The following is a 138,995-nucleotide window of genomic DNA, read 5'->3' as shown; positions in this document are numbered from 1 at the left end:
GGATTGAGAGAACAGAAGGGATCAAGGGCACCACAAGAAGACCTACTTAGTAAACTAAACTTGGGCCCATGGGTACTCATAGAGACTGAGCCACCAAGCAAAGAGCAAGCATGGGCTAGATTCAGGCCCCTACACTTTTTGTTCATGTATGTCCCCTAACAATTGGAGCAGGGGGGGCCTAGCTCCAACTCTCTTGCCTGCCTTTGGAGCCCCTGACCCTAGCTGGGCTGCCTTGTCTGGCCTCAGTGGGAGAGGATACACCTAGTCCTCATGAGACTTGATGTGCCAGGGTGGGTTGGTACCTAGTGGGGTGGTGGGTCTGGGGGGAAAGGGAGGATAGGTGGGGAGGCTGTGATCTGGATATAAAGTGAAAGATAGATAGATAGATAGATAGATAGATAGATAGATAGATAGATAGATGAAAATTAGCAAAAGAATTCTACTTATTAAGTAAAGAACACAGAAAGCCTCCAGTAGACTTCATATAACTACTTGTCTAGAATTGGACCCTGTAGCCACTCTTGACTGCAAGGGAAGGTAGGAAACGTAGGAAACTGGAATGAAAATTTTGTGCTTAGAGCAGTGAAAACTGTTGCCTTGAACAACCTCTAAAGGTTGTTAGTGTAGAAAACAGGGAAGGATGTGCGATATGCCATGAACAGTGCTCCAACAGACTTCGCCAAAGAATGTTTTGAAAATGGCATCTGGACAGAGCCCTACAAAGGTCCATCTTCCTGGACAGTGGCGGTGTTGCCTAGCTATACTGTTGTTGATATCCTTGTCAACTCAGAGTCCTAATCACAATGTTTCTGCAGGTTGAAATGCTAAATGTGTCATTCGTAGGATAGGAAGTGTGTTTTCTAAAAAGGATGCTGATAGAGATTCTGAAGATGCACCCGACAGAGGCTCCGTAGAGTTATATTCCTAAGAGCAGTAAAATCGAGCAACCTAGTTTCCCACTGGGGAGCAACACTCTTATTTTCCTTCATCAGTCTTACATTGTGGGGAGAAAAAAAAAAGAACCTTGTTTTCATTTGCATAATTATTACTTTTTATTCATATTTATTCAAGGTTGGTTCCCTTCCCCCCTCCCCACCTTTTAGTTGTGATTCAAAAATGGAGATAATTTCAGTCTTTGGGAAATGATTGCGGTACGGCGTTCTGCTCCTGTGCTGTTCAGGTTAATCACAGCAAGTCCGTATTAGCCTGAACTGGTCAGCTGGAGCTCCTGCTGGCCACTGTCTCCTACTCAAAGCACGCAGTGTATTGATGAATAGTGTCTCTGTAACCGGGAGTCCAGAGAGTTTCAGGGCAGTTCGACCCAGCTTGTCAGCATTGTTTGTTGGTAACAATGAGACTGAAGAGCTGCGCCTGGGCTTGAAGTGCTGTCTGCCCCCACTCTCGTCCACACTCGCCTCTCCTTCCTCAGATGTCAGCTGGTTCTGCCACAGGGACCTGCCTATACGACCAGCAACATACAAACAACATCAGCAAAGCAATCATTGGAATCTTCCACTTCCAAAGGATCCTCGCCACAAATCAGTGGGTCCTAATCCAGGAGAGATTTGGCCCAGCCATTGCAGATAACAAGCCTGGGAAGATCTGGCTTCGAGATCCCTGGCGGGAGTCATCTGCTCTTATGCCCAGCCTGACTTTCTTACCAGTGCCTCCTTTCTTTGTATAGATACATGAGAGGTTGTGAATTCAGGGTTTGGGGGAAGGGCTTGTTCTGCCTTTTTGGTGCAAGGATAGAACCCTTGTGCATGCTAGGCACGAGCTCTGTCACCAAGCTACATCCACTGCCCTGAAGCCTATTTAACCACACTGCTGAAGCAGCTCCTTTGAATTTCTTTAAATGCTGTGTGGCCACCAGGAAGAAGAGGCATATGGTCTGTTAGAGGGGTTTCTTTCAAGGAAGCTATTAAATACAACAGACAAACCATATTATTAACTGGTTCCCAATCATATTTTGCTTTTGTACATTTCGGTGCCATTTTATTCAGATTGTTTTGGTCTCAAATTCAACCAATTTAAGTATTTTGACCTTTGGTTTTGCATAATTTGCATCTGTTTTATATATTTTCCCATTCTCTTTCACTGACCTTTTGGTGACAGTGTGATTCTTTCAAATACCACAGAACTGACTTTTCTAATGCAATCTTTAAAGTTTTATTTTTAATACATAAAATTTATTTTTAAATATCAATCCATTTCTTTTTTCCCAACATAATATTTTTATTAATTATTTGGGAATTTGACATTCTGCACCCCAATAACACTTACTACCCAGTCCTCCCAGGTCCCCCCCACCCTTCTGACTCCCTACCCTCCCCCAAAGAAGAAAAAAGAAAATAATTGAAACAAAAAAACCCATAAGTTCAACTTGTGTTGCCCATACAGGGCCTGGAGCATGGTCAAACTCTCAGTGGCCAGCCCCTTAAAGAAGACTGAGCCCTTCCCTATCTGTACCCCTTCTAGAAGCCATCAGTTATGGAGAGCTACACTTTATTGTCCTCATCACAATTGTTTATTTTTTTATTGGATAGGTTATGTATTTACATTTCTTTTTTATATTTTTCATTTTTTATTGGATATTTATTTACATGTCAACGTTATTCCATTTCATGGTTTCCTGTCCATAAGCCCCCTATCCCCTCCCGCTCCCCTTCTTCTATGAGGGTGTCCCCCCTCCCCAACCACCCACCCCTTCCTGCCTCCCTGTCCTGACATTCCCCTACACTGGGGGTTCTAGCCTTGGCAGGACCAAGGACTTCTCCTACATTGGTGCCCAACAAGGCCATCCTCAGCTACATTTGCAGCTGGAGCCATGGGTCTGTCCATGTGTATTCTTTGGGTAGTGGTTTAGTCCCTGGAAGCTCTGGTTGGTTGGTATTGTTGTTCTTATGGGGTTGCAAACCCCTTCAACTCCTTTGATCCTTTCTTTAATTCCTCCAATGGGATCCTGTTCTCAGTTCAGTGATTTGCTGCTGGCATTTGCCTATGTATTTGTCACACTCTGGCTGTGTCTCTCAGGAGAGATCTACATCCGCATCCGGTTCCTGTCAGCATGCACTTCTTAGCTTCATCTATCTTATCTAGTTTTGGTGGCTGTATATATATGGGCCACATGTGGGACAGGTTCTGAATGGCCGTTCCTTCAGTCTCTGCTCTAAACTTTTCCTCCATATCCCCTCCTATGGATATTTTTGTTCCCCCTTTTAAGAAGGAGTGAAGCATCTACATTTTGGTCATCCTTCTTCTTGAGCTTCATGTGGTCTGTGGATTGCATCTAATTCGAACTTTTGGGCTATTATCCACTTATCAGAGAGTGCATACCATATGTGTTTTTCTGTGGTTGAGTGTGATTGGGTTACCTCACTCAAGATGATATTTTCTAGTTCAATCCAAGGCAACTCTTATAAGGACAACATTTAACTGGGGCTGGCTTACAGGTTCAGAGGTTCAGTCCATTATCATCAAGGTGGGAACATGGCAACATCCAGGCAGGCACAGTGCAGGCAGAGCTGAGAGTTCTACAGCTTTGTCTGAAGGCTGCTAGCAGAATATTGACTTCCAGGCAGCTAGGGTGAAGGTCTTAAACCCATGCCCACAGTGACACACCCACTCCAACAAGACCACACCTCTTAATAGTGCCAATCCCTGACCTAAGTATTTAGAAACCATCACACAGTCTATCCTAGAATTAGCCCAAGCCAGCCTCAAACTTAGAATCTCATGATCTTCCTGCGTCAACCCCCCTAGTAGAGTTTCTCCCCCCCCCACCTTTGCTTCTGCGAGGGCAGCACCCCCCACCCTCCCACCATGGTGCCTCAAGTCTCTATAGGATTAGGCATACCCTCTCCCACTCAGGCCAGACAAGACAACCGGCTGCTGCATATGTTTCAGGGCCTTGGACCAGCCCGTGTATGCTCTTTGGTTGGTGGTTGGTTTAGTCCCTGGGAGCTCACAAAGGTCTGATTGGTTGATATTGTTGTTCTTTCTATGGGTTTGCCATTCCCTTCAGCTCCTTCAGTCCTTCTCTACTTTTCCATAAGGGTTTATGACCTCAGTCCAATGCTTGGGTGTATCTGCATCTGTCTCAATCAGCTGCTGATAGAGCCTCTCAGAAAACAGGCATGCTAGGCTTCTGTCTGCAAGCACAACACAGCATCAATATTAGTGTCAGGGATTGGTTCCTGCCCATGGTATGGGTTCCAATTGGGCTGGTCACTAGTCAGCCATTCCTTCATTCTCTCCTCCATTTTTGTCCCTGTATTTCTTTTAGACAGGAACAATTCTGGGTCAGACATTTTGTAGGTGGGTTGGTGTCTTAGTCATGGTTTCTTTTCCTGCACAAACATCATGACCAAGAAGCAAGTTGGGGAGGAAAGGGTTTATTTAGCTTACACTTCCACATTGCTGTTTATCACCAAAGGAAGTCAGGTCTGCTGTGTGTGTGTGTGTGTGTGTGTGTGTGTGTGTTTCATGTGTGTACGTGTGTAAATACAAGTGTCCTTGTGCAATGATTTTAGTGGAGGCCAATGTTGAGTCCTTCAGGTGTTGATCCACACCTTCTATCTTATTTGAGATAAACACTAAGATTTACTGATTAACATAATAAATTCCAAAGAACCAACATGATATTACTCATTGACATAAGAAATATTTCTTGGTCAAGTGGCTCGTAAAAGACCATTCATTATAAGCAGTTTGGAAGTTGGGACCTTCTTCAGTTTGCTATAGGCCACATTCACCAAGCAGAATGATATGGCTCAAGGGTATCCAGTTTGTCCCAAGGCGCTTTTCCTTCCATCCCACCTGACACCTGGATTGAACAATGCCAGATGTACTATGGATTGTGCAGCTCCAGTGCTTCCAGCTCTAACGAACACAAAGAGGGGAATCAAGTTTGGACATGCCTTGGCCCAACTGATGGTCAGAGGTAACATGTTTGCCGCAGAGGCCTATGTGCTCAGATGGGGGAACAAGCCTGAGAGTGCAGGCTACACAGCTTCTGTAGAAACAGGGTGTCTTGTTGGTCACCACCTTTGCCTCTGCCGGGAGTTGAATTCAAGTATCTACACTCTCACTGCAAGTGCTTTACCGATAAAGGTATCTCTTCAACTCCAGCCGGTTGGGTTTTTAAAACAAAACAAAAACAACAACAACAAAATAACCCCCAAAACCCCAATGTTTCTGTGGATGGAGTTCAAGTTTCTCCTTACCTTGCAATTCCCCTGCCTCAGCCTCCTTGAGTGCAGGGAGTACAGAGATGTGAAGCCACTCTCGCATAAAGTACTTAGATAGTGAAATAAAGGCTATTAAAACCCTACTAGATCATGACAAATATCTCAGGAGCCAACTACACAACCACAGCTACTACGACATGAACATCAGTGTACGTAATTGAAGTGGGCTAAGACAAAACCAAGTTGGAATCTGTGGTAACAACAAAGGAACCTGTGTTGTTTAGCTTTTAAACCTTCATTTTAAAAGGATTTTATGGCACTGTTAAATAAAATATTTAAGCAGAACAACAATATTTTTTGATGATGGCAATTGAACCTACGGCCTCATATACTGAAGCACAAATTCTACCTTAGCCATAAACCCAAGCCTTGTAGCAAGAATAGTTAATTTTTAAAAAGCACCCAGGCCTATATTGCCTGCTTGTCAGCATTTTTAAAATGAAATAGTATGTTGCAGAGAAGTATGTGAAGGCGAGTGTCTCTGCTCCCTTCAAAGACAGTACCTGAGGCTGTGGGCTCCACCCGCCTTAGTCTGCACACCAGCTCTCTAACTCACTAGCCACGTAATGGTAGAGCAACTCTTTGAGCTCTCTCATCTTGACTGTCATCCCTGGATACAGCACAGTGGAAGGGGAAAGCCAACTTCCCAAGTTGTCCTGTGACCTCCACATTTGTACACATATATAAATAGAATTTAAAAGGTGGACATGTGTGTAGGCCAGAAGACAACTTGCAGGAGTCATTTCTTCTGCCATGTGTGTCCTGGGGATTGAACTCATGATATCAGGCAAGCACTGAGTCAATCTCATTGGCCCGATACAAATAATTTTTTTTCTTTTTTTCGGAGCCGGGGACTGAACCCAGGGCCTTGCGCTTGCTAGGCAAGTGCTCTACCACTGAGCTAAATCCCCAACCCCACAAATAATTTTTTAAATGGTTGCCAAATGCAGGCAGTTAGGTCTTCCTGGAGCGTCAAGCCTTTCATTCTGCAGATACCATTTTCTGAAGCTCAGGGCCCCCGTCTTTGCAACTGCCACTTTCCTGCTCTGAGGTGGAACAGCAAGTCCCCCTATCTATGCTGCTGCGGCCTCTGTATTCTCGGTATCACCCCACTCTTTCAGAATTCTCTCTTCTACCTCCGAAGGCTGGGGGTCCTTGGGGTTTGGCCTTGGGCAAAAGTATTCGTCACTGGATTGGTGGACTCTGCTGGGTCCAACATTCCTGAGTCTCTGTGGCTTAGAGGAGGAAGATAAGCTGCCCCAGACCACCCGAGGGAAGGGGTTCTGGCCAATTTTCTGGCGCCCATTATCTCTGTAGCAGCAGCTGCCCACAGCTAAGGGCAATGTGTGACTCACCTGTCATAGGACTCTGTGCTTGGGTGGGGTGGGAGGGAAGCCAAACCGTGAGAATCTCAGAACCAGGTGCTGCTGGAAGCAGCTGCAGCAACCTGGGGCCTCCTTGTGGGAGCCGCATACAAGGGCAGACCCACCCTTAGGCCCAGACCTTGACCCTCTGTGCGTCGAAGCCGACATGCTTACAGCAGCCCACCACTGTGTGAGCATCTAAGTGTGTGAGTCTCTGCTCCTGAGCCCGGGCTCCGCTTGACGTTCTGTTCCTAATCCTTGTTTCTCTACCCAGCCAGTTATATCACGGTAAAATCCCCAAGTGCCTCCACAGACCAAATCGTGGACTGCGCTCTCTCTCTCTCTTGATTTTCATGTAAACCAAGCTCTCACACAGCGCGCCCCAACATAGCGGTACTATCAAAACACTCAGTTGTCCCGCACCTAGGATGTGATTCAGACTTCATTGGAACCTCACCTCTCTTTGAGTACTGTCCAGGGCTTCCCTCACTTTCATAGAAATTCCCAAACTTCTACAGCTCTATTTGTTCTGTGTGTGAGAATCCCAGATTTGCATACTTTCTGAAATTTAAGATGCAAGTTACTTTGTTCCTACTGGCTAACCGGGTCTACTTTCCTACATGGGTATGAGGTCACTACTAGCCAACAAGAAGAGTGTGTCCATGCCTACCACTGATCACTAAGCCGCTCTGGCCTGATTGATCTCATCTGAAACCCACCATAATTCCCTGAGATAGGTTCCAAGATTCCCACTTAGCAGATGAGAAGACTCAGGTTGGACAAATAAATGAGATCTTTCTTTTCAGGAGAGTAGTATTTTTTTAAAAATCACTTGTAGCGTGATGGGGACCAGGGAGATGTATCCCACTGTTTTGTGGTATTCCTGCCACAAACACTTAGGATAATCCACTTTAAAAAAATGTACTTCACGGGGTTGGGGATTTAGCTCAGTGGTAGAGCGTTTGCCTAGCAAGTGCAAGGCCCTGGGTTTGGTCTTCAGCTCCGAATAAAAGAAAGGAAAAAAAAAATGTACTTCGCTTTATGGCTTCACAGGTCCCGATCTATGGCCAAGTAGTTCTGTTGCTTTGGTTGCTTGCAGCCACGAAGTAAACAAGGAGGAGAGACAGACAGAGAGACAGACAGAGAGACAGACAGAGAGACAGACAGACAGACAGACAGACAGAGACAGACAGACAGAGACAGACAGACAGACAGACAGATCCCACAAGTCCTGCTGAGGGAAGCCCCCCCCCGAAACCTAACGTTCTCTTAGTAGGCCCCCACCTCTTGAAAGGATCCACCACCTCCCAAGGGCCCATGCTGCCGAGCAAACCTTACTTTTGGAGAATATTCCAGACCTAAACTAAAACACCTTTTTAGCTGAATATAAACCTTGAACTGATGATCCTCCTGCCTCAACCTTCTGAGTGCTAGGATTATAGGTAGGTTTATGTGGTGCTGGGTATCAAACCCAGGGCTCCATGCAGTTGAACTACATTCTCAGGTCAGCAATCAGGATTTCACTCTGTAGCCCTGGCTGGCCTTGAACTTGCAGAAATCTGCCTGCCTTTTTCTCTCTCGTGCTAGGATTAAGTGTTCATCACCATGCCCATTCCCAGCAATCTTTTAAAGCTATGACATAGTTTTGGCTTTTTCTTCTGGACAATTTCTGAGTTCTAGGTTATTCCTAGCGCCATGCTGATGGACACCATTCCAGTCCACTTAATTGGTTGTGATCAGTTTTCTTCTATATAATGCAAGTAAACTGTTTCTAGTATTTTTGTATCTTTTAAACTTTTACTAACATTATTTTAATCTGTTGTTGTAAAAATATTAAAAATAAAACAGTCTTTTATCCCCCACTAGATCCGGCACCACAATGCCACCATGATATCTGATAGACATCTTAAAACTCAGTCAGCAAAGCCTCTCACCCGCTTTGCTCCATCCCATACCACACTGCCGAAGGCCTCTCTCTGAGCCTGGCAGCAATCTCTCTACCTATCTAGTTCCCAAGGCAGGTTTCCATGCCAGAAACACACATCCCAACTCCGCGGCGGCCCAGTGTAAAATTCCTGTTCCTATAAATGTTACCAAATCGAGCCTGGCATGGCGTCGAATATTACCAGAGCCAAGCAGAATTCCAGATAGCCAGGGCTACATAGAGGAATCTTGTCTCACAAAAAATTAAAAATAAAAATAAAAAAGCAACAAATGGGCTGGAGAGATGGCTCAGTGGTTAAGAGCATTGACTGCTCTTCCACAGGTCCTAGTTCAATTCCCAGCAACCACACAACCATCTAAAGGGATCTGATGCCCTCTTCTGGTGGATCTGAAGACAGCCACAGTGCACTCACATTCAACCATTTTTTTTAAATCTTTACAAAAACCAAACAAGATAAAAACAGAAACACACAAAAAAAACTGCCCACATAATTTATTTTTACAATTTTTAATCTTAAAGCAGGGTTTCTCTCCATGTGGCACTGGCTTTCCTGAACTCGCTGTTTAGATGAGGCTGTTCTTCTACAGAGCTCATCCTGACTCTGCTTCCCGAATGCTGGGAGTAAAAGCATATGTCACCACACCTGGCCATTTTTTAACCATTTGTTAAACTTATCATGAGTGAGCTAGTTTACTGTCTCCATTGTAATTTTCTGTATTTGAAAAATCTTGTCAGTGTACAGAGCCTTTTGGGGCCACTTGCTTCACTTCTAGACACTTGGCAGGAATTTGACATTATCAGGACAAAAGAAAGAAGCCCAGGGCAGGAATCTGACTTTGGGATTGGGCTCAGGAAATGGGCCCTGAACATTTATACTTGAGTTAATGCAAAGCCCAGAGCAGGCTGGGCCAAAGCGTATGCGGCAGTCCTTTTGTCTTGCTCATCCTGACCAGCCCCTAGAAAGGTGTGTACAGGAGCCTTGCTTGTTCCTTCGCCCGGAACTGATCTTACTATTCTGCATGTGATTAAAGTGGTATAAAAGCTGATTGGAAAATAAAACATCTGCTTCAGCCTCAAAACTGGCTGGAATCATGTTCAATGTTGTCTGTCTTTTTTCTTTTCAACCCTCACTCCTGCCCTGGAGAACCTGTTGACTGACTGAGCTAAATTTTGTCAAAATGTGAGTGATTTTTGACAAAATGCAACAGACAGTAACAGTGCTATCATACCTGTGTACATGTACCCTTACCTGCAACTTTCCACTTAAGGGCTGTCTCAGCACACAGTCCAGACCTGAAGTGCTGGGTAGTTCAAGCCCCTGGGAACCACTCAAAGCCACTCATAGGATTTGGAGGAAAAACACCCCTAGCTTCCTAGTCTTGGATGGTACGACATGGGAGGTGTGTTCTATACTGACTTCTTGTTCCCAAGGAGGGAGGACTGATTTCAGTTGTCCCCAAAAGATAATGGTTTTTGATTGATTGGTTGATTGACTAATTTGGGTTGAGACAGGGTATCTCTGTATATCCCTGGCTGTCCTGGAACTTACTTTGTAGACCAGGCTGGCCTCAAACTCACAAAGTTCACACTATGGCACACATGCCCCTATAGTGAGATAAATACATAAAATGTTAAATGTTATTTGTATGTGTATTCATGTACATGCTGGTGTATGCAGCTGTGAGCATTGGTGCAGAGATCACAAGAGGGTGTCAGGTGTCCTCTCATATTACCTTCCACCTATCCCTTTCTCCCTAAGCTTAGGGCTTGCATTTCTTGGTAGGCCCTAGGCCTCCACCTCTGTCAGAGTTGATGTTACAGGAGTCATAGAATGCTTGGGTTAGAACATGGGTTCTCAGATCCAAATTCCAGTCCTCAAAGATTGTGAAGCGAGCTCTCTTGAAGAGTCACCTCTCCAATGCGCCCGATTCCATCTTCTGTCCCACCCTCCAACCTTTGAATGGTCTCTCAAACCAATCATACTTAAATTCTCTTTGCAGGGAAGTCCAGACTAAGATTACAAATGCAATTCTAGAATTTTTGTCACTGTCAGGTTAACTTTTATTATTTGAAAATTTTATACATGTTTACAATGTATTTTGGCTATACCTTACAATGTCACTTTTATTGTTGATTGTTGTAGTGGCATGTGTTTTACTAGGAACTGCTCCTGCTGAACAAGTGCTTTACCACTCACTGAGCCATGTCCCCAGTTCTTTTTGACTTTCGAGATAGGACCTCACTAGGTTGCCCAAGCAGGTTTTGAACATACAGTTCTCCTGTCTCCACTTGTAGCTGAGATCACAGGCCTGCATCACCACAGTTACCCTCTCCCCCAAGCTGACTTCACTCCTGCTGACATCCACACAGCAGGTATTTAGTGAGAATTTAGAGGTGAGCTGAGGATGTGGCTCTGTGGATCAAGTGGTGCAAATGTGAAGTTTGAGAGACTCAGAGTTTGGATCCCCAGAATCCATATAAATGTCTAGAGAATGCAGCCACCCACCTATATTCCAGGCCCTGGAAGGCAGAGACAAGGTATTCCAGAGCAAGACACATAGATAGACTAGCCATATGGGCCAGCTCTGGATGTAACTGACTCTGCCTCATTGAATAAGGTGGAACTTGAGGAAGACTGCTAAGATCAACCTTAGGCCTCCTAATGCATCTGCACATGCACCCCCAAACATATGCTCCCATACATACACAGACATTAAAAACTGAACATACGCTTTCATTATAGGAGAGGGCTCTACAAAGAATTATCTTGATACCCACATGAGAATGTTAAGTTAGCGTTTGAGTACGTTTCCTCTGGAACCTTTAAAGTATACCTTCATCAGCTTCCTTCTCTCAGCTATCTGATGCTTAACCATTTTGATCCATCAGTATACACCTCATTCCTTTGGTTTTCTCTAAGCAGTTTGCTTTCCACAGTTAGTGAAATGGAACTGTATAATTAGTAAAGACTGCAGAGGACCCAGGTTTGGTTCTCAGTACCCACATGTTAGCTCATAATTCCAGTTTCAGGACATCTAATATCCTCTTCTGCCCTTGATGAATGAACATCGGGCACACGCATAGTTCACATGCACACAATGTAGACAAATGTTGATGCACATAAATTTTTGTTTCATTACCTCAGTAACTGAAGATATTTTGGTTATTGTCTCAAATAGTGTACTCAAATGTGATGAAGTATAAAGAATCTTTCAAAAATCCATAATGGGAGCCTGGAGAGGATGCTCATCAGTTACGTGCACTGGCTGCTCTGCCAGAGGATTCAGGTTTGATTCTCAGCACCCACATGGCAGGTAGCTCACAACTGCCTGACTCCACATGTATCAAGCATGCACATGGTGCACAGGTATATATGCAGACTTAACACACATAAATGTAAGATTAAAATAAAAGCAACAAAACTCCACAACACAGCCAGACACAGTGGCATCATTTACCTCTAATCCTAAAACTTGGAAGGCTCAAGCAGGAGGATCTCAAGTTCAAGGCCTTCTTGGGTGGCATGGTTCAAGGCCAACCTAGACTAGTGTGACCCTGTCTCAGAAAAAAAAGGAAGGAACAAGAAATAGAAAGAGGCCTGGGCTGGTAACTGGCTCACATCTTTAATCTCAGGAGTCAGAGGCAGGCAAATCTCTATGAATTTTAGGCCAGGTCTGCATAGTGAGGTCATATCTCAAAATAAAGGTGGGGGGAGGAGAGAAATGGAACAAGAATTAGAATCAAAATACAATTTCCATCTATTTGGTATCTGAGGGGTTTTTTTTAAGTATAACAATCAGTACTAATGAAGATATAGCAGTCAAGTTGTGTCCAATACCAATGTGTATAACACTCTACATTTTGAACCAAATCCAGCATTACTTGTGAGAGACTTTGAGCACTTCATTTGGGGTCATGAAGGTATGGCTAAGTGATAAAATTCTTACTTAGTATGCATAAGGCCCTGAGTTTGATGCTCTGCATTACAAAAATAAGTAAATAGAATGTTCTAAATTTCATTTTTAGAAAATTTGAGAAATACTCAAAAGTTTAGATGCATTAGGTATATACAAAAATAAAAAACTTTAAATTTATGACATTTGTGTGGAAGTGTCCATATGCCATGGGGCACAAATCATGGTACCCCTGTAAAAGTCAAAGGACAAATTGTAGTTCTCTTTCCACCATCTGGGACTCGGGGGGGGGGGGGTCAAACTCAGGTTGTCAAACTTGGGGCAGCTTTCCAGCTGAGCCATCTCACAAGCCTTGAAACAAAGTGTAGTGTATACTAGTGGGGACAATGTCAGATAAATTATAGTAGGGTTATATTACATAGCATCAAGCAAGCATTAAAAATATTTTCAAAGAAATGTAAAGGCTTGGGAAATTGCTTCTAGTAAAATTTTATGAGAGACACAGTCCTTATAGCAGCATTTTAAGGAAAATATTTCCTGGGCTCCTTGTTTGGCCATTCTGGAAATCCTATTTCTTGATTATTTTCCTAGAGGGAGAAGATGGGACCTCCTTGTAAAGTGAAACCCTCACCATGGTGTCATCTTGGCCATACATTGGTGTCATGGCCTAGAATCTGACTTGGTCTGTAGTAGGTAGTCCACTTTGTAAACCAGAGTGCCTAGAGACTATACTCATTTTCTTTGTAATTCTGTAACTGTGCTTTCAAATCCCTTTAAGGATTTTTGTTTTTCTTGCATGCACATCATGTGCAACCTGGAACTGGAGTTATGAATAGCTGGGAGCCACCATGTGGGTACTGGGAATCAAAACCAAGTCCTAAGAACAAGTGCTCTTAACCACTGATCCATGTTTCCTACCCCTTAGCTAGACTTTTTAGTTTTATTATTTGTTCATTTTGTTTTTAAAAAGAAATTATATGAGTGCTTTCCCTATATGTTCACATGTGCACCAAATATCAAAAAAATCAGGCTTTGGATTCTTTTTATTTTGTTTTTCATTATTTTAGCTGTTTTGGAAGGGTTATTGGTTATTTTTATTTATATTTCAAATGTTATCCCCCTTCCTGCTTTACTCTCTGCAAACCCCAAATCCCATTCCCTCTTCCCCCTGCTTCTATGAGGGTGCTCCCCCACCCACCCACTCCCACTTCAACACCCTAGCATTCCCCTACACTGGGGCACTGAGCCTTCACAGAGGGCCTCCCTCCACTCCTATTGATGCTAGACAAGGCTATCCTCTGCTACATATGTATCTAGAGCCACGGGTTCCTCCATGTGTACTCTCTGGTTGGTGGTTTAGTCTCTGGGAGCTCAGGGGGTGTCTGGTTGGTTTATATTGTTCTTCCTATGGGGTTGCAAACCCCTTCATTAGCTAGACTTTTAAAAAAGCATTCTGTGATCAAACATTTAATTTACATGGAAATAAACAAAAGTCAGAATTAGTTAAGTGAACTTCTCAGAGTTTTTAGTAACTAAAATGCTAAATCTGAAACTTCTCTAAAAAAGAGGAATGGTTTGCACTGTTTCCCAATATTATTGAGATCAGTGAACATTTTCTCCCCCTCCCCTTTTGTGAGACTGATGTCTTGCCAATCACTTTTAGTCTGTTTTACTTGGTAATTTTGGCCTGAATAAAAAATACTGAGATGCCAATGGAAGTCTTTGTTGACAACTGTTGACAGCTGTACACATATCAGCCTTCCAGTCATGAAAGCAGTGGTAGTAGAAATGAGTGGAGACCTCTTCAGGGGAGTCAGTCGTTGCGGACAAGGTCTATAATATACAACTCCCCTCCTAACTGGGAGCGTTTTGTTAGTACCTCTCCAATATTCTGGGTTCTAATTCTATTGAAGACTTACCATGTGCCAGTCAGATTCTTAGAAGATAAAAATGGGCTCTTACTCTTGCCTTCATTTCCCCCTTTTCCCTATTCCCTTCCCTTCTCTCTGCACATGGTCATGGCCGGCCTCTACCTCTCTACTCTCTCTTTCTCTCTTCCTTTCTCTGCCTCTACTACCCTCTTGACTCCCCTCACCATGATCTGAATAAACTCTTTTCTATACTAAAAATAAAAACATTTTTAAAAGATGACAGGGGTTGGGGATTTAGCTCAGTGGTAGAGCGCTTGCCTAGGAAGCGCAAGGCCCTGGGTTCGGTCCCCAGCTCCGAAAAAAAGAACCAAAAAAAAAAAAAATGACAAAAATGACAGTATTTATCCTTAGTGTAGAGTTAGGGGTATAATGGAGAAAGCAGTTTTTGTCCTTAGTGTAGAGTTAGGGGTATAATGGAGAAGGCAGTTATCATCAGGTATCAGAAAAAGTGAGGTGTAGGTACCCACAAGGTGCTATGGCAAGACTTAAAGGTAGATGTCAGTTACCAAGATTGGTTTATGAAGACCAAAAAGGGGTGAGCCAAGAGAGGAGGAGGTGAGGGTAGAATGGCAATAAGGCTTGTGAAAGCATGGCCTATTTAGAAACCCCTGTGGCTTGCATAGCTATATAGTTAGTATACGATATAGGGCACTAAACATGGAGTTGGGGACGCAGTTCAGTGGTAGTAGAGCTGTTGTCTGGCAAGTGCAAGGTTCCATCCCAAACAGGGAGGGAAGGAGGGAAAGATAAGAGATTTTACTTGGCACACAAGTGAGCTGGGTCTCAAAATAAAGAGCAATCATTGAGCAATGTTCAATCTCAGGATCAGATTTAGCTTTAGAGAGCTCTATCTCTGGCAGCAGTGCATAAAAGAGAATTATGGAGGCTGATCAGAAATTTCAGGACTGAACCAGATAAGTACGGTTTAAGATGGTTGGGTGTTGAAAGTGGCAAGAGACAGGTATGATGAAAGACCTGTATTCCCAGTACTAGGAGGGCTAAAGTAGGATTATCCAGAGTTCAAGGCTAGCCTAGGATACACAGTGAGACCTTGTCTCAAAATAAATAAATAAATAAATAAATAAATAAATAAATAAATAAATAACCAACCAACCAACCAACCAACCTGGAGAGAGATGAGAGAAAACTCCTATGTCGGGTAAAAGCAGGCCACTCAGATTTCTGCCTTGATCTACCACAGACTATGGCAGAGCCATACCGTCCAGGGAAAACTGTGTGCCAGGTGTGAAAAAGAGGGACTGCAGTACACTTGCAACATAAATGTCTTCCATAGTCTCCAGCATTTGAACACTTGATCACCAGTTGGTTACTTGGGGAGGGGGTGTGTGTGGGGTGTGTGTGTGTGTGTGTGTGTGTGTGTGTGTGTGTGTGTGTGAGATGTGGTGTCTGTGTGTATTGTATGTGTGTTTTCTGTGGTGCGTGTGTGGTGTGTGGTATGTGTGGGTGGTTGTGTGGAGTGGTGTGTTTGGTGTGTGTGGGTGTGTAGGTGTATGTGTGTTGTATGTGTTGTGTGTGTTGTGTGTGGTGTGTTGTATGTGTTATGTGTGAGTGTGGGTGTTGTGTAGGTGTGAGTGTGGGTGTTGTGTAGGTGTGTGTGCTGTGTGCGCGGTGTGTGTGGGTGTGGGGGAGATGTGGGGATGTGTGTGGTATGTGTGTGTGTGGTGTGTGTGGTGTGTGTGGTGTGTGTGTGGTGTGTGGGTCTGTGTGTGTGGTGTGTGTTATATGTGTTATGTATGTGTGTGGCTGTGTGTTGTGTTTATATGTTGTGTGTGGGTGTGTGGGGATATGTGTGTGTGTGTGTGGTGTATATGGTGTGTATGGTGTGTGTGTGTGGGGTGTATATGGTGTGTATGGTGTGTGTTGTGTGTGGGTATGGTGTGTGTGTCGTGTGTGTGTGTGTTGTGTGGCTGTGGTACGTGTGTCCTGTGTGTTGTGTGTGTGATTGAGCGGTATATGTCGGTGTGGTGTGTGGTTTGTGTTGTATGTGTTGTGTTGTGTGTGTTGTATGTGGTTCTGTGGGTGTGGATGTGTGGAGTGTGTAGAGTGTGTGGTGTGTGTGGGTGTGGTATGTGTGGTGTGTATGGCCTGTGTGAGTGGGTGTGGGTGTGTGTGGGTGGCTGTGGGGGTATGTGTGGTGTCTGTGTGTGTTGTGTGTGTGGTGTGTTGTGTGTGTTGTGTGGGGGTGTGTGTTGTGTGTGGGTGTGTATTGTGTGTCGGGGTGTGTGGGGGGAGGGGGTGTGGGTGTGGTGTTGTGATGTGTGTATGGGTGTGGTGTGTGTGGTGTGTGTGGTGTATGTGGTGTGTGTGGTATGTGTATGGTGTGTGTGTTTTGTGGTGTGTGTGTGGTGTGTCTGTTGTGTGGGTGTGTTGTGTGTTGTGTATGTGGTATGTGTGGTGTGTGTGGGTGTGTGTTGTATGTGTGGGTGTGAGTGGTGTGTGTGTGTGGTATGTGGTGTGTGTGTGGGCGGTGTGTATATAGTGTGTGTTATGTGTGTTGTGTATGGGAGTGGTGTGTGTGTTGTGTGTCGGTGTGTGTGGTGTTGTGTTTGTGTTATATATGTGTTACATGTGTTGTGTGTGTTGTGTTTATGTTGTGTGTATTGTGTGGTGTGTGTGGTGTGTGTATACGTTGTATGTGTGGTGTATGTGGTGTGTGTGGTGTGTGTGGTGTGTGGGTGTGGGAAGGTGTGTGGTGTGTGATGTGTGTTGTATGTGTTGTGTGTGTTGTGTGTGGTGTGTGGTGTGTGGATGTGTGTTGTGTGTATGTGATGTGTGTGTTGTATGTGTTGTGTGTGACTGTATATAGTGTGTTTGGTGTGTGTGGGTGTGTGATGTGGATGTGGTGTGTGTGTGGTGCATGTTGTGTGTGTTTGTGTTTTAGTGTATGTGTATGTGTCCTTTGCCTAAGGTATTAATACCTTTAAAAACAGTAAAAGAAACGAGTCAGAGGAAACCTAAAACTCACTCACCAACTGAGGTTGAAGGCTGCATATGCTTTCTCTTGTTCTACTGTCTCTATTCTGTAAAACCACAAAACTCTTGTTAGTAGACCTTTAACCCCTTGGCTTTGTTGTATCATCATTTCACTCTAATGCTCTCATTTGAATGTTCTGCTGAAACCATTGGGAGAAATCACTTTTCTTGGCATGTTGAAACATAATAAAACATACTCTTTATTAAGTTATTAGTGACTTAAACATGAAAGACTAAATAATCAGTTAAAGACATAGTTTTAAAGATTAAAAATATTTTATTTAAACTTTTCTTCATAAACACTTTTAACTTTTTTTCAATTTAAAAACAGAATGGATAGCATAAACATGTTGAATAGATTATATCCACGGCTTGGGAAAAAATTACCTGACAAAAAATGTAAAGGCTTTCAAAACAGGTATAAAAGGCAAACCTTAAATCATCCTAAGATTTTAATATCGGCCCTAGGATTATTTGACTACTGGCCCCAAAGGTACCTAAAGGTCAAAATATTTTTCTATAGACAAAGTATGCCCCAGAGCATAGGGCATATACAAGTTAAGTTAAAAGAAAAGAAAGGAAAAAAGAACCTTTCTGATCACCTCTTCAGGACATTCCTTCAAAAAGTAACACCTAGTCCTTACTGATACACTGATTAGTAACTTTTAATGCAGCTGTTCCCAAAGAAGTCAAAAGAAAACCCAAATATTTTTGGAAGGAACAGAGCTGACAGCGTTCTCAAGGCTACTCACATAATGGTGGGAGTTATACTGATACAAGGGAAGGATGGGGTTCCCATGAATGATCTATTCCAGTCTATGCCTATACGTTATTTGAAGTAATAAACTCTTAGAAACTAATTTGGGGGGATTTAATTTTTAAGATAAATCTCTTTTTAGAAGATATTTATTCCCAAACGACTCTAAATGTAATTAAACAAATGCATGATTTCTCAAAATGTTTAGAATACAAAAACAAAACAAAACAGAAACTGAAAACGTAGCAGACAAACAAGAAAACTGGCACTAGCAGTCTCACTGCTGTGTAGCCCTCAAATATTTCTAATTTAGGCTATTGTCTATGTTTTTTTAATTCAGTCTAAAACTTTAAATTATGTATTCTCAAAAGAGCTAGTCTCTTTTGAGAGATAGCTTATAAACTGAAATAACAATTTATATTATAAACTGAAATGTTATGACCTAAACCCACATATACATATATAAAAATAGTCCCACAAAACGTTTGACATGTTTAGATTATGCAGCTCAAATAATTTGTTATAAAATATTTTAAAGCTTAGTTTCGTGTAATTAAGACAAAACTCTCCATTTTACTTCTTTCCACACAAGTATGTGTGTTCTTTACTGTGATTCAAGCAAGCTTCCTAGAATGAGGTGTACAAAGGTGCTGCTTTAAAAAAGATATGTGAAGGGCTCAGTAACTATTCATAATTAGAGTAACACTCACATAAAGCAGAACAATGGGGAGGACAAAGGAAAAGCTATCAAGAAATGCTAATCATTCTACAATTCTTTGCCTTTTAGAAACCAGTAGCATTTCTTCCAATACAAAACCTTCAATGTGAGAATCTTGTATTTTATGAAAAGCCTGTAGTGCAAGGATTTTCTTTAACATCAAAACTTGGAAGCTCAAAGACACATTTAAAAAAAAAAAAAAAGCCAAGCAGTGCCAGTTAAAATACCATTAAAAAAAATCAGCTACTTTTTGTGAAGTTTAGTTTTTAAAATGTGAAATAAAAGATGACACATTTAAAGATCCTAACAGTTAAACCATATAGTTTCAAACCACTGAGTTTTTCCAAAATGACAATCTTGATCATATACAAAGCATATAAACAAAGTAGTTCCAAATGAAGCACAGAAAAGCTTGAAAAACTCTGAGAAAATTTCCATAGTTTAGTATAACAAAAATAAATCTCTTGCAGCTATTAAACCATAATTTTAAAAGGGAATGTAAAGTTATTTGTGGATTTACAATCTAAATTAGAACTACAGATTCCTCATACATTCTGAACCCAAGCAATTGCAACTAGTCTTAAAGCTCAAAACTGATTACTGCTAAAAATTATAGTCAGACATGACTTACTTGAAGCTGAACCCAGAATTAGTTCAAGTTAAGATTTCACGAATTTTTTGAAACAATCCTTGACCTTGGCCTTGTATCTTCAAAATGGAAGACCAAGAATATTCAATTGTTTGTGCAGATGTTACCCTACACAGGACTAGGAAGTTGTAACAAAGCAATTCCAGAGAACTGCCACTGGAGTATATATAAAGCCTTTGATATGGGTACCCTGTCTGATGTCCTCTTCTTGGTCATTTCCAGCAAAAGATATCAAGGAAAATAATGAAGACATTATTTTATTTAAAGCAACACATACAAACTTCTAAGTATATTAAAAAATAAGATGGCTGACCTAATTTATAGTTTCCAAAAACAAAATAAACTTATTTTTAAAATAAAAAACTTTTTACCTACATTCTAAGGGAAACTCAAATATCAAATTTTATTTTCAGAAATCAGAAATAAATGAAAGACCACCTAATGAAAATGGAAGAATCATATGTAAAAGAAGAAGCCATTGTTTTGATTCCTGAAGGGGAAAAGGGGGTTTTCCTTTTTAAAAGCTACTTGTGTACCTGACACTTTCTAAAACTCAAACTCCTCTGGTTTTACAGTTTTGAAAATCAGGCTTTACTCACACAATGGACTGCAGTGTGGAGGGAAAGGGAGAAGAAGAACCCAAAGTCTTCACATTTCCATGATTTCACACTTCCATTTTATAGTCAATGGTGCCAGCAGCAAAAATAAAACAAAACAAACTAACTAGAAAAATGTATACATCAGCAGCCATATAGAAGGCATTGCAATATTGCACCAAAATCACAGATCTGGCAAGCTAAGCCAGTGTAAGCTTTAATCACATACAGACTGCTCATGAGAAAATGGCGTCAATGGTATCAATTTGAATGATCCATTCACAGATCATTCTTAATTTTTTCAGCTCTATTTCCTTCCTTCGAATTTAAAGAGTTGAAATGTGCAGCTAATCCTAAACCACTTATTATAAATGCCTTTAAAACAGCTATTTGAGATTCATTCCAAACTTTCCGGTGACCTATCCTTCATGCTAGTAGCTTCCAGAAACTACAAAAAAAAAAAAAAAAAGGAAAAGAAACAAGAAAAAAGAAAAACAAAAAACAACCCACATTGAGGGTTGATATCTCTCTAGTGCCAACGAATATTTTGTACAAACTGATCAAGCAGATATAATATAAGCAGTAATATAACTCGTCCCTTACCTCTCAGTCAAAACTGAGCTCAAATTGACTGTGTAAGAGTTGCTGGCCCACATTCAACACCTGCAGCAGCCTGGAGGGAAACAATGGGGGTTTCACTTCCTCTTAAGGGGCTTTAACTTAGGAGTGTGTGGTATTACCTAACTTTCCTTTAAAAGTGCTTGTATGATGCAGGGTCAGAGCTTGACACAGACCACTCAGATTCTCACTAAAAAGGGGCAACCAACATTAAACAGACTGCAAAGAAAAACATTTTTAAACAAGAAAAGGCATACATTGACATGAAACATTAATGCTTAGTTTTGAAAACAAAATGCCAAACGTTAGCTTTTGTAAATCCATACATGTTTCAGAACTATGAGTTCAAATTTTACTGAACCAGTACGGACAGAGGATAGACTACTTTGATACCAAATGAGGACTCCAGTTATTTTAACTTTCTAAAAACATTAATACATTAAAGACATTACATCTAAATTTCAACAAGTATGGCGAACTGTCTGTGCAAGAGCACTAGCTTAAAAATATAGAATCCTAACCACGCATAAAAGGAGTGTGCCTTATATATTTCTAGGATGTATATGAGTATGGGTATGCTTTCACTAACGCAATGCACATAAGAGAAGGCAGCTTAGAAATAGTGTTCTGATATAAAAAACTTTTGTAAAAAATTTAAATTTTTGCATTTTCAGCAAAAAGCCATGCAAAAAGGTCAAGAGTTTTAAACTTTTAAATAATAAACCAAAACATATAGCAGACTAAAATAATTTCCAAAGAGTTCAAACAGAGGGACTGAAATCAAATCCAGTGACACTTACTGGGTCTTCTCTTAGAAGATGCACAAATCCTACACTAACATCTGAAAGAAATATTTAAAGCAGAAGGATCAACTTCCCGGGTAAGTGGAGCAGTGTATGTATAAACTGCTTTGGAAGTAGTTTCAAGAGCTAGTGCTTCAAAGGAACTTATTGCATGAGTTTGAGGCCACTGAAAGGAAAGATGCTAGCACAGAATGAAAACTTACAATATTAGACCAATGGCTTTGATAGTAAAACTGGTGAGGTTTTTCTTTATGCTTTTAAACTACTGTATCACAAATGCTTTATTTGCCTTTTTCCTTTTAGGGAGAAAGATGTCATCAGTTGCAACGCCTAACCTCATCCAGTACATAGTCCGGAAAATGGAGGTTGCACACCTGTAAACCATCCAGCTTGCAGGGCATCCGAGGGTACTCATCTTCTTTCCACTTATTTTCATCTGGGTCAAAGGTGAGAATGGAATCACTGTAATGACCATTATAACAAAGGCCCCCAAGGACCATGATTTGTTTGTCCAGCACAGTCACACCGTGACCACTTCTACCAATTGGCATAGATGCCAAGATGGTCCATTGATCAGTATCTGGGTTATACACCTCTGTGGAAGGGCAGCCCTGAGATTCAAAAGAGGCCCTCAAGATCACACAGACACCACCAAAGACATAAAGCTTGCCATTATAAGAGATCATCTTGTGAAAGCATCTAGCATAATTCATCTTGCTTTTATTCTCCCAGCAGTTGGTAACCACTTGAGTTCTCCTGGTCCGCTGTTCTATGGTCCCTTCTTTACTGGGGTCAAATACACACACCTGTTTAGATGTGGAAGATGAAGTGATTCCTCCAGTGATAAACAACTTGTTATTGAGCACTGTCCCCTCATGTCCATATTTGTTAACTGGATAAGGATCTACGAATTCCCATTTATCGTTAGTGATATCGTATCTTTCTGTTGAGTAGAAAGTTTCATCTCTTGTTCTGCCTGCTACAGCATAAATAAACTTCCCAATGACACCAACAGCAAATTCTGAACGTGGTACAGACATGTCTGCCATACGCAGCCAAGAATTTTGTCTTGGATCATACCTGAACACTTTCGAAGAGGCATGGAATTCTCCATCGGGGCCCAGCTCTTCGCCACCTAGCAGGAACACAAAATTATTGACAATGGCAAGGCAGTCTGGTCTTAGAGGTACTTGGGGGCCCTCCAGTTCCCACCAGACTCTTGGTTTCTTTAACAGGAGTATTTTACTATTAACCATGCTATGTCCAATCATTCCTCGGAATACTGTAGTTTGGGGTTTGGCAGAACGAATACGGCTTGATTTCATGTCCAACAAGGGTTGCTGGTGAACATTTTGGAAGTAATTCAATGCTTGGTCAACTTCATACCGCAGCTGTCGGGAGTATCTATAAAATTCTGATGTTTTAACCTAGGAATACAAATAAACAAATTCAACCAAAAGATAAAACATAAACAGAAATTAAACTATTAATGCCTACTAAAATGATCCAGATATTATTGGACAGAATCCTTTGCTAAAATTGTATTTCCTAGCCAAATTATCTACTTTGTTTTCTACAAAGTTTTCTCATTGTAATTGGTCTTATAACTTGCATTTAGAATCACATATATAGCTCTCTGCTCCCAGACCCCGTGAGAGAGAGACCTAACCGCCTGGTCAGGTGGGCACTCCTGAGGCTGCAGAGCGGAAGAGACCACCAACACTGCCCACCCCTGCCCACATCCCTGGCCCAAGAGGAAACTGTATAAGGCCTCTGGGCTCCCATGGGGGAGGGCCCAGGAGCGGCAGAACCCCTGCCTGAGACACCGCTGGAACCTGAAGGAAACAGACCGGATAAACAGTTCTCTGCACCCAAATCCCGTGGGAGGGAGAGCTAAACCTTCAGAGAGGCAGACAAGCCTGGGAAACCAGAAGAGACTGCACTCTGTGCACATCCACACGCCAGAGGAAAACACCAAAGGCCATCTGGAACCCTGATGCACTGAAGCTCCCGGAAAGGGCGGCGCAGATCTTCCTGGTTGCTGCCGCCACAGACAGCCCGAGGGCAGCACCCCGTGAGCGAACTTGAGCCTCAGGACCACAGGTAAGACCAACTTTTCTGCTGTAAGTGACCTGCCTGGTGAACTCAAGACACAGGCCCACAGGAACAGCTGAAGACCTGTAGAGAGGAAAAACTACACACCCGAAAGCAGAACACTCTGTCCCCATAACTGACTGAAAGAGAGGAAAACAGGTCTACAGCACTCCTGACACACAGGCTTATAGGACAGTCTAGACACTGTCAGAAATAGCAGAACAAAGTAACACTAGAGATAATCTGATGGCGAGAGGCAAGCGCAGGAACCCAAGCAACAGAAACCAAGACTACATGGCATCATCAGAGCCCAATTCTCCCACCAAAACAAACATGGAAAAGCACCAGAAAAGCAAGATCAAGTTTCAAAATCATATTTGATCATGATGCTGGAGGACTTCAAGAAAGACGTGAAGAACTCCCTTAGAGAACAAGTAGAAGCCTACAGAGAGGAATCGCAAAAATGCCTGAAAGAATCGCAAAAATCCCTGAAAGAATTCCAGGAAAACATAAATAAACAAGTAGAAGCCCATAGAGAGGAGACACAAAAATCCCTGAAAGAATTCCAGGAAAACACAATCAAACAGTTGAAGGAATTAAAAATGGAAATAGAAGCAATCAAGAAAGAACACATGGAAACAAACCTGGATATAGAAAACCAAAAGAAGAGACAAGGAGCTGTAGATACAAGCTTCACCAACAGAATACAAGAGATGGAAGAATCTCAGGAGCAGAAGATTCCATAGAAATCATTGACTCAACTATCAAAGATAATGTAAAGCGGAAAAAGCTACTGGTCAAAAACATACAGGAAATCCAGGACTCAATGAGAAGATCAAACCTAAGGATAATAGGTATAGAAGAGAGTAAAGACTCCCAGCTCAAAGGACCAATAAATATCTTCAACAAAATCATAGAAGAAAACTTCCCTAACCTAAAAAAAGAGATACCCATAGACATACAAGAACCTACAGAACTCCAAATAGATTGGACCAGAAAAGAAACACCTCCCATCACATAATTGTCAAAACACCAAACGCACAAAATAAAGAAAGAATATTAAAAGCAGTAAGGGAAAAAGGTCAAGTAACATATAAAGGCAGACCTATCAGAATCACACCAGTCTTCTCGCCAGAAACTATGAAGGCCAGAAGATCCTGGACTGATGTCATACAGACCCTAAGAGAACACAAATGCCAGCCCAGGTTACTGTATCCTGCAAAACTCTCAATTAACATAGATGGAGAAACCAAGATATTCCATGACAAAACCAAATTTACACAATATCTTTCTACAAATCCAGCACTACAAAGGATAATAAATGGTAAAGCCCAACATAAGGAGGCAAGCTATACCCTAGAAGAAGCAAGAAACTAATCGTCTTGGCAACAAAACAAAGAGAATGAAAGCACACAAACATAACCTCACATCCAAATATGAATATAACGGGAAGCAATAATCACTATTCCTTAATATCTCTCAACATCAATGGCCTCAACTCCCCAATAAAAAGACATAGATTAACAAACTGGATACGCAACGAGGACCCTGCATTCTGCTGCCTACAGGAAACACACCTCAGAGACAAAGACAGACACTACCTCAGAGTGAAAGGCTGGAAAACAACTTTCCAAGCAAATGGTCAGAAGAAGCAAGCTGGAGTAGCCATTCTAATATCAAATAAAATCAATTTCCAACTAAAAGTCATCAAAAAAGATAAGGAAGGACACTTCATATTCATCAAAGGAAACATCCACCAAGATGAACTCTCAATCCTAAATATCTATGCCCCAAATACAAGGGCACCTACATACGTAAAACCTTACTAAAGCTCAAAGCACACATTGCACCTCACACAATAATAGTGGGAGATTTCAACACCCCACTCTCATCAATGGACAGATCATGGAAACAGAAATTAAACAGAGATGTAGACAGACTAAAAGAAGTCATGAGCCAAATGGACTTAACGGATATTTATAGAACATTCTATCCTAAAGCAAAAGGATATACCTTCTTCTCAGCTCCTCATGGTACTTTCTCCAAAATTGACCATATAATTGGTCAAAAAACGGGCCTCAACAGGTACAGAAAGATAGAAATAATCCCATGCGTGCTATCGGACCACCACGGCCTAAAACTGGTCTTCAATAACAATAAGGGAAGAATGCCCACATATACGTGGAAATTGAACAATGCTCTACTCAATGATAACCTGGTCAAGGAAGAAATAAAGAAAGAAATTAAAAACTTTTTAGAATTTAATGAAAATGAAGGTACAACATACCCAAACTTATGGGACACAATTAAAGCTGTGCTAAGAGGAAAACTCATAGCTCTGAGTGCCTGCAGAAAGAAACAGGAAAGAGCATATGTCAGCAGCTTGACAGCACACCTAAAAGCTCTAGAACAAAAAGAAGCAAATACACCCAGGAGGAGTAGAAGGCAGGAAATAATCAAACTCAGAGCTGAAATCAACCAAGTAGAAACAAAAAGGACCATAGAAAGAATCAACAGAACCAAAAGTTGGTTCTTTGAGAAAATCAACAAGATAGATAAACCCTTAGCCAGAATGACGAGAGGACACAGAGAGTGCGTCCAAATTAACAAAATCAGAAATGAAAAGGGAGACATAACTACAGATTCAGAGGAAATTCAAAAAATCATCAGATCTTACTATAAAAATCTATATTCAACAAAACATGAAAATCTACAGGAAATGGACAATTTCCTAGACAGATACCAGGTACCGAAGTTAAATCAGGAACAGATAAACCAGTTAAACAACCCCATAACTCCTAAGGAAATAGAAGCAGTCATTAAAGGTCTCCCAACCAAAAAGAGCCCATGTCCACACGGGTTTACTGCAGAATTCTATCAAACCTTCATAGAAGACCTCATACCAATATTATCCAAACTATTCCACAAAATTGAAACAGATGGATCACTACCGAATACCTTCTACGAAGCCACAATTACTCTTATACCTAAACCACACAAAGACACAAGAAAGAAAGAGAACTTCAGACCAATTTCCCTTATGAATATCGACGCAAAAATACTCAATAAAATTCTGGCAAACCGAATTCAAGAGCACATCAAAACAATCATCCACCATGATCAAGTAGGCTTCATCCCACGCATGCAGGGATGGTTTAATATACGGAAAACCATCAACGTGATCCATTATATAAACAAACTGAAAGAACAAAACCACATGATCATTTCATTAGATGCTGAGAAAGCATTTGAAAAAATTCAACACCCCTTCATGATAAAAGTCCTGGAAAGAAGAGGAATTCAAGGCCCATACCTAAACATAGTAAAAGCCATATACAGCAAACCAGTAGCTAACATTAAACTAAATGGAGAGAAACTTGAAGCAATCCCACTAAAATCAGGGACTAGACAAGGCTGCCTACTCTCTCCCTACTTATTCAATATAGTTCTTGAAGTTCTAGCCAGAGCAATCAGACAACAAAAGGAGGTCAAGGGGATACAGATCGGAAAAGAAGAAGTCAAAATATCACTATTTGCAGATGATATGATAGTATATTTAAGTGATCCCAAAAGTTCCACCAGAGAACTACTAAAGCTGATAAACAACTTCAGCAAAGTGGCTGGGTATAAAATTAACTCAAATAAATCAGTTGCCTTCCTCTATACAAAAGAGAAACAAGCCGAGAAAGAAATTAGGGAAACGACACCCTTCATAATAGACCCAAATAATATAAAGTACCTCGGTGTGACTTTAACCAAGCAAGTAAAAGATCTGTACAATAAGAACTTCAAGACACTGAGGAAAGAAATTGAAGAAGACCTCAGAAGATGGAAAGATCTCCCATGCTCATGGATTGGCAGGATTAATATAGTAAAAATGGCCATTTTACCAAAAGCGATCTACAGATTCAATGCAATCCCCATCAAAATACCAATCCAATTCTTCAAAGAGTTAGACAGAACAATTTGCAAATTCATCTGGAATAACAAAAAACCCAGGATAGCTAAAGCTATTCTCAACAATAAAAGGACTTCAGGGGGAATCACTATCCCTGAACTCAAGCAGTATTACAGAGCAATAGTGATAAAAACTGCATGGTATTGGTACAGAGACAGACAGATAGACCAATGGAATAGAATTGAAGACCCAGAAATGAACCCACACACCTATGGTCACTTGATTTTTGACAAAGGAGCCAAAACCATCCAATGGAAAAAAGATAGCATTTTCAGCAAATGGTGCTGGTTCAACTGGAGGTCAACATGTAGAAGAATGCAGATCGATCCATGCTTATCACCCTGTACAAAGCTTAAGTCCAAGTGGATCAAGGACCTCCACATCAAACCAGACACACTCAAACTAATAGAAGAAAAACTAGGGAAGCATCTGGAACACATGGGCACTGGAAAAAATTTCCTGAACAAAACACCAATGGCTTACACTCTAAGATCAAGAATCGACAAATGGGATCTCATAAAACTGCAAAGCTTCTGTAAGGCAAAGGACACGGTGGTTAGAACAAAACGGCAACCAACAGATTGGGAAAAGATCTTTACCAATCCTACAACAGATAGAGGCCTTATATCCAAAATATACAAAGAACTCAAGAAGTTAGACCGCAGGGAAACAAATAACCCTATTAAAAAATGGGGTTCAGAGCTAAACAAAGAATTCACAGCTGAGGAATGCCGAATGGCTGAGAAACACCTAAAGAAATGTTCAACATCTTTAGTCATAAGGGAAATGCAAATCAAAACAACCCTGAGATTTCACCTCACACCAGTGAGAATGGCTAAGATCAAAAACTCAGGTGACAGCAGATGCTGGCGAGGATGTGGAGAAAGAGGAACACTCCTCCATTGTTGGTGGGATTGCAGACTGGTAAAACCATTCTGGAAATCAGTCTGGAGGTTCCTCAGAAAATTGGACATTGAACTGCCTGAGGATCCAGCTATACCTCTCTTGGGCATATACCCAAAAGATGCCTCAACATATAAAAGAGACACGTGCTCCACTATGTTCATCGCAGCCTTATTTATAATAGCCAGAAAATGGAAAGAACCCAGATGCCCTTCAACAGAGGAATGGATACAGAAAATGTGGTACATCTACACAATGGAATATTACTCAGCTATCAAAAACAACGAGTTTATGAAATTCGTAGGCAAATGGTTGGAACTGGAAAATATCATCCTGAGTGAGCTAACCCAATCACAGAAAGACATACATGGTATGCACTCATTGATAAGTGGCTATTAGCCCAAATGCTTGAATTACCCTAGATCCCTAGAACAAACGAAACTCAAGACGGATGATCAAAATGTGAATGCTTCACTCCTTCTTTAAATGAGGAAAAAGAATACCCTTGGCAGGGAAGGGAGAGGCAAAATTAAAACAGAGACTGAAGGAACACCCATTCAGAGCCTGCCCCACATGTGGCCCATACATATACAGCCACCCAATTACACAAGATGGATGAAGCAAAGAAGTGCAGACTGACAGGAGCCCGATGTAGATCGCTCCTGAGAGACACAGCCAGAATACAGCAAATACAGAGGCGAATGCCAGCAGCAAACCACTGAACTGAGAATAGGACCCCCGTTGAAGGAATCAGAGAAAGAACTGGAAGAGCTTGAAGGGGCTCGAGACCCCATATGTACAACAATGCCAAGCAACCAGAGCTTCCAGGGACTAAGCCACTACCTAAAGACTATACATGGACTGACCCTGGACTCTGACCTCATAGGAAGCAATGAATATCCTAGTAAGAGCACCAGTGGAAGGGGAAGCCCTGGGTCCTGCTAAGACTGAACCCCCAGTGAACTAGACTGGTGGGGGGAGGGCGGCAATGGAGGGAGGGTTGGGAGGGGAACACCCATAAGGAAGGGGAGGGGGGAGGGGGATGTTTGCCCGGAAACCGGGAAAGGGAATAACACTCGAAATGTATATAAGAAATACTCAAGTTAATAAAAAAAAAAAAAAAAAAGGAAAAAAAAGAAAAAAAGAGAATCACATATATATGTTCCCAAGTCTTTAAAAGTAAAAAATCTCCTTTTAAGGCACAAATTAATTTTTTTTTTTTGGTTCTTTTTTTCGGAGCTGGGGACCGAACCCAGGGCCTTGCGCTTCCTAGGCAAGCGCTCTACCACTGAGCTAAATCCCCAACCCCATTAATTTTTAAATAGAACAAAATTTGTGAAAAAGTCAACCAGACACCTATTACAATATTAGGCCCTAGGTGACAAGTGGGGATAAGTTTAAACACAGGGTTTCAGAGTAGAAAAAGGCCACTTGTTAACCGATGATAGTATATACCATGAAACAACCTCAAGTGCATCATTAGGGAGAGTTATGGTGGTGAGTTAGTGAAAACTTTATATATATATATACACAATTCCCAGTAGGTTTTTTATATAAAGACTTAGTCTGTTCAAGGCCCGCCTTGTCTATACAGCAAGTTCCAGGACAGCCATAACTACAATGAAACCCTGTCTCAAACAAACACAAAAAGGGGGATTTAGTGTGTCACCAATAATTCCTACAGCAATAATTCAGCAGACAACAGGTCAACTTTTCCTTTTTATTTTTGGAACTAGAACTACCTTTAGATGGCTATTATCAAGATCTTTCAAAACACTTAAGTGCTATACTAAGCACTATGGAGAAGAAGTGGTTTATTTCCTCAAAAAAAAAAACCTTAGGATATATTTATAAGATGAAAACATACATAAATTGGTCAATACAATCAGTTGACAAGTATGAACACATCTCTGAATAGTGGCACTTTAGATATAGGTGTAAGAACATATTAAACCAACCAAAATACCCAAGAAATACTTTGTAAAAGAGGATGCTAGAAACCAGGAGGGCGGGGGAGGGTGGATCCTGCTTGTTAATGACAAGGATACATGAAGAGAATCTTAAATTTGGACAGGAGAAATGAAACAGTGTGGAGAGAGAAAATCTCTAAGATGAGGGCTAGAGATGCAGCTTAGTAGTAGAGTACTTTTCTACCATGTGGCAAGGTCTTGGGTGCCTTCTTCAGCACTGGAAACAATTCCACAGAACTCTATGACTAATCTGATACTGAACAAAGTAGAAAAGTGAGAAGTTTAATGTGATCTGTGGATTTAAACTTGAGACATTACACAAGAGTGGTAGATTATCAATATGAGAGCAGGAGCTAGCTTAGGAAAGGTATTCAATTCCCTGGCAGGTATTGCTGGCAGGGTGCTGAATGAGGAAACTTCTGAGAGTCTGCTGCAAATACAAAATGATAGTTCAAGAAACAGTCAAAAGCAGGCAAATCAGCTTTTTCTCCTCCTTTCTTAGATTTCTTTCATTAATCTATTCTACCATTAATTCTCCCAGACAAATCCAAAAAGATAGCCACTAAGCAATCAAAATTAAATGTTTTCTTATTAACTGAATTGAATATAACTGACTTCCTCTGTAATTCCAGGCATTTCATTTATGCAAATAAGGCCCTTTCTTTGATCTAGAGGTTCTCTCCATGGGCTTCACTAAACCAACAAAGGCAAAACAGCTTGCCTAACTCTAGAAGATGGGAAACAGTAGCTGTGCTGGGTACTTTACATGTGTACACCTTGTTAAATTATTCCACCTGTGAAAGAACAGTAACAATCCCTCATTTCCTGCTTAGAAAATTGAGGCTTAGGATATTAAGTGACTTGCCCACACTATTTACATAATTAAAAGTGGTATATCTGGGATTTGAAGACAATTCTACTCTAAACTTCATATAATTTCCAGAAAGCCAGGAATACAATTTCTGTTCTGTTCTAGAAAAAATCCTTAACATATACATTAATTTAAAAAAAAATAGCAAGAGATTGAACCTAATGATTCTTCTCAAAGAAACTGTAACTGTCTTTAACAAAAACTATCACTTGAGAGGCAGAGACAGGTAGATCTCTGAGTCTGAGTCCAGTCTAGTCTACAATCAAGTTTTAGGCCAGTCAGGGCTGTTATACAGCAAAACTCTGCCTTAAAAAAAACAAAACCAGCCCGGGGGCCCACAGCTCCCTGCTCCCAAACCCGGAGAGAGAGCTGAACACCCAGAACTGCGGGCAATCCTGAGACTGCAGGGCAGGACAGACTGCCACGTCTGCCCATCTTTGCCCACATCCCTGGCCCACAAGGAAAATGCACAGTGCCTCTGGACACAGGAATATAGGAACAGTCAGCTGCAGGAGCCTGCTGTCCAGATCTGGGCCTAGACATAAGTGAAGCAGTCAAACACCTTCCTGCACCCAAATCCTGTGGGGAGAACTAGACCCTCAGAAGTGAAGACATTCCTGAGAAACCAGAAAAGAATACTCTCTGCCCACATTCCTGACTCAAGAGGAAAATGCCTAGTGCCATCTGTGACCCCTGCCCACAGGGACCTGGGAGCACCAGGGGCAAGACGCTTCCAGCTGCTGCCCTCGACGAGAGCTAAAAGCCAACTGCCAGGACTACACACCTGAGAGCAGAACACTACGTTCGGATAACTGGCTCAAAGTAAACAGGAAAACAGGTCTACAGGAGTGCTGACACACAGGTCCACAGGAGGGTCAATCCACCATCAGAAACAGCAGAACAAGCTAACACCAGAGACAACCTGATGGCTAGAGGCAAGCACAGGAACCCAGGCAACAGAAACCAAGACTACCTTGCATCATCAGAGCCCAGTTCTCACACCAAAGCAAACACTGGATATCCAAACACACTGGAAAAGCAAGATTAAGATATAAAATCACATTTTATCTTGATGATGAAGGACTTTAAGAAGGTCATAAATAACTCTCTTAAAGAAATACAGGACAACACAAGTAAACAAGTAGAAGCACTTAAAGAGGAAACACAAAAATCCCTTAAAGAATGACAGGAAAACACAACCAAACAGGAGAAGGAAATGAACAAAACCAACCAGGAGTTAAAAATGGAAACATAAACAATAAAGAAAGCACAAAGGGAGGGACAACCCTGGAGATAGAAAACCTAGGGAAGAGATCAGGAGTCGTAGATGCAAGCATCACCAACAGAATACAAGAGATAGAAGAGAGAATATCAGGAGAAGATATCATAGAAATCATGGACACAACTGTCAAAGATAATGTAAAACGGAAAAAGCTACTATTGTCCCAAAACATACAGGAAATCCAGGACTCAATGAGAAGATCAAACCTAAGGATAATAGGTATAGAAGAGAGTGAAGACTCCCAGCTCAAAGGACCAATAATATCTTCAACAAAATCATACAAGAAAATTTCCCTAACCTAAAGAAAGAGATGCCCATAAACACACAAGAAGCCTACAAAACAAAAAATAGATTGTACCAGAAGAGAAATTCCTCCCGTCACAATAATAGTCAAAACACCAAATGCAAAAAAGAAAGAATATTAAAAACAGTAAGAGAAAAAGGTCTAGTAACATATAAAGGCAGACCTATCAGAATCACACCAGACTTCTCACCAGAGACTATAACAGCCAGAAAATCCTGGACAGATATCATACAGACCCTAAGAGAACACAAATGCCAGCCCAAGTTACTGTATCTAGCAAAACTCTCAATTAACATAGATGGAGAAACCAAGATATTCCATGACAAAACCAAATTTACACAATATCTTTCTACATATCTAGCCCTACAAAGGATAATAAATGGTAAAGCCCAACATAAGGAGGCAAGCTACACCCTAGAAAAAGCAAGAAACTAATCGTCTTGGAAACAAAGAGAAGACAAGCAGAAAAACATAATCTCACATCCAAATATGAATATAACAGGAAGCAACAATCACTATTCCTTAATATCTCTAAACATCAATGGACTCAACTCCCCCAATAAAAAGATATAGATTAACAAACTGGATATGTAATGAGGACCCTGCATTCTGCTCCCTACAGGAAACATACCTCAGAGACAAAGACAGACACTACCTCAGAGTGAAAGGCTAGAAAACAACTTTCCAACCAAATGGTCAGAAGAAGCAAGCTGGAGTAGCCATTCTAATATCAGATAAAATCAATTTTCAACTAAAAGTCATCAAAAAAGATAAGGAAGGACACTTCATATTCATCAAAGGAAAAATCCACCAAGAGGAACTCTCAATCCTAAATATCTATGCCCCAAATACAAGGGCACCTACTTATGTAAAAGAAACCTTACTAAAGCTCAAAACACACATTGCACCTCACACATAATACAAGTAGGAGATTTCAACACCCCACTCTCATCAATGGACAGATCATCAAAACAGAAATTAAACAGAGACATAGACAGACAAACAGAAGTCATGAACCAAATAGACTTAACAGATATTTATAGAACATTCTATCCTAAATCAAAAGGATATAATTTCTTCTCACCACCTCATGGTACTTTCTCCAAAACTGACCATATAATTTGGTCATAAAACAGGCCTCAACAGATATAGAAAGATAGAAATAATCCGATGCATCCTATCAGATCACCACGGACTAAAGCTGGTCTTCAACAACAATAAGAGAAGAACGCCCACATATACATGGAAGTTGAACAATGCTCTACTCAATGATAACCTGGTCAAGGAAGAAATAAAGAAAGAAATTAAAGACTTCTTAGAATTTAATGAAAATGAAGGTACAACATACCCAAACTTATGGGACACAATGAAAGCTGTGCTAAGAGGAAAACTCATAGCTCTGAGTGCCTGCAGAAAGAAACAGGAGAGAGCATATGTCAGCAGCTTGACAGCACATCTCAAAGCTCTAGAACAAAAAGAAGCAAATACACCCAGGAGGACTAGAAGGCAGGAAATGATCAAACTCAGGGCTGAAATCAACCAAGTAGAAACAAAAAGGACTATACAGAGAATCAACAAAAGCAGAAGCTGTTTCTTTGAGAAAAATCAACAAGATATATATAATCTTGGCCAGATTAACCAGAGGATACACAGACTTCCAAATTAACAAAATCAGAAATGAAATGGAAGACATAACAACAGAAACTGAGGAGTGGGTGGATGGGTGGGGGAGCACCCTCATAGAAGGGAAAGCGGGGATGGGATAGGGGGTTTAAGAATAGAAAACCGGAAGTCTTGGGAGATTGCTCAGTGGTTAAGAGCACTGACTGCTGTTGCAGAGGTCATGAGTTCAAATCCCAGCAACCACATGGTAGCTCACAACCATTTGTAATGAGATCTGATGCCCTCTTTATTCCTGTTCCCCCAGTTAAAAAAAATGGAAAACAAGAAAGGGGGAATAACAATCGAAATGTAAATAAAATATATCTAAGAGGAAAGAAAAAACAACAGAAACAGAGAAAATAAAAAAACTCATCAGATCTACTACTACAAAAGCCTATACTCAACAAAACTGGAAAATCTGGAGGAAATGGACAATTTTCTAGACAGATATCAGGTACCAAAGTTAAATCAGGACCACAGAAACCATCTAAACAGTCCCATAACTCCTAAAGAAACAGAAGGAGTCATTAAAGTCTCCCAACCAAAAACACCCCAGGACCAGACGGGTTTAGTGCAGAATTCTATCAAACCTTCATAGAAGACCTAATAGCAATTCTGACCAAACAATTCCACAAAATTGAAACAGATGGAGCACTACCAAATTCCTTCTATGAAGCCACAATTACTCTTATACCTAAACCACACAAAGACCCAACAAAGAAAGAGAACTTCACACCAATTTCCCTTATACATACCAATACAAAATTACTCAAAAAAAAATCCTCAGAAACTGAATCTAAGAACACATCAAAACTACCATCATGATCAAGTAGGCTTCATGGAGGGATGGTTTAATATACAGAAATACATCAAGGTAATCCATATATAAACAAACTCAAAGAAAAAAAAACACATTGTCATTTCATTAGATGCTGAGAAAGCATTTGAAAAAATTCAACACCCCTTCATGATAAAAGTCCTGGAACGAATAGGAATTCAAGGCCCATATCCAAACACAGTAAAAGCCATATACAGCAAACCAGTAGCTAACATTAAACTAAATGGAGAGAAACTTGAAGCAATCCCACTAAAATCAGGGACTAGACAAGGCTGCCTACTCTCTCCCTACTTATTCAATATAGTTCTTGAAGTTCTAGCCAGAGCAATCAGACAACAAAAGGAGGTCAAGGTGATACAGATCGGAAAAGAAGAAGTCAAAATATCACTTTTTGGAGATGATATGATAGTATATTTAAGTGATCCCAAAAGTTCCACCAGAGAACTACTAAAGCTGATAAACAACTTCAGCAAAGTGGCTGGGTATAAAATTAACTCAAATAAATCAGTTGCCTTCCTCTACACAAAAGAGAAACAAGCCGAGAAAGAAATTAGGGAAACGACACCCTTCATAATAGACCCAAATAATATAAAGTACCTCGGTGTGACTTTAACCAAGCAAGTAAAAGATCTGTACAATAAGAACTTCAAGACTCTGAAGAAAGAAATTGAAGAAGACCTCAGAAGATGGAAAGATCTCCCATGCTCATGGATTGGCAGGATTAATATAGTAAAAATGGCCATTTTACCAAAAGCGATCTACAGATTCAATGCAATCCCCATCAAAATACCAATCCAATTCTTCAGAGACAATGAAAGCCAGAAGATCCTGGACAGATGTCATACAGACCCTAAGAGAACACAAATGCCAGCCCAGGTTACTGTATCCTGTAAAACTCTCAATTAACATAGATGGAGAAACCAAGATATTCCATGACAAAACCAAATTTATACAATATCTTTCTATAAATCAAGCCCTACAAAGGATAATAGATGGAAAACTCAAATATAGGGAAAGAAACTACACCATACAGAAAGCAAGAATATAGTTTCCTTGCAACAAAACCAAAAGAGAGACAAAGAAACATAAATCCACCTCTAACAACGAAAATAACAGGAAGCAACAATCACTATTCCTTAATATCTCTCAACATCAACGGTCTCAATTCCCAAATAAAAAGAAACAGACTAACAGAATGAATACATAAAGAGGACTCATCATTTTGCTGCATGCAGGAAACATACTTCAGAGACAAAGACAGACACTACCTCAGAGTAAATGGCTGGAAAAGAAATTTCCAAACAAATGGCCCGAACAAACAAGCCGGAATTGCCATTCTAATATCAAATAAAATTCACTTTCAACCAAAAGTCATTGAAGAAGATAAGGAAGGACACTTCATATTCATCAAAGGAAAAATCCACCAAGATGAACTCTCAATCCTAAATATCTATGCTTCAAATACAAGGGCACCTACATACATAAAAGAATCCTTACTAAAGCTCAAAGCACACATTGTACCTCACACAATAATAGTAGGAGATTTCAACACCCCACTCTCATCAATGGACAGATCATCGAAACAGAAATTAAACAGAGACAGAGAAACTAACAGACGTTATGAATGAAATGGATTTAACAGATATTTATAGAACATTCTATCCTAAAGCAAAAGGATATACCTTCTTCTCAGCTCCTCATGGTACTTTCTCCAAAATTGACCATATAGTTGGTCAAAAAACGGGCCTCAACAGGTACAGAAAGATAGAAATAACCCCATGCGTGCTATCGGACCACCACGGCCTAAAGCTGGTCTTCAATAACAATAAGGGAAGAATGCCCACATATACGTGGAAATTGAACAATGCTCTACTCAACGATAACTTGGTCAAGGAAGAAATAAAGAAAGAAATTAAAGACTTCTTAGAATTTAATGAAAATGAAGGTACAACATTCCCAAACTTATGGGACACAATGAAAGCTGTGCTAAGAGGAAAACTCATAGCTCTGAGTGCCTGCAGAAAGAAACAGGAAAGAGCATATGTCAGCAGCTTGACAGCACACCTAAAAGCTCTAGAACAAAAAGAAATAAATAAACCCAATAGGACTACAAGGCAGGAAATAATCAAACTCAGGGCTAAAATCAAACAAATAGAAATGAAAAGGAAAGAATCAACAAAACCAGGAGCTGGTTCTTTGAGAAAATCAACAACATAGATAAACCCTTAGCCAGACTAACCAGAGGGCAAAGAGAGCATATCCAAATTGACAAAATCAGAAATGAAAAGGGAGACATAACTACAGAATCTGAAGAAATTAAAAAATTCATCAGATCCTACTACAAAAACCTATATTCACCAAAACTGGAAAATCTGGAGGAAATGGATCATTTTCTAGACAGGTATCAGGTACCAAAGTTAAATCAGGAACAAATAAACCATCTAAACAACCCCATAACTCCTAGATAAATAAAAGAAGCAGTTATTAAAAGTTTCTAAACCAAAGAGAGCCCAGATCCAGATGGGTTCAGTGCAGAATTCTATCAGATCTTCATAGAAGACCTCATATCAATACTGTCCAAACTATTCCACAAGATTGAAACAGACGGAGCACTACCAAATTCCTTCTATGAAGCCACAATTACTCTTATACCAAAACCACACAAAGACCCAACAAAGAAAGAGAACTTCAGATCAATTTCCCTTATGAATATCGACACAAAAATACTCAATAAAATTCTGACAAACCGAATCCAAGAGCACATCAAAACAATCATCCACCATGATCAAGTAGGCTTCATCCCAGGCATGCAGGGATGGTTTAATATACGGAAAACCATCAACGTGATCCATTATATAAACAAACTGAAAGAACAAAACCACATGATCATTTCATTAGATGCTGAGAAAGCATTTGACAAAATTCAACACCCCTTCATGACAAAAGTCCTGGAAAGAATAGGAATTCAAGGCCCATATCTAAATACAATAAAAAGCAATATACAGCCACCAGTAGCTAACATAAAACTAAATGGAGAGAAACTTTAAGCAATCCCACTAAAATCATGAACTAGACAAGGCTGCCCACTCTCTCCCTACTTATTCAATATAGTACTGGAAGTCCTAGCCAGAGCAGTCAGACAGCGAAAGGAAGTCAAAGGGGTACAAATTGGAAGGGAGGAAATCAAAATATCTCTATTTACAGATGATACGACAGTGTACTTAAGTGACCCCAAAAGTTCCACCAGAGAACTACTTAACCTGATAAACAACTTCAGCAAAGTTTCAGGGTATAAAATTAACTCAAACAAATCAGTAGCCTTTGTCTACTCAAAGGATAAACAGGATGAGAAAGAAATTAGGGAAATGACACCCTTCACAATATTCCCAAATAATATAAAGTATCTTGGTGTGACTTTAACCAAGCAAGTGAAAGATCTGTATGATAAGAACTTCAAGTCTCTGAAGAAAGAAATTGAAGAAGATCTCAGAAGATGGAAAGATCTCTCATGCTCATGGATTGGCAGGATTAATATAGTAAAAATGGCCATTTTGCCAAAACAATCTACAGATTCAGTGCAATCCCCATCAAAATACCAATCCAATTCTTCAAAGTGTTAGAACAATTTGCAAATTCATGTGGAATAAAAAAAAAACCAGGATAGCGAAAACTATACTCAACAAGAAAACGACTTCAGGGGGAATCACTATCCCTGAACTCAAGCAATATTACAGAGCAATAGTGATAAAAACTGCATGGTATTGGTACAGAGACAGACAGACCAGTGGAATAGAATTGAAGACCCAGAAATGAACCCACACACCTATGGTCACTTGATTTTTCACAATGGAGCTAAAACCATTCAATGGAAAAAAGATAGCATTTTCAACAAATGGTGCTGGTTCAACTGGAGGTCAGCATGTAGAAGAATGCAGATTGATACACACTTATCACCCTATACAAAGCTTAAGTCCAAGTGGATCAAGGACCTCCACATCAAACCAGATACACTCAAACTAATAGAAGAAAAAGTGGGGAAGAGCCTCGAACACATAGTCACTGGAGAAAATTTCCTCAATAAAACATCAATGGCCCATGCTCTATGACCAAGAATGGACAAATGGGACCTCATAAAACTACAAAGCTTCTGTAAGGCAAGACACTGTCATTAGGACAAAATGGTAACCAACAGACTGGGAAAAGATCGTTACCAAGCCTACATCTGATAGAGGGCTAATATCCAAAATATACAAAGAATTCAAGAAATTAGACTCCAGAGAATCAACTAGCCCTATTAAAAATGGAGTACAGAGCTAAACAAAACATTCTTAGCTGAGGATTATTGAATGGCCAAAAAGCACCTAAAGAAATGTTCAACATCCTTAATCATTAGGGAAATGCAATCAAAACAACCCTGAGATTCTACCTCACACCAGTCAAAATGGCTAAGATCAAAAACTCAGGTGACAGCAAATGCTGGGGAGGATGTGGAGAAAGAGGAACACTCCTCCATTGTTGGTGGGATTGCAGACTGGTACAATCACTCTGAAAATCAGTCTGTAGGTTCCTTAGAAAATTAGACATTCCACTACCTGAGGACCTAGCTATACCTCTCCTGGGCATATACCCAAAAGATGCTCCAACATATAACAAAGACACATGCTCCACTATGTTCATAGTAGCCAGAAGCTGGGAAGAAGCCATATGTCCTTCAAGAGAGGAATGGATACAGAAAATGTGGTACATCTACACAATAGAGTACTACTCTGCCATTAAAAACAATCACTACATGAAATTCTTAGGCAAATGGATGGAAATAGAAAATTCCATTCTGAGTGAGGTAAACCAGTCACAGAAAAACACACATGGTATGCGCTCACTGATAAGTGAATATTGGGCAAAAAGTTTGTATTACCCAAGATACAATTCACAGATCACATGAAGCTCAAGAAGAAGGATGACCAAAGTGTGGTCCTTCTTAGAAGGGGAACAAAAATATTCATAGGAGGAGATATGGAGACAAAGTTTAGAGCATAGCCTGCCCTACCTGGGGATCCAGCCCATATACATACAGCCACCAAACCCAGACAATACTGCTGATGCCAAGAAGTGCAAGCTGACAGCTGTCTCCTGAGAGGCTCTGCCAGAGCATGAGAAATACAAAGGCAGATGCTGGCAGCCAACTGAGAATGGGGACCACTGAAGGAGTTAAAGTAAGGATTGAAGGAGCTGAAGGGGCTTGCAACCCTATAAGGACAACAATGCCAACAAACCAGAGTTCCCAGGGAATAAACCACCATCTTAAGAGTACACATGGAGGGGTTGGGGATTTAGCTCAGTGGTAGAGCGCTTACTTAGCAAGCGCAAGGCCCTGGGTTCGGTCCCCAGCTCCGAAAAAAAGAAGAAAAAAAAAGAGTACACATGGAGACACCCATGGCTCCAGCTGCATATATAGCAGAGGATGGCTTTGTTGGGCACCAATGGGAGAAGCCCTTGGTCCTGCCAAGGCTTGATGCCCCAGTGTAGGAGAATGTCAAGGAAGGGATTTAGGAAGGGTGGAGGATGGGTGGGGCAACACTGTCATAGAGGCAGGAGAGGGGATAGGGGTTTATGGACAGGAAACCAGGAAAGAGGTTAAAGTAAAGACAAAGTGAAATCTATCCCCCATGAACTACTTAATGTATTAATAACAACAATGAGGAAAAGCCTCAGGTCATGTATGCCTTTAATCCCAGCACTTGGAAGATATAGATGGATCTCTCTGAGTTGTAGATATACATAGCAAGTTCCAGGCTAGCCAGAGACCCTATCTCAAAGAAAAAATTTAGCAGAATGAACTATAGTATATACCATCATTTTTAATTCTGTATGACATCAAATGAATCTGAAATGTACTGACAGATGCTCAAAATGTTAAATGAGGGAAAGCAATGAACACTACAAATATCCTCAAACAATAAAAATCAGCTATTTTACAGTTGAAAGCATATATGGGGGGTGGAGTTCTGCATATGTGTTGCTCAACTACCAGTGAGCTCCTGGGGTCTTCCTCATTATGGGTTAAAATTAGGGTCAAAATATGCAATTTTTACAAGGATCAGGGCCTTCTTTTGTAAGAATCAGTAAAAAGGTATCTATTTCTCTCAAACCAGGACAACTGGACCTCTGCAGTCAATAAGCCCTCTGCTATTGGAGGCAGCTCCGTTATGGTTACCAGCAGGAACAATAGATAGGGATTCCAGTGTCTCAGAAGACAAGGCTAGATGACCTGACATCCCCTTCCACATTCTAACCCTGGCTCTTAGCGATCTCAGCAAACTGGCCTAGCTTACCTGCTTTGGGAATCATTTTTCCAGTCTTGTACTTTATACCCAATCTTCTAGTTTCTTTGTCCTCTTCCCCATTCATTCTATTGTGCTCCTTTGAAACCTGGGTTCCAAAGAACTTAAGAGATTCACTTCACTTCTATGTTTAAGTCCAATCAAACTGTTCTACCTCTAAGCCTCCAATAACAGAATTCATGCATTTTTGAAATAGCTAATTCAAAGATCTTCCAAAGAAATTTAGTTCCTATTTATTTCAGCCAAAGCAAGTTCTAGATCTGCTTTGCTCTTTTCACAAATCTACATAAGGCTGTGTGTTTTTAAAACTACTCAGTATCAATGAACACAGCCAACTCCTTCTTTCACTGTGGAGGTAAAAGTAATAAGTCTACTAAATCTTGGCCTAAGTAATTTTATATGCACACACATGCACTATACTTTAAAATGAAAAAACTTAGGGATGAAATCTTTGAAAGAAACCTTAAGAAAGAAATCTTTGAAAGTGTATTCATGATGAGATATCCAAAACAAACAAATGTGATTCATCTTTTCATAAAGGCACTTCTCTCATCATTCATTCCTCATGTAATAGCTTAGCCATCTGTATATCAGGTGCTCTCAAAAGACAAATATAAGTGTCACATCTTTCATGTTTTAAAATACTTTCCTTCTCCATTCATAAAAAAGCTGTCTTGTTTTAATACTTGGAAAGATTATCAGTTTCTTATTTTCATAAACTAAAATTTTTATTATATAGGTGGCATTTGGTTTTAAAATAAAATCCGTTTCTCCCTCTCTTCTTCCCCCCCCCCCCGCCCCCCGCCTCTCTCCACGTGTTCCTGGCCTTTTCTCTTTCTCCCTCTCTCTATGTCCTTCTCTGCCTCTACTCCCTTCTCTACTCCCCTTCCCATGCCCTAAATAAACTCTAGTCTACACTAAAAAAAAAAAAAAATTAAAATAAAATCCATGGACATACATATAACCTCTTAAAAACAGTGGTCTGGTTGGGGATTTAGCTCAGTGGTAGAGCGCTTGCCTAGGAAGCGCAAGGCCCTGGGTTCGATCCCCAGCTCCGAAAAAAAAAAAAAGAACCAAAAAAAAAAAACAACAGTGGTCTGAATCTTTAGTTGGCCATTTCTTCCTTTTACACTTTTCAATTTAGTATAATTGTGTGTGTGTGTGTGTGTGTGTGTCTGTGTGTGTGTGTGTGTGTGTGTGTGTGTGTGTGTGTGTGTGTATCCCCACAGTTAAGAAAGGACGAAATATGACAAAGGATTAATTCTGATTGTGGTTCCTTAAAGATGTTGAAACAGCTAGTCATTAGAACAGAGTAAAAATGATTTCTTCTCAAAATATTATATGATCTATTTATTAAATAAGCAAATTTAATAGAACTTGTTTTTCTTACCTATAATTTTGAGAAGTGAAATGAACCTGCAATGTACTAGGCATTTCCCTATTATTAAAGGGAATATAATTAATTACTAGTTCTAATTAAAAAATGTGTGATTTCAAGTATCTACCAAAACTGGCTACAGTCTAAATCTTAAGTTCTTAAGCAATAAATTTAAGATACTGTCAGCTATTTCATGTTTTCAATAGTCCTGGTGATCAAACTCAAGGCCACACATATGCTAGGCAAGTTCTCTTCTACTAAGCTATGAAATAATTTTTAATGCCTAATATATTTCCGCCAAACCAAAGAAAATGTTCTGTATTAATATTTCTTTTCTTTTTTTTTTCAGAGCTGGGAACCGAACCCAGGGCCTTGTGCTTGCTAGGCAAGCGCTCTACCACTGAGCTAAATCCCCAACCCCTGTATTAATATTTCAATGTGTGACTCTGAGCCACACTCCTTTAGATGCTTTTTTCCTTAAAGGAAACATTAGCTGTATGAACAGATACTTCTGACCCTTTTTACATCAAAAAAATGCTAACCTAAGTCTCAGAATGATGGGTGTAAAAAGTATCATGTGCAACCTTATATATTGGTTGTAAATTTCATCCTCACTTCTCTACCATGAGCCAATCTTTTAAAGTGAAAATCTAAAAATAAAGCACTACCATGGGGCTAATGCTAAAACAGATCTTATCTTTTAGAAACCACAACGGCTATTCCACTTAATTTTGGGGTTTTGGTGGTGGTAGTGATTCGCTAGTTCTACGAGATAGGGTCATACTATATAACCTTGGCTGGCCTGGAACTATGTAGCTTAGTCTGATCTTGAACTTGTAAGAAATCTTACCTCAGCTTCCCAGGTGCTAGGAAGTGGCACCATAGATAGCTAGTTCATTTGATTAAAATTTTGATTTTTAGTAAAATTTGGGGTAGTCTTTATGTGTTATACTGGAAAGCTACCATGTCAGAGTCTTTATGAAATGTTCAATGATAAAGAACTAGCCTGGCATTCATAAGGCCTCAAAACATTTTCGCTCTCGGAAGCGGAAAATATTCAGGATTAGAACTAAAACCTATACTTATGTGAAATGAAAGACTAGATGCACCCAACCACAGTGGTGCATGCCTTTAAGGGAGGCAGAGGCAGGTGGATATCTGTGAGTTCAGGTCCAACCTGGTCTACAGAACAAGGACTACCAAAGCTACACCTGTCTCAAAAAAAGCTAAAAGTAAAGTGCCTTTTATTAAAACCGTTGTCCTAAAAAAAGACTACAATGATGGAATAATAAATTCCAATTAGATGTGGAACCTTTCAAGTAGCAGGACTGCGATTGCTCAGCTCTTGGAATCAAAGAGAGGGGTTGGTTCCAGGACTTTATTCTGATGCTCCCATCTCTTAAAATAGTAGAGTTGAGGCTTAGTGGGCACTCATGATCCAGCATGCTTTAAACCATCTCTGGATTGCTTTAACTTCTTTACAACTTCAGTATGACAGAACACTGTCAAAAACAGTGCACAAAGGTAGGAAATTATTTAAAAGCAGTTCTTAATATTTGAGTAGCTACCAGATTAAAGATTAAATGACCTGAAAGTTAAAAATAGAAATAAAGTTAATAAGTTTTTTAAGGCTGTTTTCTTTCTCCTTTTTAAAAAAGATTTATTTATTATGTACACAGTGTTCTGCCTGCATATATGCCTGCCTGCCAGAAGAGGGCACCAGATCTCATTACAGATGGGTGTGAGCCACCGCGTAAATGGTTGCTGGGAATTGAACTTAGGACCTCTGGAAGAGCAGCCAGTGCTCTTAATCACTGAGCCATCTCTCCAGCCCAAGTTAACAGTTTTTACTGAAATTGTACTAATATTTAAATAGCACAAATAAGTTCTAGAGCTCTTAACTTATAAGAGATATTTTCCTACTTACAGAAATATTCTCTACTAAATAAATATTTTATTTATAAATATAGTAAAGCAAAAAAGCCAAATAAAAGGTTTAATCAGAAAACAACTTCTCAATGAGTCATGAAGTCGTGCTGACTTAGGGAAATGTTTCATTTTTTGTAACAGTTTAAAAATTAATACTTCAAACCAGGTACTGGTGGCACATACCTTTAATCCCAGAATTCCAGTGGCAGAGGCAGGTGGATCTCTTGAGCTGGAGACCAGTTTGGTCTACAGAGGGAGTTCTAAGACAAAACTCAATACAAAAAAAATAAGTAAGACTTCAAGGCCTAAAATATAAACATTCCCCTTACTCCTAATCTTTTCTCCAGTCATTTTGACATTTGACCTGTTTTTTTAAATTCTCAGAGTAATGGAGATGAACCCAGAGGTGCCTCCACAATAACGTGCTCTCTACACGTCCAGTCCCCTTTAATCCTTTCATTTTTCTATCATCTCTTCCAATTTATTAAAAAGGGTTACTTCTCTTACACATCAGCAAAGAGGTCCTTATTCTCTGTATTTTGTTTCATCTTTCTTATTGAAAAAGGAAACAAGGGCTGGAGAGATGGCTCAGTGGTTAAGAGCACTGACTGTTCTTCTGGAGGTCCTGAGTTCAATTCCCATCAACTACATGGTGGCTCACAACCATCTGTAATGGGATCTGATGCCCTCTTCTGGTGTATCTGAAGACAGCTACAGTGTACTCGTTTAAATAAAATAAATCTATTTTAAAAGGGGGGGGTAGGGAGACACTGAAATGTTTTTTTTGTTGTTGTTGTTGTTGAAAACAGTGTCTCATGTTGCCTTGACTGACCTAGCACTCACTGAGATCTGCCTGCCTCTACCTCTGCCTCTGCCTCTAGAGTGCTACAATTAAAGGTATGTACCCCATGCCTGGCCCAAGCATCAACTTTCAAACTCAGTTTTCAAAAGATTCCTGTCTACTTACTACACCTGCTAACACACTGCTTTTCTCAAGGCTCTAACAGCAGTCAACATCTAGGCTTCTGACATTCTTGAAGAAACTGTGAGTCCAACTGAAACCAAGTTAGAGGTAGAGAAAAAGCACTGTATAAACAGCAGACTTTAAAGCCTAAAAAGCAGGGCTGGAGAGATGGCTCAGAGGTTAAGAGCACTGTCTGTTCTTCCAGAGGTCCTGAGTTCAATTCCCAGCAACCACATGGTGGCTCACAACCACCTATGATCTGGTGCCCTCTTCTGGCCTGTAGTTGCATACATGTAGGCAGAAAGCTGTATGATGTGTACATAATAAATAAGTTTTAAAAAAAGAAAAAGAAAAGCCTAAAAAGCACTATGGGTTATTTTTTTCAAACTGCATATGGGTTAATTCCAAGCATCTAAGACTATGGGGGCCTGGGAGTAAGGATGAACATAAAGGAGACTGATGTAAGTGAGAAAACTCACTTAACATTGGCCTAGTTCCCAAAAGAAAATCCACCCATTTTTGGCTTTACTCAAAGGTCTAAATGAGCTAACTGTTCATTTAAGCAATTTCAAGTTCTAGCTCCATAAATGCTATTTAATATCTGAAGATGATTTTAAACTTTTTCAAGCACAACTCAAGCTTATCAGAAATTCTAGTCAAATGTCCAATTTTTTCCTTTAAAAATATTTTTACAGGATTGTAGAAATGGCTCCATAGGTAAGAGCACTTGATATGAAAGCACAAGAGTCTGAATTCAAATCCCCCAGCACCCATGTAAAAGCTCAATATGGCCAGCATTGGGGGTCGGAGAAAAGCTGGTTCCAGGAGCTCAGTGGTCATGGCAAGCTTTAAGTTTAGCAAGAGAGTCTGTCTCAAAACCTAAGGTGGAAAGTGATAGAAGACTTCTGACATCCTCCCTCTTGCCTCTATGTGCTGTACAAAGACATCCTACATAATATACAAGCACATAATACACATGTGCACATACTATATATATATATATGTATACATATATATATATATATATATATACACATACACACACACATAGATTATTGTCAATACAATGCAGTTTCTTATGTATTTCTAAAATTGTGGTGGTTACAGGGAAATTTCTACTTATTCTAGCTCTAATTGAAGTCATTAGATACATACATGAAGGGAATCCAGAGAGCAAGAATAACATCTTTACTTTATTACATGGGCTGTATTTCAGTTAGTGAAAATATCATACCCTAAGCATGAGATCAAGAACAGTGTTAACAGTCCACTGTGAATGCTGTGTAGATCACCTACACTGATGGAGAAACTGTGGAGGATTAGTGTTTAGTGGAAAACACTGACAGCTACTACATTCAAAGGTATACTTCAGATACTCAAACTCATCCTTGAATTCTACCAGTTTCTAGGTAATTTCAGGATGCTGTTTAGCCTTGTTTTAAAATGTTGCTTTGATTTTTGAGTGTGTATGCTTACATGCATGTGGAGACCAGAGATCAACTTTGAATGCCATTCTTATGGCATTGTCTACCTGTTTTTGAGACAGCATTTCTCACTGGCCTAAAATTGGCAAATTAGGCTAGGCTGGCTGGCCAGCAAGTACCCAGGGTTCTGCCTCCTATGTATTCAGATTATAAATATGTAACATCAAAGCAGGCTTTTTTATTTCTCCCCTCCCCCCATGGTTCTGGGAATCAAACTTGGGTCCTTATGCTTGCATAGCATATTACCAATTGAGCCATTTTCCCAGACACCAAAATAGAAGTTTATTATTGTTGTTTGGCTTAGGTTTGTTGTTTGTTTGTTTGTTTGTTTGTTGAGATAGGGTCTCACTATGTAGCTCTGGCTGTCCTGAAACTATGTAGACCAAGCTGGCCTTAAAATCATATAGATCTGCCTGACTCTGCCTCTAAGTACTGGTCTTAAAGGGGTACCCACCATATCTGGCTCAAATTGTAGCTTTTAATTCTACATAAGCATTATGACACAGGCCTGTAATTTCATCATTCAGAAAGCCCAGACAGGAGGATTGCCACAAGTTAATCCATCCTGGGCTAGAATGAGATCCTGTCTTAAAACATCAAAGTGTTAGAGAGCTTTTCTGAAGCATTATTTGCACTAATTCTCGAATTAATTTTCAGTAATAACGATATAGTTTAAACTATCAAAATTGCCAGAGTAGTAAACACTCTATCACATGTATGTGTGGGTGTGCGTGCCATTGTATGTAGGTAAAGGCCAGAGGACAACACTCTCTTTCTACCATGTAAGGCCCAGGGATTGAACTCAAGTCATCAGGCTTGGCAGCAAGTACCTTTACCCACTGAACCATCTTGCCAAATTAGTAGTTTTAAACTTTTATAAAAATAAAGATTTATTAAGTCTAAATATATTACCAGTGATAGAAAAGTATTATTCTAAGTTTATATATACAACAAATATACATTATGGCCTTTTATCCTTAAAATAGTAGCTGTGCACTTTAAAAACTATAGGGACTCACCATACAGCCCAGTGGTAGAGAGATGTGCTAGCACACAAAAATTTTTTTGAATTTTATATAAATCCAATTTTAGGGTAAAACAGTGAATTATGCTTAACCAACAAGAAAAAAAAGCACACTACAGAGTCTGAATATCATGAGGTAGTTCATAAAACAAAGTACTTAAAATAAGCATGATGGGTTTACTTCAAGCAGAATACATCTAAACAGTCTGCTTCCTTAATAAACAGCCACTCAAATTAACTCTAAAACTCTAAATAAAAAGCTGGACTAGCCTGGTTTTCTATCTTCATAGAATGTAATAATTTTGAAGTTAATTTCTATTAATATGGTATTAAGAGGGCCAACAGCATGCTGAGCTTTACCTTATGAACATGTATAACTTTTAAGGACATTCCAGGTTCAAAAATGTTAAAATAAGGACTTGCATTTGCCTAGCATGTGGAAGGCCCTGGCTCACTCCCAGCACCACCAAAATAAAAAATGTTAACATGGCACTAGACTATTTTTTCATTATTTTCTGGTTTTTTGAAACAAGATCCTACACTGTAGCTCAGGATGGCCTCAAACTCAAGGCAATCCTCCTGCCTTAGCCTTCCAAGTACTAGACTCACAGGAATGAGCCACCTATGTCACTATGTTTTTAAAAAAAGTAACAAATGTGTTTCTAATCAATAATTTAACAATTTTATTACCAATAAGGTCTTTTGTATGAAGTGTTATTTTGCCAAAATGCATTTACTTAATAATTTATTCTATCTATTTATGTATGTGTGAGCATGTGCATGCCATGGCATTTGCAAAGGTCAGAAAACAACTTTAAGAAGTCAGTTCTCGGGGTTGGGGATTTAGCTCAGTGGTAGAGCGCTTGCGCTAGGAAGCGCAAGGCCCTGGGTTCGGTCCCCAGCTCCGAAAAATAGAAAAGAAAAAAAAAAAAAAAGAAGTCAGTTCTCTCCTTCCACCATCTAGGTCCCCGGGATGGAACCCAGGTTGTCAACCATCTGATAAGCCCAATATTGTTTCTTGTTTGTTTTTTTAAAGCAGGGCATGGTGGCACATGTCCTTGCCATCCAGAAGTAGAGGCAGGCAGATATCTAAGTTCTATGCCAGCCTGGTCTACAGAGCAAGTTCCAGGACAGACAGGGCTATACAGAGAAACCCTGTCTTGAAAAAATAAGAAAGAAAAAAGAAAAAGAAAACAACCAAAAGCCAGCCAAGTACAGTGGGTCACAATTGTAATGGTAACCCTTAGGAAGCTCAGGTGGGAGGACAGACTCAAGTTCCAGCCTAGCCTAGGCTATAAGGTGATTTCCAGCCAAGCCTGGGCTGCCAAATGAGACTCCGCCAAAAAACAAAGTTAAGGGGTTGGGGATTTAGCTCAGTGGTAGAGCGCTTGCCTAGCAAACACAAGGCCCTGGGTTCGGTCCTCAGCTCAAAACAAAACACAAAAAACAAAAAACAAAGTTAAAACAGAGCATAGTTTAAATGCTTTAAATCTTTACTGAAATTCATTGTGATAAGAGGCCTTATCTTTGCTAATGGATGCAAAGGCCATCAAAGCTAATAAAAAATATACGCCAAAGATATATGCTTAAATTAAAACTGAAATTACAATTTAGTTTCAAAACTAAGGATCTGATACAGACAAAAACAAGTATAATCATAATCTAAACAACTATATTTTAAAAAGACAAGCTCTAACTTGGAATGTAGCTCAGTAGTGGAGTGCCACTTATAATACATGAAGACCTGGGTCCAACCCCGACCCAGCATCATAAAAATTTAAATTAAAAAAAAAGATTGTGAAATTCTTAATTTAATTATATAGTTAAAAAAGGATGCTTTCATACCTTATATTCTTTCAGGATTATGAATTTCTTACTTTTTGTTGTTGTTGTTGTTCATGCTAGCACTTTAGGATTTCAAAATTCTATTAATAACTTCTAAATGACCCAAGGTGAATCAGCATGCATTATCCACCTCCAGGGACTCTCATTAGTCTAGCAGCTTTAAGAAAGATCCTGAAATGAGAAGTAAGCAGACCTGGATTCCAGTCTGGACAGTGCCACTTGATCTGGAATAATATTCCTAACCTTTCTGAACCTGATTTCTTCCCTATAAAATGGAGATAATATTTGGACTCTATCTATAAGGAAAGCATTTATTTAGTGCACAACTTGGTACAACACACGTATGTATATGCCCACGCAAAATACCATGTATGTTTGTCTATGTGTCTATATGTTATACAGTGCTCCAGAAACAGTACAAAGGCCTTTGAGGAACTCAGGGAATCTGGAAGCCACAGCACAGATTGAAGCAGTATGTTGAGCTGAGAAAAATTCAGAAGAGATTACAGAAAATAATGCAGTAGAATAAACCTAGTGATTTTAACACAGCTAGAGGGCATCATTCAAATTCCTGAGACAGATTGGATGGGGTGGAGCTCTTCTTCCCTGAGAAACAGAATGAATACCTCTTTCCCTTCTAAGATGCCATCACCCAGATCTGAAAGCTACTGTCCCTGGAACAGGCTCCTCCCCAAAGCTTTGTATAGGTGCTTACATTCCAGAAGACAGAAAAAGGATCCTGAAAAAAACATGCTCTATTCATTAACTACTCCATAAAATCTTTAGGTCTGGGAGTTCTTTAACACTTACTATATATAGCCACAACCAAAAGGTGAGAATTAGGAAGAAGGGTTTAAATATGTGAAAAAGGCTGTTTACTATATGCCTATTCAGAATTGTCAATGAAAACTCACTTCCTGAATATTAGAGCAGTATTCTACTATAAAAATATAATCCAAATGACAAATGCAAGCCAAAAGATGCAATTTTACATGCCCCATTTTTAAAAGCACAAAAGGTGAAATTTTTTTTATTTAATTCAATATAACCAAAGGACAATTTCAATATGTAATCAATCTCAAAATCATTTAAATTTGAGGATATAGTTCACTACTGGAGCACCTAGCTAGCATCCATAAGGTCCTGGGTTTAATCTTTAGTTCCAAAATAAATCTGAGATAATTGCCATTCTTCTTGTTGCCTTTTAAAAAGGATTCATTTATTTTATGTATATGGGTATTTTGCCTGCGTGCACTTATATGTGCACCACATGCATGTCTGGTACCACAAATCCCTTGGCACTGGCATTAGAGTCAGTTGTGAGCTGCCATGTGGATGCTGGAAACTGAACCCAGATCCTCTAGAAGAGCACTCATTCCTCTTCACCACTGAGCCAGTTCTCCAGCCCCCTTTCTGTTGTCTTACTCTTTGAACACTGGAGCTCAAGTTACAGTTACACACTAATTTAGATGGTGCTAGAAACTGAATACAGCATATGCTAAGCTTATACTCTACTATTCAGCTACAGACTGAAATCTCAGGTTGAATTTTTTATTAAGAAGGAATCTCAACTTTAACACTTCATAGTTTTAACTCCAAAAATAAACTGAAGGAAGTATTCTTTTTTTTTTCTTTGGTTTTTCAAGATAGGGTTCCTCTGTGTGTACCACTGGCTATTCTGGACCTGGTTATTCAGGCCTCTGTAGAGCAGGCTGGCTTCCAACTCAAAGATCCTCCTGCCTCTGCTTCCCAAATGTTGGGACTAAAGGTGTGTGCCACCACTGCCTGCTATTATTTTACTTTTTTTTAAGGGAGAGAAATTTTATTACTATAAAAGGAACTTAACATAAAATAAATTAAATAATTTTTTTGATTTTAGTCACAGAAATGAGCTGCTTGGTGTTACAATACAAAAAGAGTGGTGATTGGCAATTTCTAAGCCTGATTTGAGCAACTAAGTGGTTTTCCAAGTTTTTAATCTGATATTACAATGTTTTCCTGTAATTGTTCCTGAAAAACCATGATGTTAAAATGTAGATGTATTGGGTTGGGGATTTAGCTCAGTGGTAGAGCGCTTGCCTAGCAATCGCAAGGCCCTGGGTTCGGTCCCCAGCTCCGAAAAAAAAAAAAGAGAAAAAAAATGTAGATGTATTAATAGGAAACAAGGGGTATAAAGAAACTAAGTAAACAACAACACAAGGAAAGAATCAAATATATCTAGAATACATCCAGCATGTGAAACACTGAGACAATGAATGAATGAGTAGTCTGGTCTTTCTCAAAAAAAAAAAAAAAAAAAAAAGGTGGGGCTGCTGTGGATTAAGACAGCTTAAATAAACAAGATGGCCAAAAGCAATGCATAAATACTGGGTTTTGGAGGCCAACTCCAAAAACCTGAATATGCATTAGCAATTTGATGATGGGCCTTACTGTTATTGCCCCTACGGTAAAAATAGGATTGTATTTAAATAAGAAAAGTCCTTAATCATAGGAGAAACACAGTAAGTATTTAAGAGTGAGATATTTGTGTTTACAACTTATTTTCAAAAGCTAGAAAAATATGGCAAATGTAACAGTAACGGTTTTTTTAATCTAGGCAACAGCTATACACTATACAGGTATTCATTACACTATTCATTCAACTTTTAATGTTTGAACATCCTTACAACAAACAAGAAAAAGGAGAAACAATTCAAAATTAAAACAAAGACAAGCAAATGTACTGTGCAAACCTTGATTAAATTTTAGTTCATGAAAAGCAACTAAAAAAGATACCTTTGAAATGACAGAAAATGGCCTAGATGTACATGCTATTAAAGAAATATTGTTCTTCCTCTTGGGTATGACAATACTATTGTGGTTATGTAGGACGATATCCTTAATCTTGGGGAATGAGAGCTGAAGCTTTTAGGGATGATAGTCACAATGACTACAACATTCTTTGAACCAGTTCTGGGAGGAAGAAAGGACACATAATAAAGACCATACAATCTCTACCTATCTAGCAAACATGTTAACAACTATTAACTCACATGGTATGTTTGTTTTGGAATGATAGTTCTATTCTTTCAGCTTTTCTGTATGCTTACCTAACTCTGGAAGAGAAAGTTGAAAACATGTAAGAGCTAAACTAAGAGAGTATTACTATCCCCTGCTGGATGTGGCATGTACATGTAACCTCTACACTTAATAAGACTGAGGCTGGAAGACGCACTCAGCATGAGGCCAGACTGGGCTCTACAACATGATTAAGCCCAGCCTGGGATAGAGTAAAAGCCTTATTTGAAGAAAAGAAAATGGTCTTGTTTGAGACTTGCAATGTTTTGAATACAAGAAAAATATATGGATACTATTTTTTAAAACTTGAAATAGAAGATATATGATGTCTAAAATCTTACACAGTCTCTCTATAAAGCCTTAGCTACAGTTTCAGGAATTTGCTGTGTAGATCAGGCTGGCCTCTGCCTAAGTGCAGGGAACAAAGGCATATACCATTTTATCTAAATTATTTGCCAACCAAATTCTCTATAACAGTTTACTTTCTAAAGTTATATTTCTAGAGATAAGGCCTCTGATCTACATAACTGAAGTGCATCTCAACATTTAAAAAGCTACAAATTGGTTTGTTAAACTTAAATCTCACAAACTATCATTAAGGCAAGGTTACTCAAGTAGAAGTGAAATATTTTGATTACAAAAACTGAAAATTTGCTTTCTCCTCCAGCCGAGCAAAATGCCCAAAGAAGGCCAAGGGAAAGAAGGCACCCCACCCCCACCTCCCATGCCGTCATCAAGAAATAGGTTAAAAAGGTGGTCAGTCCTTTGTTTGAGAAAAGGCCTAAGAACTTTGGCATTGGGCAGGACATCCAGCCCAAAAGAGATCTCACACGCTTCGTCAAATGGCCCCGCTACATCAGGCTGCAGCGGCAAAGAGCCATCCTCTATAAGCGGCTCAAAGTACCTCCTGCCATCAACCAGTTCACCCAGGCTCTGGACAGACAAACAGCAACTCAGCTGCTTAAGCTTGCCCACAAGTACAGGCCAGAGACAAAGCAAGAGAAGAAGCAAAGGCTGCTGGCCCGAGCTGAGAAGAAAGCTGCTGACAAAGGGGTCATCCCAGCTAAGAGACCACCTGTCCTCCGAGCAGGGGTCAATACAGTCACCACCTTGGTGGAGAACAAGAAGGCTCAGCTGGTGGTGATTGGCCATGATGTAGACCCCACTGAGCTGGTGGTTTTCCTGCCTGCCCTTTGTCGAAAGATGGGGGTGCCCTACTGCATCATCAAGGGAAAGGCCAGGTTGGGGGACCTGGTCCACAGGAAGACGTGCGCCACTGTTGCCTTCACACAGGTGAACTAGGAAGTCAAGGTGCTCTGGCTAAGCTGGTGGAAGCTATTAGGACCAATTATAATGACAGATGTGACGAGATCTGCCGCCACTGGGGAGGCAACGTCCTGGGTCCTAAGTCTGTGGCTCGCATTGCCAAGCTGGAAAAGGCAAAGGCTAAAGAACTCGCCACTAAACTGGGTTAGATGTACACTAAGTTTTCTGTGCATAAATATAATTATAAAATTATTTTCAAAAAAAAATAAAAATTTTTCTCCTCAATGGTGTCTTAAGTTTTCTAAAAAAGTAGTCCAGAAGGAAGCCTTAATTACATTTTTATGATAAAGCCAAATGCCTAGCCAATGGTAATAACCACTGTTATGTTGTAGGTGCAAAAGGAAATCAGTGAGTTCAACTGTTAAGCAACTACCCAATAGCATTTTAGCCACTGTTAACAACTGCCTGTCTTGAACACTGATAACTGAAATGTAGACTAGCCTAGCAGTTCTGCATTTACAAATTAATTGCTATCAATTAACCATTATACTGTCCCACAAGAGAAGAAATTTTATTTTCAATTTCACAAATCTTTCTACTTCTATCTAGACTGAAACTGGGGGACAATGTGCCCTGTTTTAGTGGTGAGAAAGCATCTAGATTTAATGTATAAAGACAAACATGAATCCCCAGGGAAAGAGCAATAACAACAATAGTAAAGGTAGAAAAAATCAAAACCTCAACAGCAAATGGTTTACACAGTTGATGTGGGATGGCTCTTACTGAACAAAAGCAAGTAAAAGTTTAGTTTCAATTATTTGTCATATTAATAAATTGTGAGAATAAAGATAAAATTCCATTAAATTGAGTTTTCTATTAAAGATGATAATGAGATTTCATAGCAGTTCAGAAGAAAAAAAAAACATGTCAGGCTGCTGAATGTTAGTTAAAGGCACAAATTTGTTTATTTTTAAAATGGCATAATCAAACTGTTTTTTCCATAAGATCCGGTAACTAAAGCTGAGTGCTTTAGCATGAAGGGTATCTGTCAACCAAGTTTTGTGTGCTTTCTAGAAAGAAGGAAAGATGCAAGAAGTAAACAGAGTCCCAGAGGTAACCATGTGATTAGAAACCAATTAAGTTAAGCAATTACTGAAGCTGCTCTCTCTCCTTTGGGCAAGAATAGATCACAAGTAAGACTCTGATATAAAAATGAAGGTGCTTTTATGCAAAAAAAGGCCAAGGCTGTTTTAAAGAAAGTATTTTAAAAAGAAATGTATATGATAGAATGTACACAGAAATGCTTTATGAATGTACATAAACAATTTATGGTCTACTAGTTTAGAAATGCCAAAATGTTTTTAGACATATAACTTGTTTTCATGATTAACCTTATTATTCACAGTAAAATGGGGAACAGATATAGGCAAGAGTATATAGAAGACTATCACTCTGTGGCCTACTGTTTATCAAGAGCTATTTATTTTATGTGCCCGTACTGCATTTTAAGTAAGAAAATGCATTTAATGTATATGTACCATGCAAAACTATAAAAATCTTCAATGCTAATTCTAGCATGGATCATTTAAATTAACTTTTAAAAATAATCTAGCCCACTTGACATTAAGAAAAGCTAAAGTAAATTTGTAATATTTGTATCACATTATAATCTAACCTTAAACGTACTTGTAAAGTTGAACTATTCTACTACCTACCTGGTTTATCCTTTACCCACAAAATGGATTTTTAAAATTCCTAAATGCATAAGATATAACAAAATAATCATCTTATATATAAAATATTCTTATAAGCTACTCCTTTTTTGACTCCTGACCAACTCTGGGAATCTTATCTATAAAGACATCTGCTTTAATTAAATTGAGGAGTCCTGTCTACTGCTTTCAAATGCACCAACCTTCTCAAAAACGCTGGATGGAGTCATCAGACAAAACCTGATGTTCTGAATGATGGTATCTGTGTGTCTCCACCGTCGTCTATCATGTCGCAGCCAAGACTGCACAGCCTCGTACAGCTCTATTTCTGGAAACCTGCTCAGATGATCATTATCCAAATAAGACATGAGCTTCTCAAAGCTCAGATAAGACAGGAAGTCAGGCCTGGACATGAGTGGCACGAAGTTGTCTAGCAGAAAGGCATCCAGCTTCTCCCTGACTCCCTCGATGTTAACACCAAAATCATCTAACAGTCTCATAATTTCCGCACAATTTTCTAAGCAGATTTTGGCTAAGAGAAAAGAGCAGCAGAATTTCACCACTTCTATAAGCTGAACATACATTGCTGCCTGAAGGATTTCATGAACAGTATTCATACTTAGTTCTATAGTTCCATAATACATAAACTGAAGAACGTGGCTGAAACCAGTAGCTGTTAGACCCTTCAAATGAATTTTGTCCTGATCTCGTTCCCTCATATCTGCTGTGAACATAATTCTGAAGTAATCACTCTGGGTGGCCAGGAGGGCTTTATGGGCCTGGAACTGATGGTCTTCAATAACCAGAGTGACATCAAGAAGCAATCCCTCCTCATACAGTGCTCTGAACCCAGCAGAGACACTGGTGTCATGGATGGAGGAACAGAATCCTTCCACGTCCCCTGCCATGAATCACCTGAAAAAGAGTAATTAAAAAACAGTATTAATCATGACCATATATAGGGAAGGTATTATTAATAGTTATAACCGTTTTATAATATATTAGATCTACTAGCAAAGTCCTAAGTATATAAATGTTTAAAGAGAAGATAAGACAACCTTCCATGAAAGTTTCCAAGCTAATGTTTTGGCTTCCTACCTGGGAAAGAGACTCTACTAAAGACAGATCTATTAAAAAATAGTGATAACCTGTAAACTTATAAACAATATCTACTTATCTGAATTTATACAATTCATCAAATACTTTCATGTTTCAAAATTAGGAATACAAAAGATTTCATAAGCAAACACTTAAAGAAAAGCCAACAAATAGGGGGAAAAAAACCAAAAATCTCAAAAATGCCTAGAAATTGCATCCCAAAGAAAATAATTGGATAAACATGCCAAGTTATACAGATAAACTTCTTCCTAGCACTATGTATAGTAAACCATTATAAAGTATCTGACACAGCAGCATGCATCTGCACTTCCAGCTATAGGAGAAACCGAAAGAGAAAAAAAAAAAATCACTTGAATCCAGAGTTCCAGGCTAGCCTATGAATGATGAAGGAGGGAGAAAAGAAGAAGGGAAATGGTTGGAGGAATAGAAGGAAGGTGATAAACAAAGCTTGCTGAGAATTCAAAGTCAGCCCTAGTTACAGAGCAAGTTCCAGAAAAGTTCCTGAACTACATAGACAAACATTCCTTATCTACAAAAAAAAAAAAAATAGCCAAAAGTTTAACACTTATGGGGCATGTGGAACATACCTATAAAATAATCCAAGCACTCAAGAAGCTAAGGCAGGAGGACTGCAATAAGTTCCACGCAAGCCAGGGCTACATAACAAGACACTCTAAAACAAAAAGGTTTGACACAGATTATAAATAAATGGTACAGCCTAATGGTAGATTAGTAATAACAGGTAAGACTGGTGATAGCAATCTGCCTAGTCTAACAAAGGATGTTTATTAGATGTTACCACAATATGCTGAGTATACCTTCAAAAATCAAATACATATGTATTTGTTCAGATGAGAAAAAGTCTGGAAGAAGATACCAAAATGATAAACCTAGGTAATGAGTTGTAAGAACACTTCTTTTATACTTACCTGATTAATCTCATTTTTAAAAAACAGATGAATACTTTTTTTATATTTACAGTATGTCATTTTAAAAGAAAGTTTAAAAATGTCTACATAGTTAAGAAATGAAACTAAAACAGTACAAATAAAAGTAGATCCAGGAGGCTGGGCATGAAGGCAATCTTTAAATCCAACACTAAGTAAGGTACAAGCAAGTGTATTTCTCTGAGTTCAAGGCCTTATCTACATAGCAAGTTTCAGGCTAGCTAGGGACATAGCTCAGAAGTAGAGTGTGTATTTAGTATGCAGCCCTGCCTGGGTTCAATTGTGAGCATCACAAAAATATAAATAAGAAAAATAAATTAGGTCGAAATAAGGCAAAACTAAACTTAGTCTAATCTATTTATGAATTGAAGCAATTTTCTTTTTCCCCCTAACACCCATCTCAGGCCATCTTCTATCTTGTTCTTTCTTTGCATGCTCACATAGTTCCTAGCTTCCTCTCTAATGATCTCTCCATTCCAGGATGCCCTCAAAATTCCTTCCAACATGTCCTGTGAAACCTTGCTTCATTATATACAAATTTCATTACACGTATATGTTGGTCCAAAGTTCCTTCTCCATCCCCATTTAAATTGAACATTTTTTCTCAAATTCCCACTTTACAGACATCCTGCTTCTATTCTTACCTTCATTATTCTAAGAAAAATACTCTTTCAAGGCATACAGATACTTCTAATCCTTTCCTTAACTTTTGACCACCCTTTTCCTAAAAAAATCTTGGGCCTTTAGTAAGATAAAAATCCATCTTCTATTCGCTCGTTACACATTTCTTGATCATTGGCTCTCCCATCTAACTGGCACCTAGCTGAGTTATATGCACCTATTCAGCATTCACAAAAGACAACCCCACACACACTGAATCACAGCCCCCAGTATCTCTCAACTCCTGTAAACTATCCTTATTCCACTGCAAACCTTTAGACTGCCTTCATCCAGAATTAGTCTACATCTGAAATTCAAACTATCAACTTCATAATAAACACTGCTCCTTTATTTAAAAAAAATTAATTTATTATATGTTAAGTACACTGTCACTGTCTTCAGACACACCAGAAGAGGGCATCAGATCTCATTACAGATGGTTGTGAGCCACCATGTGGTTGATGGGAATTGAACTCAGGACCTCTGGAAGAACAGGCAGTGCTCTTAACCTCTGAGCCATCTCTCCAGCCCAACATTGTTCCTTTTAAAGAAAGAAACTCACCATATAGTGCAAGCTGGTCAGATTCATAGGCCTCCTGTCTCCCAAGCGCTAGGATCATAAGCCTCTACCACCACAGCTAGTGATCATCTTTCTCTTTCTTCACCTGCCTTATCATATCTTAATTTTCTCACCTTTTTACATCTTAAACTTTCCCATATCAGATCAACAACTCCTGCCAGAGTCTCCATTTTCCTTGCCTCTTTGCCTTTGTCCTACATACCTTCTAACTAAACAAAAACCATGCTGATCATGCTTGATCTGTCCTCAGTGTCTATGAACAGTTTTTACTTTGAACAACTCTAAGGCCATTCCCTACTGGTAAGTACTGATGCACAATCAAAAAGATGTTACCAAACTAAGCTTAAGTGATATGGATAAATCTCTGAAACATTATAGCCATTGAAGGAGAGGTGGTTTTCAGACAGGGTTTCAGAGTCTCACTCTGCTATAGCCCAGGCCTTGAACTCACAGCATCTTCCTGTTTCAGACCCCCAAACCCTAGAAATACAGAAGTACACCATGTGCCCCACAATACAGCCACTTTGAAAACAGTTTTCGAATTGTATGTTTGAGCCCTTTGCTGAAAGGCTACCTACAGATCATGCCAGGCTAGAAGAACACAATCAAAAGATGTAGAAGTTAACATCTGTGACTCTGAAACCCTGACAAGTGACAATGCTGGGACCTAATCTCAATTCCTTTTTGCTCTGGTTGGATGTGTGGATCAAAGGCCTTTCCAAATAAGCCACTGGCAACACATCTGACTCCTGTCACCTACTCTATCTCCTCCTTCTAGAGGCAACACCTGCCAATCTCACTATTCTATTACCATAACTTCACTGTTATTTACTGAAGGAAAAGCACCTGTGTGCCAGGTACTACATTACATATGGACATATGTGCCAGTCAGGAATCTTCTCTGTACAATAGATGTGGTCAAGGAGGAAAAGGCAGCATTCAAGACACTAAGGCACCACTCCTCCACTCTCATGAGGAGGTGATCATAGATTTCCTACTGTTTCAATGTTATCTATGACACTATCTTTTAACTTCTTGACTTTTTAACCTATTTAATCAGTGTTGAATCTCTTAACCCATCTTTAAGGCCCACCGATTCTACCACATTAAATGTTCACTAATCAAAGATAGCACATTTATATACACTAAATGAAATTAAGATAGAAATATTTATTTAGTATACCATTAATTTAAAGTTATACAATTTTAACCAGGTTATTGTTTGGGGGTATGGGCTTACTATACAGCCCTGGATGGCCTGGAACTCACTATGTAAATCAGGCTGGTCTTGAATTTTGATTTACCTGCATCTGCCTCCTGGCTGAACATGGCTACACAGTAAGACCTTGTACAAAAAATAAAAATTAAAAAAGGCAAAAATAATCTTTAAAAATATTTTTAAATCTTGTTTTTGAGACAGGGTCTCTATTTAGCCCCAGCTGTTCTGGAACTTGCTTTGTAGAACAGGCTAGCCCTCAGACTCAGAGATCTACCTGCCTCTGCCTTCCAAGTGCTGGAATTAAAGGTTTGCGAAACCACTAAAAAAAGTGTTTTTTAATATGAAATTTTGAGAAACATAGGACAGAGAGCTATTTTTAGGGGGGCTGTTCTAGATGACATAAATCATATTTATCAGAATTATTTTAACTCACAAAGTATATACCTAAGTCCTATTATTCAGGAGGCTGAGGCAAAAAGATTGAGTTTGAGGCCAGCCTGGTTATATAGAGGATTAAAAGCCAATCTAGGCTACATACTACTCATCAATTGTTTTCTTGTCTCAATTTTTTGTTTGTTTTCGTTTTTTAAGACAGGGTTTCTCTGTTCAACAGCCCTGGCTGTCCTGGAACTCTCTTTGTAGAACAGGTTAGCCTCAAACTCACAGAAATCTGCCTGTCTCTGTCTCCCAAGTACTAGGATTAAAAGGATTGAACCACAATGCTGAGCTTGTCTAAAACATTTTTTTAAAGTAAAGTTAATTAGCTCAGAAGTTTCTAAGTGATATAAGGCATATGTACAAAAATAAAATACTAGGAACAAAGTGACCTCAAACAGCATGGTATCTAGATAGTCAAACATTCTGATTAGTATAAGGCTACAATAATCCTAATTACCAATTTTCAAAATAATTATCAAGTAAAACATCATAACAAATTAAACTGGATAAAAATTTTGGTATTACTTACTCAGGGTGGTGGTTACCAATTAATCACAGATAATCCAGACATACCAGGCATATTCAACGATAATTTAACAACAATGATAATTTAACAACATTACCATTCATATACTATGAATAGAGTATTCCTATTTTGTTAATCTGTTATTTTGACATTGCCTAAATTATTTATATATATATACACATATATATACATACACACACACACACACACACACACACACACACACACACATATTACTTCATATCATAGAGATCTTCTCTAAGGTCAGGAGCTTAGTAGAGTGCTTGCCTACCATGCACAAAGCCCTGAAATCAATCTTCAACATTGTAAGAAAAGTGATTCAATAATTACTTCTACCTAGAAATGTTTCAAACAGCTATGTTCATGAACATTTATGAAAAAATGTATCTAAATGAAAATTTTTTTACATTTATTTGTTCTGTGTGTATAAATGTTTTGCCTGCATATATGTATGTGAACCACATGTATGCCTGGTTCAAAAGATGGCTTTCGATAGGTGAACTGGAGTTACAGATGCTTGTGAGCCAGCATGTGGGTTCTATGACCCAAACTCACTTTCTATAAGAGCAACAAGTGCTCTTAACCACTGAGCCACCTCTCCAGCCCCTAAATGACAACATTTAAAAGGAGATAAATGACCTGCAATACAACTGAACATGTGCAAGTCTCCAGGTTCAATTCCTATCCTGGTTCAATCCCTATGCATCAAAAATAAAAGAGATATTATACTTCTTTGGGGGAGGTATTTGTTAGGGATACAGGCACTCAAGGCCTGCCTCAGCTTATGATCCTCTTGCAGGATATATCAAAAAGTGAACCAATCTCAAGTCTGGTGGGTCATTCCTATAATCACAGCTACTTGGAAAGTTGAGGCAGGAGGATTTCTACAAGTTGCAAACCATCCTGGCCTACGGAGTGAGATTTTTGTCTCAAAAAAAGTGATCAAAATACCTAATTATGGCAAAAATATCATATGGCGATCAAGCAATGATAAACTTCCTGTTTAAAAAAATCCAAAGACATTAGCGCACCTGTCTTGAATACTGGGTGCCATCCTCTGTCTGCCCAGCCTGCCTAGAATTCCTAGCAGGTAAGCTCCTCTTTGGGTCTAGCCCTAATCACATATGGTCAGATCTACCTGGGAAATATTAATCAAGATGAATACCATTTTGTCAACAAATCTAGAAAGGCAGGAGAGAGGAGAAAGGGAAGAGATGTATACTGACTATCTATTACTAGAACTAAACATTTCAAAGAGCAGCTATAGGCATCCACTTGTGGCCTAATTATCACACAAATGCAGTCAACTGAGAAAGAATACAAAGTGCTTCTTAACACCTTCATATTTCCAGTCCCCAGATCCAGATCTGAAAGAAATCTTTATATTGTTAGAATAGTCTCCCTTGTTATTACCTGAGCTGACTTCTACTTATAGCGAAGGGTCCTAAATAACAGTCCTGGAACAGAAATATCTGTTAGTTACTTAAGATTTCTTAGCCTTCTGTCTGGGGGGAGGGATTAGATACAAGCTGAATTTTTGAGGCAGAATATTCTCATTTGATTTTCTGATTTTTCTATGATTGTACAGATAGGCAATGTTCTTATATACATATTAAAACTAAAGTTGGGTAGTTGTTCCTCACACCTTTAATACCAGCATTTAGTGGGCAGAGGCAGGTAATCTCTAAATTCAATGACGATCTGTTCTACAGAGCTAGCTCCTAGACAGCCAGGGCTGCCCAGAGAAACCCAATCTCAAAAAACTAAACAAACAAGCAAGCAAACAAACAAAGTGTAGATACTTTAAAGTTCCACCAAGATACATAATCTAAATACAAGATCTACATCAACTTCAAAGTAATTTGCGATAGCTAGGTTATATGCAGCAATTTCTTTTCCATTCAATGCCCTTAACAGTAAGATTAACAGCTTTAGACCAGGATCAGTAACTTACACTTGTATGGATGCAGAAATGTATGCAATACTCCATGATGAACTGTTAACACCATGCAGGCTCTCAATGAAAGCATGAGTCAAAGTTTGGATCTAGACCCCAGAGATCAAATTGTAATTCTACCTCTACTAGCTCTGTGACCTTAAGGCAAGCTATTTAGCTTCTCTGTGGCCTAATGTCTTCATCTGTAAAATGAGGGTACTAATAGTAATAGAATCTACATTACTGTACACTCTGACAATTAAATGACTTAATGTATATACAGCACTTAGCATGATACTTGGCTCTGAAGTACACTATTAGTATTTAATTCTTTCTCTTGGTGCCACTCAAGCCCAATAGTAAACTTGACACTTTTACTTAGAAGTTGAATAATAAGTCAAATTCTGCTAACCTGATAGAAACATTAGCAACAACACTTAGCAACAATCACAGTCCACCTCAGAGCACAGACCAACTGTAACTTACTTGATAGATAAAGATGCTAAAGTTTATACATGAACAGACATTATTCAAGATTACACATCTAGTTAAAAGTTAAAAAGAGAGGGTACATACCTTAATAATAGAAGGGAAGAGGGGCATAAAAAGGAATTTTTAAGGGGGCTGGAGCGATGGCTCAGCCATTAAGAACATTGACTGTTCTTCTAAAGGTTCTGAGTTCAATTCCCAGCAACCACATGGTGGCTCACAACTATCTATAATGGGATCCAATGCCCTCTTCTGGGGTGTCTGAAGACAGTGACAGTGTATTCATATACATTAAATAAATAATAAATAATTTTAAAAAGATGAGATTGTGATCTTGTAAAATAAAGAATTTAAAAGAATCTAAAAACACTTTTACTTGTTTCTCTCATAGAAAAAAAACTCTATGGCTAACAAAATTTTAAAAATGAATTATGTAAAAAATGAATTATGTATCTGACATATTCTACTAAACAGCATAGGTTTATAATATCAACATTTAGGCATCAAAGAACCAACTTACAAATGAACACGTGAAACAAAACCAACTTGTTCACAATCCATACCCTGGACACTACAAAGGAAAAAAAAAGACTTAGAATGGCAAGGTTTAAACTCAAACAGAGAAAAAAACTATAATACAAAAACACACATTTACATAAATTAAAAAATAATTAGGAAAATCAAATTTAAGACTGTAAAAGATATAAAATCTTATATAAAACTCTCTACAGAATTATACCAATTTTAGAAAGAAAGTAGTAATTATAAAGAAGTATAACACAAAATTCAAATATTTAACTCTATGATCAATGAGGACTGGGAAAAAAATCCAATAAGGGGGGCTTTTGAGAAAATTATTACTAACATACAAAATGTTAAATGTTCAGAAATTCTTTATCCTCATTTCTCATAATGTATCTTCAGATCAGGGCAAATTATGACTTATAAACCTAATGTGCACATGTTCTGTACTTGGCCTTCAGAATTTAAAATATTTTTTTCCAAAAGAGGAATGAACCTAAATTACAACGCTAGGAAAGAAATACTGAACAGTGTGTCATGTTTTATCAACTTGGCACTGACAAAGCATGTGGGGAGAAGGGCTGGCTAGAGAGTTAGTCCACACCTCAGTGGTAAAGGGATTCAGGGCTCAATTCCCAGTACATACACATACACAAATAATACATATATATGCACACACACCCACACGAAGGAAAAGAGATCAAGGTAGGGTGGGAGAGACACTGATTCATGTTAGATCATATTATATGCTCTAGAGAGAACTAGGGTCATAGTCACCTAAAAGGACTTGTCAAGGTCAAACTTATTCTCACAATATTTAGAAAGCTTCAGGACTAACAAAAAGTAGCTATAAAGACTAGGAATATAGCTCAGAGGTAACTTTCAAACTTACCTAGCAGGCATGAGTTTCCTAAAGTTAATACACATAGCCCCTCTCAAAAAACTTATCTTTCACCTTTACTTTCTGATTTTCAGATGTTTTCACTTAACAAGTATTCAGAATGTCATATTTTTTATAATACCAAATGTTTTATAATACCAAATGTATTCAGAATGTCATATTTTTTATAATACCAAATGTTACAGAAAGATTTGTAAAACTAAGGTCAGCAAAATAGTCTATTATCAAAGATTTTTGTTTTGTGTTTTTTGAGACAGGGTCTCACTCTATAGCCCAGGCTGACTTTGAACTCAAATTCTTTTTCAATGTCCCAAGTGCTTGGATAAGTCACTACACTTAGCTTCAAGTGTTTAATTACAGTCTTGTAATGTTTTAGAAGATAGAAGGAATGTTTAATTAAAAAAACATTATTTATATAACTTTAAGAGGGCTACTTTTCGGGGTTGGGGATTTAGCTCAGTGGTAGAGCGCTTGCCTAACAAGCGCAAGGCCATGGGTTCGGTCCCCAGCTCCGAAAAAAAGAAAAGAAAAAAAAAAAAAAAGAGGGCTACTTTTCAAAAGAACTACAAGTATTTTTAAATTCCCTAGTATTGGTTTCCACATAAATCAATATAACCCACATACACCAAGGTCCTTTAGGATCCAAATAAATTCTAAGAGATATAAAAAGTATAAATGAAGGGAAGATAATTGACTACACAAAACATGCACACATGCAAATATACATGCACACACATGCAAACATACATGCACACACATGCAAACATACATGCACACACATGCATGTGTGTACATGAGAACACGAACACACACGAACACGAACACACACGAACACACACACACACACACACACACACACACACACACACACACACACAGACAGAGCCTTGGAAAACTATTACCGCTATTTATATCACTGAAATTTCTAACAGTTAAAACTCTCTAGTGACCAGTAAAGAAAGAAGTCTGGTGGGGGTAAAACTGGAAGGAAATTAAAGGCATGAAAATTAAATGCTTCCCTTCTAGTTAGAAGACTACCATTCTGATTTGAAGGCAAAATTCTAGACAACTAAATAGATCTTTCAAAATCAACTAACTTCCATGTTTGTGACATATGTAGTAATTTATTGCTTTCATATTCTCCCCAAAGCTGCGTGAAAACTCATACAAAACTGTAAGCTGTTCAGTATAAAAGCTAGACTCTCAAACACTGTTTATCCTTAATGAAAACTGTAAATGATCCCATACTGCCTTCACCATTTAATTGTTCTACCAAAAATGAATCCTATGAAGTAAATGCCATACTTGCATATTAAAATGAAAGTGTGAAACTTACTATTTAAAAATATAATTAACTTCCAAATCATAAAATCTCACATAATTTCTATAACCTATCCATTAATTTAAAATTCAACAATCTCAAAGCAGCCAACTTGTCAAAATATGTTTTGGGTTTTGTATTGTTTTGTTTTGAGTTCTAAGAAGCACTCCTTTTACCCTCAAATACGTACTACTACCCAAATCAGGAAAGAACACAGGCTGAATGTGAGAGAAAGGACTGTGGATTTGATAGTGAAACTCTTGTTATCAAAATATTTTTATAGCTCAGTACTAAACTGCAAATTATGGCTTAAACTACTAAGAAAGACCTAGTCCTCCAACCTCAAGACTGCACCTATTATCCAAATTCGTTTACTTCACAGGCATGTTTAATATTTAGCCATACTGTAATATAAGAAAACTAAGAAAAAATCCGTCTGTTTCCACGCTATTTTTCATCTTTAATACTCCTTTACTACAAGAAGTAGCCCAAGAGTGATGTCATGGAAAACAGCTTCCCTGGCCTTTAGAGATTGCATCCAGTGAGAATTCTAGGAACAGTCTCACTTGGGAAATAAAATCCCAAATCTAAGCTGCATTTTAACATGAAATCACAAATCATGTACTGTTAGCATTTTCATTCTCCCCCAAGAATTATATAACTAACATGAATCTTTCGGAAGGTCCTGCTGTTATGATACAGAATTCCGGCAAGTCCACAATGCAGTATTAACTAAATTCAAAGATATTATCAAGGACAAACGAGACTTTTTCTATCTGTTCTTATTTATTTCAATAATGCAGCTAGATTTTTCCCTCGGTGCTTGCAGACAGAGCCCAGGGCTTCACACATGTGATGCAAGTGCTCTATCAATGAAATATACCCCAGCCCAATGAGCTTTAAGGATTCCACATTAAAGAGAGAACACTAAGCTTAGTGGGTAAAGGTGGTTGCAACCAAGTAGGATGAATCTCGTGCCATCCCTGGGACCCCCGTGGTAGTAGAGAACCTATTCCTACAAGTAGTTCTCTGACCTCCACACTCATGTTATGTGACCTGTACACATGTATGCAAACACAATAGACAGACAGATAACTGTAATTTTTTAAAGGATCCTACAGCCAATGAGATGGCTCAGTGAGTAAAGGACCCTGTTGCCAAGCCTGGTGATATAAGCTTGATCCTTGGTTTAATCCCAGTACTTGAGGAGAAGAGGCAAGCAGATCAGGCAAGTATAGGGCTAGCCTGGTCTACAAAGTTCCACGACAGCCAGAGCTATGTAGAAACCTCATCTCAAAAAGACAAAGGAAATGAAAAAAACATAGGGCATCTACTTATGTTTTATTGGGGGTGGGGGGCAGCACGTTGTTTGAGACAGGATTTCACTTTGGAGCACCGGAGAGTCTTACATCAGAGAACCTGTCTTTGCTTCCCACATGTTAGAATTAAAGATCTAGGACACCTTCAGATTTAAAACATCATCTGTCCTTTAAATTTCCTTAATATTGTATTATGTCTATGGATGTTTGGCTGCATATGTCTGTGTACTAAGTGCCTACTGGCCATGAGAACCATCAGTTTTGGATCATCTGGAACTACGGGGTGGTTGTGAGCTGTCACGTGGATTCTGGGAATTGAACCCGGGAGCTCTAGAAGAGCACCCAGTGCTCTCAACTGCTGAGCCATCTCTCCATCTCCACGGTCATCTATTTTTATGCAAACAGTAATACAAGGTATACCCTAGGGCAGAAATGACATATAAAAGCCTTTCCAATGGTTCCTAAAATGGTAATGATAAGCTCCTTCAGCACACTCCCTCACTCTCTGCCTCCCTTCCCCTCCCTTTTCCTTTTGTTGCTGCTGTTCCTAGAAAACCTAGAAAACCAGTCTCACTCCATTGTTCCACTCTAGCTAGGATCACTCTGTCCAGATATCCATGACTCCCTTTAGATCACTAGAGAAGAGTCAACTCATTGAGAGCTTGTCCCAAATCCGTTTTAAAATAACAGAACCCAGTGGGCTTAGTGACACACACCTTTATTCTCAGCACTCAAGAGGTAAGAGCGGGTAGATCTCTGTGAGTTCAAGGCCAGCCTGGTCTATATAGTGAGTTCCGAGACAGCCAATGCTACCCAGAGAAACCCTGTCTCAAAAAAGCAAACAAACAAAACTTCAAATAAAAATTATAAAACCCCTCTAAACCATCAAAGAATCAACATCTCCATTATCTGCTTTATTTTTCTCTATATTTAATGTTGAAGTAATCTATTATGAGCCAGGATCTCATATTCCAGGCTGCCTCTGCTGAGAAAGATTCTAAACTGTTCCTACTGTCTCTACCTCCTAGTACTAGAACTATATAAATGGGCCACCAAACTTTTAACTGTTTGTTAAAAAAAATTGTTTTGTTCCAGGCATAGTTACATGTGCCCATAATCCCAGTACATGGGAGGCTGAGGCACAAGGATAACCCCAATTTTAAGGCAAACCTGGGTTATAGTGGGGGAGAAAAATCCAAAACAAAACAAAACCTTGTTCAAACTATTAACACTAAGTTGAATCTCTAGCACCTAGAACACTGTGTGGCACATAGTAAATGCTAAGTGAATACCTGATGTACAGACAAATTGATTTCAATTTGCCACTTTCATGTTAAAGATGAAAAATTCAAACTCTGAGGTTAAGTTACTGGCCTAAGGTTATGATATCAAACTATGGAGCTAGGGTTTTCTGAGTTCTACTCCTTCCTAATACACTACTATTTCTACAAGCCCTCACCCATGGCCAGCTTTTATTCTTCAATTTTAAAAAAGCCCAAATGAGCTATTGCTATAGCTTCTAGTTCTGAGGAAATGTCTGACAACAAATTAATCTATAGCACATCCCCCACCCAGGCCAAGAGTCATAGTCCTCATTTGACATTCAGTCCTTAAACATCTGCAACTCCAAAGCCCAAATCTGACAATGGGCCACCAACATCATAGGGGGAGGGTAAAAATCAGGGGGAAAATGTTAAAAATACTAAAATATAAAATATTTTCCTTTCTCCCATCTCTCTTGACTTGTCGTGATATGTTTTTAGTTGTTGCTGTATGTTGTCCTAGAAAAATTAAAATTTTAAATTATTAGCACAATTTACAGACATCATTAAAACAAGATAAACCCCAGCTTCTGAACACCCATGAAGTCAGTCAAGCCAGCCTTGGTTCCATGATTTCAGCCCCAAATAACCCAGAGCAAGGCAGAGAGGTCAAATTCAGAAATACCCAATGAAGTGGTGATCTGCAAAAATTATCTTCAGAACCAGGGATAAACACAAAATATAAAAGCAGCCACTTTAAAGTTGGCTGTTCCTTGGGGTTGGTGATTTAGCTCAGTGGTAGAGCACTTGCCTAGCAAGCGCAAGGCCCTGGGTTCAGTCCCCAGCTCCGAAAAAAAGAAAAGGAAAAAAAAAAAGTTGGCTGTTCCTTTTCTAACTTAATCCTGCCCGCCTTACATTATTCTGGTTTTTTTTTTAACAAAACACACAAGCATACTGTGAAAGGCCACTGGCATTGGACCAGGGAATTAAAATTTTAACATCTACTCAGAAAAAGAAAACATTTTTATGACTAAAAATAAAATACTCCAAAATGCTCCTTTCACTTTTAATTGACTATTTTAAGCCAAAACATTCTACAATTTTGAAATTCTAGAAAGTAAATTTTATTTTTGAGCCACAAATATTTACTATCTTTTTTTTGCCAATTAACAGGTAGTAATTAACATCCTTTACCACTGACAAACAGGGACTCAAAGCACCTACTAAGTGCTGTGATTAAAAATGAGAACTGAATCACACAAATATTGCATTAAGTGTTAAAAAGTTAAAATTTTCTATACATTTGTAGATCTACTGAGCATTAAAGAAACATGAATGCATGTGTAAATGCTTTAAAACCATTTTCAAATGAGTAGAAGCAGTCAGTCATCCTGTTCTGTAGATATGAAAAGCAAACACTGAAATTAAATCCTATATACTAAAAAAACCCACACTTTTAAAATGACAATAGTAAATCAGATTGACAAAGAAAGTGAACCTCTTAAAAATAAAGACTAATTAAATATAAGGTGTTAAATATTCTGAGTAAGAAAAGGGGCTGAGAGGCCTAGAAAGACTACAAGCCCTATAGTAACATTAAATTTGAATTAAAGGATACTTAAATAAGCAGTTCGAATTTTGTAGGGGGAAGGCCAACCAACACTGACTACTAAACAGCTATCTATCACTGCACTGTTCTGCTATTCCATACTTATTTACTTATAATATAGAAATTAAGAGGCAGCAACAGTTAGCCACATTAGCCACTCAAGCAAAGGTTACCTAAAGAAATGACCTTACATTTTCTACAACACTTTACAGCTATAGATTATTTTCACATATATGACCTCATATAGCCCTTACTACCTTTCTGATGTGGCTACTATTGATTACATTGCATAGATAAGAAACTGAGGCTCCATATACGAGATTTCCTCAGTACGAGATTTTCTCAGTCACCCAGTCCGGACCCAGACATTCTGATTCCACGCATTATGCCGCACATTTCGCATAGTTCTATTTCAGGAACAAACAGGAATTTTAAAGGGAAAGAACCGGTTGGGGGGAAATAATCATGGTACCTGCAGCTCTGTGCTGCAAAAAATGGCTGAATTATGCTTCTTCCTTTTTTTCTCTTCTCTTCTCTTCTCTTCTCTTCTCTTCTCTCTCTCTCTCTCTCTCTCTCTCTCTCTCTCTCTCTCTCTCTCTCTCTCTCTCCACACACACACACACACACACACACACACACACACACACACCAGAAAAAATTTACATTTCAAACAATTTAAGTAAACTCAAAGACAAATTGGCTCCCAGCATCTAGAAAATGTTGAGTGCGGCCAGTGCGGTGAGGGCCACGGAGCCCGTGCCTTCCTCGGGGCCGCAGGCAAAGCCTGGGTTCCGCAGGCCGGCGGCCAGGGGCGGCTACGCACCTCGGGGGTCCTGTCCAGCCTCTAGTGGACGGCAGTCTGCATCAGGAAGAAGCGGGCCAGTGGCCGAACGGTGGGAGGGTCGGGCGCCGGGCTGGACCACGATAGGCTCCTCAGACCTCTACAAGGGGCCGCTCCCTGGCCGGGCCGGAGCGCTCCGGCGCGGGGCGAGCGTGCAAGCCCGAGGCCCCCTTAAAAGCAGTCCTGGGAAAGAAGACAGCGATTGAGTGGAGAGTCCAAACAGTTGGGCTAGGCGTGCTGCGCGCGGCGTCGGGGCCGGGGCCCAGCCTTGCCAATACCGAGGGACGTCGCGGCACCCCACGGGGCTCGGCGGGAGAGCCGACTTAGGGCCACGAACTGGGGGACAGCTGAGGGGGTCGAGGGCAATAGAAACGCCAGCGGTAACGACATAGACGACGGAGTCTCCGGGTTTCTGCCCCAAAGCGCGCGGAGCCACGGGATCACCCACGCCGGGGGTGGAGGAAAGCGGGAAAGGGGCGGGAAAGGGGCGGGGCGTGGGGGGCCACGAGCCAGGGGCCGCTCCGGGCCTCGCGCCCCCTGCGGGCCGCGGGAGCCGCCCGGGGCCCGCCCAGGGAGGCGGGGCCCACGGCCTAGGGGCCCGGGCCAGGGTCTCTAGGACGCGGAAGCAAGCCTCTCCAAGATAGAAGGCGGGGACGGGAAGCCGTAGGTTAGAGAGCAGGCCTGAGAGGCCCCCTTAGCCCCTGAAGGCGCCCCGTTGGGGCCAGCGCGCCGCCTGGCGGGTGTTTACCTTCCCCCTGGTCGAGCGCCAATGCCGCCATCTTTCAGCCCAGGCGCGTCACTTCCGGCGCCACGGGACGGGAGCCGGTGTGGGAATCGGGTAGCGGGAGAGTTGTCCCACGCCAGATGCGCGCGTTGCCCCAGAGGTGGGCCCGCTACAGTAGCGGGGGCTAGGCGTCGGGGGTTGGACGCGGTGGGGAAGGGGCACAAGGGAACAGAGGTAGTGGGGCTCTGCAGGCGGGAGCGGAAGAGGTTTCTCCTCAGAGCACTGCCGTCGAGTCTATGTACTTACCGGGGCGGCAGGGTCACTCAGCCTTCCTGGGAGGTGGACCCCGTGGCGCTGCGGCGAACACACAGTGCGCAAGTGAAGGGCTAGGAAACCCGGAAAATTCCATTTTTGCACCTTCCACACCGTCGGATGAGGGGAGTTTTGCCAATGATACCTGTTATAAAAGTGACTAGATCAACGCCAAATGACATCATTTCTGTAAGGCAATTTGCGATGGATCATTGCGTCATGGTTCCACTTGGCTTATTACATAGCAATTACATATTTCACATGCAAACTTCTCAGAGATGGAAAAAGTAATCGTAAATGAAAAAAATTCACCGCGGTAGAAAAGTATGATCTAAATAAAAAAGCGGGTTTGTTTTGCATCAAAATATGCAAGAACGAATATACGGAAGGCACCAAGTTCTGTTGTTCCTCGGGGAGGGGTCTGTTTGTTTTACAAATCTGCTCTAGAATTGTAGGTCATGGCTTTTAAATACTACCCTTACTTGATTTAAGAATATGGAAATACACCGTAAAACTTTTGTAAATTTATTATATAGCTCTTTAAAGAAGCTGTAGATGACTAATGCACAGTTGAAGCCACTGGTTCTACGACCCGTTAAAAATTAGGGCACCCGGGTTGGGGATTTAGCTCAGTGGTAGAGCGCTTGCCTAGCAAGCGCAAGGCCCTAGGTTCGGTCCCCAGCTCCGAAAAAAAAAAAAAAAAAAAAGAAAGAAAAAAGAAAAGAAAAAAATACATAAAAATTAGGGCACCCATTAACCATTTCTGATCTTTTTTTTTTCTTTTTTTTTTCTTTTCTGTTTTTCCCGGAGCTAGGGACCGAACTCAGGGCCTTGCGCTCGCTAGGCAAGCGCTCTACCGCTAAGCTAAATCCCCAACCCACCATTTCTGATCTTAACAGATCTTTTTGTTTTCCCCTATCTCTAGCTCCACCACCGAAGCCCATCCCCCACCCCCGCAACATCATTTCTCTCTAAAAGAATATCCTGATAACTTTTCAAGAGATTGTGACTAAAAGCGATCAGTATCTTTTTCTAACAAACTTGATTAACATGCCACGTTTTCCAAGAGACCAAAGTAGCAAGCACATCGTGTACTGTTTTGCTGAACTACACTATTTCGTTGTAAAAATTATTATTTTTTGAAAATAGGAAATAATCTCCTTTCTGACTTAAACACTGAAGTTCACTATTCTATCTTTTCCAATAGCAATAGCCCCTTTAATGCCTTTATTTTGAAACCCTCGTGTGTTGGGTTGGTGGGATAGCTCAGCAGGTTAGGGTGTGTACAGCCAAGCCTGAGTACTGGAGTTCTAGCCTCAGGATTCAAGGAGTAGAAGGAGAGACCTGCCCTCACTCACACGTTGTTGTCTGACCTTGACATGCCTGCACACAAACACACAAAAACAAAAGGTAGTAACAAGATTTTAAATTCTAGTTTACCATCTTTGTATGTTACTGCATGACTATCCCAGAATATATTACCTTTAAACAACAAACTTAAAATTTAAACTATAAAATTAACTTTCAATTGCACACATTCAATCTCTGAACTTTATAAGTTTTATATGCCATAAATAGATAGCTAAAATAGTTTATTATTCACATTAACTAACAGACATGCATTTTAAGCTATATATTACCATGAGTGAATGAGGCTTCTTTCTGCTTCTGATTTGGAAAACTGTCATGTTTGTGTATCATGCATGTGTAATATGAGTAACAGTGAGTGCTGTCAGAAAGTACTGTGATCAGTATACACATTTTATGGCATCATGTGATCTCATCTGGCATTCTGTTAACTGTTGTTTTGCCCAAAGTCTTTTAAAAAATACTTCCGTGTTTCTGAAAGTGAGCTTTTTTTGTCAATATGGATGAGTGTTTGGCTGCTTGTGTAATGTGCACCTGCTGTGTGCCTGGTGTCCAATGAAGTTAGAAGAGGGTATCCTATCCCCTGGAACTGAAGTTACATGGAGCTCTCATGTGGGTACTAAGACTAAGCCCAAGCCTCTGCAAGAGCAGCATATATTCTTAACCACTGAGCATCTGTCCAGCTTCCTGTACTGTGTTTTCCCATCCATCTATATATGCTTACTACATAGAACAACCCCCTTCAAAGCTATCCTTAGTAAATGATGCTGACCCAGAATAGGTGCTTGCCACAGAAAGTCCCAGAGCCCATATAAAAGTGGAAGATGAGAATCTACTCTCCAACGTTGCTCTCTGACTTCTACATGCATGCTGAGGCATACCCACCATATATATATACACACAGTCATTTTTAGAAAAATCAATGTTGAAGATGCCACTTTTACTTCTCTCTCCATAGGGATGAAACCTAAGCCCTCACTGGTTTTTCAAGTACTGTATTATATATAGGATGGTCTAAGATTTAATACCCAGGAAAATAAAACCCCTTTATCTAAATAAACTGGCCCCCGCTGCAGTAATTCCTATTTTCACTCACAGCAGGCATTGCTCAACAACAGTGAGATGTTCTGAGAAATGAATAAGCAGGGGCAATTTTACTGTTAGGCAAACCTCGATGGACACCTAATGTGATTGCGCACACTTTTAATCCCAGTAAGGCAGAGACAGAGGCAAGTAGATCTATGTGAGTGTGAGGACAGTCTCTTCTACATAGTTGAGTTCCAGGGTAGCCAGGGGCTACCTAGTGACACCTTATCTGGAAAAAAAAACTATATATAGTTCTTCTCAGGTACCATGGTTTGCTCTGACTGGCAGTGTGGTAGGTTTGTTTATACCAGAATCATCCACAAAGGAAGTAATGTGTTACTCACAAGTGTTAAGATAGCTGTGACATCAGTAAGTAGTAGGGATTTTTCAGCTCCATTATACTCTTTTGAGAACATCACCTAAGTGCAGTCTGTAATTGATTGAAACTACTATCTGTCTGTCTGTCCATCTATCTATCTATCTATCTATCTATCTATCTATCTATCTATTTTACATTATTTAGTTGGAGAGATAGCCATAGAAATCAGACAATTTGCAAGAGTTAGGCTCCTCTTTTCACCATGTGGGTACAGGGAATTGAACTTAGGTTGTCACACTTGGTAGTAAGTGCCTTTAACTGCTGAGACTTGTCACTGGATCTAACTTTTTTAGACAGCCTTTCAATTATCCAAGGATGGCCTTGAACACATATTCAGCCAAGAATGTCCTTGATCTTCCTTTGCCTACCTCCTCAGTGCTGGAATTACAGTGGCGTGTAGTACAGGGCTTCTCGCCCTTCCTAGTGCTGCAGCCCTTTAGTACAGTTCCTCAAGTTGTGGTGACCCCCAAGCATAACATTATTTTCTTTGCTACTTAACTGTAATTTTGCCACTGTAATGAATCATAATGTGAATATCTGATATGCTACCCTCACGACCCTCAGGTTGAGAACCACTGGTGTAGTGCTTGCCTAACATTCTTCAGATGTCACGGATTGAACCCAGAACTTCATACACACAAGACAAGTGTTCCATCAACTGAGTTACATCTTTAGCCCTGAAACAACATCCTTAGACAATCCATGACTGTACTTTTCTCATCGTTCTGGAAAGTAACGAGTTCCTTCATCCTGGAAGAGAGCCCAAAAAGCAACTCAAAGCTGTCTCTCTGCTTCCCAAGTATTAGGATCACAGGTGTGAGTGCCCAGCTTGTTTTGCCATCTCTTAGCTCTCTTGCCAAGTGTTTAAGAATACAATACACATTTGTCAGTTTGTTGATGTGATGTCTGGCTGCTTGACAGTACTAAGCCATGCTAGAAACTTGGTCTGGAATTAGAAGGCAGTCTCTACCTAGGTCCTTTATTTTGTTGTGTTTTATATTTCAAGAAGTTGAAAGCCCACAGTGATAGTGTGTACTTGCATTATAAGAACTTACAAGGCTGGGACAAGAGGATGCAGAATTTGAGCTGGTGAGACCCTGTGTCCAAAATCAAAAGAATAACTTGAGCTCTTATGATTCATGACTCATGCGAAATTGGTATGCATATAAACACTGGAAGATTCCTGATTAGTGTTTACGCATCTTGGCTGTGGCCTCTTAACTTTTTTCCTCTGGCCTTCTGGTCTGCCATCATTTCTCTGAATTCCTTCAACTCTCTGCCCACCTCTTAATTCATGAACCTGACCCACTTTTCTAGGAAAAGTAAAAACTGTAAGGGAATCACACTGAAATTTAAATCCCTTCAAATAGCCCAAAGCTTCTGGAGATGTCTACACAAGGATTTCCCTCACTGCTCACCCCTTATGTCAAATCTGTATTCTTTGTGAAAATCTTTGCATTGTTTCCCTGTATTCTCTCATATCGTGAAGCCCAAATCCCTCCCCAGGATCTAAATGAGATAACGCCAAGTCCTTAAACACAAGAAAGGATCCTTGATCCTGAGCACAAAGACAATAGGACATCTGAAAAGTAGTACTTTGTGTTTGCTCGAAACCGCTATTCATCCCCTGCACAAGCTAGAAACCCTCATTTGCTTTTCTTCCCCACTCCCCAATCCAGCCTGCAAAAAGAAAACTCATCTCTCCCTGTCTCTGCATTTCCAGCTACCTGCCCACGCGTGCCCACCCAGGGGCTCAGATTCTTTACTTTATATGGGCATGATCCCAGCCCCTAGCTCAAAGTAATCACCCCCAAAACTCATAAAACCCCCTTGCTTTAGTCTGGGCCCATGACATCCCTGACATCGACCTGCGAGATCAGTGAACTCATCCAGAGAGCTGCCTCTCAAAAAGCTGACTTTAAGACTTCTGATTCGGCTTCAATTGGGTCATTTCGTAATCAGAGAAACCTATCACTTAGAGTATGAACATTTCTGTTTTTCAAGAATATAGGTTTTCCACCAACAAAACAAATTAGTAACTCATAGTTGCAAAGCCAGCATGACTCACGATCAAAGTAACCCACTCCCCAAAGAGGGGCATCTGTTGTGTATTGTATTAGTTCTGAAACACTGGGAAAAACTCAAGGAAAATAAACCAGTAACTTGACTTAACTTTACATGACCAGAATGACTTGGCAGCATCTGTGCACCCCAAGAAACAGGGTGCCTAAACTATGTACTTTCCATTATTTCAAAGGTATAGGGAGCTATCCAAGGAAAATGAAGTAACAAATTTACATCACAAAGAAAGAGAATTCAACATGACATATTCTAAACTCAAACAAAGGCTTCACTTTTAAATTCTACCCTTAAAATACCACCTAGCTTAGGAGAGGGAGGAGTGGGCATGAGGAAGAGGCTGGGAGATTAACTCAGGACCTTGCTAGGTAAAGGCTCTAGCACTGAGTCACATAAACCACTTCCTCATTTCCACCCTTTAAACTCTACGAAGCTAATTATCTAGCACGTTTTAGAATAACTACACAGCCCCTGTAGACAGCCACCAGGATTCAAAAACATTACCTCAGAGTCACAGTTTTAGGTGACATTGGAGTGTTCTCATGGAAGCCAGGCTTCGAAGGATTGAGTAAGGTTTCTCAAAGGGGCTGATCTGTAAGTCCAGTCCAGAAGGACAGAGAGGGAGGAGCGAGAGTAAACAAGGCACCCACAAGGCTTCGTGGGGACCAGAAGTAGCAGAAGCTCTTCAGCAACTACTAATAACTGACTAGGGTGAAATGTAGGCCAAAAGAAGGGGCGAGGGGAAAGGAGCAGAAGGCCACAACCCTCCCCTCAACATTTATTCAGCTTGATTGTTTGACAATTTCATATATGTAAAGAGACATTCCAATTTTTTTAAAGATTTATTTATTTTATGTATGTAAGTACACTGTAGCTGTCTTCAGACACACCAGAAGAGGCATCAGATCTCATTATAGATGGTTGTGAGCCACCATGTGGTTGCTGGGATTTGAACTCAGGACCTTTGGAAGAGCAGTCAGTGCTCTTAACCACTGAGCCATCTCTCTAGCCCGACATTCCAATTTTTTAATCTCCCCTGTGTTACAACTCTGAGGCAGAAAGAACTATGCCACAGAATGAACCCCATACCAAAAAAAAAAAAAAATTAAGACACAGAAGGAATCGTACCTGCTTCTGCTCTCAAGAGACACAGAAGACAGTCATTATATAGGGGCTCTGCTATTGGGTTTTTTTTTTCTGTATGACAGGGCCTGGCCACTCTCCTGCCTGGAGGGTCTGTGAATTTAGGGAAGGGGGTTTCAACCCTTAGCAAAATCTAGGGGACAGGGTCTGGGCATTGAAGCTCCTCAGGGGTCGTGTCTGGCCACCAAAGTAGTCTAGGTGCGGAGCCCAGCAGCTGGAGGTCTCCAGGGGTGGGGCCTAGTCAGAGAGAATAGGCAATGTCCCCAACCTCCTCCCCACAAGTCTTCACTTTAATTCGTTGTTTTGCTGTTGTTAACGTTTTATTTTGACATTTTTTTATGAGATCCATTTTTGTCAGGACCATCTGTAGATACTTCCGTGGGTTTGAAACTATTCACTGGAGCCTGATGGGCTCATCAATGGTTACACAACTGAAGACAATGACTGTCCCTCTCCCAGAGTCCAATAGCCAATAGTTTAGCAGGAAGAGATAGGGATTTGTGAGTCCCTACGCAATCCATAATTGACTGTTGATAGGTCTAATCTTATCTAGGCCTATTGTGCACAGCTGCAGTGAGGTCCAGACTGAACTGGCTGTTTCATACCTAAAAGATAGTATTACTCTCGTGGCCCTTCCCTTATTTTCCGGGTATTATATTCTTCCTAGCCCCTGAGCCTTAAAGAGGATAGTATAAAGGTCTAGATGAGAGCCAAGCACTCAGCTATTGCTTATTCTCAGCACCTTGAGCAAACACTTGTCTCTGCATTCACCAACCACCATTCATTGTTGTTTCGATGAAACACCATGTCCAAAAGTAGGTTGGGGAGGAAAGAGTTTATTTAGCGCACACTTCCACATCACTGTTCCTCATCAAAGGAAGTCAGGACAGGAATTCAAACAGGGCAGGAACCTGGAGGCAGGAGCTAATGCAGAGGCTATGGAGGCCTGCTGCTTATTGGCTTGCTCCTTATTGCTTATTCAGTCTGCTTTCTTACAGCATCCAGGACTAGCAGCTCAAGGATAGCACCACACACAATGGGCTGGGCCTTACTACATCAATCAGTAATTAAGAAAATGGTTTCTAAGCTTGCCTATGGCCCCATTTTTGGAGACATAGCTAGCACAACTGGAAAGGAAGGCTTCTCTCATTATGGCTGGGAGATTTTTTTAAATTACATTTTAACTTATTTACATTGTGGGTAGGAAGTACGTGAGCTGTGGTGACTGTGTGGAGATTAAGAGAGAATGCAGGGGTTGGGGATTTAGCTCAGTGGTAGAGCGCTTGCTTAGCAAGCGCAAGGCCCTAGGATTGGTCCCCAGCTCCGAAAAAAAGAAAAAAAAGAGAGAGAGAGAGAATATATACCTGTAATCCCAGCACTCAGGAGAGAGAGTCCTGTGGATCTCTGTGAGGTCAAGGCCACCCTGGTCTACATAGTGAGTTCCAGGACAGCCAGAGCTACATAGTAAGACCCTGTCTTGAAAAGTAAATAAATAAAAAGAAGACCACTTGCAAGAACTGATTTTACCCTTTTACCGTGTAGATCTGAAGAATGAAACTCAAATTGTAAAGGTCTGATGGCAAGCACCTTCACCTACTGAGCCATCTTGATGGCTCTATGTTATCTCTTGACCCATGCTCTTTCTACTGAAACATGTGGTTACACTGACTACATATTAAATTATCTTCATACTTTTGAGTTTCTTAAATTAGGGAGGGGTGCACAAAGTTTCACTCTATGTATAGCAGGCTGGCCTCAAACTCACAAAATCTTCCTCTCTTTGCCTTCCAAGTTGTGGGATTAAAGACCCATACCATGGGGGATGGAGAGATGACTCAGTGGTTTACAACACTTGTTCTTTCAGAGGACCAGGTTCTGATCCCAGCATCCACATGATGATGGCTCACAGCTATATGAAACTCCAGTTCTAGGGATCCATAGTATTTTCTGTACTCCATGGACACCAAGCACCCATGTGTTACATACATACATGCACACTATATATATATATATATATATATATATATATATATATGTTTATTTTTAAAGGACTGTGTGACCATGCACATCCATAAATTTTAACTTGTAATTTACACTGATTTACTTGCTTATTCCATAAGTAATTATGATGGCCTACTACAAGCCTACTGCTCATATACATTGAGGATCTTTCAGTATATAAAACATGAAAGTCCTTGCCTTAAAGTTTACATAACACATGCTACAAGCAAGTATCTTCTGTGAGCAGTTAAAATATGCTAGGACTTATGGGAGGGATCAGAGTACTGCAGTTTTGTTTTGTTTTTGTTTTTGTTTTTGTTTTTTATTTTAGAGTACTGCAGTTTTAACTAAGATGATCAAGATAGGAAGACAGCCTTGAGTTGTTGGAGATGAGGGACCATATTATATAAAAACTCTGTAAGTCATTGTAAGATCGTTGACCTTTGAGATACTGGAAACCATTGGAATATTTTGAGAAGAGAGGTATAGAAGTGGACCAGCATAAAAATGAGAGGAGTGGTTAGGAAAACCAAGGACATTTCCTGGAAGGGAGCATAAAGGGAAGAAAAAAGTCAAGGTTGACACTGAGGAGGGCCCATGCAAATGGAAGAATGTTGTTATCATATTCCAAGATCTGGAAGAGTTCAAGAAGAACAGTTAGATGGGAATGAAGGAGAAAGGTCAAGCCCTGGGCCAATGGACCTGCCAAAGGTACAGAGTTGTCCAGGACAAAGAACTGGCTTAAAAAATGAGGCTGAGGCCAAGGACGTGGCTCAACAAGTAAAGGTGCCTGTCAGACAAAGCTGACAACTTGAATTCAATCTCCAGAATCCATATAAAGGTAGAAGGGAATTCCATAAACTTATCTTCTGACCTCCATATGTCCACGTGCACATCCATGCACACATATTAAACACACACAAGAATAAATAAAGTTGAAAAGATGACACAGCATGGTGTGCTACAAGCTGGGTAAAAAAAGTAAAAACAAGTTTGGTAGTTCAGAGCCTGAGTGGACGCTGAGTGGATGCTGGGGCTGGAGGCTCGCCTTGAGTTCAAGATCAGATTGGGATGCAGTATGAGAATGTGTGTGTGTGTGTGTGTGTGTGTGTGTGTGTGAGAGAGAGAGAGAGAGAGAGAGAGAGAGAGAGAGAGAGAGACAGAGACAGAGACAGAGACAGAGACGGAAGAGAACTGAGTAGGGTGGGGTCATACTTGTAATGCCAGCACTTGGGAGGTGAAAGCAGAAAGATCATCATCACGTAGATAGTGTGAATTTAAAACTTGTCTGAACTACCGGAGATCCAGTCTCAAAGTAGGGGAGGGGACAGGGATACTAGGGTGGGAGAGATGGCTCATTGATAAAGAGCACTTACTGATCTTCCCATGGACTAGTTCAATTCCCAGCACCCATGTGACTGGGAACTGCTGGTAACTCCAGCTCCAGGGCATCTGGTGTCCTCTTCACAGGCATACACACAAGAGTCTTACAGTCACCAAAACATACACATGTTAATAAAATAATAAAACTCAATCTTTTGAAAAAGACAATATAAGTATCTTTTAACATCAACTATCAAAAGATGTGCCAGGGGTTGATGGTGGTGCATGCTTTTAACCCCAGCACTCTGGAAGCAGAGGCTATGAGTTCAAGGCCAGCCTGGTCTACAGAATGAGTTCCAGGACAGCCAAGGCTACACAGAGAAACCCTACCTCGAAGAAACAACCAAGCAATCAACCAACCAACCAAACCAGCAAACAAAAAAGATGCAATGACTATGTTAACTGAATATTCTTACTTTGAAACACTAACACAGACAATACCTTTTACTAATGGAAATATCTAAAAGTAATGAGCACAAAAATTTTTTTTAAAAATAATGATCACTAGAGAGTTAGAAGCAAAAGGATCAGGAATTCAAGGTCATCCTCAGCTAAGGAGCCAGTTCAAGCCAGTGTGAGCTACATGTAACTCTGTCTCAAAAGACAGAAAGATGGCTCGGCAGATGAAAGTGCTTACCACTAAGCCTGATAAGGAGAATTCATTCCCAGGGGCCCACTTGGTAGAAAGAGAAAAACTCCAACAAGTCGTACACACACACACACACACACACACACACACACACACTCTGAATAAATAAAATAAAAATAAAAAAAATTTAAAGTCAAACCAAAAGGATTGAATTTCTAAAAGAAATTCTTTATTTTTTGTGTCTCCTTATGAGTCAATGAGAATTACAATGCACTTCAGAAGCCTCAAAATTCTAGAGGCGTTTAGGAGATTAAGAGGGCTAAGTACAAATGGGGGCAGAGAACAGACCCTTGGAGAGTCCTCTAGAGAAAACAGGGAACATCAAAGAGCCACAGAGAGAGTAACTAGTTGAGATAAGAGTAAGGGGAGAAAAGTACACAATGTGCATGAGGTTGGAAAAATGCTGTAATTGGAAACCGTCCAATATCAGTTTAAAAAATAAATGTTTCCATTTGAACTGAATATATCTACTATGAGAGACAGCATGTACAATACGCCCCTTGTAAATGAAAATGTTGAAAAGAACTACCACTTTTATGGTGTTTCTGAACTAATGAAAAATAATCCTATACCTTAGAAGTCTGACACAAGGGCTGGAGAGATGGCTCAGGGGTTAAGAGCACTGACTGCTCTTCCAGAGGTCCTGAGTTCAATTCCCAGCAACCACATGGTGGCTCACAACCATCTGTAATGAGATCTGATGCCCTCCTCTGGTGTGTCTGAAAACAGCTACAGTGTACTTATAAATAAATGTAAAAAAAAAAAAAAAAGAAGTCTGACACAAGCCATGTATTCATGAATACTGCATTTCAGATGTGGAAGAAACACACACACACACACACACACACACAGGCATGCACATTCACACACATGCACACACACAGAGTCACAGAGTTGAGCTGAGAAGTAGCAATGAAGAGTTGCTATGTAATGGTGCACAGTAAAGTAGAAACGGCTCCAGTAATTTCTTTGAAATGTAAGAGTTTAGGGACTGCAGTTAAAAATACAATTAAGATTGAATGCAGGTTCTTGGGTCCTTGATTAGTTCTAAAAGTAAATTCATTTTCTTCTCTTTTTTTTAAGATTTTTTTTTTTGGAACAGGGTCTCATTATGTAGTTCTGGCCACCCTGGATTCACTATGTTAACAAGTTAGCCTTGAATTTAGAGACCTGCTTCTGCCTTTTAAGTTAAAGGTTTATTTTTATTGGGGCTGGAAAGATGACTTAGTGGTTAAGAACTCTTATTGCCCCCTTTCTCTGGGGAATCACCACGGCGGCTGGTACCCTGTACACATACCCTGAAAACTGGAGGGCCTTCAAGGCCCTCATCGCTGCTCAGTACAGCGGGGCTGAGGTCTGCGTGCTCCCCGCACCACCCCACTTCCACTTCGGCCAAACCAACCGCACCCCCGAATTTCTCAGAAAATTTCCTGCCAGCAAGGTTCCAGCCTTTGAGGGCGATAACGGATTCTGTGTATTTGAGAGCAATGCCATCGCCTATTACGTAAGCAACGAGGAGCTGCGGGGAAGTACGCCAGAGGCAGCAGCACAGATTGTGCAGTGAGTGAGCTTTGCTGACAGTGACGTCGTCCCTCCAGCCAGCACCTGGGTGCTCCCCACCTTAGGCATTATGCACCACAACAAGCAGGCCACTGAAAATGCCAAAGAGGAGGTAAAGCGAATCTTGGGGCTGCTGGACACTCATCTGAAGACACGGACTTTTCTGGTCGGTGACAGAGTGACACTGGCTGACGTCACGGTTGTCTGTACCCTATTGTGGCTCTATAAACAGGTCTTAGAGCCTTCTTTTCGCCAGGCCTTCCCCAATACCAATCGATGGTTCCTTACCTGCATTAACCAGCCCCAGTTCAGGGCCATCTTGGGGGAGGTGAAGCTGTGTGAAAAGATGGCTCAGTTTGATGCTAAGAAGTTCGCAGTGAGCCAGCCAGAAAAGGATACCCCGAGGAAAGAAAGGGGCTCACAAGAAGAGAAGCAGAAGCCCCAGACTGAGTGGAAAGAGGAAAAAAAGGCAGCTGCCCAAGCTCCTTAGGAAGAGATGGATGGGTGTGAGCAGGCAGCGGCTGCCAAGCCTAAGGCCAAGGACACTTTCGCTCACCTACCCAAGAGTACCGTTGTGTTGGATGAGTTTAAGCGAAAGTACTCCAATGAGGACACCCTTTCTGTGGCGCTGCCATATTTTTGGGAGCACTTTGATAAGGATGGCTGGTCCCTGTGGTATGCTGAGTACTGCTTCCCTGAAGAGCTCACCCAGACCTTCATGAGTTGTAACCTCATCACTGGAATGTTTCAGCGATTGGACAAACTGAGAAAGAATGCCTTTGCTAGTGTTATCCTGTTTGGAACCACCAACAGCAGCTCCATTTCTGGGGTTTGGGTCTTTCGAGGCCAAGATCTTGCCTTTCCGCTGAGTCCAGATTGGCAGGTGGACTATGAGTCATATACATGGCGGAAACTGGATCCTGGTAGCGAGGAGACCCAGACCCTCGTTCGAGAGTACTTTTCCTAGGAGGGGGCCTTCCAGCACGTAGGCAAAGCTGTCAATCAAGGCAAGATCTTCAAGTGAACATGTCTTGCCAGTCGCCTAGCTGCCTGCACCTACCCTTCAAGGGAGATGGGGGTCATTAAAGGAAACTGAACATTGGAAAAAAAATTTTTTGCTTCTTTTTTTTTTTTTTTTTCAGAGCTGGGGACCGAACCCAGGGCCTTGCGCTTCCTAGGCAAGCGCTCTACCACTGAGCTAAATCCCCAACCCCAAGGAAAAAAATTTTTTAAAGATTTATTTATTTATTTATTTCATGTACGTGAGTACACTGAAGCTGTTTTCAGACACACCAGAAGAGGGCATCAGATCCGATTACAGATGGTTGTGAGCCACCATGTGGTTGCTGAGAATTGAACTCAGGACCTCTGGAAGAGCAGTCGCTGCTCTTAACCACTGAGCCATCGCTCCAGCCCCCCAAAAAGGACTCTTATTGCTCTTGCAGAAGATTTGAATCTAGTTCCAAACATCCACACTGGGCAACTTACAACCTCCTGTAACTAAAGTTCTTGGCAATCTTTCTCACTCTTCTGGCCTCTGAGGACATTGCATGTATATGGTGCAGAGGAAACTCACTGTGTAGAGTAAAACTCAGAGAGATTTGCTTCCCAAGAACTGAGATTGAAGGTATGTACCACCATTCCTGGTTCCAATAAAATAATTATTCAATTATTCTCTCTCTCTCTCTCTCTCTCTCTCTCTCTCTCTCTCTCTCTCTCTCTCTGTCTCTCTCTCTGTCTCTGTGTGTGTGTGTGTGTGTGTGTGTCTATGCTTGTGCGTGCACGTGTGTGTGTGTCTATGCTTGTGCGTGCACGTATGTGTGAGTGATGCCTGTGTCCACAAAGGCCAGAAGAGGGCACTAAAGTGAATTCTGAGTTCTGGTCCTCTGAAAGAGCAGCAAGTGCTCTTTTTTTCCGATATTTTTAAAAATTCACTTTACATCCTAATCAAAACCTCTCCCTTCTCTTCTCTCAATCCCACCCTTACAAATCCTCCCTCTATTACCATCTTTTCTTCTCCTCAAAGAAGGGGAAGCCCACTAAGGTACCATCCCACCCTGGGACATCTAGTCCTAGAAGAACTAAGCACCCCCTCACCCTCTGAGGCCCAACTAGGCAGTCCAGGTAGGAAAAGGGGATCCAGTCACAGGCAACAGAGTCATAGACAGCTCCCTTCCCAACCAGAAGGAGACCCATGAACATCAATCTGCACATCTGCTACAAATGTGTAGGGGCCTAGGTCCAGCACCTGGATTCTCTTTGGTTGGTGGTTTAGTCTCTGTGAGCCCCTAGAGGCCCAGGTAGGTTGACTCTGTAGGTCTTCTTGTAGTGTCCTTGACTTCTCTGGCTTGCTCACTTCTATCCCCACCCTGCCACAAGACTCCCTGAGCTCTGCCTAATGCTTGGCTGTGGGTCTCTGCATCTGTTCCCATCAGCTGCTGGATGAAGCCTCTCAGGAGACAGTTATGCTAGGTTCCTGTCTGTAAGCATAGCAGAGCGTCATTAACAGTGTCAGGGGTGACTCTCTCCCACGGGATGGGTCTCAAGTTGGGCCAGTCACTGGTTGGCCCTTCCCTCAGTCTCTGCTCCATCATTATGCCTGTTCATCTTGTAGGCAGGACACATTTTGAGTTGAAAGTTTTGTCAGTGGGTTGATGTCCCCTTCCCTCCACTGGAAGTCCCACCTGGCTATGGGAGGTGGACACTTCTGTCTTCATATCCCCTGCTGGTAGGAATCTCAGCTAGGGTCACCCCCATAGGCTCCGTGGAGCATCGTCCATCCCAGGTCTCCAGCTAGTGTCAGATATGCTCCCCACTGATTTCCATTCTCACCCCCTGCCCTCTCCCACCCCTCCCCCATCTGATCCCCATCCCTCTTCACATCCTCATCCGTGTTGTAGTAATTATTTAATCTGTCAGGGGCTTCTACCCTGCCTTTGATTATTTATTTCCCAGATAAAGGACACAGAACTTTTCTATGTATAGTAAGCCTTAACAGTAGTGGAGCTGGGCAGATATCTACCGTCTCTGCTATTCTGTCTACTTCCCTGCCAACAGCCCTAACATATGACTTGCCGTGTCCCACCTGGCCTGCCCTGATTACAGTCGGCAGTCCTCATGGCCATGCTTTCATGATTCACCTACCCCATGGCGTCTTCTCTCTTTTCCCTCATGTGCCTCAGACTCCAAGCCCAGGAACTGAAGCCCTGCCTACCTCTCTTCTGCCAAGCTATAGGCTGTGGGCATCTTTATTCAACAAATAGTTTTAAATTAAGGAGCCAGGTCACATAGCATCGCTTCATTATGTGAGGATTCCCTAGTCCCTGAGGCAACTAGACCAGACCAAACCTCAACACCTTCTCCCCCATCCAGTTTCCTCTCTCCATCCACCTCTGACGTCTATTTCCTCCTTCAGAATGAGAGTCACACATGCTCCCTTGGGCCCTCCTTATTACCCAGTTTCTTTGAGTCTGTGGAGGGTAGCATGGCTATCCTGAACTTTCTGGTTAGTGAGTACATACCATACCATCCGTGTCTTTCTGGATCTGGGTTACCCCGCTCAGGATGATATTCTTCAGTTCCATCCATTGCAGCAAGGGCTCTCAACCACTAAGCTATCTCTCTAGCCATCATCACCCCCGTCCATATTTTATTATTTCTTTTTTGAGACAGAATCCTGTAGGCCAGGGTGACCTTAACTTGCTCTATAGCCAAGAAGGGTCCTGAACCTTCTTGAAGGGTCATCTTGCTTCAACTTCCCACGTACTGGGATTACAGATGGGTGCCAGCATGTCAGATGTTTTCCTCCTCAGTGTTAGGACAGCATCTCACTCTGCGGCCAATGCTGGCCTGGAACCTGTACTCTTCTTGTTATCAGCATTCTATGTGCTGGAATTACAGGCATGTGCCACCATGCCCAGATACAAGAAAATTCTTTTTGGTTTGTTTCGTTTTATAACACATGTAGTTTTGGCTACATAGAACCCACAAAGCAGACCAAGCTGGCTTTGACCTCACAGAAATCCTCCTGCCACTGCTGGGATTAAAGGTATGCACCATTACACCTGGCTGTAGCTAAATTCCTTTTTTTTTTTTTTTTGGAAGTGACTGTAGGCCTTTTGATGTTCAATGGGTAAAGATGCCTGCCTGCAAATTTGACAACCTAAATTCAATGCACAGAATCCACACGGAAGGAGTGAACCAATTCTTTTTTTTTTTAAGATTCTTTTTCTGTTTTTCTGAAGATTTATTTATTTATTTTGTATATGAGTACACTGTAGCTGTCTTCAGACACACCAGAAGACGGCATCGGATCCCATTACAGATGTTTGTGAGCCACCATGTGGTTGCTGGGATTTGAACTCAGGACCTCTGGAAGAGCAGTCGGTGCTCTTAACCACTGAGCCATCTCTCCAGCCCGTGAACCAATTCTTTTTTTTTTAATTTTTTATTTTTTTATTTTATTAACTTGAGTATTTCTTATATACATTTCAAGTGTTCTTCCCTTTCCCGGTATCCGGGCAAACATCCCCCTCCCCCCTCCCCTTCCTTATGGGTGTCCCCCTCCCAACCCTCCCCCCATTGCCGCCCTCCCCCCATAGTCTACTTCACTGGGGGTTCAGTCTTAGCAGGACCCAGGGCTTCCCCTTCCACTGGTGCTCTTACTAGGATATTAATTGCTACCTATGGGGTCAGAGTCCAGGGTCAGTCCATGTATAGTATTTAGGTAGTGGCTTAGTCCCTGGAAGCTCTGGTTGCTTGACATTGTTGTACTTTTGGGGTCTCGAGCCCCTTCAAGCTCTTCCAGTTCTTTCTCTGATTCCTTCAACGGGGGACCTATTCTCAGTTCAGTGGTTTGCTGCTGGCATTCGCCTCTGTATTTGCTGTATTCTGGCTGTGTCTCTCAGGAGCGATCTACATCCGGCTCCTGTCGGTCTGCACTTCTTTGCTTCATCCATCTTGTCCAATTGGGTGGCTGTATATGTATGGGCCACCTGTGGGGCAGGCTCTGAATGGGTGTTCCTTCAGTCTCTGTTTTAATCTTTGCCTCTCCCTTCCCAGCCAAGGGTATTCTTTTTCCTCATTTAAAGAAGGGGTGAAGCATTCACATTTTGATCAACCGTCTTGAGTTTCGTTTGTTCTAGGGATCTAGGGTAATTCAAGCATTTGGGCTAATAGCCACTTATCAATGAGTGCATACCATGTATGTCTTTCTGTGATTGGGTTAGCTCACTCAGGATGATATTTTCCAGTTCCAACCATTTGCCTACGAATTTCATAAACTCGTTGTTTTTGATAGCTGAGTAATATTCCATTGTGTAGATGTACCACATTTTCTGTATCCATTCCTCTGTTGAGGGGCATCTGGGTTCTTTCCATTTTCTGGCTATTATAAATAAGGCTGCGATGAACATAGTGGAGCACGTGTCTCTTTTATATGTTGAGGCATCTTTTGGGTATATGCCCAAGAGAGGTATAGCTGGATCCTCAGGTAGTTCAATGTCCAATTTTCTGAGGAACCTCCAGACTGATTTCCAGAATGGTTTTACCAGTCTGCAATCCCACCAACAATGGAGGAGTGTTCCTCTTTCTCCACATCCTCGCCAGCATCTGCTGTCACCTGAGTTTTTGATCTTAGCCATTCTCACTGGTGTGAGGTGAAATCTCAGGGTTGTTTTGATTTGCATTTCCCTTATGACTAAAGATGTTGAACATTTCTTTAGGTGTTTCTCAGCCATTCGGCATTCCTCAGCTGTGAATTCTTTGTTTAGCTCTGAACCCCATTTTTTAAGAGGGTTATTTGTTTCCCTGCGGTCTAACTTCTTGAGTTCTTTGTATATTTTGGATATAAGGCCTCTATCTGTTGTAGGATTGGTAAAGATCTTTTCCCAATCTGTTGGTTGCCGTTTTGTCCTAACCACAGTGTCCTTTGCCTTACAGAAGCTTTGCAGTTTTATGAGATCCCATTTGTCGATTCTTGATCTTAGAGCATAAGCCATTGGTGTTTTGTTCAGGAAATTTTTTCCAGTGCCCATGTGTTCCAGATGCTTCCCTAGTTTTTCTTCTATTAGTTTGAGTGTATCTGGTTTGATGTGGAGGTCCTTGATCCACTTGGACTTAAGCTTTGTACAGGGTGATAAGCATGGATCGATCTGCATTCTTCTACATGTTGCCCTCCAGTTGAACCAGCACCATTTGCTGAAAATGCTATCTTTTTTCCATTGGATGGTTTTGGCTCATTTGTCAAAAATCAAGTGACCATAGGTGTGTGGGTTCATTTCTGGGTCTTCAATTCTATTCCATTGGTCTATCTGTCTGTCTCTGTACCAATACCATGCAGTTTTTATCACTATTGCTCTGTAATACTGCTTGAGTTCAGGGATAGTGATTCCCCCTGAAGTCCTTTTATTGTTGAGGATAGCTTTAGCTATCCTGGGTTTTTTTGTTATTCCAGATGAATTTGCAAATTGTTCTGTCTAACTCTTTGAAGAATTGGATTGGTATTCTGATGGGGATTGCATTGAATCTGTAGATTGCTTTTGGTAAAATGGCCATTTTTACTATATTAATCCTGTCAATCCATGAGCATGGGAGATCTTTCCATCTTCTGAGGTCTTCTTCAATTTCTTTCCTCAGTGTCTTGAAGTTCTTATTGTACAGATCTTTTACTTGCTTGGTTAAAGTCACACCGAGTTACTTTATATTATTTGGGTCTATTATGAAGGGTGTCGTTTCCCTAATTTCTTTCTCGGCTTGTTTCTCTTTTGTATAGAGGAAGGCAACTGATTTATTTGAGTTAATTTTATACCCAGCCACTTTGCTGAAGTTGTTTATCAGCTTTAGTAGTTCTCTGGTGGAACTTTTGGGATCACTTAAATATACTATCATGTCATCTGCAAATAGTGATATTTTGACCTCTACTTTTCCGATCTGTATCCCCTTGATCTCCTTTTGTTGTCTGATTGCTCTGGCTAGAACTTCAAGAACTATATTAAATAAGTAGGGAGAGAGTGGGCAGCCTTGTCTAGTCCCTGATTTTAGTGGGATTGCTTCAAGTTTCTCTCTATTTAGTTTAATGTTAGCAACTGGTTTGCTGTATATGGCTTTTACTATGTTTAGGTATGGGCCTTGAATTCCTACTCTTTCCAGGACTTTTATCATGAAGGGGTGTTGAATTTTTTCAAATGCTTTCTCAGCATCTAATGAAATAATCATGTGGTTCTGTTCTTTCAGTTTGTTTATATAATGGATCACGTTGATGGTTTTCCGTATATTAAACCATCCCTGCATGCCTGGGATAAAGCCTACTTGATCATGGTGGATGATTGTTTTGATGTGCTCTTGAATTCGGTTTGCCAGAATTTTATTGAGTATTTTTGCATCGATATTCATAAGGGAAATTGGTCTGAAGTTCTCTTTCTTTGTTGTGTCTTTGTGTGGTTTAGGTATAAGAGTAATTGTGGCTTCGTAGAAGGAATTCGGTAGTGCTCCATCTGTTTCAATTTTGTGGAATAGTTTGGATAATATTGGTATGAGGTCTTCTATGAAGGTTTGATAGAATTCTGCACTAAACCCGTCTGGACCTGGGCTCTTTTTGGTTGGGAGACCTTTAATGACTGCTTCTATTTCCTTAGGAGTTATGGGGTTGTTTAACTGGTTTATCTGTTCCTGATTTAACTTCGATACCTGGTTTCTGTCTAGGAAATTGTCCATTTCCTGAAGATTTTCAAGTTTTGTTGAATATAGGTTTTTATAGTAAGATCTGATGATTTTTTGAATTTCCTCTGAATCTGTAGTTATGTCTCCCTTTTCATTTCTGATTTTGTTAATTTGGACGCACTCTCTGTGTCCTCTCGTTAGTCTGGCTAAGGGTTTATCTATCTTGTTGATTTTCTCAAAAACCAGCTTTTGTTTCTGTTAATTCTTTGTATAGTCCTTTTTGTTTCTACTTGTCGATTTCAGCTCTGAGTTTGATTATTTCCTGCCTTCTACTCCTCCTGGGTGTATTTGCTTCTTTTTGTTCTAGAGCTTTTAGGTGTGCTGTCAAGCTGCTGACATATGCTCTTTCCTGTTTCTTTCTGCAGGCACTCAGCGCTATGAGTTTTCCTCTTAGCACAGCTTTCATTGTGTCCCATAAGTTTGGGTATGTTGTATCTTCATTTTCATTAAATTCTAAAAAGTTTTTAATTTCTTTCTTTAGTTCTTCCTTGACCAGGTTATCATTGAGTAGAGCATTGTTCAATTTCCACGTATATGTGGGCATTCTTCCCTTATTGTTATTGAAGACCAGTTTTAGGCCGTGGTGGTCCGATAGCACGCATGGGATTATTTCTATCTTTCTGTACCTGTTGAGGCCCGTTTTTTGACCAATTATATGGTCAATTTTGGAGAAAGTACCATGAGGAGCTGAGAAGAAGGTATATCCTTTTGCTTTAGGATAGAATGTTCTATAAATATCCATTAAGTCCATTTGGCTCATGACTTCTCTTAGTCTGTCGACATCACTGTTTAATTTCTGTTTCCATGATCTGTCCATTGATGAGAGTGGGGTGTTGAAATCTCCCACTATTATTGTGTGAGGTGCAATGTGTGCTTTGAGCTTTAGTAAGGTTTCTTTTACGTATGTAGGTGCCCTTGTATTTGGGGCATAGATATTTAGGATTGAGAGTTCATCTTGGTGGATTTTTCCTTTGATGAATATGAAGTGTCCTTCCTTATCTTTTTTGATGACTTTTAGTTGGAAATTGATTTTATTTGATATTAGAATGGCTACTCCAGCTTGCTTCTTCTGACCATTTGCTTGGAAAGTTGTTTTCCAGCCTTTCACTCTGAGGTAGTGTCTGTCTTTGTCTCTGAGGTGTGTTTCCTGTAGGCAGCAGAATGCAGGGTCCTCGTTGTGTATCCAGTTTGTTAATCTATGTCTTTTTATTGGGGAGTTGAGGCCATTGATATTGAGAGATATTAAGGAATAGTGATTATTGCTTCCCGTTATATTCATATTTGGATGTGAGGTTATGTTTGTGTGCTTTCATTCTCTTTGTTTTGTTGCCAAGACGATTAGTTTCTTGCTTCTTCTAGGGTATAGCTTGCCTCCTTATGTTGGGCTTTACCATTTATTATCCTTTGTAGTGCTGGATTTGTGGAAAGATATTGTGTAAATTTGGTTTTGTCATGGAATATCTTGGTTTCTCCATCATTGTTAATTGAGAGTTTTGCTGGATACAGTAACCTGGGCTGGCATTTGTGTTCTCTTAGGGTCTGTATAACATCAGTCCAGGATCTTCTGGCCTTCATAGTTTCTGGCGAGAAGTCTTGTGTGATTCTGATAGGTCTCCCTTTATATGTTACTTGACCTTTTTCCCTTACTGCTTTTAATATTCTTTCTTTATTTTGTGCGTTTGGTGTTTTGACAATTATGTGACGGGAGGTGTTTCTTTTCTGGTCCAATCTATTTGGAGTTCTGTAGGCTTCTTGTATGTCTATGGGTATCTCTTTTTTTAGGTTAGGGAAGTTTTCTTCTATGATTTTGTTGAAGATATTTACTGGTCCTTTGAGCTGGGAGTCTTCACTCTCTTCTATACCTATTATCCTTAGGTTTGATCTTCTCATTGAGTCCTGGATTTCCTGTATGTTTTGTACCAGTAGCTTTTTCCTCTTTACATTATCTTTGACAGTTGAGTCAATGATTTCTATGGAATCTTCTGCTCCTGAGATTCTCTCTTCCATCTCTTGTATTCTGTTGGTGAAGCTTGTATCTACAGCTCCTTGTCTCTTCTTTTGGTTTTCTATATCCAGGGTTGTTTCCATGTGTTCTTTCTTGATTGCTTCTATTTCCATTTTTAATTCCTTCAACTGTTTGATTGTGTTTTCCTGGAATTCTTTCAGGGATTTTTGTGACTCCTCTCTATGGGCTTCTACTTGTTTATTTATGTTTTCCTGGAATTCTTTCAGGGATTTTTGTGTCTCCTCTCTATGGGCTTCTACTTGTTTATTTATGTTTTCCTGGAATTCTTTCAGGGATTTTTGCGATTCTTTCAGGCATTTTTGCGATTCCTCTCTGTAGGCTTCTACTTGTTCTCTAAGGGAGTTCTTCACGTCTTTCTTGAAGTCCTCCAGCATCATGATCAAAAATGATTTTGGAACTAGATCTTGCTTTTCTGGTGTGTTTGGATATTCCATGTTTGTTTTGATGGGAGAATTGGGCTCCGATGGTGCCATGTAGTCTTGGTTTCTGTTGCTTGGGTTCCTGCGCTTGCCTCTCGCCATCAGATTATCTCTAGTGTTACTTTGTTCTGCTATTTCTGACAGTGGCTAGACTGTCCTATAAGCCTGTGTGTCAGGAGTGCTGTAGACCTGTTTTCCTCTCTTTCAGTCAGTTATGGGGACAGAGTGTTCTGCTTTCCGGCGTGTGGTTTTTCCTCTCTACAGGTCTTCAGCTGTTCCTGTGGGCCTGTGTCTTGAGTTCACTAGGCAGCTTTCTTGCAGCAGAAAAGTTGGTCTTACCTGTGGTCCCAAGGCTCAAGTTCGCTCGTGGGGTGCTACCCACGGGCTCTCTGCAGCGGCAGCAACCAGGAAGACCTGTGCTGCCGTTTCCGAGAGCTTCAGTGCACCAGGGTTCCAGATGGTCTTTGGCTTTTTCCTCTGGCGTCCGAGATGTGTGTGCAGAGAGCAGTCTCTTCTGGTTTCCCAGGCTTGTCTGCCTCTCTGAAGGTTCAGCTCTCCCTCCCACGGGATTTGGGTGCAGAGAACTGTTTATCCGGTCTGTTTCCTTCTGGTTCTGGTGGTGTCTCAGGCACAGGGGTCCTGCCGCTCCTGGGCCCTCCCCCACGGGAGCCCAGAGGCCTTATACAGTTTCCTCTTGGGCCAGGGATGTGGGCAGGGGTGAGCAGTGTTGGTGGTCTCTTCCGCTCTGCAGCCTCAGGAGTGCCCACCTGACCAGGCGGTTGGGTCTCTCTCTCACAGGGTCTGGGGGCAGAGAGCTGCTGCGGGCCGGGCGTGAACCAATTCTTAACTAGTTACCTCTGACCTTCATGCACACCAATACACTATGGCATATACATGTACAAACACACACACACACACACTATATATATATATATACATACACACACACACACACACACATATATATATATATATATACACACATATATGGCAGAGATGGACACTTTGTGTCAGTCATTCTGGCCCCCTCAGCTTTGAATAGGGTCACTGACTAGAAAACAGGGTATCCATATATGAACACTAGGCTTAGACTCGGCCTAAAGGAACATTGCCTTTAATGTTGTCTAGAGATGTGGGGAGTACACTGCCTTGGTGGCAGATGACAGAATCCTAAGCATGGGGGAAGCAAACCCCAGAAGGGATTGGAAGTCTCTATATTATTAGATTACAATTTCCTCACATTGATGTACAGATTCAAAACAATCTTAACCAGGTTGAGGGTGTGTGGTTTAGTGGTAGAGAGTACATAAATACATGGTCCAGTGTATGCTTAGCTGTACACAAAGCCCTAGGTTAGGTTACTATCACAGAGAAAGGGGGGAGAAAGAATGGAGAGGAACCCCTTGGTCCTGCTAAGGCTGGACCCCCCAGTGCAGGGGAATGTCAGGGCAGGGAGGGAGGATGGGGTGGGTGGGTGAGGGAACACCCTCATAGAAGAAGGGGAGGAGGATGGGATGGGGTTTTATGGATGGGAAAACCAGGAAAGGGGATAACATTTGAAATGTAAAATAAAAATATCTAATAAAGTCGTTACTATAAAAAAAAAAGAATGGAGAGGAAGAGACTAGGCAAGCTGGATGAGAAAGCACACACTTGTAATTCCAGCCTAAGAGTGACTAAGGCAAAGGGTCACAAGTCCCAAGGGCCACGTTTGACTAAACAACACGTTCCAGGCCATTCTTGACAGCATAGCAAAAGCCTGCCTCACAAAAGAGAGATGGGGGGGGGGGAGGAGAGAGGGAGAGAGGAAGAGAGGGAGGGAGGGAGGGAGGGAGGGAGAGAGAGAGAGAGAGAGAGAGAGAGAGAGAGAGAGAGAGAGGACGCCCTGTAAGGATGGGTATAGAGTTCCTGTTTTGTAAGCAGAAAAGAAAATGTTCTAGCAATCGGTTGCACCACAATGTGCAGATAGTCAACACTACAATAGTGTGCATTTACTTGGATGTATATTCTCTCTCAGGGGGTGATTCTAGAAGGTGTGGATGGTTTTTTTAATGTAGTACCAGAGATTAAACCTACAACCTTGGGTATATTAGACAAGCATTCTACCATAGAACTGTATTGCATCCTGAGGCCAAGACAATGTCTCACCATGAAGTCTTGTCTGAACAGAAGTCATAGAGATACGCCTGCTTCTACCTCCCAAGTGCTGGGATTAAAGACTTTTGTCACCAAACCTGGCTGTTTGGTGTTCTTATTGTTGAAAGAGGTATGAGGGGCCCTTAGCCAGGAGTGTCCCCTGCTGCTGCAGGCTCAGATTATCAATCACTGTTGCCACTGCCAGCTGAGATCAGTCCTTGCTAGGGGCCCCTTATATCCCTCACTGTCCTCAACACAGTTTTTGTTTTAAAGCAGGATTTTTTTTTCATGGAAATTGGTAAGTTGGTCCTAAAATTTATGTGGAAATGCAAAGGCCTCAGAATGTCAAAACAAATTTGAAAAAGAACATAGTTAGGCAGTGATAGTCATGTACACCTATGATCCCAGCACTTGGGAGGGAGAGTCAGGTGGATGTCTATGAGTTCAAGGTCAGCCTTGTCTACAAAGTGAATTCCAGGACAGTCAGGAGGACACAGAGAAACCCTGTCTTGAAAAAAAAAGTAATAAAAAAGTTAAGATCGCCTGTAGCTCCAGCAGTTGGGAGGCGAGGCAGGGAGATTATAATGAGTTTCAGGTTGGATGGACTAGTGTGACACTGTGTCTCAAAACAAACAAATATGCACCTGGGTTCAGTTGGCAGAGTGTTTGCCCAGTGTGCATGATGCCCTCAGTTCAGTTCCCAGCACCAAATAAACCAGGCATGGTGGTGCATATCTGTAATCCCTGAATTCCAGAGGTGTAGGTAGGAGAATTGAGGAGTTCAAGATCAACTTTGGCTACATAGAGTTCATGATCCACTTAAATACATTAGATTGCCCCTCAAAAAGAAAACAGTGTGTGTATGCCTATGTAATAAAACTACAAAAAAAATCAGTGTACTACCCAGATAAGGATAGACATAGAGAACAACAGAGCAGAATTGCAAGTCCACAAATGTATGTTTTTGTTTGGTAATCCTGGATGATCTCAAACTTTTCTACAGTCCTCCTACTTCTGCTTTTCAAGCCCTGGGACAACAGGCATCAGCCACCATGCCCAGCTGTATTTTTTTGTTTGTTTGTTTGTTTGTTTGTTGTAATCGTTTTGGTTTGGTTTGGCTTTTCTATATGAGTACACCGCAGCTGTCTTCAGATACACCAGAAAAGGGCATCAGATCTCATTACAGATGGTTGGGAGCCACCATGTGGTTGCTGGGAATTGAACTCAGGACCTCTGCAAAAGCAGTCAGTGCTCTTAACCCCTGAGCCATCTCCCCTGCCCTGGTTTGGTTTTTCAAGAAAGGATTTCTTTGTGTAGCCCTGGCTGTCCTACAAGTAGGTCTGTAGACCAGGCCTCCCAAGTGCTGGGATTAAATACAACCATTGCCCAGTCAGTTATATTTACTTTTTTTTTTTTTTTTTGGAGCTGGGGACCGAACCCAGGGCCTTGTGCTTGCTAGGCAAGCGCTCTACCACTGAGCTAAATCCCCAACCCCATGTATTTACTTTTATTATCATTACTTTTTTGTGGCACTAAGAATGGCTTTGTATATGCAGGCAAGCTGAGCCATACTCCCAGCTTTACACCAATTTTTATGTAAGTACTAAGGCAATTCAATAAGAAAAAGTCGTCTTGGGGTTGGGGATTTAGCTCAGTGGTAGAGCGCTTGCCTAGGAAGCGCAAGGCCCTGGGTTCGGTCCCCAGCTCCGAAAAAAAAGAAAAAGAAAAAAAAAAAAAGAAAAAGTCGTCTTTACAGCAAATACTATTAAGACAACTGAATTTCCACACACAAAAAGGTAGGTTTCAGGGCTGGGGATTTAGCTCAGTGGTAGAGCGCTTACCTAGGAAGCGCAAGGCCCTGGGTTCGGTCCCCAGCTCCGAAAAAAATGAACCAAAAAAAAAAAAAGGTAGGTTTCACCTTCCTCTCCAGCCATATATAAGAATGAACTCAAATCTCATGTTCCCTTTCACCTGCAGATCCTAACTCTTTAAAATATACATTGTAACAAAATATCCTGGGAGGTAGAGTGAGGGAGGCACCTGGGCAGGAGACTAGAGGGGGGAGGGAAATGAGGGGCAGGATCAGGTCATGGGGCAGACAGGAAAGAAGCCGAGGAGGCCAGGAGAATGTATGGAAATAGGTCACTGCTGGGGGAGGTTGGAGGGAACCTCTAGAAAGTCCCAGAGACATGGAATGTGAGAGACCCCCCAGGACTCAATGTGGGTGACCTTAACTGAAATGCTCAGGGAAATGGAACCAGTAGAGACCACCTCCAGTAGAAAGACAGGGCCCCCAGTGGAGGCATGGGAACATCAACCCACCTATAAAAATTTTGACCCAGAATTGCTCCTGTCTAAAAGAAACACAGGGACAAAACTGGAGCAGAAAATGAAGGAAAGGCCATCCAGTGACCCTTTTAAAGTAACACCAGCCCAACTTGGAATCCATCCCATGGGCAGGCACCAAACCAAATATTACTGATGCCATGTTGTGCTCACAGACAGGAACCTAGCATGGTTGTCCTCTGAGAGGTTCTACCAGCAGGTTACTGAGACAGATGCAGATACTTACAGCCAAGCTTTGGACAGAGATCAGGGAACCCTGTGGAGGAGTTAGGGGAAGGACTGAAGGAGCTGAAGAGGATGGCAACCCCATAGGAAGAACAACAGTGTCAACAAACCTGACCCTTGTGAGCTCCCAGAGGCTGAGGCACCAACCAAAGAGCATACACTGGCTGGTCGGAGGCCCCTGGCACTCGTGTAGCAGAGGACTGAATGCCTTGTCTGGCCTCAGTGGGAGAGGACGTGCCTAATCCTGTAAAGACCTGATGCTCTAGAGAAAGTGAATATCCAGGGAGGAGGGGAGCACCCTCTCAGAGGCGAATGGAATATAAATAAGTAAAATAAAATATGTATTGTGTGTATGTGTGTTCATGTGTTTGACTTGGGCATACATGTGCCCCAGCATGAGTGTGTAAGTCAGAGGGCAACCAGCAAAGTCAGTGCTTGCCTGCAACCTTGTGTGAGTCAGGGTTTTGCTTGCTAATGCATAGGCCAGGCTAGCTGGTCCTCAAACTTCCACGGACTCTCCTATCTCCAGTTCCCATCTCACCCTAGGAATATATATACAAGTGTCACTGCCTCTGATTTTATCTGGGCTCTGGGGAATCCTAACTCAGGTCAACAGCATACTTGCATAGCACTTTAACCACTGATCCATCTTCCCACCCTGGATCCTAGCTATTGATGTTTGTATATATACATGTGAGTGTAGTCAATAAAACTTGAAAGGAAGCTATAAGGGTGGGGGAGTTGAGGAAGGGGAAGGAATAATAGGACACGTATGGTATGCAAGTGGAGAAGAAACCACAGACACGGAAAGGGAGAAGGGGGGCAGTAGGTGGGAAAGAAGAGCAGGGAGGAGGTTCAACATGAATAAAATATGTTTGAAAACACCATAGTGGACCTGTAAGATAGCTCAATAGATAAAGGGGCTTGCAGCCAAGCCTGACCACCTGAGTTCAATCCTCAGCTCCCACACAGTAGAAGGGAAGAACTGACTCCCTGCAAGTTGTCCTCTGACCTCCACACAGGCACTGTGGTACAGGTAAATACATAAACACACACACACACACACACACACACACACACACACAATTAAAATACATCTCTAAAAATAAAGAAAGAAACAAAATGTAATAAAATATTTTAAAAGAAAATAGCATAAGTAGCCAAGCATGGTGGCACTCACCTTTAATTCCTGAGCTCAGGAAACAGAGGCAGATAGATCTGTGTGAGCTGGAAGCCTGGCATACATAGCAATTTCTGGGTCTGTTAGTGCTACACAGTGAGACCTTGTCTCCAAAAACAAAATAGAACGCTATAATTAAGCCTAATACTTGTATGCCAATTACAACTTTAAAATGTTAAGAAATGGGGGTTGGGGATTTAGCTCAGTGGTAGGGCGCTTGCCTAGCAAGCGCAAGGCCCTGGGTTCGGTCCCCAGCTCCAAAAAGAAAAAAAAAAAAAAAAAGGAAAAAAATGTTAAGAAATACTGAACTTTCGGGGTGGCACATGACTTTAATCCCAGCACTCAGGAGACAGAGGCAGATGGATTTTTGTGAGTTCAAAGGCAGACTAGACTACAGAGTTCCCGGACAGCCAGGGCTATACAGTGAAACTCTATCTCAATAAAAAAAAAGATAGATAATAAGCATAAATGTAAGAGCTAAAAGCATTAAATGGATATATGACTTATTAGTTAAGAGTACTTATTGCTAAAAAAAGTACTTATTCCTTTAAAAGGTTTTTAGATTTATTTATTTTATGTATATAAATGTTTTGCCTGAATATATTTGTCAATGCACCATTTATGTGTCTGGTTTGCACAGAGACCAGTAGAGGTCATTGGATCCCTGGAACTGTTGGGAATAGAGAAGCCAGGTCCTCTGCAACAGCAGCAAATACTCTTAACTGCCGAGCCATCTCTCCAGCCAGCCCTAATTGCTCTTACAGAAGACCTGGATTCAGTTTTTTTGTACCCACATAGTGGCTTACAACCATTTCCAACTACAGTTCTAGATCTGATTCCCTCTTCTGACTTCCCCAGGTACCAGTCATGCACATGGTACATGTACGTTCACGCAGGCAAAACACTCATACACATAAAATAAATAGATAAATTTGTAAAATAACATGTTTTAAATATCAATTTTTTATTTCATAATGATAATAACAAATAGTTCTCATTATTGGATTTTTTATTGTCTATTTTTAAGATTTATTTATTTATTACTTAATGTGCATTGGTGTTTTGACTGTGTGTCTGTTGGTGTGAGGGTGTCAGCTCCCCCAGATCTGGAGCTAGAGACAGTTGTGAACTGTCATGTGGGTGCTGGGAATTGAACCTGGGTCCTCTGAGAGAGCAGACAGTGCTCTTAAGTGCCTGCTAGGAGGAAAGGGTTTCAAAGGCAGGCCATAGAATCAGAGACAGCTCCTGCTTCTGCTGTTAGGAGTACCACTTGAAGACCAAGCTACACAACTTGGTCTATATAATGAGGTAATATATGAGGGCCTAGGTTTGTTGACTCCCTGGTTGGTGGTTCAGTCTCTATGAGTTCCTATGAGCCCAGGTAGGTTGATTCTGGAGGTTTTCTTTTGGTGCCCTTGACCCCTCTGGTTCCTACAATCCGTTCCTCCCCTTGTTCTGAAGAATTCCCCAAGCTCCTCCAAATGTCTCTGCATCCGTTTCCATCAGTTACTTGGAGAAGCCTCTCTGATGATGGTTATGTTAAGCTCCTGTCTGTAAGTACTGTGTCAGTATCAAGCTGGAGTAGTCATTGGCTGGCCACTCGCTCAATTTCTGCTCTATTTTTACCCCAGTGCATCTTGTAGGCAGGACAAATTGTAGGTCAAAGATCTTTGTGGCTGGCTTGGTGTCACAGCCCCTCCATTGGAAGTCTTGCCTGGTTACAGGAGATGGGTGCTTCAGGCTCTATATCCCCCACTGCTATGAGACTTAGCTAGGGTTACCCTCATAGATTCCTGGATTTTCCATTGCCCTAGGTTTCTAGCTCATCCCAGAGATGCCCCCCCATTACAATTGTCCCTCCTAGTACTCTCTCTTTCCACCCCCTGACTGATCCCTTCTGTTTCCATCCCCCACCCTCTCCTCAACCTAGTCCCCTCCCTCCATCCATCCCTCATGTCTATTCTATTTCCCCTTCTCAGTGAGAATCAAGCATACCCACCTTGAGCCCTCCCTGTTACTTAGCTTCTTTGGGTCAGTGGACTGTAGTATGTTTATCCTGTACTTTATGGCTAATATCCACTTATAAGTGAGTACATACCATTTTTGTCTTTCTGAGTCTGGGTTATTTCACTCAGGATGATATTTTGGGGGGAGGGCTGGGGACCGAACCCAGGACCTTGCGCTTCCTAGGCAAGCGCTCTACCACTGAGCCAAATCCCCAACCCCTGGATGATATTTTCTAGTCCCACCCATTTGCCTGCAAATTTCATGAAGTCATTGTTTTTAATAGCCGAGTAGTATTCCATTGTGCAAATGAACCACATTTTCTTCATCTGTTCTTTGGTTGAGGGACATCTAGGTTGTTTCCAGTGTCTGGCTATTATGCATAAAGCTGCTACGAGCATAGTTGAGCAAATGTCCTTATGGTATGGTGGGACAGCCTTTGGGTATATGCCCAGGACTGGTATAGCTGGGTCTTGAAGTAGATCAATTCCCAATTTTCTGAGAGACCACCATATTGAGGATGTTGAACAATCTTTAGTGCCTCTCAGGCATTATAGATTCCTCTGTTGAGAATTCTCTGTTTAGCTCTGTACCTCATTTTAGATTGGGTTATTTCTTTTGTTGATATCTAGTTTCCTGAGTTTTTTATATAACTTTATATAACAGATATTAGTACTCTGTCAGATGTGGGGTTGGTGAAACCCCTTTCCCATTCTGTAGCCTACCATTTTGTCCTTTTGATGGTGTCCTTTGCCTTACAGAAGCTTTGCAGTTTCTGAGCTCCCATTTATCAAGTGTTGATCTTAGTTCCTGTGTGATTGGTGTTCTGCTCAGAAAGTTGTTTCTGTTTTAACTGAATTGTGAGAATTCTTTTTAAATTCTGGATATAAGCCCTTTATTAAATGTATAATTTGCAAATGTTTTCTGGTATGCTGTTCTTTGTCCTTCCACTTTCCTGTTTTTGTCATGTTTGGTTTTGTTTTGGAGACAGTCTCCTGTAACTCAGGCTGGACTCAAACATGTGCAGCCCAGGAGGATGGCCTGAATTCCCGATCTTTCTGCTTCTACCCCCCAGGTGCTGTGATTCCAAGTGAGATTACATGCTTGGCCTGGGGTTGGGGTGGGGGATCAGAGTCTCATTTTATAGCCTAGCCTGAAACAGGCTGTCCTTAAATTTGATTTCTGATTCTCTCAAGTTCTGGGATTGCTTGGATTGCTAGCATGCACCATCATGCCTAGCCTTCCACTTCTTGGTGTATTCTTCTGCCAAGCAAAAGTTTTAAGTCTTGATAAAGTCCAATTTCTGTTTTTTTTTTTTAGGAGCTGAGGACCGAACCCAGGGCCTTGCGCTTGCTAGGCAAGCTCTCTACCACTGAGCTAAATCCCCAACCTGCCAATTTCTGTTTTAATTTTTCTTTTATGGATCGTACTTTTTGCAAAAATACTTTGCCTGGGGCTGGAGAGATGGCTCAGTGGTTAAGATCACTAATTGCCCTTCTAGAGGTCCTGAGTTCAATTCCCAGCAACCACGTGGTGGCTCACAACCATCTGTAGTGAGATCTGACACCCTCTTCTGGTGTGTCTGAAGACAGCTCCAGTGTACTTATATATAATAAATAAATGAACCTTTAAACAAAAGGTTTATTTAAAAACTACTTCGCCTGATACAAGGTTACAAAGATTTGCCTGTTATGCTTTCTTCTTTTAGCTCTTTTTAAAATATGTTTTTTGGGGGGCTGGAGAGATCGCTCAGCAGTTAAGAGCACTGTCTGCTCTCTCAGAGGACCCAGGTTCGAGCTAAACAGAGAATTCTCAACAGAGGAATCTATAATGCCTGAGAGGCACTAAAGATTGTTCAACATCCTTAGTAATCAGGGGATGCAAAAAAACAAAAACAAAAACAAAAACAAAAAACAAACAAAAAACAAAAAAACAACTCTGAGACTCATCTTACACCCCACATTCCTCCATTACTGCTGGGAGTGAAAACTTATATAGCCACTTTGGAACTCAATATGGTGGTCTCTCAGAAAATTGGGAATTGATCTACTTCAAGACCCAGCTATACCAGTCCTGGGCATATACCCAAAGGCTGTCCCACCATACCATAAGGACATTTGCTCAACTATGCTCGTAGCAGCTTTATGCATAATAGCCAGACACTGGAAACAACCTAGATGTCCCTCAACCAAAGAACAGATGAAGAAAATGTGGTTCATTTGCACAATGGAATACTACTCGGCTATTAAAAACAATGACTTCATGAAATTTGCAGGCAAATGGGTGGGACTAGAAAATATCATCCAGGGGTTGGGGATTTGGCTCAGTGGTAGAGCGCTTGCCTAGGAAGCGCAAGGTCCTGGGTTCGGTCCCCAGCCCTCCCCCCAAAATATCATCCTGAGTGAAATAACCCAGACTCAGAAAGACAAAAATGGTATGTACTCACTTATAAGTGGATATTAGCCATAAAGTACAGGATAAACATACTACAGTCCACTGACCCAAAGAAGCTAAGTAACAGGGAGGGCTCAAGGTGGGTATGCTTGATTCTCACTGAGAAGGGGAAATAGAATAGACATGAGGGATGGATGGAGGGAGGGGACTAGGTTGAGGAGAGGGTGGGGGATGGAAACAGAAGGGATCAGTCAGGGGGTGGAAAGAGAGAGTACTAGGAGGGACAATTGTAATGGGGGGGCATCTCTGGGATGAGCTAGAAACCTAGGGCAATGGAAAATCCAGGAATCTATGAGGGTAACCCTAGCTAAGTCTCATAGCAGTGGGGGATATAGAGCCTGAAGCACCCATCTCCTGTAACCAGGCAAGACTTCCAATGGAGGGGCTGTGACACCAAGCCAGCCACAAAGATCTTTGACCTACAATTTGTCCTGCCTACAAGATGCACTGGGGTAAAAATAGAGCAGAAATTGAGCGAGTGGCCAGCCAATGACTACTCCAGCTTGATACTGACACAGTACTTACAGACAGGAGCTTAACATAACCATCATCAGAGAGGCTTCTCCAAGTAACTGATGGAAACGGATGCAGAGACATTTGGAGGAGCTTGGGGAATTCTTCAGAACAAGGGGAGGAACGGATTGTAGGAACCAGAGGGGTCAAGGGCACCAAAAGAAAACCTCCAGAATCAACCTACCTGGGCTCATAGGAACTCATAGAGACTGAACCACCAACCAGGGAGTCAACAAACCTAGGCCCTCATATATTACCTCATTATATAGACCAAGTTGTGTAGCTTGGTCTTCAAGTGGTACTCCTAACAGCAGAAGCAGGAGCTGTCTCTGATTCTATGGCCTGCCTTTGAAACCCTTTCCTCCTAGCAGGCACTTAAGAGCACTGTCTGCTCTCTCAGAGGACCCAGGTTCAATTCCCAGCACCCACATGACAGTTCACAACTGTCTCTAGCTCCAGATCTGGGGGAGCTGACACCCTCACACCAACAGACACACAGTCAAAACACCAATGCACATTAAGTAATAAATAAATAAATCTTAAAAATAGACAATAAAAAATCCAATAATGAGAACTATTTGTTATTATCATTATGAAATAAAAAATTGATATTTAAAACATGTTATTTTACAAATTTATCTATTTATTTTATGTGTATGAGTGTTTTGCCTGCGTGAACGTACATGTACCATGTGCATGACTGGTACCTGGGGAAGTCAGAAGAGGGAATCAGATCTAGAACTGTAGTTGGAAATGGTTGTAAGCCACTATGTGGGTACAAAAAAACTGAATCCAGGTCTTCTGTAAGAGCAATTAGGGCTGGCTGGAGAGATGGCTCGGCAGTTAAGTGTATTTGCTGCTCAATAGGGGAGGATGCCCCTAGTCTTACTGCAACTTAATACCCATGTGAGGCTCCACTTTTCTGAAGAGAAATGGAGGAGTGGATGTGAAGGGGCAGGGTATTAGGGAAGACTGGGAGGAGAAAAGGGATGGGAAACTCTGATCAGGATATAAAATAAACAGTTAAAAAAGAATCTCACTAGGGCTGAAGGAATAGTTCAATAATAGAGTATATGCTTAGCAGTAGGAGGCTATGGGTTCAATAGCCACTACCAAATAAATAACCACCCAATATTTAAACTGGGGAGACATTCTGAGTAAACCTGTTACCAAAGAAGAAAGATATCTCAGGAATTAAAAGCACATTCCTCAAGAGGACCCAGATTCAATTCTCAGTACTCACACAGCAGCTCACAACTATCTGTAACTCCAGCCCAAGAGGATATGATACGATCTTCTGCTCTCTGTAGGCATTACATATAGTCTTAGATTTTTTTCAAACTATTTTCTTTATTTTTTTCTCCATCTTTATTAAAGTGGGTATTTCTAATGTACATTTCAATTGTTATTACCTTTCCCAGTTTCCAGGCCAACATCCCCCTAACCCCTCCCCCTCCCTTTCTATATGGGCTTCCCCTCCCCATCCTCCCCCCATTACCGCCCTCCCCACAACGATCCCATTCACTGGGGGTTCAGTCTTGGCAGGACCCAGGGCTTCCCCTTACACTGGTGCTCTTACTAGGCTATTCATTGCTACCTATGCAGTTGGAGCCCAGGGTCAGTCCATGTATAGTCTTTGGGTAGTGGCTTAGTCCCTGGAAGCTCTGGTTGCTTGGCATTGTTGTTCATATGGGTTCTCAAGTCCATTCAAGCTCTCTCAGTCCTTTCTCCGATTCCTTCAACGAGGGTCCTGTTCTCAGTTCGGTGTTTTGCTGCTGACATTCACCTATGTATTTGCCATATTCTGACTGTGTCTCTCAGGAGAGATCTACATCCGGTTCCTGTCAGCCTGCACTTCTTTGCTTCATCCATCTTATCTAGTTTTGTGGCTGTATATGTATGGGCCACATGTAGGGCAGGCTCTGAATGAGTGTTCCTTCTGCCTCTGTTCTAAACTTTGCCTCCCTATCCCCTCCCAAGGGTATTCTCCTTCCCCTTTTAAAGAAGGAGTGAAGCATCCACTTTTTGGTCATCCTTCTTGAGTTTCACATGTTCTGTACATTTAAGGTAATTCAAGCATTTGGGCTAATATCCACTTATCAATGAGTGCATACCATGTGTGATTTTCTGTGATTAGGTTACCTCACTCAGGATGATATTTTCCAGTTCCATCCATTTGCCTATGAATTTCATAAAGTTGTTGATAGCTGAGTAGTATTCCATGTGTAGATGTACCACATTTTCTGTATCCATTCCTCTGTTGAAGGGCATCTGGGTTCTTTCCAGCTTCTGGCTATTATAAATAAGGCTGCTATGAACATAGTGAAGCATGCGTCTTTGTTATATGTTGGAACATCTTTTAGGTATATGCCCAAGAGAGGTATAGTTAGGTCCTCAGGTAGTTCAATGTCCAATTTTCTGAAGAACCTCCAGACTGATTTCCAGAATGGTTGTACCAGTCTGCAATCCCACCAACAATGGAGGAGTGTTCCTCTTTCTCCACATCCTCGCCAGCATCTGCTGTCACCGGAATTTTTTATCTTAGCCATTCTAACTGCTGTGAGGTAGAATCTCGGGGTCATTTTGATCTGTATTTCCCTTATGACTGAAGATGTTGAGCATTTCTTTAGGTGCTTCTCAGACATTTGGCATTCCTCAGCTCTGAATTCTTTGTTTAACTCTGAACCCCATTTTTTAATAGGGTTATTTGTCTCCCTGCAGTCTAACTTCATGAGTTCTTTGTATATTTTGGATATGAGCCCTCTATCAGTTGTAGGATTGGTAAAGATCTTTTCCCAATCTGTTGGTTGCCGTTTTGTCTTAACAACAGTGTCCTTTGCCTTACAGGAGCTTTGTAGTTTTATGAGATCCCATTCGTCAATTCTTGATCTTAGAGCATAAGCCATTGGTATTTTGTTCAGGAAATTTTCTCCAGTGCCCATGTGTTCAAGATTCTTCCGCACTTTTTCTTCTATTAGTTTGAGTGTATCTGGTTTGATGTGGAGGTCCTTGATCCACTTGGACTTAACCTTTGTACAGGGCTATAAGAATGGATCGATCTGCATTCTTCTACAGGCTGACCTCCAGTTGAACCAGAACCATTTGCTGAAAATGGTATCTTTTTTCCATTGGATGGTTTTGGCTCCTTTGTCAAAAATCAAGTGACCATAGGTGTGTGGGTTCATTTCTGGGTCTTCAATTCTATTCCACTGGTCTATCTGCCTGTCTCTGTACAAATACCATACAGTTTTTATGACTATTGCTCTGTAATACTGCTTGAGTTCAGGGATAGTGATTCCCCCCCGGAAGTCCTTTTATTGTTGAGGATAGTTTTAGCTATCCTGGGATTTTTGTTATTCCAGATGAATTTGCAAATTGTTCTGTCTAACTATCTTAAGACTTGACTTGGGATTTTGATGGGGATTTCATTGAATCTGTAGATCGCTTTTGGTAAAATGGCCATTTTTACTATATTAATCCTGCCAATCCATGAGCATGGGAGATCTTTCCATCTTCTGAGATATTCTTCAATTTCTTTCTTCAGAGGCTTGAAGCTCTTGTCATACAGATCTTTCACTTGCTTGATTAAAGTCACACCAAGATATTTTATATTATTTGGGACTACTGTGTCCTTAATTTCTTTCTCATTCTGTTTATCCTTTGAGTAGAGGAAGGCTACTGATTTGTTTGAGTTAATTTTATACCCCGACACTTTGCTAAAGTTGTTTATCAGGTTAAGTAGTTCTCTGGTAGAACTTTTGGGGTCACTTAAGTACACTATCATATAATCTGCAAATAGTGATCTTTTGATTTCTTCCCTTCCAATTTGTATCCCTTTGACCTCCTTTCCCTGTCTGATTGCTCTGGCTAGGACTTTGAGTACTATATTGAATAAGTGGGAAAGAGTTGTTTTCCAGCCTTGTCTAGTCCCTGATTTTAGTGGGGTTGCTTCAAGTTTCTCTCCATTTAGTTTGATGTTAGCAACTGGTTTGCTATATATTGCTTTTACTATCTTTAGATAAAGGCCTTGAAGTCCTGATCTTTCCAGGACTTTTATCATGAAGGGGTGTTGAATTTGGTCAAATGCTTTCTCAGCATCTAAGGAAATGATCATGTGGTTTTTATCTTTCAGTTTTTTTATATAGTGGATTACGTTGATGGTTTTCGGTATATTAAAGCATCCCTGCATGCCTGGGATGAAGCCTACTTGATCATGATGGATGATCATTTTGATTTGCTCTTGAATTTGGTTTGCAAGAATTTTATTGAGTATTTTTGCATCAATATTCATAAGGGAAATTGGTCTGAACTTCTCTTTCTTTGTTGTGTCTTTGTGTGGCTTGGGTATAAGAATAATTGTGGCTTGATAGAAGGAATTTGGTAGTGCACCGTCTGTTTCAATTTTGTGGGATAGTTTGGACAGTGTTGGTATGAGGTTCTCTATGAAGGTCTGATAGAATTCTGCACTGAATCCATCTGGACCTGGGCTCTTTTTGGGAGACTTTTAATAACTGCTTCTATTTCTTTAGGAGTTGTTGTGGTTTGCCCTGAAGTTATCTGTATTTTGATGCTAATTCCACTGCCCCAGTGACAGGCCTCCTTCTATCTTGTACCTGCCCCTCACCTATACTTTACAAATTCAATGGGGAGGTGGTTCTGGTGAAGTCACCTGAGTTCTGAGTACATGACTAGGCAGTTGTCCTTAAATATCTGTTAAGTCCACTTCTGTTAGTCTGTTTATGTCTCTGTTCCCATGATCTGTCCATTAATGAGAGTGGGGTGTTGAAATCTCCTACTATTATCGTATGAGGTGCAATGTGTGCTTTGAGCTTTAGTAAGGTTTCTTTTATGAATGTAGGTGCCCTACATTTGGAGCATAGATATTTAGGTTTGAGAGTTCATCTTAGTGGATTTTTCCTTTAATGACTCTGAAGTGTCCTTCCTCATCGTTTTTAATCACTTTTGTTTGAAAGTCAATTTTATTTGATATTAGAATGGCAACTCCAGCTTGTTTCTTCAGACCATTTGCTTGGAAAGTTGTTTTCCAGCCATTTCCTCTGAGGTAGTGTCTGTCTTTGTCTCTGAGGTGTGTTTCCTGTAGGCAGCAAAATGCTGGGTCCTCTTTACATATCCAATCTGTTAGTCTATGCTTTTTTATTGGGGAATTGAGTCCACTGATGGTGAGAGATATTAAGGAATAGTGATTGTTGCTTCCTGTTATTTTCGTTGTTAGAGGTGGAATTATGTTTGTCTCTCTTTTGGTTTCAAAGGAATTATATTCTTGCTTTCTGCATGGTGTAGTTTCTCTCCTAGTATTGGAGTTTTCCATCTATTATCCTTTGTAGGGCTGGATTTGTAGAAAGATATTGTGTAATTTGCTTTTGTTATTGAATATCTTGGCTTCTCCATCTTGTTAATTGAGAGTTTTGGTGGATACAGTAACTTGACCTGGCATTTGTGTTCTCTTAAGGTCTGTATGACATCTGTCCAGGATCTTGTAGCTTTCATAGTCTCTGCTGAGAAGTCTGGTGTAATTCTGATAGGTCTGTCTTTATATGTCACTTGACATTTTTCCCTTACTGCTTTTAATATTCTTTCTTTGTTTTGTACATTTGGTGTTTTGATTATTATGTGAATAAAGGAGTTTCTTTTCAGGTCAAGTCTATTTGGAGTTCTGTAGGCTTCTTGTATGTTCATGGGCATCTCTTTCTTTAGGTTAGGGAAGTTTTCTTCTATAATTTTGTTGAATATATTTACTAGCCCTTTAAGTTGGGAGTCTTCACTTTCTTTTATACCTATTTTTTTTTTTAAATCCCTGAGCAGACAATTGTTCTTGCTGCCAAGGGTGATGACCTGACTTCAATCCTTACTTCCCAACATAGACAGAGAAAGACTAGAAGTTGCCCTCTACACACATACAAACATGCACACACGCACACACGCACACAGGCACACACACACACATGCATGCATGCAGACTTGCTGGCACACTCTCACACAAATAAGTTTAAGGAAATTAAATTTTAAAAAGAAAACATTGTCAAGAGAAATGGCAAAAGTCCTAAATGAAAAGACACGTTCACTGTTTAGAGCACTTAGTACCATTCAGGTCTTGATATTCCTGAAATTGTTCTACAGATTCAACGTGTCGCTTATCAAAAGCCTAAGTTGTGTCAAAGTTAACCAGCTAGTGCAAATGCTAGTGCACCATTTGCAGCAAATGTTTCACAATAGTAGGAATTCCATAGGGAATAACAGCATAGGTTACTCTTCTAGACACTAACACACAAAGCTCAGAGACCTAAGTGTGAAAACTAAATTGTAAGAATTATACATAAACCTTTTTCTATACCTATTATCCTTAGGTTTGATCTTCTCATTGTGTCCTGGATTTCCTGTATGTTTTGGGCTAGAAGCTATTTTCGTTTTACATTATCTTTGACAGTTGGGTTGATGTTTTTTTTTTTTTTCCTTTTTCTTTTTTTTTTTCAGAGCTGGGGACCGAATCCAGGGCCTTGTGCTTGCTAGGCAAGCGCTCTACCACTGAGCTAAATCCCCAACCCGTGTCGATGTTTTCTATGGTATCTTCTACCCCCGAAATTCTCTCTTCTATCTCTTGTATTCTGTTGGTGATGATTGTATCTATGGCTCCTTGTATCTTCCTTAGGTTTTCTATATACAGGGTTGTCTCCCTTTGTGCTTTCTTTATTGTTTCTATTTCCATTTTTCAATTCGTTCACCTGTTGGTTGTATTTTCCTGTAATTCTTTCAGGGATTTTTTGTGTTTCCTTTCTAAGGGTTTCTACTTGTTTGCTTGTGTTTTCCTGCATTTCTTTAAGGGAGTTCTTTATGTCTTCTTAAAGTCCTCCATCATTATCAAAAAATGTGATTTTAAATCTAAATCTTGCTTTTCTGGTGTGTTTGGATATTCCGTGTTTGCTTTGGTGGGAGAACTGGGCTCTGATGATGCCATGTAGTCTTGGTTTCTGTTGCTTAGGTTCCTGTGCTTGCCTCTCGCCATTGGGTTGTCTCTGGTGTTTGCTTGTTTTGCTGTTTCTGAGAGTGACTTGACCCTGCTGTAGGCCTCTGTGTCAGCACTCCCGTAGAACTGTGTTCCTGGTTTCTTTCGGCCTTTCCTGAGAACAGGGGCTCTGATTTCAGGTGTGTTGGTGCTACTGGAGACTGTCTTCCAGCTCTAGGTGCAGCAGAAATCAAAGGGTCCTGTCCCTGATTGCTTGTAGGTCCTTGCACCCACCGGGCACAGTTGGGACTATTCAATTCCCTCTTAGTTTTGGACTGTGGGCAAAGGGTAGTCTCCTCTGACTTCTCAGGAGTAGCCATACTTCTGAGGGTCCAGCTCTCTCCCCCATGGGATTTGGGTGCAGGGGACTGTTTGGCCAGTTCAGTTCAGTCCTGGGCACAGACAGGAACTGCAGGTACCAGCGGCTGTCTGCTCCTATATCCCCATGTCCAGAGGTACTGTGCATTTTCCCCTTGGACTAGGGCTGTGGGCAGAGGTGTGCAGAGGTGGCAGTCTGTCCTGTGGTCTTGGGATGTCTGCACTTCTGGGTGGTCTGCTCTCTTCCCCACAGGATTTGGGTCTAGTCTTAGATTTTTCAAACCCTACTTTTAATGGGTTCTTCTTTTTATTAATTAATTATTTTATTTATGTACTTTACAGATGTTGTCCCACTCCTGGTTCCCCTTCCCACAGTTCTTCATCCCATCCTTCTGGTAGCCCCCCCATCCCCCTTCCCTAGGGTCTCAAGTCTCTACAGGATTAGGCACACCTCTCCATATGAGGCCAGACAAGGCAGTCCTCTGCTACACATGTGCTGAGGGCCTTGGACCAGCCAGTGCATGCTCTTTGGTTGGTGGCTTAGTCTCTGGAAGCTCCCAGGGGTCCGGGTTAGTTGACATGGTTGATCTTCCTATAGGGTTGCCATCCCCTTCAGTTCCTTCAATCTTTCCGATAACTCTTCCATGTGCGTCCCCAACCTCAACCCAGAACTTGCCTGTAAGTACCTGCATCTATCTCAGTCAGCTGCTGGTAGAGCCTCCCAGAGGACAGCATGCTAGGCTTCTGTCTGTGAGCACACATTAGTAATAGTGTCAGGCCTTGGAGCCTCTCCTTGAGATGGATCCCAAGTTGGGCCTGTCACTGGACCACCTTTCCCTCAGTCTCTTCTCCATTTTTGTCCCTGCAGTTCTTTTAGATGGGAACAATTCTGGGTCAGAAATTTTGACAGTATGTTGATAACCCTGTCCCTCCGATTTGGGGCCATGTCTATCTACTGGAGGTGGACTCTTCGAGTTCCCTCTCCCCAGTGTTGGGCATTTTGGCTAAGGTCACCCCCATTGAGCCCTGAGAGTCTCTCACATCCTAGGTCTCTGGGACTTTCTAGAGGGTCCTTCCAACCCCAACCTCCAGAAGCTGCATATTTCCATTCATTCTCCTGACCCTCTGGGCTTCTCTCTTGTTCCCCACCCCCAATCCTGCCCCCTGTTTCCCCTCTCTATCCCCTCTCCCTCTGCCTCCTGTGATTATTCTGTTACCCCTTCTAAGTGGGATTGAAGCATCTTCACTTGGGCCTTCCTTCTTGTTTAGTTTCTTATGGTCTGCCGGTTGTATCCTGGGTATTTGGTACTTTAGGGCTTATAACCACTTCTCAGTGAGTACATACCATGCATGTCCTTTTGGGTCTGGGTAACCTCACTCAGAATATTTTCTAGTTCCACCCATTTACCTGAAAAATTCATGATGTCACTCATTTTAATAGCTGAATAGTATTTCATTGTGTAAATGAATTTTCGATTGAGGGACATCTGGGTTTCCAGTTTCTGGCATTACGAATAAGGCTGCTATGAACATAATGGAACATGTGATCTGTGGTATGGTAGAGCATCTTTTGGGTATATGTCCAAAAGTGTTACAGCAGGGTCTTCAGGTAGAACTATTTCCAGTTTTCTGAGGAACCACCAGACTGATTTCCGGAGTGGCTGTACTAGTTTACAATCCCACCAACAATGGAGGAGTATTCCTCTTTCCCCACATCCTCGCCAGCATCTGCTGTCACCTGAGTTTTTTTTTTTTTTAATTCATTTATTATATATGAGTACACTGTACCTGTCTTCAGATACACCAGAAGGGGGCATCGGATCTCTTTACAGATGGTTGTGAGCCACCATGTGGTTGCTGGGAATTGAACTCAGGACCTCTGGAAGAGCAGTCAGTGCTCTTAACCACTGAGCCATCTCTCCAGCCCGTCATTTGAGTTTTTAATCTTGGCCATTCTGATTGGTGTGACGTGGAATCTTGGGGTCGTTTTGATTTGCATTTCCCTAATGACTAAGGATGTTGTACATTTCCTTAAGTGCTTCTCCGTCATTTGAGATTCCTTTATTGAGAATTCTCTATTCAGCTCTGTACCTCATGTTTTTAATTGGATTATTTGGCTTTTTGGAGTCTGACTTCTTGAGTTCCTCATATATTTCGGATATTAGCCTTCTGTCAGATGTGGGTTAGTGAAGATCTTTTCCCAATCCGTAGGCTGCCATTTTGTCCTATTGACAGTATCTTTTGTCTTATAGAAGCTTTGCAATTTTATGAGGTTCCATTTATCAATTGTTGATCTTAGAGCCTGAACCATTGGTGTTCTGTTTAAGAAAATTTCCCCTGGGGGTTGGGGATTTAGCTCAGCGGTAGAGCGCTTGCCTAGCGAGCACAAGGCCCTGGGTTCGGTCCCCAGCTCCGAAAAAAAGAAAAAGAAAAAAAAAAAGAAAATTTCCCCTGTGCCCATGTGTTTGAGGGTCTTTTCCACTTCTCTTCTATTAGATTCAGTGTATCTCATTTTATGTTGAGGTCCTTGACCCAGTTGGACTTGTGCAGGGTGATAGATATGGATCTATTTTCATTCTTCTACATGCAGACCACCAGTTAGACCAGCACCATTGATTGAAGATACTTCTTTTTCCCCTGTATGGTTTTGACTTCTTTGTCAAACCTCCCTTCTAGCCCACCCACCAGAGGCAATGGAAAACAAAGGTTATTAGAACACAAGGGAAGTGGGCCTGTTTAGAAATTGTTCTTCAGAGCAAATCCAATCTACATTGTCAGGAAACCAGCAGTTCAGTTCACAGGATTCAGCAGCGGCAGCTTGATCCACTTACAAATACTTCACGAATATACCAGCAGTCCAATTTAGTAGTGTTGGGTTAGCAAACATGAATCAGCAGCGGTGGCATGACCCAGCAGAAACAGCCAGGCCTCAGCCAAATGGGTGCAAGTCAGCAGGAGCCACCAGGACCAGCAGAGATGCCAGGAGAAGTTCTCTGCTGTGCCTCTCTCGACGAAGATAAGATCAGAAAAGACCAGGAAGTGTTGCAAAGCTAGCTATGCAAGCAAGCCCTGCTGCTGTCGAGTCCTGATAATACCCCTTCCAAACATCATGTGCCCTCCATGGTTCTTGCCTCAACATGTGTCCTGTCTCCTGGCACGTGAGTCTGTCCTAGCAAATCTCCATGTGAGTCTGTATCAGCTGACATCATTCTGCCAATCAGCCTGAATCTTCGAAAGCAGCAAGAAACCACCAGAGCACCACCTGAAGTGTTTTGTTTTGTTTTGTTTTGTTTTGTTTTGTTTTGTTTTGTTTTTTGGTGTTTCTCTCTAAGGAGTCCTGACAAACAGAGCTCCGCTATGCAATGTGAGGCAGACCAATACATGTGTCTAGTTAACTAAGAATCCTTCATTACGGGTCCTTCCATGTGGCTGCTTTAGCAACACGTCCTTTCACCTATGTGTGCTTCAGCAAAACATTCTTTGACATGACTGACTTTCCAAAGAGACCAGAAGTTTCCATTTCAATTACCCACACATGGTTCACTGACAGACATGCAGGCAAAATACTCATACACATAAAATAAATAAATAATCCTTTAAAACTCTTTAAAGAATTGACCTGGGTGGTAGTAGTGTGTGCCTTTAATCCCTAACACTCTGAGGGCAGAGGCAGGAGGATCTCTGTGAGCTTTAGGCCAGCCTGGCCTACAAAGTAAGTTCTAAGACAGCCAGGGCTATACAGAGAAACCCTGTTTTGAAAAACTTAAAAAAGAAAGAAAGAAAAAAGAATTATGAGTATAATTCCAGTACTTGGATGGTGAAATCGGGAGAATTAGTTCAAGAACAAACAGCCTTAGTTACATAGAGGGTTTGAGGCCAGCCTCTCTCAGCCCTTACCCTACTCAAACTGAGATATAAATGGCTAATCAGTCCATGGGAAGATGCTCAGGCTGGACATATACATATACATATACATATGCATATACATATACATAATCAGCGGGAGAGTGTTTGCTTAATATGCATGAGGGGCTGATACAGATCAGATCACCAGCACCATCACACCACACTACTACCCCAGTACCACCCTAGTATACACACACACACACACACACACACACACACACACACACACACACACCAGTCATTAGAGGATGTAAATTAAAACCACCGGAATGGAGGAGCCAGAGTGATAATTCCATAGTTAAGGCACTTTCTGCTCTTGAAGAGGACCTGGGTTTAGAGAACCCATGTGATGCCTCACACAATTATAACTCTAGTTGCAGAGAATGTGATGGCTTCTTCCAGATGCCATCAGCACTAGGTTTGCACATGGTACAGACACATAAAACAAAAATAATGTTTAGTTGGACATTTCATTTTGAGAATGATGCTCCTGCTTCAGCCTTCAGTGTTTTTATGTCTTTATTAATAAATATTATTCTCTGTTGTTTGTTTGTTTTGTTGTGTTGTGTTGTGTTTGGAGACAGGATGTCTCTGTGTAGCCTTGACTGGCCTAGGACTCACTCTATAGATCAGGCTGAACTTGAATTCACAGAGGTCTGTCTCCCTCTGCCTTTTGACTGCTTCAGGTGTTGTGGGTTTTGACATTGGTGGTGGTGGTGGTGGTGGTGGTGGTGGTGGTCTAGAACTCCATATATAAACCAGGTTGAGCTAGAACTCATAGAGATCCCCCTACCCCTGCCTTCTGAGTGCTGGGATTAAAGGTGAGTGTCACTATGGCTGACAAGTTTTGTTTTTCAGTACTGGGAACTGAATCCAGGGCCTCATGCGTGGAAGGAAAGCACTCAATCAACTGAGCTTTCTCACTAAATGGTAATTTTTGGACTCCTTGTGACAGGTCACATGTAACACCAGGCTGCCCTCAAATTCTACTTAGACTTTGAACTGCTGATCCTCCCATCTCCGTGTTGTAGGTGCCAGAATTTAAAGGCGTGTACCACCATGCCTGGTTGCCCTATGATGTTTCTTTCCCTTCCCATTTTTTTTCTTTTTAACATTTTATTAGTTATTTTTGTGTATGTGTATAAATGCATACATTTGAAGATCAGAAAACAACTTGTAGTAACTGGCCTTGCTTAGTGGCAGGCACTTTTACCCTCTCAGCCATCTTTACAGTCCCACTGCAAAATTTCTACTAGCAAAAAGTCAATAATGATAAAGCACATTATGTCTTTTGGGGTATAAATGAATTTAAAGGTCTATTGTCCTACAAGTTGCATATATAGAGATCCATTCTGTTAAAATTTCTAATTACCCAGGTTTTAGTATATTTCTAAAGGAAGAACAGCCATCGATGCACAAAACTCCATACCATTTTCTTCATCAATATTTTTTGAGACTTCATTTTTCTATGAAATTTTCTCTATGCTTAGCCCTGGCTGGCCTTGAATTTGTGATCCTCCTGTTTCACCTTACCAAAATCAGGAGTTACAGATTCTGACTATTATGCTTGACTTGCTGCTTTCTTTTTCTTCTTTCTTTCTTTGAGGATTGAATCCAGGGCCTCGCAAACGCTCTATTGACTGAGCTGCATCCCAATCTTTCTGAGTTCCTGCCTGGGCCTTCTGAGTGCTTTAATGGACTGCTCTAGTTATTTAAAATGCAAAATATAACAAAAAACTAAGAATATGATAAAAATCAAATATCATTTGATAAGGTATAAGGTTAAAAAAAAGGGGGATATGAGATGTCCAGACCTCTCCCGGATCTGAAGGGACCTGGTCAAACAGCTAGCTCCCTGCACCCAAATCACATGGGAGGGAGAGCTAGACCTTCAGAGGGGCAGACACGCCTGGGAAGCCAGAGGAGACTACTCTCTGCCCATATTTCTGACTCTAGCGCCATCTGGGCCCCCTGTGCATAGGGACCCCCGGAGAAGGCGGGGCAGGCCCTTCTGGATGCTACCCTCATGGAAAGCTGAAAGGCAGCCCCCGAGGAGTGACTTCAGACCCGAGACCAGAGATAAAACCAACTTTTCTGCTCCAAATGACCTGCCTAGTAAACTCAGGACACACAAAGGCAAAATTCCTCTGGGACCGGACACTTCCGGTTTCTAGCTGGAGCCCCAACCTCCCTGCGCCAGGCCCACAGCTCCCTGCTCCCAAACCACGTGGGAGAGAAAACTGATCACCTAGACAGGTGGGCATTCCTGAGACTGCAGGGCAGGAGAGACCACCAGTACTTCCCTACCTTGTCCACATCCCTGGCCCAAGAGGAAACTGTATACGGCCTCTGGGAACAGGAAGATAGGGGCACTCAAGCTGCATAAATGCTGCGGTCCGGACTGCGCCATGATTTGAAGGGACCCGGTCAAACAGCTCCCTGCACCCAAATCCCGTGGGAGGGAGAGCTAGACCTTCAGAGGGGCAGAGACCCCTGGAAAGCCAGAGGAGACTACTCTATGCCCACATTAGTGACTCTAGAGGAAAACATCTAGTGCCATCTGGGCCCCCTGTGCACAGGGACCCTAGAGAAGGCTGGGCAGGCCCTTTTGGTTGCTGCACTCACGGAGAGCTGAAACCCAGCTCCGAGGAGCAACTTCAGGCCGGAGTTCAGAGGTAAGAATAACTTTTCTGCTCCAAGTTACCTGCCTGGTGGACTCAGGACACAGGCCCACAGGAACAGTTGAAGACCAGTAGACAGGAAGGACTACACGCCTGAAAGCAAAACACTCTGTTCCCATAACTGGCTGAAAGAAAACGGGAAAACAGGTCTACAGCACTCCTGACACACAGGCCTATAGGACGGTCTAGACACTGTCAGAAATAGCAGAACAAGGTAACACCAGAGACAACGTGATGGCAAGAGGCAAGTGCAGGAACCTAAGCAACAGAAACCAAGACTAAATGGCATCATCAGAGACCAATTCTCCCACCAAAGCAAACACTGAATATCAAAACACACCAGAAAAGCAAGATCTAGATTTAAAATCACATTTGATCATGATGATGGAGGACTTCAAGAAAGGCATAAAGAACTTCCTTAGAGAAATGCAAGAAAACACAAATAAACAAGCAGAAGCCTATAGAGAGGAAACACAAAAATCCCTGAAAGAATTCCAGGAAAACACAATCAAACAGGTGAAGGAATTAAAAATGGAAATAGAAGCAATAAAGAAAGCACAAAAGGAAACAACCCTGGATATAGAAAACCAAAGGAAGAGACAAGGAGCAATAGATACAAGCTTCACCAACAGAATACAAGAGATAGAAGAGAGAATCTCAGGAGCAATAGATTCCACAGAAATCATGGACACAACTGTCAAAGATAATGGAAAATGGAAAAAGCTACTGGCCCAAAACATACAGGAAATCCAGAACACAATAAGTTCAAACATAAGGATAATAGGTCCAGAAGAAAGTGAAGACTTCCAACTCAAAGGACCAGTAAATATCTTCAACAAAATCATAGAAGAAAACTTCCTTAACCTAAAGAAAGAGATGACCATAAACATACAAGAAGCCTACAGAACTCCAAATAGATTGGACCAGAAAAGAAACTCCTCCCATCACATAATAGTCAAAACACCAAATGCAGAAAACAAAGACAAAAATATTAAAAGCAGTAAGGGAAAAAGGTCAAGTAACATATAAAGGCAGACCTATCAGAATTACACAAGACTTCTCACCAGAGACTATGAAAGACAGAAGATCCAGGACAGATGTCATACAGACCCTAAAAGAACACAAATGCCAGCCCAGGTTACTGTATCCAGCAAAATTCTCAATTAACTTAGATGGAGAAACCAAGATATTCCATGACAAAACCAAATTTACACAATATCTTTCCACAAATCCAGCCCTACAAAGGATAATAAATGGTAAAGCCCAACACAAGGAGGCAAGCTACACCCTAGAAAAAGCAAAAAACTAATCCTTTTGCAACAAAACAAAGAGAAGACAAGCACACAAACATACTCTCACATCCAAATATGAATATAACAGGAAGCAACAATCACTATTCCTTAATATCTCTCAACATCAATGGACTCAACTCCCCAATAAAAAGAAATAGATTAACAAACTGGATATGCAATGAGGACCCAACATTTTGCTGCCTACAGGAAACACACCTCAGAGACAAAGACAGACACTACCTCAGAGTGAAAGGCTGGAAAACAACTTTCCAAGCAAATGGTCTGAAGAAGCAAGCTGGAGTAGCCATTCTAATATCGAATAAAATCAATTTTCAACTAAAAGTCATCAAAAAAGATAAGGAAGGACACTTCATTTTCATCACAAGAAAAATCCACCAAGATGAACTCTCAATCCTAAATATCTATACTCCAAATACAAGGGCACCTACATACATTAAAAAAAAAAACCTTACTAAAGCTAAAAGCACACATTACACCCCACACAATACTAGTAGGAGATTTCAACACCCCACTCTCATCAATGGACAGATCATGGAAACAGAAATTAAATAGAGACATAGACAGACTAACAGAAGTGAACTTAACAGATATTTATACAACATTCTATCCTTAAAACAAAAGGATATACCTTCTTCTCACCACCTCACGGTACTTTCTCCAAAATTGACCATATAATTGGTCATAAAACAGTCCTCAACAGATACAGAAAGATAGAAATAATCCCATGCGTCCTATCAGACCACCACGGGCTAAATCTGGTCTTCAATAACAATAAGGAAAGAATGCCCACATATATATGAAAGTTGAACAATGCTCTACTCAATGATAACCTGGTCAAGGAAGAAATAAAGAAAGAAATTAAAGACTTTTTAAAATTTAATGAAAATGAAGGTATAACATACCCAAACTTATGGGACGCAATGAAAGCTGTGCTAAGAGGAAATCTCATAGCTCTGAGTGCCTGCAGAAAGAAACAGGAGAGAGCATATATCAGCAGCTTGACAGCACACCTAAAAGCTCTAGAACAAAAAGAAGTAAATACACCCAAGAGGAGTAGAAGGGAGGAAATAATCAAACTCAGGGCTGAAATCAACCAAATAGAAACAAAAAGGACTATACAAAGAATCAACAGAACCAAAAGCTGGTTCTTTGAGAAAATCAACAAGATAGATAAACCCTTAGCCAGACTAACCAGAGGACATAGAGTGTGTCCAAATTAACAAAATCAGAAATGAAAAGGGAGATAAGAACAGAATCAGAAAAAGAAATTTAAAAAAAGAAAGAACAGAATCAGAGGAAATTCAAAAAATCATCAGATCCTACTACAAAAGCCTAGATTCAACAAAACTTGAAAATCTGGAGGAAATGGACAATTTGCTAGACAGATACCAGGTACCGAAGTTAAACCACGAACAGATAAACCACTTAAATAACCCCATAACACTTAAAGAAATAGAAGCAGTCATTAAAAGTCTCCCAACCAAAAAGAACCCAGGTCCAGATGGGTTCAGTGCAAAATTCTATCAGACCTTCATAGAAGACCTCATACCAATACTATCCGAATTATTCCACAAAATTGAAACAGATGAAGCGCTACTGAATTCCTTCTATGAAGCCACAATTACTCTTATACCTAAACCACACAAAGACACAACAAAGAAAGAGAACTTCAGGGGTTGGGGATTTAGCTCAGTGGTAGAGCGCTTGCCTAACAAGCGCAAGGCTCTGGGTTCGGTCCCCAGCTCCGAAAAAAAAAAAAAAAAGAAAAGAAAAGAAAAGAAAAAAAAAAAAAGAAAGAGAACTTCAGACCAATTTCCCTTATGAATATTGATGCAAAAATACTCAATAAAATTCTGGCAAACCGAATCCAAGAGCACATCAAACCAAACATCCACCATGATCAAGTAGGCTTCATCCCAGGCATGCAGGGATGGTTTAATATAGGGAAAACCATCAACGTGATCCATTATATAAACAAACTGAAAGAACAAAACCACATGATCATTTCACTAGATGCTGATAAAGCATATGACAAAATTCAACACCCCTTCATGATAAAAGTCCTGGGAAGAATAGGAATTCAAGGCCCATACCTAAACATAGTAAAAGCCATATACAGCAAACCAGTTGCTAACATTAAACTAAATGGAGAGAAACTTGAAGCAATCCCACTAAAATCAGGGACTAGACAAGGCTGCCCACTCTCTCCCTACTTATTCAATATAGTTCTCGAAGTCCTAGCCAGAGCAATCAGACAACAAAAGGAGATCAAAGGGATACAGATTGGAAAGGAAGAAGTCAAAATATCACTATTTGCAGATGATATGATAGTATATTTAACTGATCCCAAAAGTTCCACCAGAGAACTACTAAGCCTGATAAACACCTTCAGCAAAGTGGCTGGGTATAAAATTAACTCAAATAAATCAGTAGCCTTCCTCTACACAGAAGAGAAACAAGCTGAGAAAGAAATTAGGGAAACAACACCCTTCATAATAGTCCCAAATAATATAAAATACATTGGTGTGACTTTAACCAAGCAAGTGAAAGCTCTGTATGATAAGAACTTCAAGCCTCTGAAGAAAGAAATTGAAGAAGATCTCAGAAGATGGAAAGATCTCCCATGCTCATGAATTAGCAGGATTAGTATAGTAAAAATGGCCATTTTACCAAAAGCGATCTACAGATTCAATGCAATCCCCATCAAAATCCCAAGCCAATTCTTCAGAGAGTTAGACAGAACAATTTGCAAATTCATCTGGAATAACAAAAATCCCAGGATAGCTAAAACTATCCTCAACAATAAAAGGACTTCCGGGGGGGAATCACTATCCCTGATCTCAAGCAGTATTACAGAATAATAGTCATAAAACTATATGGTATTGGTACAGAGACAGGCAGATAGACCAGTGGAATAGAATCGAAGACCCAGAAATGAACCCACACACCTATGGTCACTTGATCTTTGACAAAGGAGCCAAAACCATCCAATGGAAAAAAGATACCATTTTCAGCAAATGGTTCTGGTTCAACTGGAGGTCAGAATGCAGAAAAATGCAGATCGATCCATTCTTATAGCCCTGTACAAAGGTTAAGTCCAAGTGGATCAAGGACCTCCACATCAAACCAGATACACTCAAACTAATAGAAGAAAAAGAGGGGAAGAATCTCGAACACATGGGCACTGGAGAATATTTCCTGAACAAAACACCAATGGCTTATGCTCTAAGATCAAGAATTGACAAATGGGATCTCATAATACTACAAAGCTTCTGTAAGGCAAAGGACATTGTTGTTAGGACAAAATGGCAACCAACAGATTGGGAAAAGATCTTTACTAATCCTACAACTGATAGAGGGCTCATATCCAAAATATACAAAGAACTCATGAAGTTAGACTGCAGGGAGACAAATAACCCTATTAAAAATGGGGTTCAGAGCTAAACAATGAATTCACAGCTGAGAAATGCTGAATGGCTGAGAAGCACCTAAAGAAATGCTCAACATCTTTAGTCATAAGGGAAATGCAAATTCCCTTATGAGATTCTACTTCACAGCAGTGAGAATGGCTAAGATCAAAAATTCCAGTGACAGCAGATGCTGGCGAGGATGTGGAGAAAGAGGAACACTCCTCCATTGTTGGTGGGATTGCAGACTGGTACAACCATTCTGGAAATCAGTCTGGAGGTTCTTCAGAAAATTGGACATTGAACTGCCTGAGGATCCAGCTATACGTCTCTTGGGCATGTACCCAAAAGATGCCCCAACTTATAAAAAAGACACGTGCTCCACTATGTTCATAGCAGCCTTATTTATAATAGCCAGAAGCTGGAAAGAACCCAGATGCCCTTCAACAGAGGAATGGATACAGAAAATGTGGTACATCTACACATGGAATACTACTCAGCTATCAAAAACAATGACTTTGTGAAATTCATAGGTAAATGGATGGAACTGGAAAATATAATCCTGAGTGAGGTAACCCAATCACAGAAAAACACACATGGTATGCACTCACTGATAAGTGGATATTAGCCCAAATGCTCGAATTACCTTAAATGTACAGAACACATGAAACTCAAGAAGGATGACCAAAAAGTGGATGCTTCACTCCTTCTTTAAAAGGGGAACAAGAATACCCTTGCAGGGCATAGGGAGGCAAAGTTTAGAACAGAGGCAGAAGTAACACCTATTCAGAGCCTGCCCCACATGTGGCCCATACATATACAGCCACCAAACTAGGTAAGATGGATGAAGCAAAGAAATGTAGGCTGACAGGAACCGGATAGAGGTCTCTCTTGAGACACAGCCAGAATATGGCAAATACATGGGCGAATGCCAGCAGCAAACCACGGAACTGAGAACGGGACCCCTGTTGAAGGAATAGGAGAAAGGACTGAAAGAGCTTGAGTGGCCTTGAGACCCCATATGAACAACAATGCCAACCAACCAGGGCTTCCAGGGACTAAGCCACTACCCAAAGACTATACATGGGCTGACACTGGGCTCCAACCTCATAGGTAGCAATGAATAGCCTAGTAAGAGCACCAGTGGAAGGGGAAGCCCTTGGTCCTGTCAAGACTGTACCCCCACTGAACGTGATTGTTGGGGGGAGGACGGTAATGGAGGGAGGATGGGAGGGGAACACTCATAGAGAAGGGGGAGGGGAGTGGTTAGGGGGATGTTGGCCTGGAAACCAAGAAAGGGAATAACAATTGGAATGTAAATAAGAAATACCCAATTTAATAAAGATGGGTGGGAGGTATATAGTGGCTGACACCTCTAACCCTAGTACTTAAGAGACACTTACATGGATCTCCATGAATTTCAGGCCAGCCAAGTCCTATATAGTGAGTCCCTGTCTCGAACAACAACAATACAAGGTAAAGTCAAATAAAATACCTTCACTAGAATGCATTCATTACCTTTTGGTTTCTGCCATTACTTAAGAACTGTGCTCTCAGTCTTGTTTTTAATACAGCATGTCTATACACAGCCCAGGTTGGCCAATTCATGATTCTGCCTCCCAATTACAGAGATTTCGTGGGAAACATCACTCACAAAAAACATCATTTATTTTTTACTCAATATTTCATTATGTGGTCTAATTTTTCAGGATTATTTTCTATGTAAATCTTCAGAAGTAACATTTTTATTGGATTTTTTTTACATTTTTTTCTTATCGTGTCACAACACCGATTGAAGTTAAACAACACATCACGTTGCCACTTCACCCAAAAGTGGTGTTTTCACTGTCCCTTATTTTTTTACATTTCAAATGTTATCCCCTTTCCCAGTTTCCCATCCATAAAACCCCTATCCCATCCCCCATCCCCCTTCTTCTATGAGAGTGTTCTCCCACCTACCCCTTCCTGCCTTCCCCCTCATTCCCCTACACGGGGGTGGGGGGGGGGTCCAGCCTTGGCAGGGCCAAGGACTTCTCCCACTGATGTCCAACAAGGCCATCCTCTGCTACATATGAAGCTGGAGTTATGGGTCCCTCCATGGGTGGTGGTTTAGTCCCTGGGAGCTCCAGGTCGGTTGGTATTTTTGTTGGTATTGGAGTTGCAAACCCCTTCAGCTCCTTCAATCCTTTCTCTAACTCCTCCAATGGGGACCCCATTCTCAGTTCAGTGGTTGGCTACGAACATCTGCCTTTGTATTTGTGATGGTCTGTCAGAGTCTCTCAGGAGACAGCTTTATCAGGCTCCTGTCAGCATGCACTTCTTGGTATCAGCAATATTGTCTGGGTTTGGTGGCTGTATATATATGAACTGGATATCCAGGAGGGGGCAGTCTCTGGATGGCCTTTCCTTCAGTCTCTGCTCCAAATTTGTCTCCATATTTCCTCCTATGAATATTTTTGTTCCCCCTTCTAAGGACTGAAGCATCTGCACTTTGGTTGTACTTCTTCTTCTTGAGCTTCATGTGGTCTGTGGATTGTATCTTGGGTAATCCGAGCTTTTGGGCTATGGTGTGCACTCACATCACTTATTTTTAACGCACGAGGAATAATAAGATGTCAAAGATACTTAAATACTGATTTTTTTTCTAATCTTTTCCTAGGTTCGGCTTCACAAAAAAAAAAAATCTGTAGATACCCGGCTTCCAGAAGCTACATTCACGAGAATACAGAGTAAAGTCACCATACACCACCTCATTGGCCTTAGAAACTTCTCCCAGTGACCAAGGGGGCGGGAACCGAACTTCTTCCTCCAACAGTAAGTCCTTGAGCCTTTCCCCAGATCTCCGCCCGAGGGCGCTCTGTGCGAGCTCGCTGGGGACTGCTCCGCTTGAGCATGGCCAGTTTTGCATGCGGGGCGGGGCGGTCCGGAGCTCCAGCGAGGCGGAAGAGGACCCGGAGCTGATATCGCTCTATTAGATTATAGAAATGGGCAAAGCAATTAAATAAATTAATGGAATAAAACGAAAGAGACATTTCCACTTTCTGATTTACACCCAATGTAAAGATGCCCCAGACGCCGGGAAGTTCTCCCGGTCAGCACATTTAAAGAAAAAAAAAAAAAGGAAACGGAAACGGAAATGGCTTCTCCGCCCTGAGCGCAGTGTTACATTTATAACCTTCCCCTCAGGGTGACTTTTCCGGGGCTGTCCTGAGTGTTGCCTGCCCAAAAATCTAAGAGGACTGAAACAGATACCTTCCGAAACTTTGTTTGGTGTTTTCGAGTAAGGTCTCCCGGAGTTTCTGTGCAAATTAAAACAGATAGAAGTCCAAGTAGTAAGGTCGGTGCTATATTTGCCATCCTTTTTATCAGGTCTGTGCGACAGTCTACCTTCCCGCCGCTTCTCCTTCGCTCCGCCCAAGCGGGACCTACGTTCTGTCAGGCGGCAGCCGAGCATTTTCCTTTTCTCTCTGAGCAAGATGGCTGGGGGTGAGGCTGGAGTGACTCTCGGACAGCCACATCTTTCCCGACAGGATCTCGCCACATTGGTGAGGTCTCGATTTGCGGCGAGAACGGAACAATGGGTTTAGGGAGTGGGGATGGACTATCCGAGGACCTGCAAATAAGGCAGCTCCCGGATGACTGGAGTGTGGGGTAAAGGAGATATCCTAGAGCTGGGCCTTCTAAAGCCTTAGAGTCTTAAGGCGTGCGTGCCAGCTCCACCGCCAGTAGCTTGTCTAGTCCCCAAACTGGTGAACGATTGTGAGACTTGGAATTCCTGGAGTTAAGCTTTGATTAAAAAATATAATGTAGATGATTAATATAGCGTAGAGTGTATGTTTAGCATCCACGCAGCCCTGAGTCCATCTGGAAAGGCGCATGCCTGTAATCATAGCACTTAGGAGATGAAAAAAGTCCTTAAGGTTTAAGTCAGTAAAGGATTGGAAACCACACTACACTGTGTTGGCCACTTGAGGGCTTGCTATGACTCCAGGATTAGGTGGCCTTTAATCTCCAGACCTCTCTTAGTGAGTGGACTTGTCTTGTGTGACAATGATGGGCTTGTAATGTTCTGCATGTTAAGGGGAAAGGACAATTTATCAGGAGAAGAGAGCTGTTAATACGGAGCATAGGGTTTTACCTGAGGAATATAAAGTCAAGAGAAAATTTGTGGTTTGTATTGATTATGTTTCACAATATATTTCATTGCAGGATGTTACCAAGTTGACACCACTTTCCCATGAGGTTATCAGCAGACAAGCTACAATTAATATTGGTAAGATTGCTTGAAGACTTGACTTACAAGTAGTCTTAACATCTTCCTTTGTGTAATTCATTGAGTAATGTGGATATTTATTTGGAAATTGTCCTGAGCAGGATATTGTGTCAAAAGAATGCTGTGGAGTCCTTGTGAACAAAATATTGCTACTTTTTTTTTTTGAGATATATGTATGAAAGAAAAATTTAATAGTACAAGGCAGTATGTAATCATACAGTACTGAATTATGAAGTGAAAATGCATTTTCTTGCCATACAGGACAGTTTATAGAAGTTTTATTTGATATATAAGCTATAATTAAGTCGAATTCTTTCCCCCTTAATTGGCACCTAATTGAGGTATATTGCTTGAGTGTAAAATATGGTATGGTTAGTTTTCTTGTTGGGTTTGGGGAGGAGGTGAGACAGTCTTACTGTGTGTTCTGGCTAGCTATTCTATGTAGACTGCCTGGCTTGGCATTCACTACATAGTCCCAGCTGACTTTTAACTCAAGACAATCCTCCTGCCTCAGAATTCTGACTAGGATTATGAGTGTGTTTTTTTGTTTTGTTTTGTTTTTGGTTGTATCAAAGTTTGTCATATTAATTGGGTGTGTGCTTGCTTGAATCTTTTTTTTTTTTTTTTTTGATGTTTTGGTTTTGTTTGGGGGGATTGTTTTAGTGGTTTTGTTGTTTTGAAATGGTAGCGCACGGGGTTGGGGATTTAGCTCAGTGGTAGAGCGGTTGCCTAGCAAGCGCAAGGCCCTGGGTTCGGTCCCCAGCTCCGAAAAAAAGAAAAAAAAAGAAATGGTAGCGCATATAAAATGAACCTGAATAATTTTTCAATCAAGATAGCAATTCAAGTGAACATTTAAAAATACCTAATTTTTGTTTGAAACAAAGTCTGTCAATATAGGCCTGACTGTCCTGGAACCCACTTTGTACAGCAAGCTAGCCTTGAGCTAGGGTTCACGTGAGTTCTTAGACTGCCTCTGCTTCCCAAGTGCTGGGGTTAAAGGTGTGCACTACCATGTCTGACTCTTAAGTTTTATGACACCATCCAACATTGTCCAGGCTGGTCTCAAATCCTGCTTCTTCCTCTCAATTATATACTCTACTAAAACTAGTCTGAAAAGATTTATAATGTGTGGAAATCAGGACAACTTTCAGGAATTGGTTCTCTTCCTTTACTATAGATAGGTTCTGGATATTGAAATCTGGCCGTAAGGCATTTGTGACAAGCGCTTTTACTTGTTGAGCCATTGTAATAACAGTTTGGGGATTTGTTTTCTTAAAAAAAAAAAAAATCAGAAATATTTTAATCCCAGATGTGAGATATGGGGCTGCTTCAGATTGTCCACAAAAGTGGACTCTGCTCTAGGTCTGTTTTTGCCAGCTGCGGATAGTTTCTTTGATTTGAAATTCTGGGGACTTTTCAGAGAGTCTAGACCCCTGAGATGCTGGGTTAGTAATTGTTGCTCCTTGCTCGCTGTTGGTCGTGATTTGTTAAGTACGTAAAGAAGAAATTAGATATCTGACAAAATCAAACTTGCCCCAAGGAACTTGGACCTCCATGCCCCTAATTATCGGAGTAGTCTAATGATAATGTTGTTCCCTTTCCAACCCCAGCTTTATTCTGTGATCTCTTTCCTGTCCTCTCTTACTAATGGTAGGTGGATAAAAGGGTGGAGAAGGGTGGAAGAGAGAACCCACAAAATAGCCAAAGAGAGCTACAAGCCATTTCATTAGCCCTATCACTGTTGGATTTGCATTGATGTTCTCAACACTCTGAAAAAAATATTTGGGGGTTGGGGATTTAGCTCAGTGGTACAGCGCTTGCCTGCAAGTGCAAGGCCCTGGGTTCGGTCCCCAGCTCCGAAAAAAAAGAACCAAAAAAAAAAATTTATATATATTTGATGTATTTGAATGCAGTTAATTTTGTTGTCTTTTGTCAATAGGTACAATTGGTCATGTAGCTCATGGGAAGTCCACCGTGGTAAAGGCTATTTCTGGAGTTCACACTGTCAGATTCAAAAATGAGCTAGAAAGAAACATTACCATCAAGCTTGGATATGCTAATGCTAAGGTGATCTTTGTACAATGAAACTAGAAACCATTTAACTTTAACATTTGCATAACTAGCAAACCCAGTTGTTTCTTTTTTCTTATAGATTTATAAACTTGATGACCCAAGTTGTCCTAGACCAGAATGTTATAGATCATGTGGAAGCAGTACACCAGATGAGTTTCCTACAGACATTCCAGGGACCAAAGGGAACTTCAAATTAGTCAGGTAACTGTTATGCTTAAATCACTGTTTTCTGCTTTGTGCTTTTTGAAGTACTTAAGATACTAAATTTAACTGATGAATGGTTTCATCGTTTTTCTGTTCTTTCCTTTTTTTTTTTTTTTTTTTATTATGATGTGGACCTCAGACCTGTTTTTTCATTTATATATATATATATATATATATATATATATATATATATATATATAGTGATAATAATTGAAAGGTAAGGTATTTTTTAAATTAAAAGTTCTACAAACTGAAAACTTGTATAAGAGAGCTAGAGAGGCTCAGCTGTTATATTCTGTGGCTGCTCTTGCAGACCCCAGATTTGATTCCCAGCATCTGGTGGCTCACAGCCATTTGTAACTCCTGTTCCATGTCCTGGAACTCACTCACTCTATAAACCAGATTGGCCTTGAATTTAGAGACCCTCCTACTTCTGTCTCCCAAGTGCTTGAATTAAAGGCATATGTGACTACTACCTTGTTGATGTATCTAAAATTACTTCTTTAAAACAAATGGGCTTGTTTCTGGACATTTTTCTGAATATGATTCCACATGTTGGTTCTTTAGCAGAGGGTGCTTATATCTAGTTACTAACATACTAACATCTTTGGGGATTGCAAAGCCTATAAGACTATTGTAAATAGATCAAGGGCAGAGTCAGATATTCATCTCAGGCCCAAAATTTAGGGAAGGAGGGGAAACCAGTAAATCTCAATAATCAGGATACTTTAGTGCAATTATTTTTTAAATTTATTCAATTTTTATAAGCAGTGCTGTTTTGTTTGCATGTATGTTTGTATGAGGGAGCCAGATCCCTAACTGGAGTTACAGACAGTTGTTAGCTGCCACGTGGGTGCCAGGAATGGAACCCAAGTCCTGTGGAAGAGCAACCAATGCTCTTTACCACTGAGCCATCTCTTCAGCCCCACTTTAGTGCAATTTTTAAAAATAATTCAGAAAACTATAATGAATAGGATATTAGAATTATGTTTTATTTAGATAGGGTCTCAGTGTGTATCCCTGGCTAGCCTGGAACTCAGAGAGACCTACCTGCCTTTGTTTCCTTCCCAGTGCTAGGATTACAGAGTGCGGGGATACTCCTTCAAAAAAAGTCACCAGTATCAGAACTTTAAATAAAGGCCAACCATGTTTCTGTTTTTTTTTTTTTTTGTTTTTTTGTTTTTTTGTTTTTTTTTTTTTGCTTTTATATGACCTGTTTTGCTTATTTGTAGTGGCAATTTTGGAGTTTCTTTAAAAAACATAGAAATAGGGGCTGGGGATTTAGCTCAGTGGTAGAGCGCTTACCTAGGAAGCGCAAAGCCCTGGGTTCAGTCCCCAGCTCCGAAAAAAAAAGAACCAAAAAAAAAAAAAAAACATAGAAATATTATATGGATATGTTTTCATTTTAGTCCCAGGTGTAGGATATGGGGCTGCTTCAGATGGTCCACAGCAGGTGACTATGATTTGCCTCATGCCCTAGCAGAGGTGTGATTTTGCCAACCATCGATAGTTTCTGCAATTGTGTGATATTTGGAGTTCTGGGGACTTTTCAGAGGTTATATAAATGCTAGGCCCTGGGAGGTGGGTGGTTGTTTGTTGTTGGTTGTTGGTCACAGTTTGTTAAGTAGCCATGCACAAAGAAGAAATAACAAGAAATTAGGTATCCTGATGTCGAAGAACAAACTTGCTCCAAGGAACTGGACACCCACTAATCAGCAGGAAGTAGTCTAACAATAACATCACCCTCTTTCTGACCCCTGGCTTTATTTAGGGATCTTTTCTCTCTCCCCTTTATCCTTTTTTTTTTTTTTTTTAAGTTTTTTTTATTTTATATATGTGAGTGCACTGTAGCTGTCTTCAGACACACCAGAAGAGGGCATGAGATCCCATTACAGTTGGTTGTGAGCCACCATGTGATTGCTGGGAATTGAACTCAGGACCTCTGGAAGAGCAGTCAGTGCTCTTAACCACTGAGCCATCTCTCCAGTTCCCTTTATATTTTTTTCTCTCATCTAGTATCCGAGTGAAAAAGGTGGAAGAACCCACAAAGTAGCAAACACCAGCTAGCTACATTTGTTTGTTTAGATCTATTCATTTAATGTATGTGAGTACACTGCAGCTGTTTTCAGACACACCAGAAGAGGGCATCGGATCCCCATTACAGATGGTTGTGAGCCACCATGTGGTTGCTGGGATTTGAACTCAGGACCTCTGGAAGAGCAGACAGTGCTCTTTACCACTGAGCCGTCTCTCTAGCCCTGGTTTGGTGGTTTTTTTGAGACAGGTTTTTTCTGTGTTGCCCTGGCTGTCCTGGAACTTGTTCTGTAGACCAGGCTGCCTACTGAGTGCTAGGATTAAAGGTGTTCACCATTATGCTTTTCAGGCAAACTATTGTGTTGTTTTTTTTTTTGTTTTGTTTTGTTTTGTTTTTTTTTTTTTTTTTTTTTTTTTTTTTTTTTTTTTTTTTTTTTTTTTGAGGGTTTCACAATTTATAGTTGCTTCCATCAGGCTGAAAAATCTCCTCATGGGAGGAGAGGGAAGGGTAACGGCTCATGAAACTTAAAAGGAACTTACAAGATGTATGGGTCCCCTCAGGAAGTTACGTAAGCAGTAGGCAAGTGCTGGAAAAGAGTGTTCAGTGGTATCGCTGCCTGCAGGTTGCCCAGGGCACTCTCACGATGCAGGTACCCAAGTCACCTGTGTTCCTGTAACACCTGTGGTTCCAAGGCTCAAGTTTGCTCGTGGGGTACTGCCTAAGTCCTCTCCGCGGCGGCAGCAACCGGGAAGATCTGCGCCGCTCTTTCCGGGAGCCTCCGTGCACCAGGGTTCCAGGTGGCGTTTGGTGTTTTCCTCTGGCGTCTGGATGTGCGCAGAGTGCAGTCTCTTCTGGTTTCCCAGGCGTGTCTGCCTCTCTGAAGGTTTAGCTCTTCCTCCCATGGGATTTGGGTGCAGAGAACTGTTTATCCGGTCTGTTTCCTTCAGGTTCCGGCGGTGTCTCAGGCGCAGAGGTCCTGCCGCTCCTGGGCCCTCCCCTACGGGAACCCAGAGGCCTTATACAGTTGCCTCTTAGGCCAGGGATGTGGGCAGGGGTGGGCAGTGTTGGTGGTCTCCTCCGCTCTGCAGCCTCAGGAGTGCCCACCTGACCAGGTGGTGAGGTCTCTCTCCCACAGGGTTTGGGAGCAGAGAGCTGCTGCCCAAACTATTGTTAATAGTCCTTTTTCTATTTAAAATTTTGAGGTTTTGATCACAATGGATTTTGGTATTAATTTTGAAGTTTGGTTTTCTTTACCCAAATATTGCATTTAATTTTTTTCTTTAGCACCAGGGCTTAACCAAAGCTCCCACCCCAGCCCCCATATGCTAGCAAGCAAATGCTTTACCAGTAATCTAAATTCCAGGATCTGTTTTACTGTTTAGGCTCCCTCATTAAAATGTGAACCTGAGGTACCTCTTTTATTGCACTCTGGTTCTAGCACTGGTCAGAGATCCTTCTTTTATATCTCTTTTGTTAGAGTCTCTGTCATAAGTACTCATCTCAGTTCTTCTATTACAAAAGCACGCATAAACTATATGTTTGTGTATGGGCTTGTGGTGGGCCAAATCTGAGGCCCATAGTTTTCTGATCCTTGACCCTAGTTTTAAGACCTGAAAAGTAAATTCTTATAAAGTCATGACTCTGAGTACCATAATTTTCAAGTCATGCTATCTGTCACTCCAGGTGCATAATTCCAGTTTTTCAGGGGCAGCAGTATTTTGGACAAAGTATTTTATCAAATGAAAATCCTCATTTCTTTTTAATATTTATTATTCTTAATTATATGTATGTGTTTGTCTGGTTGTGCTTACCTATGCACCAGTACCTGTAAAAGCCAGAGGCATCAGACCCAAAGTCTATAAACACCAAGTTTTATTTTATAACGTTGAGAACTAGCTCCCATATGATTTGATGTTAAGAAATCTATAGCTTGCTTATGGTTTTGATTGCTCTTAAGGCTGATTGCTATTTCTCAATCATTAGGCATGTGTCCTTCGTTGACTGTCCTGGCCATGATATTTTGATGGCTACGATGCTGAACGGTGCAGCGGTGATGGACGCAGCTCTTCTATTGATAGGTAAAGTCGTCAGAATGGAGAACTAACCTGAGTGGAATAGTTCAGGAAGAACTAAAACTTGGGGGCCATGTCCATCATCTAAGTGAGGCATAAATAGAAATGTGACTTGCAGGATTCCATTTCCTTCTAATAAATCACAAATAAATACTAAGCAAAAGAGTCTCGGGCTTTATGGATTCTGAGAAGTCTTATAGTATCCTAAAAGGAATATGATGTGCCATGTCTTATTTCCATTTAGAATTTGTGTTAAAGCGTATGTGTGTATTATGTAGATGTGTAATTGATTTATTTATAGTAATTGCCATGGTCTAGTAAACATGCAAGTTTTCAGAGTTAAAGCTGTTTCCTTATGTGTGCCCTTAAGAGATTTGACAGGTATGAATGTGATATTTTTAGGTATGCAAGAGGATATCGTATTAGGACACACGAACTGACTGAGGAGGGTAGCTGTTAGCATGCTGAGCAAAATGTGCCCATTGTGGATGAAATGCTGTTGCTTGTCTTCACAGGACTCTTGTTTAGGGAGTAGCTTTGAGGGTAAGCCTCTTCATAAGAGCTTGACTGTAACAGAACATACATAGACAAGATTGAGATAGAAGTCCTAAGCAAAAGCTCTTGAAGACACACTTGTTTACTGGAAGCTTCTTGCTTAGAATGAGTGTAAGGCTGCAGTGAATGAAGATCCAGTATAAACAGGGTTGAAAGTAGAATGTGCACGTAATAGAAAGCTTATCATTTTATCATGTAAGGGTTTAACTCGGGCAGAGGAAGAAATTTCTAATTTCATCATCACAAAAGTGAACGTGCTGACTGTTCAGCACTCACTGCCCAGTTATACTCCCTCCAGTCCCTCACAGCTAACAATCTACCTTCTGTCTTGAAATTGAATGGTCTGGATATTTCTAGTTATTCTTACATGTGTTTTTGGTTCTCTGTCAACTAGCTGGTAATGAATCGTGTCCTCAGCCCCAGACTTCAGAACACCTGGCTGCCATAGAAATCATGAAACTCAAGCATATTTTGATCTTACAGAATAAAATTGATCTGGTAAAAGAAAGTCAGGCTAAGGAACAATATGAGCAAATTCTCGCATTTGTGCAAGGTAAGAAGCTATAATGGCTAATAAATATATCAAAAGATCACTTTGGGGGCTGGGGATTTAGCTCAGTGGTAGAGCGCTTACCTAGGAAGCGCAAGGCCCTGGGTTCGGTCCCCAGCTCCGAAAAAAAGAACCAAAAAAAAAAAAAAAATGACTTTGAGAGATAATATACCTCATCTAAAACAAAGTAAATGCAGGTATCATAAGTGTTGCTTTTTCTACTCACTACTTGTTGGGATCCTGATAAAACTATAAATAGTATTTCTGAATTTAATGTACAAAGTTAAAACCGAAGGTATATTTTGGAAATGCTATCAATCAGATTAAATGTTTTAAATCCCAAGAGCTTAGTTTATATCTTAACAGTAGACATTTACATCACTGCCTCCCAGAAAAAAAAAATTCTTAGTAAAATGAATAAAAATTTAAAAGCAGTCTTTCTACTGGGCCTCATGGCACATGCCTTTAATCCCAGCATCCTAGACACTGGAAGGCAGACCTCTGACTTCTAGGCCACCTTGTTGGTGTATGTAGCTAGTTCTAGGCCAGCAAGGACTATATAAAGAGACCCTGTCTCAAACAAAAGAGCAATCTTTTTTTTTTTCCAAACAAATAAAGGTATTTATTTAGCTTTCAGGAAATTAAATAACAAAACCCAGAATAAAGCAAAACAAAAACCATAACATGAGATATGACTGATCATGTCCAAGCACAATAGCACTTATTAATGAATATAAAAATAAAATTTATTATTCATATTTTCTCTTCCCAACTTTTACTACATGGATGTCTTTAGAAGTTTGAGCTACCCAGCCCCTACCATGTGACAGAGATTATGGTCCCACAGGGAAATAAGTTTTTAATTCTTGGGGGCTTCATCAAAAGAGCAGTCTTTGCAGAGTTCCTTTCTCTAGTAGCCTTGCGTGTTCCAGTTTCAGAGAGGACATGACACATGTTACTGCTGACATTTGATTATTTTAGCCTTTCATTGCTGGGAACCCAGTTCTAATATGAAAAAGAATAATCCACGTTGATTAAAATCTATTTTTTGACCTATTTCTTTGACTATTTTTCTTGATGAAAAAATATATATGCCAGCCAGTCTTTCATTATCAGAGCCTGTAATTTTCTCTTGACATTTATGGAAAGGTTAATTACATGTTAGAAATCTTTAAGCTGGTGAAGTGCTCTTTCCCAGGAGTGTTCCTGTTTTATCCCTTTAAACACACAGCATTTTGCCTTTGTTAAATGGACCCATTGAAATAATTTAGCAGTTTTCCCCTTAGAGGACAAATGGTTCATTTTCAGCAATTAAGGTAGAATATTGTAATCTTTCTAGATAGACCACTTTCTACTTGTTGACTGGCATTTGTGTGTTTTAAGCCTCTATTAGCTTACTTTATCTAGCAACTACATAGACCAAGTTTTGTAAGACTCGAGGATTTTGATCTTTTTGAAATTTGTTGTATAGGAACCGTAGCAGAAGGGGCACCAATTATTCCAATTTCTGCTCAGCTGAAATACAATATTGAAGTTGTCTGTGAATACATAGTAAAGAAAATACCAGTGCCCCCAAGAGACTTTACTTCAGAGCCACGTCTTATTGGTAAGTGACAGGAGTCACATTTTGCGGGACTCTTCTGTGTTTTCATTAGTATTTTCTCTTTCTGCAGAAGTGCTGATAATTCCATAAAACCTATTTGAAATAATGTTTTGAGAAATACTGCTGATAGGTAGAGTCCTGAGTACAAAAGAAACCCTTTGTGCTGAGTATATTATTTTAGGCAGCCAACATGGAATAATGCACCATTTCTTAGGGAATTAGAAGCTGTTGAGATGTTACAGTTTCCATATAAATGATGTCATTGTACCATTGCTAAAAACCAAGAGGCTTAATTACACTGAGCTGTGGTTGCAGCAAAGATGCAGGAGCCTTTCAAAGGCTTTTCCAGGTCTTCATTCAGAGTCATTTGGGTGACTATTGTTGGAGAAAGTTCTCTTGGGTGATGTAAGAATAAGTCATATAGTCTTAGAATTGTTTTATTTTAAAAGTAAATTTGTACTGTAGAAGCCATAAAATACAAAAATTCTATATATAAAATACCAAGCATGGTAGCAAACACCTGGAATCTCAGTACTTGGGAGGCGGAGACAAGTGGATCTCTGAATTCAAGGCCTGCCTCGTCTACAAGGGTGAGTTCAAGTCAGGGCTACATAGTGAGAACCTCTCACAAAAAAAGTAAATAAAATGGCACACTGCATGTACCCAAGTACAGTCTCCTGTACACTTCATTGATTGACTTTTCTGGAGATGTCCAAGGTCTCATACATGCCAGGCAAGGGCAGTGCCACTGATGTACATCCAGTCCCTCCTGTGTGCCTTAAATAATAATAACTAATTATTGTAAGAGCTATGTCAATACTTACGATGCATAGGGCATAATGACCCTCACCAAAAAAGGGGGTGGGGGGAAGACTTTTGTGTTTATTACATACGTTTTTTTCTCCTTGGCTGGTGAATTACACAGAACCCTTAGATGTAAAGAGCAAGCCATGTATCTGTAGCGGCAAGTTTTTGCTACCCACCCAGGAACTATCTATCTTTGGACCTACAAATGAAAGACAGACAGACAGACAGACAGACACACACACACACACACACACACACACACACACACACACACACACACGCTATTTAACCTGCCTTACTAGCTCAGTGGCTGGGCACTTTGGGTTTTTTTTTTTTTTTTT

The 138,995-nt window shown here is 40.8% G+C and overlaps 2 protein-coding genes, 1 non-coding gene and 1 pseudogene across 21 annotated transcripts in view; 2 read left to right on the top strand and 2 right to left on the bottom strand.

Annotated features, from left to right (window-relative positions):
• Window positions 1-17,654: 17,654 nt before the first annotated feature.
• Window positions 17,655-73,873, bottom strand: Klhl15 (kelch-like family member 15). 18 transcript variants are annotated; one of them, XM_017602042.3, is made up of 6 exons: window positions 72,879-73,873; window positions 72,113-72,313; window positions 64,876-64,926; window positions 63,344-63,387; window positions 56,624-57,335; window positions 17,655-22,965 (listed from the first exon to the last, which is right to left on the bottom strand). In XM_017602042.3, exons 5-6 carry the CDS (start codon window positions 57,326-57,328, stop codon window positions 21,856-21,858), a joined length of 1,815 nt encoding a protein of 604 aa, XP_017457531.1. In that variant the 5' UTR covers window positions 57,329-57,335; window positions 63,344-63,387; window positions 64,876-64,926; window positions 72,113-72,313; window positions 72,879-73,873; the 3' UTR covers window positions 17,655-21,855. The 18 variants fall into 18 exon arrangements, with proteins under 18 accessions (XP_017457531.1, XP_063136068.1, XP_017457530.1 ...); XM_063279998.1 differs by lacking the exon at window positions 72,879-73,873 and adding an exon at window positions 58,127-58,212 and having other exon boundaries at window positions 72,113-72,775; XM_017602041.3 differs by lacking the exon at window positions 72,879-73,873 and adding an exon at window positions 72,409-72,774.
• An 8,045-nt stretch (window positions 73,874-81,918) lies between these two features.
• Window positions 81,919-85,925, top strand: Eef1g-ps14 (eukaryotic translation elongation factor 1 gamma, pseudogene 14; annotated as a pseudogene).
• Window positions 85,926-126,257: 40,332 nt separating this feature from the next.
• LOC120099460 (small nucleolar RNA SNORA21) lies at window positions 126,258-126,357 on the bottom strand. Its single transcript, XR_005498634.1, has one exon. It is a non-coding gene; the product is annotated as a small nucleolar RNA SNORA21 (small nucleolar RNA).
• Window positions 126,358-127,698: 1,341 nt separating this feature from the next.
• Eif2s3 (eukaryotic translation initiation factor 2 subunit gamma) overlaps window positions 127,699-138,995 on the top strand; it is a 23,645-nt gene continuing 12,348 nt past the window's right edge. Inside the window, exons 1-8 of one of the 2 annotated variants that reach the window (XM_063279877.1) lie at window positions 127,699-127,762; window positions 127,852-128,027; window positions 128,692-128,755; window positions 130,695-130,822; window positions 130,908-131,029; window positions 135,051-135,145; window positions 136,089-136,247; window positions 137,716-137,850. In XM_063279877.1, coding sequence (XP_063135947.1) covers window positions 127,959-128,027; window positions 128,692-128,755; window positions 130,695-130,822; window positions 130,908-131,029; window positions 135,051-135,145; window positions 136,089-136,247; window positions 137,716-137,850 — 772 coding nt within the window. In that variant the 5' untranslated portion in view covers window positions 127,699-127,762; window positions 127,852-127,958. Of the gene's footprint in view, window positions 127,763-127,851; window positions 128,028-128,691; window positions 128,756-130,694; window positions 130,823-130,907; window positions 131,030-135,050; window positions 135,146-136,088; window positions 136,248-137,715; window positions 137,851-138,995 lie in introns of those variants that run through there. The other variant, NM_001100542.1, reaches the window with a different exon arrangement.

The sequence above is a fragment of the Rattus norvegicus genome, chromosome X (assembly GCF_036323735.1).
Source record: "Rattus norvegicus strain BN/NHsdMcwi chromosome X, GRCr8, whole genome shotgun sequence".
Taxonomy (NCBI): Eukaryota; Metazoa; Chordata; class Mammalia; order Rodentia; family Muridae; genus Rattus; species Rattus norvegicus.
This window is presented reverse-complemented; position numbering and strand designations above follow the sequence as displayed.

What these genes read in the sequence shown, in the direction of transcription:
- Klhl15 (XM_017602042.3), bottom strand. Translation starts at nt 57,328, where the DNA reads ATGGCAGGGGACGTGGAAGGATTCTGTTCCTCCATCCATGACACCAGT. An exon ending in CATCCAGCGTTTTTGAGAAG is followed by an intron (nt 22,966 to 56,623) that starts GTTGGTGCATTT and finishes TTGTATTCCTAG; the next exon opens with GTTAAAACATCAGAATTTTA.